General features: G+C 38.2%; 13 protein-coding genes, 3 non-coding genes and 2 pseudogenes across 21 annotated transcripts in view; 10 read left to right on the top strand and 8 right to left on the bottom strand.

The window, feature by feature from the left end:
* Positions 1–16,376: 16,376 nt before the first annotated feature.
* Positions 16,377–18,916, top strand: LOC148933243 (uncharacterized; annotated as a pseudogene).
* A 9,536-nt stretch (positions 18,917–28,452) lies between these two features.
* LOC125224038 (polyadenylate-binding protein RBP47-like) lies at positions 28,453–31,683 on the top strand. The gene is made up of 6 exons (XM_048127379.2): positions 28,453–28,839; positions 29,435–29,912; positions 30,451–30,482; positions 30,559–30,689; positions 31,149–31,245; positions 31,353–31,683. The coding sequence occupies exons 1-6, from the start codon at positions 28,519–28,521 to the stop codon at positions 31,473–31,475; spliced, it is 1,182 nt and encodes a 393-aa protein (XP_047983336.1). The 5' UTR covers positions 28,453–28,518; the 3' UTR covers positions 31,476–31,683.
* A 2,137-nt stretch (positions 31,684–33,820) lies between these two features.
* EMB2745 (Tetratricopeptide repeat (TPR)-like superfamily protein) lies at positions 33,821–36,600 on the bottom strand. The gene has a single exon (XM_048123917.2). The coding sequence runs from the start codon at positions 36,582–36,584 to the stop codon at positions 34,284–34,286; it is 2,301 nt and encodes a 766-aa protein (XP_047979874.1). The 5' UTR covers positions 36,585–36,600; the 3' UTR covers positions 33,821–34,283.
* Positions 36,601–37,151: 551 nt separating this feature from the next.
* LOC125221710 (blue copper protein 1b-like) lies at positions 37,152–38,044 on the bottom strand. Its single transcript, XM_048123919.2, has 2 exons — positions 37,747–38,044; positions 37,152–37,617 (listed from the first exon to the last, which is right to left on the bottom strand). Exons 1-2 carry the CDS (start codon positions 38,015–38,017, stop codon positions 37,358–37,360), a joined length of 531 nt encoding a protein of 176 aa, XP_047979876.1. The 5' UTR covers positions 38,018–38,044; the 3' UTR covers positions 37,152–37,357.
* Positions 38,045–42,234: 4,190 nt separating this feature from the next.
* LOC125221709 (la-related protein 6C-like) lies at positions 42,235–44,615 on the bottom strand. The gene is made up of 7 exons (XM_048123918.2): positions 43,863–44,615; positions 43,699–43,793; positions 43,488–43,639; positions 43,326–43,407; positions 43,144–43,260; positions 42,980–43,069; positions 42,235–42,919 (listed from the first exon to the last, which is right to left on the bottom strand). The coding sequence occupies exons 1-7, from the start codon at positions 44,299–44,301 to the stop codon at positions 42,695–42,697; spliced, it is 1,200 nt and encodes a 399-aa protein (XP_047979875.1). The 5' UTR covers positions 44,302–44,615; the 3' UTR covers positions 42,235–42,694.
* An 11,766-nt stretch (positions 44,616–56,381) lies between these two features.
* Positions 56,382–66,743, top strand: CSTF77 (Tetratricopeptide repeat (TPR)-like superfamily protein). Of its 2 annotated transcripts, none has more exons than XM_048098044.2 (23): positions 56,382–56,652; positions 56,739–56,797; positions 56,904–56,966; positions 57,615–57,724; positions 57,898–57,998; positions 58,634–58,695; positions 58,787–58,927; positions 59,237–59,365; positions 59,746–59,792; positions 60,285–60,348; positions 61,219–61,339; positions 61,539–61,597; positions 61,687–61,755; positions 62,167–62,307; positions 62,574–62,638; positions 62,986–63,082; positions 63,445–63,504; positions 63,742–63,894; positions 63,971–64,037; positions 64,113–64,214; positions 65,106–65,246; positions 65,823–65,965; positions 66,308–66,448. In XM_048098044.2, exons 1-22 carry the CDS (start codon positions 56,610–56,612, stop codon positions 65,918–65,920), a joined length of 1,992 nt encoding a protein of 663 aa, XP_047954001.1. In that variant the 5' UTR covers positions 56,382–56,609; the 3' UTR covers positions 65,921–65,965; positions 66,308–66,448. The 2 variants fall into 2 exon arrangements, with proteins under 2 accessions (XP_047954001.1, XP_047954000.1); XM_048098043.2 differs by having other exon boundaries at positions 56,383–56,652; positions 65,777–65,965; positions 66,308–66,743.
* A 540-nt stretch (positions 66,744–67,283) lies between these two features.
* LOC125200397 (uncharacterized) lies at positions 67,284–69,994 on the bottom strand. Of its 3 annotated transcripts, none has more exons than XM_048098042.2 (4): positions 69,881–69,994; positions 68,959–69,384; positions 67,803–68,049; positions 67,284–67,475 (listed from the first exon to the last, which is right to left on the bottom strand). In XM_048098042.2, exons 1-3 carry the CDS (start codon positions 69,920–69,922, stop codon positions 67,816–67,818), a joined length of 702 nt encoding a protein of 233 aa, XP_047953999.1. In that variant the 5' UTR covers positions 69,923–69,994; the 3' UTR covers positions 67,284–67,475; positions 67,803–67,815. The 3 variants fall into 3 exon arrangements, with proteins under 3 accessions (XP_047953999.1, XP_088918648.1, XP_088918649.1); XM_089062522.1 differs by having other exon boundaries at positions 68,959–69,402; positions 69,881–69,988; XM_089062523.1 differs by lacking the exon at positions 69,881–69,994 and adding an exon at positions 69,740–69,763.
* A 5,459-nt stretch (positions 69,995–75,453) lies between these two features.
* LOC125209337 (uncharacterized) lies at positions 75,454–80,187 on the bottom strand. Its single transcript, XM_048108938.2, has one exon. It carries the CDS (start codon positions 79,992–79,994, stop codon positions 75,783–75,785), a length of 4,212 nt encoding a protein of 1,403 aa, XP_047964895.2. The 5' UTR covers positions 79,995–80,187; the 3' UTR covers positions 75,454–75,782.
* A 9,931-nt stretch (positions 80,188–90,118) lies between these two features.
* On the top strand, positions 90,119–90,190 carry TRNAD-GUC (transfer RNA aspartic acid (anticodon GUC)). Its single transcript has one exon. It is a non-coding gene; the product is annotated as a tRNA-Asp (tRNA).
* A 251-nt stretch (positions 90,191–90,441) lies between these two features.
* LOC148933242 (protein JINGUBANG pseudogene) lies at positions 90,442–93,485 on the bottom strand (annotated as a pseudogene).
* A 6,541-nt stretch (positions 93,486–100,026) lies between these two features.
* LOC125219884 (CASP-like protein 5C1) lies at positions 100,027–101,833 on the top strand. Of its 3 annotated transcripts, none has more exons than XR_007176230.2 (4): positions 100,027–100,631; positions 100,699–100,831; positions 100,916–101,292; positions 101,383–101,833. XR_007176230.2 is itself a non-coding variant. In XM_048121976.2 (3 exons), the coding sequence occupies exons 1-3, from the start codon at positions 100,501–100,503 to the stop codon at positions 101,117–101,119; spliced, it is 468 nt and encodes a 155-aa protein (XP_047977933.1). In that variant the 5' UTR covers positions 100,027–100,500; the 3' UTR covers positions 101,120–101,833. The 3 variants fall into 3 exon arrangements, 1 of the variants encoding a protein (XP_047977933.1); XR_007176231.2 differs by having other exon boundaries at positions 101,380–101,833; XM_048121976.2 differs by having other exon boundaries at positions 100,916–101,833.
* A 565-nt stretch (positions 101,834–102,398) lies between these two features.
* Positions 102,399–103,829, top strand: LOC125224465 (senescence-specific cysteine protease SAG39-like). Its single transcript, XM_048127867.2, has 2 exons — positions 102,399–103,010; positions 103,093–103,829. The coding sequence occupies exons 1-2, from the start codon at positions 102,572–102,574 to the stop codon at positions 103,680–103,682; spliced, it is 1,029 nt and encodes a 342-aa protein (XP_047983824.1). The 5' UTR covers positions 102,399–102,571; the 3' UTR covers positions 103,683–103,829.
* A 5,303-nt stretch (positions 103,830–109,132) lies between these two features.
* Positions 109,133–110,569, top strand: LOC125220076 (protein VACUOLELESS GAMETOPHYTES-like). Its single transcript, XM_048122198.2, has 2 exons — positions 109,133–109,602; positions 110,127–110,569. The coding sequence occupies exons 1-2, from the start codon at positions 109,196–109,198 to the stop codon at positions 110,452–110,454; spliced, it is 735 nt and encodes a 244-aa protein (XP_047978155.1). The 5' UTR covers positions 109,133–109,195; the 3' UTR covers positions 110,455–110,569.
* An 11,429-nt stretch (positions 110,570–121,998) lies between these two features.
* On the top strand, positions 121,999–122,070 carry TRNAG-UCC (transfer RNA glycine (anticodon UCC)). The gene has a single exon. It is a non-coding gene; the product is annotated as a tRNA-Gly (tRNA).
* Positions 122,071–122,424: 354 nt separating this feature from the next.
* Positions 122,425–123,111, top strand: LOC125185215 (uncharacterized). Its single transcript, XM_048081714.2, has one exon. The coding sequence runs from the start codon at positions 122,474–122,476 to the stop codon at positions 122,966–122,968; it is 495 nt and encodes a 164-aa protein (XP_047937671.1). The 5' UTR covers positions 122,425–122,473; the 3' UTR covers positions 122,969–123,111.
* Positions 123,112–125,403: 2,292 nt separating this feature from the next.
* LOC125185321 (UPF0496 protein At4g34320-like) lies at positions 125,404–127,028 on the bottom strand. The gene is made up of 2 exons (XM_048081844.1): positions 126,925–127,028; positions 125,404–126,706 (listed from the first exon to the last, which is right to left on the bottom strand). The coding sequence occupies exon 2, from the start codon at positions 126,686–126,688 to the stop codon at positions 125,546–125,548; it is 1,143 nt and encodes a 380-aa protein (XP_047937801.1). The 5' UTR covers positions 126,689–126,706; positions 126,925–127,028; the 3' UTR covers positions 125,404–125,545.
* A 1,139-nt stretch (positions 127,029–128,167) lies between these two features.
* Positions 128,168–128,298, top strand: LOC125185791 (small nucleolar RNA snoR83). Its single transcript, XR_007170288.1, has one exon. It is a non-coding gene; the product is annotated as a small nucleolar RNA snoR83 (small nucleolar RNA).
* A 1,496-nt stretch (positions 128,299–129,794) lies between these two features.
* Positions 129,795–133,971, bottom strand: part of LOC125185255 (GABA transporter 1-like) — a 5,495-nt gene continuing 1,318 nt past the window's right edge. The window contains exons 3-7 of the mRNA XM_048081757.2: positions 131,698–131,795; positions 130,918–131,104; positions 130,689–130,819; positions 130,367–130,600; positions 129,795–130,294 (exon numbers count right to left, since the gene is read on the bottom strand). Of these exons, the coding sequence (XP_047937714.1) occupies positions 129,914–130,294; positions 130,367–130,600; positions 130,689–130,819; positions 130,918–131,104; positions 131,698–131,795 (1,031 nt within the window). The 3' untranslated portion in view covers positions 129,795–129,913. The remainder of the gene's footprint in view (positions 130,295–130,366; positions 130,601–130,688; positions 130,820–130,917; positions 131,105–131,697; positions 131,796–133,971) is intronic.

Raw genomic sequence — 133,971 nt, 5'->3', positions numbered from 1 at the left:
TGGATGGTTGAGATACCTCTATTCGGCCGGCGGTGGGAACCTCGCGTAGTAAGAATGGTAGAAGGCCTGGCGGTTGGCATCACTTGCATCGAAACGAGTCTGTAGCTGCTGAAGCTGCTCTCCATAGTGATCCAACCGAGTTCCAAAGTTGTCAAGTAGAGTGTCGCACTGGGACCTCCATGCCTCGGCGTTCGCGTTCCACTGCTGTGCTTGGATCCACCGGGCCTCCTGCTGGTCTCGGCTCACCTGAAGTGATTGAACCCCCGCAACAATCTCCGCCAAGTAACTGTCCTTGGATGGCCTCCCTCGTGGTCGGCTCCTCTTGGGCTGGCTGCTCTGTCCTTCTTCATACTCCGTGGCTGGTTCTTCATCATCCTCGTTCATAGCTGCTGGAGTAGTCTCTATCTGCATGGGCTCCTCGGGGATAATTGGTTGCGGAAGATAGTCGGTGCTGACATAAATCGGCACGGCATCTGCGGCTCCTTCCCCTTGAGAGGGGTCATTCTCGATCTTCTCCAAGTGAGCGGGACTATCCATCTTCCAATTAGTCTTGTAGCCCCATCCGCTGACCACAAAAAGTTGTGGGTCGGGGAATCTAATGCATGTGTTTGGGTCTATTCTGAAGTACCCTGTGCCCCGTCTATCAACTAGAATGATGCTGGACCTCTTGAGTGTGTCCCAGTCCAATATCATGGGACCGGGATCTGGGGTTCTCCCCTCAAAGCTTACTCCATATTTGAAAGCTAAAGCCGCCACAATTCCGCCGTAACACAGCTTGCCACCTTGTTTCTTTGACTGCCTCTCCAGGTTTTTGATTATATAATGGCCGATGTTGATCCTCCTTCGTTTGAGCATTCCCCACAATACAAATAGTATTTCTGTGGACATGCTGTTTGCTTCTGTGTGCGCGAAAGGAAAGTAGACCAGGGCCTTTGCCATGTATCGAAGAAAGGGTTTCTGATTGTGTTAATCTTGGCTCTGGATGGGGTGAACACCACTTCGCTGCTAATCAAGCTCCAGAACTTGTTTCTTCTATAATCCTCAGGCTGGGGATCCTCTAGAATGCCTTCCTTGCCTTCTTCCATCAGTTGGAAAAGTTCATTGAACTCTTCGACAGAAATTGTATGTTCTTCGTTAACGAGGCGGAAGGACATTGACTTGATGTTATTCCCCGAGGACTCCACTGTGAGGGTAGTGAATAACTTCACCGTGAGGGCCTTGTAGGACCCGAGCTTCAAGGAGAACAAATGTTCAAGATGTCCAGCTTGGATAAGGACATCCCATGATTGCTAGATTCCGAGCCCGTGGAGAATGCCCCAATTTGGGTACCGGGATGGGAAGCTATCTAGAGCTGCCATGGCCTCCCATTTCTTGTTTTCCCCTTTTCGAAGGGTGACACCCACCTTCTGCGGTTTGAGAGTTTTCGGTGCCATCAGTAGTAGGTACCTAGAAAGAGAAATATTAGTGACTCCCCCAAACTTAGGTTACAGACAAATATGTAGGAAGATAGACTCTATTCCTAATATCCTCAATATCAATCACCACATTTAGGGCAGACAAGCAATCTAGCTAGAAATTAGAAAGTAAACTCGATTTCTAAAATCCATAAACACAACTTAACCAATTTTGGGAGATAGACTCAATCCCTATGCCCATTGTTCACCAAAATCCTTGAAGGGTGATAGACTCAATCCCTAAACTCACATAAATCATCAATTGCATCCCTTATCATGTAGTCAATGCTCAATCAACAAATTCAACAATATTATCCTCACAACTAAAGAATAGCAACAATGTTCACGCCCAACCTCAAACTTCAACTCAAGCAAGACAATGTATACTCTCAAGTCAACAATGCATACTTAATGACTTCACCATAAGCACAATTCATACCAAAACCCATACAATTTCACAAATTAAGCACAAGACTCTCATCAATTCAACTTGTAAAGGCTATAAACTTCATACCCATCACACATTGCACATCATATCCATGGGTAGAGAGGATTAGAGGTGAAGAACATACCTTTGTTGCTTATAGTGAGAGAAAATTCGAAAATTAGGGCTCCTTCTTGAGTTTGTTGGTAAAACTCCTCCAAATACACAAATTAATCGGACCCAAACACTCTAGCAAGATGGAATTGAAGCTAGGAGGGTGGAATATGTGGTGGGTGTGTGAGATGTGAGTGAATTTGTGTGTATTTGTGAGAAATCGGGTAGGGGGAGAGAGGCGGGTGAGAGTAAAAAAAACGCAAATACCTGCTTTATACCTAGGGCATGCGGCGACGGACCCGGCCGGGTGGTATTTCACAACTAATAATCCACCCGGTTGGGTGAGAGAAATTTTGTACTCTCTGGAATCCCGACGCTGTTCGGACCCGACCCGGCCGGTGGAGTTGTTGAACTGATAAATCACCCTGCCGGGTAAAACCTTTCGACCCCTCTCTGGAACTTTTCTTCACTATTTGGATGACCCGGCCGGGTGGTATTTTGTGTGCGGTAAAATCACCCGGCCGGGTGATGCCTTCTGGGCAGATTTTTATGCTTATTCCGAGTCTACACTCCCTTTTAACCAGTGTTTACAACCCAATCCTGCAAAGCGTCAATTTCCAAGCAAAACCAAGTCCACATTCCACTGAGACACTTGAGAAAGAAAACAAAACAAAGAGACTAAAGATACAAGAACCAAAAGAAAGAAGGAAAAACAAACACACCAAAAATCGAAAGAAAAATCACACAAAAAGCGATAGAGTTACCTACTAGGGGTTGCCTCCCCTAAAGCGCTTTTGGTTAAAGTCGTTAGCTCGACATCTCCATAGTGCATCACTGCGCCTCCAAAGAGAGACGGAACACCTCTTCCTTTTGCTCCATAGAGTGGAACTTCTTCACATTCTGACCATTGGCCGTGAACACTCGCCCATCATCAGCTTCGAGCTCCAAAGCTCCATTCTTCATTACCGTCTTGACTTTGAAAGGGTCGGACCACCTTGACTTGAGCTTTCCGGGGAAGAGTTTTAGACGTGCATTGATCAGTAGCCACCAAATCTCCGGGGAAAAACTCCCTCTTGTCTATCATCTTGTCATGGTACGTCTTGTGGCGCTCCTTGTAAATTGCCGAGTTCTCAAATGCCTCATTCCTAAACTCATCAAGCAAGTTCAGATAAGCTTGCCTCTCCTTTCCGGCCTTATAGTAGTCGGCATTCAACTGCTTCACCGCCCAATATGATTTGTGCTCAAGCTCCACGGGAAGATGACAAGATTTCCCAAACACCAACTGATAAGGTGACATGCTGATCGGCATTTTAAAAGGCGTCCTATATGCCCAAAGTGTACCATCGAGCTTCAAAGCCCAATCCTTTCTGTTGGCATTCACCGTCTTCTCCAAGATGCCTTTGATTTCTCGATTGTCCAATTCAGTTTGACCATTGGCTTGAGGATGATAGGGGGAAGTGATTCGGTGCTTGACGCCATATTTGCCCAACACAACTTCCAGCCACTTGTTTTTGAAATGAGACCCCCCATCACTAAGTAAGGCTCTCGGCGCCCCGAACCTTGTGAAAATGTTCTTTTTCACAAAGTTGATCACCACCTTAGGAATTGACCAGAGTAGGAATTGCCTCCACCCAACGGGAGACATAGTCAATCGCCAATAGGATGTATTGATGACCGGAGGATGGCGTGAAGGGACCCATGAAGTCGATCCCCCATACATCGAAAAGTTCTATCTCCATAATGGTAGTCATCAACATTTCCTTCTTCTTGGAGATACCCCCCGTCCTCTGGCATTCATTGCAGTGGAGAACAAACTTCTGACTGTCTCCATAAATGTTTGGCCAATAAAATCCGCATTGTAACACCTTCATCGCCGTCCGGTTTGCTCCAAAATGACCTCCGGTGGGGCTTGAATGGCAATTTCTGACCACAGCTTCACATTGTTCATCGGGGGTACACCTTCGAATCACCATATCTGCACATCTTCTGAACATGAACGGCTCATCCCAAAAATAGAATTTAATATCATGAAATAATTTCCTCGTTTGATACTTATTGAGGCCTTCTGGGACCACCTTGGCTACTAGGAAATTCACAATGTCCGCGTACAATGGCGACGAGCTTTGAGCATAGAAGAGGTGCTCATCGGGGAACTCCTCGTTTATCGGCTTCTTCAAATTCTCTCCTTCAAAGCAATGCTCCAATCTAGACAAGTGGTCGGCTACCACATTCTCGCACCCCTTTCGGTCCCGGATCTCCAAGTCGAATTCTTGTAGCAATAGAACCCAACGAATCAGACGAGGCTTGACATCCACCTTAGCAAACAAATAGCGGATGGCGGCATGATCAGTGAACACAATAGTTTTCGCTCCAATGAGATATGGGCGAAATTTGTCGAAGGAATACACCATAGCTAGCATCTCCTTCTCCGTGGTGGTGTAATTCGCCTGAGCTGGATCTAGAGTCCGGCTTGCGTAATAAATAACTCTGAACACTATATTTCTTTTCTGCCCCAACGTCGAACCTACAGCCACATCACTAGCGTCGCACATGATCTCGAAAGGTTGATGCCAATCTGGAGCTATAAGCACGGGGGCACTCACCAACGCCTTCTTCAAAATTTCGAAGGCTTGTAAACATTCTTCGGAAAAATGGAACTTGGCATCCTTAGCTAGCAGACTGGAAAATGGGCGAGCTATCTGAGAGAAATCCTTGATGAATCGCCTATAAAATCCCGCATGCCCCAAGAAGCTCCGCACAGCTTTCTCATTAGAAGGTGGTGGCATTTGCTCAATCGCCACTATCTTGACTCTATCAACTTCTAGACCCGCTGCAGAGATTTTGTGCCCAAGCACAATACCATCACGTACCATGAAGTGGAACTTCTCCTAGTTGAGCACTAAGTTGGTCTTCTCGCATCTCTGCAATACTCTTGTCAGATTATCCAAGCACTGATCATAAGAAGATCCGAAGACCGAGAAGTCATCCATGAACACCTCCATAATATCTCCCACCATGTCGTGGAAGATGGACATCATACATCTCTGATATGTGGCCGGGGCGTTGCAAAGCCCAAGGCATCTTTCGGAAGGCGTAGACACCGTACGGACAAATAAAGGCCGACTTGTACTGGTCCTCCGGGGCGATCAAGATCTGATTGTATCCGGAATATCCATCTAGGAAGCAGTAGTACTCATACCCCCCCAATCTGTCAAACATTTGATCAATAAATGGGAGAGGGAAATGGTCCTTCCTCGTGGCTGCATTAAGTACCCTATAGTCGATGCAAACTCGCCACCTGGTCACCAATCTTGTGGCTATCATCTCATCATTGCCACCTTGTATAACAGTCATCCCACCCTTCTTGGCTACGACTTGGGTAGGGCTTACCCAATCACTGTCAGATATCGAAAATATGATTCCGGCTTTCAACCACTTCAATACCTCCTTCCTGACCACCTCTCGCATTATCGGATTTAGCCTCCTTTGATTCTGCGCCTTAGGCTTGGATCCTTCCTGTTAGAGTTTGTATACTAGAAATCACGTTTCGAGTGATTGAATACTGTAAAACTCTTATTTTATTTTCCAAGGAATAAAACAGATTATTTTTGTCATAATGTTGTTATGTTTTACATTTAATGGATTTTTAATGCATGTTTAAATGTATAAGTTAACTTAACAAAGTCTAAGTCTTTGTTTTAGTAGACCGGTTGTGGGCGTCGTCCACTTTAAGGTAATACGGTCAGTTCTAAATAAAGAAAAAGATGAATTTCACAACCTAGATGGAATCCAATTATCCTGATATATTGGGTAGTGGTGATTAATATCTAGCGGTGCTAGGATTGCTATTATATTGAATCGTGCGCGAGGAGAGTCTCGTTTGATAATGTCCTCAAGAGGAGTGCGAAACAAGGTTTTATTATTCGGAACCTAGCTAGTTGGAGTTTGATTACTCTATGAATAATAAATAAGCGTTTCATGCTAAGTCCACTCTTGGAATTAATAAGAAGTTAATTAATTAAGTCAATAGCAGACATTAATTAATTAATGGACATTTTAATCTTAAGCACGGGAAATGAAAGTTACACAGAAACTCAGATTACTTGTAATTTCGGATTTGGATGGGGAGAGTTCAATAATACTTCTGTAGTGGCTGCTCGTAATATTCCAATTATAACTTATATTAAATTGTGGGTTCAATTTAATTAGTAAAAAGTAAATTGGATGAGCCCATATCCAAAACCTTCCATAGATCCCTGTCTGGGCCCAAAAGGAACTTAATATAAATAGGAGAATAAAGGAGACAGAAATAACAATATTTTCATTATTTGAAATTTCGAAAATATCAGCCCCATCAGCTGTAGGAATTTTCGAATTCTACTCTTATTCCTAAAAGGATTTCTTCTGTCTTCTTTATTTAAGTCCTAGTATTCTAGTAAGATCAGCCCACACTGATATTGGGATACGGTTCGGGAACCAGAGAGAAGATTTGTGGTCTAGTACTCAAAGCATCACGTGGAGAAGAAGCTAGCCATCTTCAATTCTTTGGAGAATTAATTAGGTATTTTCTGCTCCGTAGAAAAGCATGTTTTAGGTTTCAATATTCTTAAAACATGATTAATTCAAGTTATGAGCATGATACATGTGATAATTACGCGAATTGATTTTGTCTAAATAATCTGCTAAATAGATCTGATTGTTATGTAATTGATTTATGAGAGCGCTTCCGCTGCCAGTTCCTACAATTGGTATCAGAGCCAGTCTTTGGCTCTGATTATTTGGATTTAAATTTCACGAAATTCATGTATGCATGTCTTAATTGATTACGAAGCATGTTCTTGTGTTTTTGTTATTTATGTTTATGCATGATGAACTCAAGAACATTCGAATCATAGAACTTGAATTATTCGAACGAACGACATGTGCGTTTCGTCGGCACTTGCACCGGGAAGAATATCACTACGTGCGATCGGAGTAGGGTTATCGAACTGAGTGGGAGCCGAGGGCGACGGGCATGGGGCGACGCACCGGCGAGCAAGGGCTCGCGCGCGCCACTTGCCAAGCCCGACGAAACCCTAGCCGGCGCCCGATAGAGTTCGACGTTCGCCGACGATAGAGTGGGAGCATCAGGTGCGATCCACCGGCGATGCACGGACGATTTCGGTTTCGTGTGCACTGCCGGCGAGACCGCCCAACCATGCAACTCCCGGCTAAACGCGACGGGATCTGGGTGCGAGACGACGGACGTGTGGCGACGTGAACGCGAGCAGAGGAGCTCGTCCACGCCGCCGCCATGCTCGGGTTTGCCTTGAATCCCCGGCGCTAAAACGCCGACGATGCGATTGGGTGGCGAAGCCACCGGAAATCGCAAACCCTAACCCTAACCCTAGAAAAACCTAACCCTAGTCGCCTAGCCCTAGCGGCGCACGACCGAGAGCAGCATCGCCGGTGACGGCGGCTGCTGGTTCGTGCAAGGCCGCCGGAGCAGTGGGAGTACGCCGGAGCTGCGCGGCTGGTTGTCGACGGCGGTAGGGAATGTATCGGCGGCTTTCCGCCGAGAGATAGGGAGGAGGAAGCAAGGCGCCTTCGGGCGCGAACTGTCGGCGGCGGTCGGGCGGCGAATTCGCCGCCCCGGCGAGCGTCTCCGACGGAGTCTTCGAATCTTCGTCGTGTTGATTCGTGCAAACCTCGAATCGCAAGATATTGACGAAAGATTATTTTAATGATTATTTAATTCATAAATTAATAGATATCATTAAAAATAATATTATTTAATGAAATAAAATATTTTGGGAAGATTTTCCTAGATTTTAGGAATATTTGGATTATTTTCTATATCTATGAATATTTTATATCCTAGATGATATAGATAAGAATAATTTAATAGTTTCCTAAATATAATATATATCTAGAATCCATAATAAGATAGATATATATAAGATTACATTAAATAATATAATTAATATTCTTCCTAATCTTGAACTTGGAAATTATGAGAATTTAATTTTTCATGTCTAATTAAGATTATAAATAATGTACTTTATTTTAGATATATCTTATAGTATGACATGAATAAGAATTAAATTCTAGATTAATAATTTCTAAACTAAGATATTAAAGATAATAAAAGATTTAATTATCCAGTCAATTAAATACCAACAGAATTTAATTAGTCTTAATCTGCCTTAAGGCTAAAGGATAAAAAATGAAAAACCAACTCAAATATCTAAGCGATAATTATGAACTAAAAGTTTATATATGGTCTCCATCGGTTGGACTGCCAAATTTTGTGAAGCTGATTTTCTAATATTATCGCCACCTATAAAGTAGGGACAATAATCCTACGAAAACAGTAAGTTCATAAGGGCGGACTTCTCACATAACAAATAGAATGAACTAGAAAGTGGTTCCCAATATTATTGCCACCTGCAAAGTGGGGACAATAATCCTAAGGAACTGCGAGTTTCAGGGTTCAATCAGAATTTATGAGATAGCTTGATTTTGTTATCAGCACATGAACATTGTTATGGGAGTGTGTTGTAGAAATAAAATACTGTAATGCTAAATCTGATGGTCGTGCTTAGGCAGCATTAGGCGTGTTGACCTCCAAAGGAGGAAGATATTGATGCATCGGTGTTGTGACCAGTAAAATTGTCAAAGTTTTAATGCGTATTAACCTCCAAAGGAGGATACAATTTATTAATTTTGCTGTTGTAAGATTTTGAAAAGTTTTATGGTTAATCTACTCAATTTCCTTACATAAGTTTATGACAAATAGTAAATTCTTCTGTTTGCAATGCAACAAAATCCGTCAATATGTCTTTTAATCCTCTTTCTGCCATTCTCAAAGAAAACAAACTTGAGGGCCAAAATTACATCGAATGGAAACAAAACTTGGATATCGTTCTCACGGCTGAAGAGTACAAGTTTGTACTCACCACTCCACAGCCTCCAGTCCCCGCGGCTAATGCCTCGGTGGGAGTTCAGAATGCGCATAAACGGTGGCATAAGGCGAATGAGATGGCTAAGTGCTACATGTTGGCATCTATGTCTTCAGTACTCAAGCATCAGCATTCTGCCATGGCGACTGCCGCCGAGATTATGCAAAATCTTACAAATCTGTTTGGTACTCAGAATCGAACGGCTAAGTCTCAAGCCTTTCGAAGTATCATGACGATGTCTATGAAGGAAGGCACGTCTGTGAGACAACATGTCCTCGAGATGATGAGCCACCTCAATCAGATTAAGGTTTTGGGAGGGACGATTGATCCCAAGTCCCAGGTTACTATAATCCTTCAGAGTCTTTCCTCTAGCTTCCAGCAGTTCAAGCTCAACTTCGAGATGAACAAACGGGATTATACTTTGGCTGAGCTGATGACTGAGTCGGCGGAGGACCTTATGGTTCAAGCTAAGGTAGCCATGCTAAGTTTGGCGCCTAATTCCTCTGGCTCTAAGACTGGAAGAGGAAAGAAAAAGGCACCAAACCTAGTGGCAGCTAAGAATGCTAAGGGAAAGAAGAAACAGAGAGGTGACAAGAAGCCAACTCGAAAGTGCTTCAAATGTGGAGAGAAAGGTCATTGGAAGCCAGATTGTCCTAAGAAGGGCAAGGCTACAGGTATGCACCATGCTCTAGTAGTCGAGTCATGTTTGGCTTCGACATCTACTCATACTTGGGTTATTGATATTGAAGCAATCGATCATATATGTTTTGATCCTGACTTAATGCAGGTGACAAGACGGTTACATGATCGTGAGATCGAAGTCCAGCTGGGCGACGCTACGAAAGTGGCGGCCGTTGCAGTGGGAGACGTTTATTTACGTTTTTCTAGTGCTAGATTTTTTATTTTGAAGAATGTTTTGTTGATACCTTCTTTTAGAAGAAATTTAATTTCAGTTTCTAAATTGTCTTTTGATGGATATTCGATTTCTTTTAATGACAATTGCGTTATTAAGAAAGATGGCTCTTATATCTGTCGTGATATCAATGCTACATCGAAAATTTCTAAGAAAAGAAAAGAACCTTCAAGTTCAATGAATGATACGTACTTATGGCACCTTAGACTTGGTCATGCCAACGAAAGAAGGATTCATGCGATGGTTGATCAAGATCTTATCAAAGGTCTTGAGAAGGAACCATTTTCGAAGTGTGAATCCTGTATCGAAGGCATGATGACTAAGAGACCTTTTAGGTCAAAGGGGAATAGGGCCAAGGAAGTACTTGAGCTCATTCATACTGATGTGTGTGGACCAATGTCAACTGAGGCAAGGGGCGGCTATCGATACTTCGTCACCTTTATAGATGACTTCTCGAAAGTTGGATATGTCTATTTGATGCGCTACAAGTCTGAAACTTTTGACAAGTTCAAGGAGTTTAAGGCTAAAGTAGAGACGCGTCATGGTAAGACTATCAAATGCCTGCGATCTGATCGCGGAGGCGAATACCTAAGTGCCGAGTTTTTGGACTACTTATCAGTAGCGGGAATTCAATCCCAAACGACTGCGCCGGGCACGCCCCAGCAGAATGGCGTAGCTGAAAGAAGGAATAGGACCTTATTAAATATGGTCCGCTCAATGATGAGTTATGAACGATTACCTATTTCATTTTGGGGGCAAGCATTGCTTTCGGCAACCTATCTCTTTGACCACTTACCTTCTAAATCAGTTCCTACTACCCCATATGAGTTTTGGAATGGGCGGAAGCCCAATCTGGAACATCTCAGATGTGGGGGTGTCCGGCCCATGTATTGGAAAAGGATCCAACTAAGCTGGAATCTAGGACGGAGGTATGTGTGTTTATAGGATACCCTAGAAGAACGAAAGCTTATGAATTCTATAGTCTCAGAGATCAGAAAGTGATTGTGAGCACTCATGCCACATTCTTAGAGGAAGACTATGTAATGAATCATAAGCCCAACAGTGAGATAGCTCTTCAAGAGCTAACTCAAGTCACAACTTCCATTAACCAAGAACAATTACCTAGTGTAACAACAATTCCAGAAATTTCAACTAATACTCCAGATATTGTAGTGCCGCGTCGCAGTGGGAGGGTCTGTCATGAGCCCGATAGATACATTGGTTTGGGAGAGTGCATGGATCACTCCTCGGACAGCAATGTACTTGATCCGTGGAATCTTGCAGAGGCGCAGGCAGATGTCGATCATTGCGAATGGGTGAAAGCAATGGATTCAGAACTACAATCAATGGTAGACAAAGACGTCTATGATTTGTCTGTCCTACCCGAAGGCTGTACTGCCATTGGGAGCAAGTGGATATACAAACGTAAACGTGGACCCGATGGACGAGTTAAAGTCTTTAAGGCAAGACTAGTGGCTAAGGGGTATACCCAAAAGGAAGGCATCGATTATGATGAGACCTTCTCCCCAGTGGCCATGCTCAAATCGATCCGTATACGTTTGTCTATAGCAACTTACATGGATTGGGAAGTATGACAGATGGACGTTAAGACTGCGTTTTTAAACGGGAGTCTTGAGGAGACCATCTACATGGAACAACCCGAAGGCTATGTGGTAAAGAGCAAGGAACACATGGTTTGGAAGCTTAAGAAGGCCATTTATGGCCTCAAGCAAGCATCTAGATCATGGAACCAGTGTTTCGATCAAACTGTTCAAAAGTTTGGATTCGAAAAATGCCCCAATGAAAGCTGTGTGTATAAGAAGGTTGAAAAAGGAAATGTTGTGTTCTTAGTTTTGTATGTAGATAGCATTCTTCTAATTTGAAACAATAAAAATATGTTGTCATCAGTGCGAGCTTGGTTGTCCAGCCAGTTCGAGATGAAAGATATGGGTGATGCGGGACACATTCTTGGTATCAAGGTTCTTAGGAACCGAGCTAAGAGAATGTTGTGCTTATCCCAAGAATCTTACATCGATACAGTACTTAGACGCTTTAGCATGCAAGATGCCAAGAAAGGTTTTCTACCTTTTAGACATGGCATCCATTTATCTCAAGAGATGTGTCCTAAGACAACATCTGAGATAGCAGAGATGAGAAGAATACCATATGCCTCGGCAGTTGGTAGTCTCATGTATGCTATGCTTTGTACTAGACCTGATATCTGCTTTGCTGTTGGCATGGTAGCAAGATATCAATCAAATCCCGGCCAAGGACATTGGACTGCCGTAAAGAACATACTCAAGTACCTTAATCAGACTAAGGACTATGTTCTAGTTTACAATGCAGCCGAGCTCTGTCCTTTAGGATATACAGATTCAGATTTTCAAGCTGATGTAGATTCGAGAAAATCAACTTCCGGATATGTGTTTACCTTAGGAAGTAGAGCCGTAATTTGGAAGAGTGTAAAACAGAAATGCATTGCAGACTCTACCATGGAAGCCGAGTATGTGGCCGCTTCGGACGCTGCAAAAGAGGCTGTATGGCTTAAGAACTTCCTTCTGGACTTAGGTGTGGTTTCGAATATGCCCAAGAGCATCACCATCTATTGTGACAATTCTGGTGCTGTGGCAAATTCGAGAGAACCACGGGCTCATAAAGCGAGCAAGCACATAGAGAGGAAGTATCATATTATACGAGATATAGTGCAGAGAGGAGACTTAAAAGTGGTCAAGATTGAGTCAGAAAACAACTTGGCAGATCCTTTCACGAAGGCATTAGCGGTAAAGCCGTATGAAAGCCATGTTGAAGGAATGGGAGTTCGACTAATTCAAGACCTCAATCCGCTTTCAGTATAAGTGGGAGAATTTGACGTTAGTTAGCACATTTTGTATACTCGAAAGTGTTTTGAGTATAAGTGGGAGATTGTTAGAGTTTGTATACTAGAAATCATGTTTCGAGTGATTGAATACTGTAAAACTCTTATTTTATTTTCCAAGGAATAAAACAGATTATTTTTGTCATAATGTTGTTATGTTTTACATTTAATGGATGTTAATGCATGTTTAAATGTATAAGTTAACTTAACAAAGTCTAAGTCTTTGTTTTAGTAGACCGGTTGTGGGCGTCGTCCACTTTAAGCTAACACGGTCAGTTCTAAACAAAGAAAAAGATGAATTTCACAACCTAGATGGAATTTGACTATCCATCGAGAAAGGTTGCAATGTCAGTCCGCATATTTCTAAGCCTTACTGAAATAAGATGACATTGGTGTGGTATAGCACTGAACGGATCTAACAGCAAGACTTGTCCTTGGGCTATCTACTGAAAGGCGAGGTCTTGATAATATTTGTTTCTTAATCAATGTAGGTTAGCATTGAGCATACGGTATTGATTATGCACTACTTTGACTTATCAAATGGTGCGGGTTTTTCGTAACCCAATTATCCTGATATATTGGGTAGTGGTGATCAATATCTAGCGGTGCTAGGATTGCTATTATATTGAATCGTGCACGAGGAGAGTCTCGTTTGATAATGTCCTCAAGAGGAGTGCGAAACAAGGTTTTATTATTCGGAACCTAGCTAGTTGGAGTTTGATTACTCTATGAATAGTAAATAAGCGTTTCATGCTAAGTCCACTCTTGGAATTAATAAGAAGTTAATTAATTAAGTCAATAGCAGACATTAATTAATTAATGGACATTTTAATCTTAAGCACGGGAAATGAAAGTTACACAGAAACCCAGATTACTAGTAATTTCGGATTTGGATGGGGAGAGTTCAATGTTACTTCTGTAGTGGCTGCTCGTAATATTCCAATTATAACTTATATTAAATTGTGGGTTCAATTTAATTAGTAAAAAGTAAATTGGATGAGCCCATATCCAAAACCTTCCATAGATTCCTGTCTGGGCCCAAAAGGAACTTAATCTAAATAGGAGAATAAAGGAGACAGAAATAACAATATTTTCATTATTTGAAATTTTCGAAAATATCAGCCCCGTCAGCTGTAGGAATTTTCGAATTCTACTCCTATTCCTAAAAGGATTTCTTATGTCTTCTTTATTTAATTCCTAGTATTCTAGTAAGATCAGCCCACACTGATATTGGGATACAGTTCGGGAACCAGAGAGAAGATTTGTGGTCTAGTACTCAAAGCATCACGTGGAGAAGAAGCTAGCCATCTTCAATTCTTTGGAGAATTAATTAGGTATTTTTCTGCTCCGTAGAAAAGCATGTTTTAGGTTTCAATATTCTTAAAGCATGATTAATTCAAGTTATGAGCATGATACATGTGATAATTACGCGAATAGGTTTTGTCTAAATAATCTGCTAAATAGATCTGATTATTATGTAATTGATTTATGAGAGCGCTTCCGCTGCCAGTTCCTACACTTCATCCAATAAAATTCGATGCATGCACACAGTAGGGCTGATTCCTTTGAGGTCCGAGATGGACCACCCTATAGCTCCCTTATGCTTCCTAAGCACGCGCAACAGCTTATCGAGTTCAGTAGGAGTAAGTGATGAAGAGACAATTACCGGATACGTCTCATTCTCTCCTAGAAAAGCATACTTGAGATGTGAAGGCAACGACTTAAGGTCCCCCTTCTTCTTTTCTTTCTCTTCTTCTTCCGCCGGATCTTTAAGTGGTAGAAATTTGTTGTTTCTTCTTGGAATCTCTACACCAGAATCAAGGGCTCCCATATCTAGAACCACAAAATCGGCTGGAAAAATAAATTCCCCGACCTTGACTAGGATGTCTTCAACAATCCCATTCGGGTACGACACTATTCTGTCCGCCATCTGCAGTGAAATAGTGGTGGGTCTTAGCACTCCAATCTTCAACTTCTAAAAGAAAGAATACGGCATCAGATTGATGCTTGCACCCAGATCACATAGAGCTCTTCCCTCTTGACAATCTCCTACTATGCAGTGATACGATCATGGAAGCCGTGCGTCAAGGATTTCAACTACAGTTGGATTCAACTGGAAATCGTCCTATTGAGATGACATCCGAAAGCTATAAAACTACCACCATTGTCTTCGTCTTGGAAACAGCTTCGCGTGGGTATCTTGTACATCCCAATCGGAGTCCGAATGAGGGAGTTATGGCGGTTTTACGGAAGTCACGCAGAGAAGGCCGGGAGCTTCGGGAAAAACGCCCGGGCCGGGCATTTTGGCATGTGAAAAACGCCCGACCGGGCGATTATGCCGATTTTTTAGATTTTGTGGACCAACTTTCTATTTTTGGACCCATAGTATAAATACCTCTTGATGTCATTTCCTTTCTTTAGGTTTTTGATGAATTAAAGTTTCTACCCTAGAGAGTTTCCTCTTTGAGGATTGTATCCAATTCCTTCCTTGAAGGTTGCTTGTTTCTATCTTTGATTGATTCAAGTAGAGGTATGCATCAATGGAGTGTATCCATTGAGTAGTGGAGCCAAGGGGTGATAGAGCTAATGAAAGTTGCCTAGGGTTGTCTCCATCTTTTTGGTTAAGGTCCTATGGTTGTAGCTCTCTTATCTCATCTTTATACACATGCTTTCCATTCCTAATCTTCCATCCATTCTTGTTTAGATTCAATTTTTGTTGGTTGGATCTTTATTATCTTTTGTCTTGTGTTGATAAATTGAAAATCAATCTCACAAAAATAGTTAGATCAAGCATCATTAAATGGGTAATCCTTGGGAAATGGATCACAAAATACATGGATCCACATCATTTGGTATCTAGAGCCTAGTACCCACTAGGTGTTTGATCTATTGTTGCTTTGGGTTGGGTTATTTTTTCTTTTGTTCTTTGTTTTGACTCTATTTTTGTGGGGATGATCGGATTGATCAATTGTGCTTAGATTAAGCTTAAATTTGGTGTGTATGATCTATGTTATCTGACCTAGCTACCTGAAAAATTTCATCAAAAATATCCTTCGTTTGCCTAGTTAACTGTGGAGATTAACATCATTGCCCTGTTTTGGCATAGTTGGGGAAAACCATACAAAACCTATCAAATTATCAAATCTGACTATATATGGCTATTTTTCCCTTGATCTAGAGTTGTTTGGAAATCTATCCACTAAAATTCATCCAAATTGGGCGCGGGGATCAATACCAAAAAAATTCATAAAGATCAGCCAGATTTCAGCAAAAAGCTTCATCCCATGTCTTGTGTTCGTTAGTGTGTGTGTTTGCTCTAGGCCTAGTTTTCCTTACTTTCATATGTTTAATCATTATTACTTTGGTATTTACTACTTGGTGTCCATATGTTCTTGAGGTGTATACCTTGATTGAGTTGTCCGGGCGCCAACGAGTGGGAATTGGATCGAGAGTGTGTGATACTAGCCCCACTATATCCTAAACCTACCGAGTGACATTGGTGAGTGACTTGGGGGGGTGTTGGGATACTACATTGGGGTGAGTTAGCTTCTTAAATCTCTCTTTCTTAATTTTACTAATCTCTAAGACTAGTCCCTAGTCTTTGTTTTTGTGTTTGTAGTAAACTTTGATGCCTCCTATGACTCGATCCAACAAAATGGTGGACATCCATGAGGAAGTCGAGAAAGGCGCGGGCTCAAGTAATTCTAAACCCGAAGGGGATCTAGTGAGCATGATGTCCCAAATGATGGAAGATTTTAGTCGTGATCTCAAACAAGAGATGAGAGAATGGGATGCCCGGATGGATGCCCGGAGGAAGGAGTTCGAGACCCGATGGAAATCCAATCAAAACACATTGGTTGGAGCCTTAAAGGAGGTTCGTGCATCAAGATCCGTCACTCCTAAAAGTGACCATCTACATCTCAAAGCTTCCGGCATAGAGCATGTAGTGTCGAGGGGTAATGGAGCCAATAGGCGGTTTGGAGGAGGAAATGAGGAGTATGGTCGTTTTGGGGTAGGAAACCAACATGGAGGGGTGGAGTCTTGTGGGGAAATTGAAGGAGGGAATATGGCAAATCGGGATGAGAATGGAGGCTATGGTAGATTTGGGATGGGCAATCAACAAGGGAGAGTTGGGCTCTATGGTGATGATAGATGTGACTATGAATCAAGGTACTATGAAGATGGACTTGATAGGGGAAGTCGTGGGGAACGAGTTCCAAAGTCTCATAGAGAGTGGCATTCTAGGAGAGTGAGAGATCATGTTAGCCATTAGGGGTTTGAGAGGCCAATTGAAGAAGAAGTCTCATATAGAGCTCGATTGAGGCCTACCTACCTACATGGTGGTGTTGACACGAACCAAAGAGGTAACTCATCAAGTCATTTGACTACATCCTCTTCTTTCCATTTCTCACATAAGCCTCATGATGTATATGGAAATGTCTCTTCTTCGAAGAGCTTAATCCAAATTAGTAGAAAAAAAGAACGAGAGAGAGAGAAAAGGCTTGAGAGTGAATGTGAGTCTAAAAAGCCAAGAGAGCGTGATAAAAGACAAGAGTGTGAGGTGCAAAAGTCAAGAGAGAGTGGTGGGGGTGAGAGAAAAGAAAAATATCAAATGAGAGAAAAACCACAAGCACAAGTGAGTAAAGGGTGCTTGTTAGATTCTAAGGTCAATCTTGGGTGGGCACCAAATGATCCTTTGCCTCTTGCCCTTGGTGAGGAAACTAAACCCTTACCCACTAACACTTCTTCTATGTCTTTTTGTGTTCATGAATTTGTAGGAAATTTAATTGAAGGCATGGAAGTGAGGCATCATGTTGTACATGGCTTGGAAACTACTCACCCGGAGAAGGAACAAGAGGAACGAGGGCAAGTGGATGAACTCCTTGCCCAAGGTTCAAGTGCACTATCCTTATCTCCTTGTGATGTTTCATTGAATGAGATTATATTAGAGAAGCCCCTTTGTGTTGATAAATTTGTTATTGATGTCTTGTGTAAAAAGTGGTCTCATGAGCTTGAAACTTTGAATGCTAAATCTACCTTTGCACCATATATTGATCCTTTCTTGGTAAAATCAAGCATTGAGAGACATGAAATTTCTCTTGTGGCTTCTACCTTGAATGTTGGAGTGACTTCCTTGCATGCTAAGATGCCTAAACTTTCATTTGTTGGTAATTTTGAGCTTCATGTGTATGTGGATGAGGATACTAAGACCAAGAAGAGTAACATGGATAATGACTATAGAACTTGGTGTTTGCTATGTCTTCATTGCAAAGTGGTTAAACCCTTCAATGGGATTGGAGTATTCTATGGCCGTTTTGTGAAGGATTTTTCCACTCATATGTCTCTTGAGGATGATGTTGTGACTAATGGCATAAAATTGCATCGTTCTCATGTTTGTGGTATTGTTTTAAAATTGCTAGAGCAATTGTGTGGGGCTAATTTGGAAACATTTCTCATGATACTTGATGTAGTTTTTTACAAGTATCATATGCATGGTGTTGAGTCTTGTCTCCATGTCGTGCATGAAGGTTTATGGACACATTGCTCCCTTATGTTTGAAAATCTCTTGAAATTGATGGGGCAATGGGATGAAATCCATATTGATGAACTTTGTTAAATGATAATCCTTCTTGCAAACTTGATGTGTGTTGTGATGAACCTACTCTATGTGTTAAATATGGGCTTGTCAATTTGTGGAGTAGCTCTCATTTGAGCAAGAATTATGTATCAATGGTTCCTTATGGTCTTTTGTTGTTTAACCTTGAGAATAGGAATCTTGTGAATAAACCTTATTCGGTTACCTTTGAATATACACACTATGAGGACCCTTTCTTGTATATGCCTAGTCTTGTTGAGAATGCCAAATCTTTTGTGAAGATGTTCAAGGATTTGGGCATCATTTGTATGAGGATGATCGAACCAAATAGAAACAAGGTGCTTGGGGCATTTGTGTTTTGGCATGTTGATTGCTTTTATTGCATGTCCATCAAACCATTCAATGGAGTTGGGATGTTTTATGGTCTATTTGTGAAGAACTTTATATCTAATGGCTTTGTTTGGGACTACATTGTGAAGGAATGCCTATGTTTATTTGCACATATATCTTATACATATATTGTGAGGTTGTTTGAGTTTTGTTATGAAGGGTATCTTGATGATTTTGTCTTGATTTCTTATGGGGGGATTTGGACATGAAAGGAATGATTAATTCGTGCTCTCATGTTTATTGTCACTTGGCCTTGAGCTTGAGGGAACATGATTCTGGAGGCCCACACAACGTCTTTGGTGTATTATTGTCTCTTAGAGCCGTTAGTGCTCTTAATCCTTTTCATCATACTTTCATATTTGATTTGCTCTTTTTCCATTTCATAGGTGTACGAAATCCGGATTTGAGGAAAAATCCTTTCCAAGGAGGGGAGGATGATATGACCACGAGTGCTAGACGTCAAGGGTCTTCATTTCGGCGTGAGCCATGGGTTGATTGGGGCCCAAGGATGAAAGAGAAGACAAGCCAATGGTCCAACAAAGCTAGAGGGATTCCCGATGAGGCAATGAATAGAGACGGCTCGGATTTGAGGACAAATCCTTTCCAAGAAGGGGAGGATGATACGATCATGAAAGTCGTGCGTCAAGGATTTCAACTACAGTTGGATTCAACTGGAAATCGTCCTATTGAGATGACATCCGAAAGCTAAGAAACTATCACCATTGTCTTCGTCTTGGAAACAGCTTCGCGTGGGTATCTTGCACATCCCAATCGGAGTCCGAATGAGGGAGTTATGGCGGTTTTACGGAAGTCGCGCAGAGAAGGCCGGGAGCTTCGGGAAAAACGCCCGACCGGGCGTTTTGCTTGTGAAAATCGCCCGGGGACAGGGAAAACGCCCGGGCCGGGCATTTTGGCATGTGAAAAATGCCCGACCGGGCGATTATGCCAATTTTTTAGATTTTGTGGGCCAACTTTCTATTTTTGGACCCATAGTATAAATACCTCTTGATGTCATTTCTTTTCTTTAGGTTTTTGTTGAATTAAAGTTTCTACCCTAGAGAGTTTCCTCTTTGAGGATTGTATCCAATTCCTTCCTTGAAGGTTGCTTGTTTCTATCTTTGATTGATTCAAGTAGAGGTATGCATCAATGGAGTGTATCCATTGAGTAGTGGAGCCAAGGGGTGATAGAGCTAATGAAAGTTGTCTAGGGTTGTCTCCATCTTTTTGGTTAAGGTCCTATGGTTGTAGCTCTCTTATCTCATCTTTATACACATGCTTTCCATTCCTAATCTTCCATCCATTCTTGTTTAGATTCAATTTTTGTTGGTTGGATTTTTATTATCTTTTGTCTTGTGTTGATAAATTGAAAATCAATCTCACAAAAATAGTTATATCAAGCATCATTAAATGGGTAATCCTTGGGAAATGGATCACAAAATACATGGATCCACATCATGCAGGATATGGTAAAACTCTCGGGATCCTTCATCTTAGCTGGCAGCTTCTTCTGAATAATGGCGCTGCAGCTCTCAGTCAAATTCACCGTCTCATATTCCCTTTATCTTCTCTTGTTGGAGACCACATCCTTTAGAAACTTAGCATAACTGGGCATCTGCTGTAGTGCCTCCACCAGAGGGATGTTGATCTCCACCTTTCTGAATATATCCAAGAACCTCGAAAACTGAGCATCCGTCTTCTTCTTCTGCACCCGTTGAGGATAAGGAATCCTCACTTCAGTAAAAGTGTGAGCTGCAGGTGTTGTGGATGGGACTGGAACTGCGTTCTCCTTAGGTAGAGTGGTGACCTGAATCGTCTCCGTTTCATCTTCCTCAACTAATTCCTCATCTTCAATAGTCTTCTCCGCTACTTCATTTCCTGAGGGCATTGAAGGTCCCTCATAGCTCGTCCCACTTCGCAAGTTTATAGCTTTGCAGTCCTTGGGATTGACAATGGTGGTAAAAGGGAATTTTCCCGGTTGAGTAAGAGTACTCACAGTCTGGGAAATCTGGCTGATCTGAACATCAATGTTCTTCAAATGAGTGGCCATTCCTTGTACATCCATCTCGACCTTCTCCATCCTCTGATTGTTCTGCTCCATGACTTTATTAGATTGTAGCATGAAGGACTTGAGTATATCCTCTGTGGTCATCTTCTTGGGGTCGTTCACCATCCCATCAGTAACTGTGAATCCCGGAGGAGGTTGCAGGGCATTATTGGGGTTCCCAGAAGAGAGATTGGGATGCCCCTTGTTTCCATACTGGTTGTATCCTCCAATATTAAAGTTCGGTCGTGAGTTGTTGTAATACCTGTTGCCTCCCTGTTGCACATAATTCGCATCCTCCATGTTTCCTTTGGGCTCTTGAGACGGTTGCCCCATCGCCATGCAGTCGAACTTCATGGTTAAGGTATCCAGCTTGTCAGATAAGGTGCTCATCGTATCATGATCCGTGGTAGAAGCCACCCTATGCACCTTACTCCTTTCGTTGCTCCATCCTTCATCACTGGGGGCAAGTTCTTCAATCACCTCCAACTCCTCCTCCTCTCCTTTCCTGAGAAGATTACCTCCCGCGCTAAGATTTAACTCCCTTTGTGCTTCAGGTACACATCCCTTGAAGAATGTAATGACTTGTACTGTTGGGGACAACCCATGATTGGGGCACCTCTTCAGCAAAGCTTTGAACCTCCCTCATGCATCTCTAATAGTCTCTGCAGGAGTCATCTGGAAGCCAATGATCTCGTGTTGTCTCTTAATAGCCTCGCTAGGGGGATAGAACTTCTCCAGGAATTTGTGGACCATGTCATCCCATGTTCTAATGGACCTCGGTGCCAAGCTCTCAAGCCAATCCTTTGCTGCGTCTTCCAAAGAAAAAGGAAACAGCCTCAGTCGGACCTGATCATCCGTTACTCCATTCATCTTCGTCGTGTTGCAGATCTGAATGAACTTGGTAATATGCTTGTTGGGGTCATCTGAGGATTTTCCCCTAAAAGCATTATTTTCCGCCATCTGGATCAGTCCTGGTTTAAGCTCAAAGGTGTTGGCGGCGATATTGTTGAAGACAGTTGGGTTTGCCACTCTGTGGTATACATATTGATTCTGCACCGGCACAGCTGGTCCACGATTAACCTATCGGTGTAATTCCTCTAGCTGTCGTAGAAGCTCAACATTAGTGGGAGGAGGGGATGGTGGTCCATTGTTGCCTCCATTGTTGTTCCCTTCCTCGTGCTCCATCAGAATAGGAGAATCGGGATCAAGCTGAATATAATCCTAAACTGGTGATCGAATAGGTGAGAGGTCCCTCCGATCTGAAGATGCTCCTGTGCGGTTTGGCGAAGAAGCTTGAATCTTCTTTGTGAGTCTCCTATATGCGTTTCTTTTCCGATTTGATGCTTCGATCTCTGGGTCGAAAGGTTCTTGAGGTAAGCCTTTAGAACGTGTGTGCATACACCTGAACAAGAAACACAATTGTGAGAACCCGAAAAATTAAAAGAAAAAAATAAAGCAGTAATGTCTGAAGTAGTAATCTTGATTATTATCACGATATCAAGCTATATAACACAAAAATTATCCCCGGCAACGGCACCAAAAACTTGACTCAACTTTATTTTACCCAATTAATACCCGCAAGTGTACGGGGTTATCGTAACAAACAGCAAGCAAGAGTATATCGTATCCCACAGAGACAATTTGGTGTAAACCTAAGTACCGCGAACAAATTTCAACTACTATCCAGACGATCGAAATTTTGGGTTTGAAACTAATACTACTAAAAGCATATAACTCAAAGATTAAAATAAGCACTTAAACAAGAAAACAATTAAGCAAGTTGTAGAAAAATGATAGAGAAACATGCAGAATTCAAGGATCCGATGCACAAGTCATAGCCTAACCCAATTGAAACCGATTTACCATTTGAAGTCTTCAGAATTGTTGAATCAATCACAAATATAGATTAACCCCCCCTCCCCCCCGGTGAGAAATTCGTAGATTAGGTGTAATAATTGAAGTCCCCTTCTAATTCTTAGACCTAACTTCTAATAGTTCAATTAGATTAAAGATCCAACTCAAAACCTCAACTCTCTCGAGTTTTATTGAATTAAGGTGTGAATTATTCTTCTTTCAAGGTTAAATATTTCATCTCCCGATTATTCTAAGAAACCCTACACTCCCAATTGGTGATCAAGCAATTGTTAGGAAAAAGCACAAGAGTAATTCAAACAATTACAAGAGGAAGATAAAAACGAAATCAATTGGATTAAAACTATGAAGCAATGCATCTTCACCAAGAATTCTACATGAAAGATGTTTAGCTACTCATGTTCATGGAAGAAAACAAGTCTAAACTAAAGAAAACAATGGAAAACATGATAGGGAGTACAATTGGCGGAAGAATTGAAGCTTGAATCTTCAATCTTCTTCCAAGAGTGCTTGAGAGAGATGGGTTGTGTGTTTTACGGCAGTAGAGAATGAGTAGAGTTGCCCTAGACCTTCCTTCTTATTCCCCTCTTCAAAAAATCGCGTTTGCAATAAGAAAATCGCCAGAATGACGTACCCGGCCGGGTGGAATTGTTGTACTGTAAAACCACCCAGCCGGGTGGGACTTCTTCGGCACTCTCTGGACTCGCCAAGGCTTAATTACTCCACCCGGCCGGGTATAGTTGTTGTACTAGAAAATCACCCGACTGGGTGGGTCTTCTTCCGAGCTCTCTGGACTCTCCAAGGCATCTAAATGCCACCCGGCCGGGTGTCATTTTTGCACATAACCTCACCCGGTCGGGTAGACCCTGTTTCGCCCCATTTTTTGCCTATTTTGCCTAAAACACTCAACAAACACGTGAACTCTAAAACATATAGTAATTGGCTGGAAATAACCATTTTGAGCCTAAAAACTCAACAATTAAACATATCAACACACCAATCACGACACTAAAATACGAGTTTGTCATTAGGGGAGAATGGGTCTCACCTCATTAGAGAGAAAAGAGTTTCAAAATTAGAAAGTGCATATTCTCGTGAACCAGACTAAGGAGGAAAGAATACATATTCTTATGAGACGGAGGGTGTATGTCATAATCTCTCAATCTGGCTTATAATGATTTTTTTTCCCCTTTACGTTGTCTCTCACATTCACATAGAATGATATTTTAAAAAATAAAAACATCACTTTATATCTTATTCTATATCCACTTTAATACTCTCTTAAAGCTACTAAATATGAAATAGTACTACTTGTTTTTATCACAAAATTTTTTATACTCCTATTGTTTTATGAGTTAAATTGATAGAGAATAAAGTAAGAGAGAGAAAAAGTATAAATGATATTGTTTCTATTTTATGAAACATTTCATTTTTAATAGGACAGCTAAAAAATGAATACATTTCATTTTTAATGGGATATATAGAGTACTCCCTCCGTCCACGAATAAGAGTCCCGTTTTTTCATTTTGGTTCGTCCACGAATAAGAGTCCCGGTTCATGATTACCATAAATGGTAAAGAGACCACATTCCACTAACTCATTCCACTCACATATCATTTAAAACTAATATATACACAAGTGGGATCCCTATTCCACTAACTTTCTTCCACTCACTTTTTTTAACATTTCTTAAAACCCGTGCCAAATGAGACTCTTAATCGTGGACGGAGGGAGTATATAAAACAAACTCCATATAAAATCTAGTAGCGAAATAGAAATGACCGACTTTAGTGAGACAGATTAAATATAGTAGAATATATTTAATACTCCTCCGTCCCAAGATAGTTGGAGCATTTCTTTTGGGCACGAGATTTAAGAGTTTGATTTGTTAAAGGTTAAAGTGAAGAGAGTAAAGTAAGATAGATGAAAAGAGAGTGAAGTAAAAGAGAGATTAAAATTTTTACCAAAAAAAGAAATGAAAACTACCTTGGAGCCAGAGACAGAACCATAAATACAAATTAGCCGGTGCTAAATTCAATAAAATGCAATAATATTTTTATCCATCATTTTTTCTTTATATATCCACCAATTTTTCTTTATAGTGACAAACTCATAGTTTAGGATGTTTTGGTGGGTGATTAACAGAAGTTGTTGAATAATTTGCGATATAAAGTTTAGATTTCATCCACTTATTTGCGATTTTTAGAGTTAACGAGTTTGTCGGAGTCTTGATTCAAAAACAGGTCTAAAATGAGCTTAAACGAAGTTGAACGAGCCAATACAGAGAGTTTGCCCGCCTAGGCGTTTTCTAGGTGAAGAAAAATCCGCACGGGCATTCTGGTTGGAAGTACACTTCAAGATACAGAAACTTCACCTGGTCAGACATTTTTGCAACTTACGGGATACAAAATAGAACACCCGGTCAGGCGTTTTGGCACTTGCGGATCGCCCGGTCGGGCATTTATGATAGACTCTTTGTTTTGTTCATTTTCACTCCAAGTAGGAATTCTCACACTTTCGAACCCTAACTCCCACCCTACCAAATTAAGCAAGAGATGAAGAGATTGATGAGGATTTGAAGACAAGGATCTTCCACTTTCAAGAGATTGAAGGAGAAGACTCCCCAACATTACTTCCACCTATAGGGAGTTCTTAGTTTCATTTTTCATTCATGTTTTGCTTTGTTTTCTTTATATATCATTTTGTTTTGACTTTGATCATGAGTAGCTAAGTTTCTAGTAGGAAATTGGTGAAGTTTGGATGGATTGTATGGATTGAATCTATGGTTGAATGCTTATCTATCTTACTTTGTTGGTTTTGTTGATTATTGAGCTTTCATAATCTAATTGCTTAGCTACAAATTAGATACATATTTTTGCCTGATTGTTGTCATTGAGAAATGCATGGATAGGATAGATGTGTGATCAACAATTCTGTGCAACCCATGTGATCGAGAGATGCATGTGCTAGAAAGAGGGCTTGAGTCCGTAGGTCTTAGGAGTCGACTTTGACTTGTAGGGAGAAGACTCCTATATTAGAAGCCGACCAACGCGTTAGATGCACTTGAGAGAGGGTCTAACCATCTATCCCGACTTTCCCAACCACACTTGAGGCCCAATAGATGAGCATGACCCGTAGGTGACATACTTGATCCATTCTAACAGATCCATTTCCCTATCCTTTTCCAATTTGTGTGAAAACCATCTTTTACTTGCTTTGCTTAGTTAATTGTCTCTAATTGCTTATTTGATCTTTGTTCTCAGTTAAGAAAACCCAAAAACACTTTTACTTAGTCTAGATAGTGCTCAAAGTTGCATCATAGTACTCAAACCGACTTTAGTGTTTGTGGTTCAATAATTTAGCTTGCCACGTGCTACAAACCCCCGTACACTTGTGGGTGTTATTTTGATTGCAAAATTAGCACGCGTCATATAGTACTCCTTAGTCCCATCAAAATATGAGCATATGATATGACATAGAAATTAAGATAAAATTGGTAAAGTAAGAGAGAAGAGGAGAAGAGTAGTTAAAATAGTTTTAGTGGATAATGAGACTCACATTATTATTACTCCCTCCGACCGCGAATATGAGTCCCGTTTTTCCATTTTAGTTCGTCCGCGAATAGGAGTTCCGGTTTACTTTTACTATAAATGGTAATAGGGTTCCACCTTCCACTAACTCATTCCACTTACATTTCTTTTAAAACTAATATATATAAGTGAGACCTTTATTCCATTAACTTTCTTCCACCTACTTTTCTTAACATTTCTTAAAACACGTGCCGCCAAGAAATGAGACTTCTAATGGCGGACGGAGGGAGTAGTATTTATTGGTGGTATAAGTTGTAAATAACTTTATGTATATCGGTAATAAATTGGGATAACTTTCCACAAATGGAAATGCTCATATTTTTATGGGACGAACGAATATGGCAAATGCACATATTTTTATGTTATGGAGAGAGTAGTGTAGTTACAATTTTTCTTAATGGTAAAAGTGAAATGTGACTCTTATTGTGGGACAGACGGAAATAGCATAATGCGACTCTTATTTTGTGACGGAAAGAGTAATACTACTCCTTCCGTCTCATAATAGATGTCACACTTTCCTTTTTAATTTGTCATATAAAATATGTCACATTTCTTGTTTTCGAAATTTTTTTTCTCTCACATTAATATATATACTCCCTTCGTCCTATAAATGATGTCTCACTTTCTTTTTTTGTTTGTCTCACTAAAGATGTACATTTCCATTTAAAAAAAACTTATCTCTCAAAATAATATAAAATTATATTTTCTCTTTGTACCTAACATACAAAATAAAACCTCCTAAAATTTCGTGTCGTCCCACAAGTGTGATATCTTTTGTGGGACGGAAGGAGTACTATTTTCTCTCTACTTTAATAGTATATCCTAAAAAGTAAAATCTCATGTGACTATCTAAGAGCATCCACATCCATGCTCTTAGGCAAGAGCACAACACTCACATCCATCTCTTCCGCAAGTGCATACTCAAGGGTCTCACCATTCTATTATTCAATTTAAACACTTAAATTACTAAAAACATTTCCACAATATTAAAATGCATTAAAAATACCAGATACTATTACAAATTACTAAAAAATTAAAAATTACATAATTAAAATCCTAAAAATTAAAAATTACATAATTAAAATCCTAAAAATTGAGATTGAGAGAGTTGTTTGGTGTAGTGTGATTTTTTGTGTTTGAAATGGGGTATTTATAGATGAAAGTGTGAATTTCGGAGTAAAAATAATGAAAAAATAAATTAAAAGTGTGGAAAAAATGGATATATTTTATTGGAAAGTGCGAAAATATTTGTTTTATTAAATCTGATTTTTTCAGATTTTTTTTTAATTTTAAAAAATAATAAAAAATGATAAACTAACGGTCAACCAGAGCATGCCACGTCGGCTGCTCGTGCTCTTGTTGTCGTGACCGTGCCGTCGGCAAGAGCGCAGCGTTGAGCACATATGTGCTCTTGCCGTCGTTAAGAGCACAACTATTCCGCAAGAGCATCGATGCAGATGCTCTAAGGAGTCTATTTATCATGAGACGACAAACAAGTAATCTATATGTTTCTTATTAATTGAGGAGTACTTCTTTTTGGCATGGAAATTAAGAATAATGTGTTAAATGGTTAATAAAGTAAATATTAAAATAAAGTAGTAGAAGAGATGAAAAAAACAGGGTTATTTTTTAACAAAATTAAAACTGACTTAGAAAAAAAAATGAGTCAATTAATATTGAAAGGAGTATATTGTAGTAGTAATTAATTGTCTGAGTCAGTGAGATGCGAAATTATCAGGTTTGGGCCGTCCATCTGCAACGAATAGATCCTACGGATACCTCCAAATGGCAATGGGACCCCGTCGATACTCATACGCCGCCGCAACTTGCTCTGCTTTTAACCTTTCCTTTCATCAAACAATCAACATCCACCAACGGTCTAGATTCGGCGGCGCTCAAATCAATGCACCCTTCTCAAAAATCATCTTCTATTTACTTATTTACATTTATTCCGGAATTAAAACACGGTTAATCAAGGAAAACTTTAGAGTGTAATTTAAATTTATTTCCTGTTATAATTACTCCATTTACTCATCAATAATATTGTAATTTGAATTTATTTGCCATCAAAAATACAGCATGTATTATTCATCAATAGTATTGTTGATTTCGTTATTAAGGAAAGAGATAATTGGATGATTTAAAAATTGCAATATATTTTTATATAAAAAAGGAAAAGGAAAAAGAAAAAGAAAATAAATCGAGCAGCCTAGATCCCTAATTATTTGTCTTTATTTTGTGGTTTGTCACATAAATCTCGAGAAGCGGTTTCCCTAGTCTACCGAAACTCGAATTCGAAGACAGGATGAGCGCCGGCGGAGATTCAAATCAGCAGCAGCAACGGCAGATGCAGCAGCAGCATCAGCATTGGGCAGCGATGCAGCAGTACCAGCATTGGTGGATGGCGGTGCAGCAGTATCCGGCCATGGCTATGCACCCGCAGATGATGTATAACCCGCATTACTTGCCCTACTACCCCCACCAGCCTCAACCCAAGCACTATCCTCCCAAGCACCGCAATCAGATTCAACCTTCTAGCGAGGACAATAAGACAATCTGGATTGGAGATCTCCAGCAGTGGATGGATGAGGATTATCTCCACTCCTGCTTTTCTCAATCTGGAGAGGTAACACATCTCTACGTCTAGATTGCTGATTCTTGTTTCTTTCAATCTTATTTTTGCCCCAGATTTGAAAATCCTACTTTGTGATGACTGATATCTTAGATCTTGTGTGTGTCTCTGTAACCAAAGAGAATTGATGTAAAGTTCAGGAACTTAATTCGAAAACAGATTAAATTGATATGAATCAATATCAAACTAATTATGTCATGTTCAGCTATTCCAATATATGCAGCCATCTTTACATCGTTTGATACAACTAAGACAAACTAAATTAAATTCGTTGGCTCACTGATTTTACTTGTCAAAAGAACCTGCAGATGACAGATATTTGCGAAGCAAACCAGATACCCAATTATTAGATGGTCTTCTTCTTTGTTTTTACATCCCACCGAGGTGTGATGGAGATAGTATATAAACGGAGTTTTGTCAATTTAGAACCCAAACAAAAGTTATCTATCAATTATTGATCTAAAAGATGAGAACTATCAATCTATGATCTCTGTCTAGTGTCTAGAAAACAATGTTGCAAAATATGTTATTAACTCATTTGCCACTGTCATTTTATATTTGGTTTGACTTATTAAATCGAAACATGCAGGTCCTTTCGATAAAGATAATTCGCAATAGACAGACTGGTCAATCGGATAGATATGGATTCATTGAGTTCAATTCTCATGATGCAGCAGAGAGTGCTCTGCAGAGCTACAATGGTGCCATGATGCCTAATGCAGATCAACCTTTTCGCTTAAACTGGGCTACCTTTAGCTCTGGTGATAGGCGCCCTGAAGCTGGTTCTGATTTGTCAATATTTGTTGGAGATTTGGCGCCTGATGTTACTGATGAACTGCTGCATGAAACCTTTGCTAGTAGGTATCCATCTGTTAAAGATGTAAAAGTGGTGGTTGATTTGAATACTGGACGTTCGAAAGGTTATGGCTTTGTTAGGTTCAATGATGAAAATGAAAAGTCTAAAGCAGTGACTGAAATGAATGGTGTCCAGTGCTCTAGTAGGCCTATGCGAATTGGTGTAGCAACCCCCAGGAGATATTCATCTCAGCAACAATATTATTCTCAAGGTGTAATGGCACTCCTACTATTATTATACTTCTGTTCTTTGATGTTTTTCACATAAATTAGTTTTTATGTTTCCAAGTCTCTTTTCCCCAAATATCTGGCTTTTTCAGTGAATAACTTGTTTCTAGTCTTCAATATATAACAAGTTTTTGTTTACTACTATTTCATTACAGGTCTCTGTGTGCTCCATTTATGTTATAAACTCCATAAATCTTTATTTATATTTCTTTAATTAATGTCTAATTTACATTTTACTCTCATATCTCATGTATAAGAGTGACAAAGGTAAGCCGGAAGTGTAAAAACTTGCCAATTTGCATCATCTTATACACTCATATTGCTCATGGGATTAAAAATTTCACCCATGATTTAGTCTAATCCGTTTCTATTTATTCTTCTTATGGTTAAATTTGGGAAGTTGCTTCTTTGTATTTATATTTTTGTACGAGCTATGTTTGTTATTATGTTACATTTATTCAAGGATTCTGACTTGTTCTATATTGACTGGCTGATGTCCTTCAAATGATACTGTATGTATAGGTCAATCAGAGAATGAGTCATCCAGCACAACTGTAAGTTCAGCTCTGATATTGCTTGCTATTGGAAATTTTGTATCATGATTAACAGGATATCCTATGTCTCTTTTAGATTTTTGTTGGAGGGCTTGACTCGGAAGTTACTGATGATATGCTCAGAGAGTCTTTTACTCCATTCGGCGAGGTTGTCTCTGTGAAAATACCAGCTGGAAGAGGATGTGGTTTTGTACAATACGAAAAAAGGTAATTTTCTTATGTGGTTTGTGCTTGTGACTGCAACTTCTGATATGTTCTTTTCCTTTTTGTTTTCTCCTTACTGGTTTGAAAATACAATTTCTGTTTACATGTATATTTCATGAAACCATTTATTTAAGTGTAAACTAAGAACCAGGTTACATGATTATGCTTCTATAGACATTAAGAAATTATTGAATGTGGAGAATGTGCCAATGTGAGGACTGAGGAATGGTATAAATGAAATATATGTACATCTATATATTTGTGGATTGTCTCTGCCAGCAGTTAGATGCTGCTTTATGGAGAGACTATTTTTCTTATACTCCGTACAAGTTTTATTTGATGGGTGGGAAACAAGGGTTTTCTATCACTAAGCAAGCCCTGAAGAAAAACCCTCTTGATTGTTCACTGCGTATTTTATATCTAAAACAATAAAATGACCTATATATTTTTTTGTTTCAACAGAAGCAATGCTGAGGATGCACTTCACAGATTAAATGGGACGATTATTGGCAAGCAGAAGGTTCGCCTTTCTTGGGGCCGGAGTTTAAACAACAAGCAGGTAAATCCAAAGTCCAGGATAGCAGTTGTTTAGTAAATTATATAGGGTACCGAATCTATATAGAGGGCTCTCATGATATATTACATCTGTTGATTTGTGTTTGGCAGTCGAGAGGAGATCATAGTCAGTGGAGCCAAAGGCAAGGTTACAATGGATACGGTTATGGTAGTCCGGCCTATTGGGTGGCTTCTTCAAATGGTCGTAGGAGCCGTGAGCAGTCAGTCAGCTAATCTTAATACAGCGACCACGCTCATTGTTGTAGCTGAACCAGTTATCTAGTCAGAGTCGTACGTTTCATTTTTTTATTTATAAATTGGGATTTAGAATTTTGGTTTGGAAGAGCTTTGCAGGAATTGGTTAAAGACTCATTCTTTGTAGGTTTGACGGTGTCAAATTTAGCTATGAATTATCTATGGTATGATAAACTATTATGATTAATGGGGTGATAATGTATGTGTGTGCCTTTAAATCCTCATATTGAACTAATACCTTATATGCCCAATTGCATGTTCCCAATTCAGTTCAAAGTTGCATATCAAGATTTACCAGCACTATACTAGCATATGTAAATGATTTGATTTGAAAGAAATCTTCTTTTGTTCAAGATTGTGTTTTAGTTTTCTGCTTTGTTTTATTTACTGGATATCGTGTCCATCATAAGACTGCTGTAGTACTGTTGTATAGTATTATGGTCCTCCTCCGATCTTAAATGGAGAATAGATGATTTGATCACCTAGGACAATTTGAATTCCGAGCATCTGATATCCTTGTGCAAATCATGATAATAACCGACAATGACGAATTCATGAAATTTAATATGTTCACAATTTCCAGAGTTTGGGTCTAGAGTTGAGTTTGAATTATTTCATAATCTTTTAGGTCTTTTTTTTGCTTCGTCATGTTATTTTGATTTGATTAAGAAAACCACAAATCACGTCCCCCGTATTTGCCTCGATTTGCTGTGTTGTGAACCACAATTCGTTTTAAATAAATGCACAGGTTGTCTAAGTTAACTTCAAATATGCACAATCTGTTCACTTAGTTTGTGAACCCATTGACTATGATTTGTTTGTGACGATGATTAGGTACATTATAGTGCTCGGAAATTTCCTAGTGTTGCTCTTCGGAAGTACTTGGAAATATTCTGACAATGTGAATACCAAACACTCTCGATACTCGGAAAGTGTTCGGTATCTCATGTTTTACCAAGTATTTGTTCTTACATTGAGCAATTATTTGCTTAGTAAAACCACAGTAATAATTGTCACTAAATATGGTTATATAACGAAAATCAGGTCAGCAAATAAAACTCTACTACAAGAAAACTCAACTCAACATGATATCATCAAGAACTCGAGACCTATAAAAAGAGCCTCCATTCCCTCTCTGAAGCGTTTAGAAACCCACACAATATGCTTACACCTTAATCGGATTACACCACTAGAGATGCACAAACAGCATTGCACCTTTATCGTCACAACTGGTTGGAGAGGTTTCCAAAGTACGAAACCCGAGAGATGTACATAGCCGGAGAGAGCTATGCCGGTCACTACGCGCCTCAGCTGGCTTCAGTGATCATGCAAAACAACAAATTTACTAACCAAACCGTCATCAACTTGAAAGGAATCACTCTGAGTTCATCAATAAACTCAAAATATATACTCCTACCAAGTATCATTCCCAGCTCACAAAAATGTGACTGTTGAGGATTACCTAGAGGGTATTATGAATATCTGTCGACACATGCTCTCAAACCCGACGAAACCCATCAAGGAATCATAGATTACTGTGACTTTAGTCAAGGTGCCAATGTATCATACATGTGCACGAGTTACAGATATGAGGCTGAGGATGCAGTAGCCAATATTTACCCTCGTCACATTTATGCTCCCTGGTGTTCATCCTCAGACTCTTCCATGGTAAACCTTGACTATCAGTTTATCCTAAATCTGGTGATTCTTGTTTAATAAACATGTTTGATGTGTAGATATCAGGATGTGATCAATGCTCTAGTAATTACATTAAATCATACCTAAACATCTTTCAAGTTCAAACAGCTCTTCATGATAACGTGACAGCAATTCCCAGGCCTTGGAAAGTCTGCAGGTACCAACTACTCACCACAATACATCCATTTCCAGATTACACAATTTGAACAAATTATTTCTGGCGCGTTTGTGCAGTCCTATTGTACGGAAACACTGGAAGGACTTCACAGACACATTATTGCCTACCATTAAGGAGTTGATGGCTGATGGCCTTAGAATCTGGATATATAGGTATGTGAATGTGATGAATACAATAAGCATATTGAAGCAGTGAACAAAAATGGATAGATTTTGGTGTGTGCAGTGGAGTCACGGAGGTATGCAAATGAACACTCCATGGTACCACTGGTTCAGCCAACAAGAGGTATGCAAATGCAACACCATTACCAATAAATTTGTGGAGAGAGCTTCCTCCAGCACTATCACAATAACAAATATTGCATATCAAATCCCCCTTTGAATTTGTATGCAATCTGTGACAAATATTAGTAGTAGATGATTTAATACACTACCTGCATAACAGATAATAGACAATAAATCGGTGACTATACTTTACTATTGATAAAAATTATAAAAGAAAATACAAGACTGTGTCCAAATACAACTAGAAACAAATGATTTCTCTATGAGATATATTTGGGATAGCAGATGAAGCAACTCCTCTAGTCAGCATGTCTGTTCATAACTCTAAGCTGTTGTTACCTCAATTGAAACCAAGGCCATCCTTGTCTATCTCACTATAGATATGACACTGGTTCACCATTTTCTTTTGGCAGGGAAAAAGAATGGCTTCTGTTAGCACAATGGCTCAGTAAGCTAGCAGCCATTCTTTTCATCTTCTCGAAACTGGCTACTACCACTGGACACACTGCCATAACTCAAACCTTCATTGTGGGAGAAAAAGCAAGTCCGACATGTGTTGCATACCCAGCCCATTGTTATGTTTTACACAAACAGCTTAATGATTCCATATAAAATAACGTCACAAGCCTATGCAGTCTTAAAATCATTGGGAAGCAGGCCATCCTTGGACATCTCCTGCAGAATGTGAAAAACGTTATCCATGTTCCCTTCTTTGTAATTCACCTCCAAAAGGACTTTGGCTCGGTCACCATCAATAACTTTACAGCTTCTTAACATATCTTGTAAAATTTGATTCAGCTCTTCCGTCCTGCCCACTTTGTGAAGTTCTCTAGCAAGAGCAATAATGGTAACAGCATGAGGAACAAGTTCGTGTTGCACCATTTCCATGTATAGATCGATTGCTTTCTGCAAATTTCCTGCTTTACAATGGCCATGTACGAGAACATTGTAAACTGCTTCACTAGGCTTGTGGTTGCTCTGAAGCATTTCATCAAAAACTCGATCAGCTTCATTCATCAAACCTTTCAAGCAGAATCCCTTCATAAGTGCTACGCTGCTCTGAAATTCAATGCTACTACAGCCCTCTATCAGCAAATCATAAGTAACATCAGAAGGAACATGCTCTTCATAGAACAGCTTGAAAAGCAGCCGCTTTGCTTCCTTACTGCGAACCTGCTTATTAAGCCCGTTTATCAACACACTGTAGGTAACAACATCAGGAAGAACACCTTTATTGATCATTTCATTGTGGAGATACATTGCACTTTCCATATCATCTTCAGCACAACAAGCATTTATAAGAGTAGTGTATGTACACTTATCAGGCTGCAAACCTAGTCTCCACATGTCTTCAAACATTTCACGAGCATCAGTTAGTCTCCTCTCTGCACAAAGACCTTGCATCAAAGACGAATAAGTAATGGCATCTGGAAAAATCCCCTTCTTAACCATCTCCTCTTTCATTTGGAATGCCTCATCCAAACGAGAATCTCTACTGAAACCAGATATGATTGTACTGTAACTTACTACATCTGGAGACACTCCTTTTGCAGTCATATCTTTAATCACTTCCACTCCATTGTCGATTCTACCTGCCACACAATGCCCATTGATCAATGCATTGTATGTCACTATTGAGGGCGAAAAGCCCCTGTTTATCATTTCATTCAAAAATCTGTATGCTTCATCCATGAACCCCTGCTGACAGAAACCATCAATTAAAGTTGTATAAGTTTTCTCATTAGGGTTCAGTCCCCTGATCTGCATCTGGTCGAAGAACTCCATGGCACGACGCATATTTCTGGATTTACACATGCTATTTATCAGAGAAGTATAAGTGACTACAGTGGGAGACAAGCCATTCCTAACCATCTCCGCGTGTAAAACAAGAGCTTGGTGAAAGTTCCCCTCTTTACAGAACCCATTGATAATTGTATTATATGTAACTTCATTTGGAACCAAGCCCTGACCCTTCATATCATTAAAAACCTTGCCTGTCTCCTTCATCCTCCCTTCTCGACACAATCCATTTATGATAACGTTGTAAGTAATCACATTAGGCACCAAATTCTTTTCCCACATCAGTTCCAGTAATGCATACGCCTCATCGATGTTGCCCGATTTACAATAGGCATCCATCAAGGTGTTATATGTAACCACATTGGGCAAACAACCCCTTTTCTCCATCTTCTCAAAGAAATCCAACCCCCTATCAATAGTCTTATTTGCACACAGCCCTCTAATCAATATATTGTAAGTAAAAACATTGGGGGAAACATCTTTATGCAGCATGTCATTATACACAGTGTTGGCTAACTCTACACATCCAGAAGCCTTACTCCGAATAATCGCCTCCAAAATCGAATTATATGACAACACACTAGGCTGGAAACCATGATTTGTAGCCAAATTCACAAAATTCAAAGCTCTATCAATCTGCTTCAAATTAGACAAGGCCCTTACCATCAAATCAACCACCGCGGAGCTGGAGTTGCAGAGCTGGTACGTGTCGACAAGGCAGGAAAAGACCAAATCGGTCGTTTGGTCGGCGGGAAAAGTGAGGGCGGCTTGTTCCGCCAGTGTTAGGGCGGTTTTGTAGAGCTTGAAGCGAGTGAGAATGTGTATGGAGAGGCAGAGGCATTGTAGGTGGGTGGTGAAAAAGGGAAATTTGCGAGCCCAATTGAGGAATTTAAGGATTAGGGTGTGGTCGTTTTGGGATTGGAGGAGAAGAGAGGAGGCGGCTGCAGGGGTGAATTGGGGGATTAAGGGGTTGAGGAGTGAGGGGTGGTGGTATTTGAGAATTGATATGGCCTTGTCGACGAGGAAGGTATCCGGCGGCGGAGGAGGATGAGGTGAAGTGAGCGGTTTGGACTGGGAAGAGAGGGTGTGGAGCGCTCTAGGTCTGAGTAGAGATTTTGGGAGGGGCATTTCGGAGAAAATCAAATTACAAGCTTTTGGAAATAGCTCATACAAATAATGGTTTGGCGTTTATTTTACTCACTAAATTAGATTAGTAGTACTACTAGAACAGAACTCAATTATCAATGCCAAATTACAATCAATTTTAATACAAAAGAATGTTTTGTTACCAACCTCGTTTGGAATTCAACTTAATTACCAAAACGTGTTTGATTGCTATACTAAACGCAAAAAAATGTGAAAATATTCGATGCTAACCTAAATGATAAAGGAAAAAAATTGTTGAGCATAGATTAGGGTTTTTGTTTGGCTGAAATATATAGGTTAAGGAGTATAGATCAAAATCAAAATGAGAGAGAAATTGTGAAAATGCAGTTTCTGGTCTAATTTGATTATAAAAACCAAAGGCAATTTTGTTATAAAAATGAAAATTGGCTATAATTATATTGGTACTAAATTGACTACACGGCATTATATCTCTTAATGGACCTATTTGAACCATCAATAAACATTTCCTCGGGAATATTAATTATTTTCTCTTCAGCTAAAAAGTGAAAAGCCAAAACAGCAATAATATTTAGTAAAATAACTTGATTGACGTGATGAATACAAAATCAACTGTTACAGATATTGCTTCATGAATGTAGATGTAGCAAGATGAGTAACAAAAGGAGTATGAAAAAGAAAAAGAAATGAAAGTAGTGGAATAACAAAATCACACGTACGCACTGCAGAAACAAAAATCAATCTTATTCTCCGTATTAATATGTTGTTGTTGATAATCAGTAGAACCAACGGATCAAGGGCCAAACAGCGAATTTCATGAGGCCATCTTTGCAGTGGATGCCGTCATGTTGGCCGCAGGCAAAATAGTAAGGCTGCCACCTCTTGAGCACGAACTCGAAGCCATCCCCACCGCCTGCGTTCACATCTCCGATCTTCCTCGCCCTTCTCAGGTCACAGTTTTGGAAGCTCCAGAAATCAGGCAACAGGTAAACACTGTGAGGGAATGTCGTGTCGTTTGGTGGATCGTACTTGAACACTGCAAGCATCACACATCGGATAATTATATATATGCATTAATCATTATGCAACCACTGTAAGGTTATTTAATGCGTACTCGAACGACACATTAGTATGAAATTGTCTGCTCAACAATTATGTTAATTACCTAAGGTGTCGTTTAAGAAGAAGGGGGTGTTGTTGATGACCCAGTTAGTGTAGTTGAACCCGAAACGCCAGTTTTGGTCTCCACCAACGATCACTCTCTTGGACGCCGCCTGAGTTCCATTTGGGTGCCTCTGCCACCAGAAATCGGCCCCCGTGTGGTTCCAGTTTCCGGCCACGGTGCTCCACTCCTTGTTTGCTGAAGCAACGCCGAATGTCGATGCTGCTGCAGCTACAACTAAAAGAAAAAATGCTCCTCTGCATTTCGCACCCATTTCTAAACAAAAAGTACAAGTGATGAATGGTTGTAGGAAATGAGTTGATATTAAATTTGTGTTGGAGGGAAGGATATATATAGAGAGATCGAGAGGCTTGATTTAGTTTGTTACCGCGTATAAGTGCAACTTGTAAATCCTCCTCTCTTTTTTTTTTTCTCGTTGGTGGTTGGTAAAATAGCATTATCAAATTTCTATGGTTTAATTGGTCAATTTTTTTCAAAGTAATACCCCACCAGAATTTTGTGATTAACGCATTTGTGGGAAGAGGAAACTATTTACATACTTCTAAGGTCTATCATCATCTATTTAAAATAAATGTAAATACTTATATAAGAATAGCTTTAAATATAAGCTCAATTTTTTTTATCGTGGGAATCGGTAATTATTTTCACCCATACAGTTATAAAGATTTACGATGGATAGATGTATCTCTTTGCTAGATTTAAGGGACGAAAATTTATTTTTCTAAAAATGCAACTATTTCAACTAAATGCAGCAACTTTATATGTTCAATGTGATGTTTACATTTCTACACTAATAAGTTAACTCAACCCTACTCATGTAATTAAAGTGTATATAGAGGGGTTAGATGAAGTGAGAATCATGTGTTTGTGTTAAAATAACAACACCTCTTAAAATGACACTGTGACACCACGTATCCAGCAATATTATAAACGCTACACAACAATAGTATAAATGCTAGACAACAATATATAGCGTATTGGATATTGATGACCGAGAAAAAATTGATGTAAACTGTTGTGTAGCGTATTGGATATTGCTGTGTAGCGTACTGGATATTGCTGGCCGAGAAAATTTACCCTTGAGCATTTTTTATGATTGCCACATGGCAGCTGATTATTCGTCCACGTGTACAAATGATTAACTAGAAAATAAAGAATAATGGTAATGTGTTACTTTAAGAGGTGTTGTCATTTTAACGCACCCCCGACAATCATATTTACCATGTAAGAATTGGGAATATATGAAGCATACATATGCACATTAAACTACATGCATAAGAATGTCGCAAATAACTTAGCACTAATAGGATTCAAACTCACATACTTATTAGTCAATTTCTTATGCATGGAATTTAACGCGATTATGCGAGCGTTTGTATTTATGCCTCATTATCAATTCTCATAAACATTTATCATTCTTTTGATAAAATGAAGGATATGGTTAGATCCCACCAGAACCAAAAAAATTCCGTATTTTAGAAGAATTTAATATCAATGAAAATTCCAATCAATATTTGACTTATACCAATTGCAGTTAAAAATGTTGATAAATAGTCAACTGGATGTAAACTCAAAGGCGGATGCTTTATAAAGTCGAAGTCATGTGTGTCCACCATTTTCCCTATATATTAATCATTTCCCAAAACGTTTAAAGTCTAAACCCACTGTGTAACTTTTTAATTAAATACGGCAGAAGAAGTAGAATCTGAAATATACTAATTAGCTAAGTGCGCTCTTACCTGAAAATGGAAAGGTCATGTGTTTGAAAATTTAGAAATTGCAAATCATCAGTGATATTGCCATGACCTATATATCACGTCATATATTTATCGAATTATAATGCTTACCAAAAAATTTAAACAAATTAAATTGATGGTAATTTTATTCTATTTTTTCTGAAGGATTCGTTGGCTAACGTTTAAAGAGATTTAATGAAAACTTTTACTGTTAATAATACTCTCTCTATCTATCTAAAAAACAAATTAAATTGATGGTAGTCATTGGAATGAATTTTAACAATAACGTGTAAATTTCAGTATAAATAAATTAAAGTAGGTACAATGTGTTGGATATGAATAACAACAATTTAAGCGTAAAATAAATTTAGTCTATGTTAATTGGAGATATTGTTGGTATAATGAATGAACAATTATATAAAATTCTCTATGATGATAACCGAGAACAGTGGAAAAGGAGCATAAACTATAAAACAAAAGCGTACCTTGATTCATATTCGAAGGTCGTACCTAGGATCCTAGGTTTTCTGGCTGGAACCTTAGACTATGATAGTCACATTACAAGATCGAATAAGAAAATTGCAACTTTCTCCAACTCTGTTTGGGCATTGGCTCTTGACGAGAGTAGATCTATGACCAAATATTGTGTGTACTATGGGTCAAATATGATCTCGTGGTGTGCTAAATAGCAGTTGGTGGTTTCAAGGTTGAGCACAGAGGCAAAGCACTGGCGAATCTAGACTCTGAAAATGGAGGGGGAGGAATTTAATATTTTAAATATTAATATAATTTAATATTATTTTAATAATAAAATAAAATATTATATTAATATCCAATTAGCACTAGCTTCATTAATAAAATATAAACATGCATTAGCTTGCATATATGTATCATTCCTCTAAAAATTTGAAATCATTGAAAATATTATATACATCCAAAATCATAGTATAGGGGGCATGTTAGGGTGCCACCATCCCTTAAAATAACACCATACCACCATTCCTAGCCAATCATTTGTACACGTGGACGAATAATAAGCTGCCACATGGCAAAAAAAATTTAAAAAAAAATCTGAAAAAGATGGCCAGCAATTTGTTGGTCTTTATCCAGCAATTTTTTTTGTCCAGCAATATCCGACACACTATACAACAATCTATAGATTGATGTGTAGTGTTTGTAATATTGTTGTGTAGCGTTTATAATATTGCTGTATAAGTGGTGTCACTGTGTCACTTTAAGAGGGGTTGTCATTTTAACACAAACCTATTAGTATATACAAAAGTGATATAAGTAGAGTAACAATTATTTAGGTTCATAAATATTTAAATTATTTATTTTGTTACATAGATAATAAGATGCAATATGGATCACAAATTATAAGTATTTTAGGAAAAAAAAATAAACACAATATTGAAAATGATTTTGACCAAAAACTAAATTTAACAAAATAATATATGTAAATTAGAAAAGTTTAGATTTCATAAAGTATTTAAAGATTTTATTTTGATAATAAGAAGAAATATGAATTGATAAAATACTTAAAAAAGTAAAGAATGGAAAAAATATGTTCTTGTTAAAAACCCAACTAAACCATTGGACTACTACATTTCACATGACATTTGTTGAAAACAATAGTATATTTTTACACTCCATGGAGGGGGTAAATATGCTATTTTTGGCTCGATTGATGAGAAAATTTAGGCTCTCTGAAGGGCCGAGAGGGGACGACCTGGTCCTGCCCCCCAGATCTGCCGGTGAGGCAGTGTAACAAAGTCTAGCGCATGATGCCTCTGAGGTGATGTGGATGTACGTAATCACTTCTGAGTGAATTGAGAATTAAGTCGAGAAGAATACCAACAATATCGGTAGATAACTTGAGTGCGATCGCCTTAGCCTCAAATCTTATTCTTCATGTTTGAACGAAGCATATTAAAATAGGCGCGCACTTTGTGAGAGACGAAAAGGGGAGGAAGGAACTGGAATGTACGACACGAATCATCAACGGATTGTAATGCTGCTATTTTCACAAAGCCACCAAGTTTAGAACAAACTGAAAACATGCCGTGGAATCCATGAAGAAGAAAGATGAACAAGAATATGCTAAAAATGCATTGATAGAGAAGTTGCTAGCTTTCATTGATGAGAACAAAGTTCAAGAACACCTACATATATTCCACATTCGAACTATCTAGAATATTACTCTAATCTACTCAGTACAAGATTAAAACATGTTTACAACCTAAGTCAAAACTAACTCTACAAATAATCTTTCTTCTTCAGTCCTTTGATCAACACGTCTCTCCAAGTACAAGGGTGGTCCTCCACCTTAGCTGTCACTTTTGGCTCATTCACAACTTCAGCTCGTGTGAGGTTGATGATTGGTTTCTCTCGTGCACCACATGCTGCACTCACATGTTGATCATCAAGGCTTAGACAACTTGACATTACACACAGTGGCCGGATCACTTTTGCTATCACTTCTAACACAAACTTAGGTTTTGTTCCTTAACGTCGCTTGAATTGAGGGAAGATGTTGGAATTGGTCACGTCTTAGTGCATGAAGAAATAAGCTCGAGTGAAACACATGCATGCAATGCAACACGTGTAGATAATGATTGTGAAGATAGGGAATCCAACCAGTGTCACCTTAGATCATGAACTTGATAGATGCTCTATTAGGTCACTAACAACTTGGGTAAAATGGTGGTTTTGGAGAATTCTGAAGAAGGCATGATGGACCAATATCTAGTTAGTGTTAGATATCACGGTCTAGGAGTTACAAAAGCATATATGTTCATCATCCTTGAAACAAATCAAATAGTACTATACAATTATGGAATTTACATCATGAATCTTTCTTGCTTACTTTGCTCTATTTCCATAACTCGACTCCATGTTTGAAAAACCACAACAACCAACAAAAAAAAAAATACTCCTAGTGTATAAAAAAAATAAATAGTGTATGATAGTATAAAGCTATGGAGAACCGAGGGTTGTCTCCCATGTAGCGAACTCCCAGCTCAACGAGTGAGCGGAACTATACAAAAAAAAATGGAAAACCCAAAAATAGCTATTACGAAGCATTCAGAGGCATTACACCCCTAAGTATGGAAAAAGACCAATGGAACTAGCTTGTTTGTTCGACAAAGACAACTTCCTAGTTGAATTAATGAATTAATTGAAATCCTAATCAATCAAACTTGGATGGCAAGCGGCTTTCCCCGCCCCATGGTGAATCCTCGAGTCCCGTCGGGCATCCTGGGTCCCTTGACGGGGAAGTTGGTGCCGAAGTGAGAGGACGTCGCCGGCAGGCTGCGGGTGGCCTGCAGCTGCGGCCGCTGTGGCTGCTGTTGCTGCTGTTTTGCTTTCCCTCTGTTTTTGGACCAGCTCCTCTTCAGTGTTGCTCCATTCTCATCAGCCTGCACGTTTTCTCTCAGATTAATTTATAAGTAATAAACAATAGTGAGTGGCAGAGGTACCTCAGTTTCTGAGTTGCTGAGCCGGGAGGATTCTTCATCATCAAAACAGACGTCGAATTCTGACTTGCGGCACTTGAGCACAGACTTTGGCTGCATTTGCATTTGCGTTTAGAGGAAATAGGAATTACTAATATAAATAGGCATTGTGGGGTGTTTAGACATACGGAGCGCTTGAGCATCACTCTCACTCGCATCCCCTTTCTCCAGTTCCTCTCGTCGTTTAGCTTCTCCGCTGCTCTCTCTGCTGTCTCGAGGTTCTCATACTCCACCAGCGCGTGAAGCTACACCATCAACAATAACTAGATAAGATACTTATACATGGCACGATAACCTTAATTTGTTTTACCTTGTTGCTAATAACTATATCGCCCTTTGAAGACCTCGACGAATTATGCTCCTGTGGTTGGCATATGCGGATCGACTTTATACTGCAGCATACACATAACATTATGTATAATACGCATAATGCAGATATGATACGAAGCAAGGGAAAGATTGAGGTTCCTACTTTCCAACGACGTTGAACATTTTCTCGATTTTCTGATGGGAGTGATCGTCGGGGAGGTTTTCAGCAATGACAGTTCGCAGCTGCAGCTCCTCCTTCTCTTTCTCGGTGAACGGATGCATGCGTTTCACCTTCTTCCCGTCGTTGCTCACCATCTACATAGTAACAGAATTTAACAAACTATGCTGAATCAATCAAATCCTCAATTAATTACCAGTTTCGATGAGGAACGAAGAGCCTGCGCCACCATCTGGTTGTTCACGTTCAGCGATTTCAATTTCTTCAGAGTGGATACGAAATTGATGGGGACTGGAAAAAAAAAAACAAATCAACATCAAAATTGAGGGATTTAATTTCACAAACTCTGTCTCATCTCACCGTAGCCTTCAGGGTCCTTATTGACGTGTTTGACGAGGGTTTCATTGGCCAGCATGCTCATGTCGCTGAACATGTATTCCGCCTGTTTGATGATCTTGTGCTTGAGCTCCTCGGAGAGGGCGGAATCCTTGGGCTGGTGCTGGGCATTGTGAGGGGAGGCGACTTTGCCATTAGGTTTAGGCTGAGCCAAAGAAGGGAGGCTGATTTCTTGATCGGACACGTAAATCCAGCTGCCCGTGGTGCCGTCCATCGATGGGAAGCACGGGTAGAAGTAGCCGCTTACGGGCACCTGGGCGGTGGCGGAGGCCATCGTTGGCACGAACTCCGGTGCCGCCACGTTGAACTTGAACGAGCCGTTGTCGCTTCTGCTCCGCCGGTTCTCGCTATGGGATTCTTCTTCTTTTTCGCGAGCATAATCTTGTTCGCTCATTTGCGCCATTTTGTTTGTAACGATTTTTTTGTTGTTTTTTTGGGGAATTTTTTTTGTTGTTACAGGAGAATGAACTACTTTTTGTTAAAAAGGAAAGGAAAAACTAAAAAAATAAAAGAGTTATTATGGATCAAAGCTGTGGCTTTGCTTCGACTTCTTGATGCATAGTTTTGGAGTGTTGGTTTTGTAGTAAGGTTGGAATTAGTGGTGTAGGAATTTGAGGGGGAATTGTTGATTCCACCTTCTTTTTAGTGTTGATATAACTGATTTCTATGTTTTCGTGTGGAGGAAATCATGGCATTTCACCATTTCTGGTATTTTTGACTAACCGTTTCTTCACCCTTTTTCCTTTTTTTTTTTTAGTTTTTTTTTGTATATTAGCAATTTATAATAGTGTAGGGATAAACATTCTCAGTTATTGATAGTGTAAAAGTAATGAGGGATGGCTCAGGTAAAAGCCCATTTACGGAACCTTGGTTCTTTTATTTGTTTAAGAGCAGGCAATATTTAGTTTTCAAGCTCGATTTCAGCGCGTTTTGTGTTACAATACAATTACAATGCATTAATCATGATGCGGATTATATATTGTTCTTGGTAGTTTATAAAGTGATGCTACTATATGCCTCTCTATCCCTGCTTACGTGATCACTACAAACTTTAACCTCTATTTGCCGTATATAGTCACATTTTGATTCGACATGATTTCTAAAAAATTATTTGACTTTATAACTAAAAATAAGAAAATAAATTAGTAGAATATGAGTTCTATTTTCATATATTGATTTTATAATAGAATGTCTGTGTAATAGTTTATCTAGTTGAGCGATGGGATGCACTTACTTTAAATAGAAGAGAATAAATATATGACTTAAATTGCATACTCTTAAAGATGGTAATCGAGAGAGATATAAAAAGATTGGATAGGCATATTGATCTAAAAAGTAAAGAGATTGTATTTCTTGATGTGTTTGATATGCTCATCTCCCTAGTATTTATAGGGAGATTTGAGTCTCGTTAAATACACCAATAAATGAGTATTGGAAACACACTACAACTAGGAACTCTACACATAATAAATGTGGGCGGCCATTTATTCTTCTTGCTTTTTCCAACACCCCCCTCAAGTTGAGCAACGGTATCGCCGATATTCAACTTGCCCAGAAATTCTTTGAAGACTTTATGACACAATGCCTTGGTCAGTATGTCTGCAAGTTGTTCCTCAGATCGAACAAATGGAAATTCGATGATGTCGCCTTCGAGTTTTTCTTTGATAAAGTGTCGATCAACTTCGACATGTTTTGTTTTGTCATGTTGTACAGGATTCTCTGAAATGCTGATTGTTGCTTTGTTGTCAAAAAAAAGTTGACTTCTCTGTGTCGGTGGAAAGCCAATTTCTGTTAACAATCTTCTAAGCCAAAGTATCTCCATAAGACCACTTCTAAACCCTCGAAATTCGGCTTCCGCACTTGACAGGGCTACAACTTTCTGTTTCTTGCTCCTCCAAGTGACCAAGTTACTCCCAACAAAGGTGAAAAACCCTGCAGTAGACTTTCTATCGACTGGATTATTTTCCCAATCGGCATCGGTGTATCCATCGATTTCCAAATCTTCTTTCTTTTCTAAGAATATCCCATAACCAATTGTTCCTTTTAAATACCTCACAATTCTCAGGACAACATTCATATGATCTTCCTGCGGTTGATGCATGAATTGACTCACAATGCCAACTGCATATGAGATATCGGGGCGGGTATGAGCAAGATAGATAAGTTTTCCTACTAACCGTTGATACCTTTCACGATCTGTAGGTTTAGCTCCATCCACAATTTTCAGCCCATGGTTGGGTATCATTGGGGTTTCCGCAGGCTTGTAGTCCAGTAGGCCCGTTTCGACTAGCATGTCAAGTACATACTTTTTTTGTCTTAGGAATATCCCGTGTTTAGATCTCAACACTTCAATTCCTAGAAAGTACTTCAATGCTCCCAAGTCCTTCACTTCAAACTCCTTAAACAGATTCTCCTTCAGATTTTGGATCTCTTCGGTATCATCTCCTGTTATGATCATGTCGTCAACATATATGATTAGACATGTCATTTTGCCGTTCCTCTTCTTTAGGAATAGTGTGTGATCTGAATGGCTCTGTTCGAAGCCATGTTTGAACATTGCTTGGCAAAATCTTCCAAACCATACTCTGGGGGACTACTTTAACCCATAAAGGGTTTTTCTTAGTCTGCACACCTGCCCTTTTCCAAATTCTTCATAAAACCCTGGGGGAACTTCCATGTATACTTCTTTATTTTTCTCAAGTTCTCCATGAAGAAAGACATTGGTAATATCGAACTGGTATAACGGCCATTCTTTACATGCAGCTACAGATAGAAGAGTTCTTACTGTGTTAAGCTTGGCCACAGGGGAGAAAGTCTCTTCATAGTCTATTCCATATACCTGAGTATATCCCTTAGCAACCAATCTTGCCTTGTATCTCTCGATTGAACCATCTGCACGTCTTTTTATGGTGAAGATCCAACGACATCCAACTGGTTTCTTTCCCGAAGGTAAAGTACACTTCTCCCATGTTTTATTTTTTATCAAGACATTAATCTCTTTCTTCATGGCTTCCCTCCAGTGTTTGTGTTTCATTGCCTCTTCGAAGGACTGCGGAATCTCTTCTTCTTCATAAATTGCAGCTTCGAATGCCCTAGCCATTTCAGTGAGGTGGCCCTGAGTAAGATTTGCCACAGAGTATTTAGGTTTTCGCCCCTTCCAGTCTGGTGAGTATCTTCGAGGAGGAATCACTCTTGTACTTCTGTGAGGCAATCTGCCGCTTGTTCAGTAGGTGGCTCATCTGTATCTGTATTGCTTTTGGTTTCCCTGTCACTGTTAGTGGTTTCAGGTAAGGTACCAATATTGGGATCAGAAGTATTTACCTCAGGATTCAAGGACTGGTCAGATAGCTTGGCAGTGCCCTGAAGTGGCATGTGTTGTTCTTGGGAATCTGACTGTCCGGTGTTACTACTAACTTCCTCCATTGGACCGACTTCTGTGACAGGATTTGGCTCTGGTAGGCTAGGTTGATTGTTTTCCCTTTGAATATCCTCCCCCTGAATGGTTTCTCCCCACAAAGGTAGCCAATTTAGTGCGTCACTGTTTTGGTTTCCTGTCTCACTCTCCCCCTGACCGCTAGATTGGCAATAGAAGTATTCATTCTCAACAAAGTCACAGTTCATAGTAACATACATGCGATCTGTCGACGGCTCATAGCATCTATACCCTTTTTGATTTTTCCCATAACCCAAAAAGACACATTTGACTACACATGGTGAGAATTTATCACGGTCATTTTGGGTATGTGAGCAAAAACTGTGCACCCAAAAATTTTGGGTTCAAGGGCGAGAGATGATGGGATCGAGTTTTGGGAAGAGAAGACTTCTAAGGGGGTTTTAAAGTTTAGGATTCCTGTGGGAAGACGATTGAGGAGGTAAACAGCTGTTGCGATGGCTTCCGGCCAAAAGGATTTAGGGACACTAGACTCTATAAGGAGTGCACGGGTGATCTCAAGGATGTATCGGTTTTTTCGCTCGGCTAACCCATTCTGTTCGGGCGTATAAGCACACGAAGTTTGGTGGACAAGGCCCTTTTTAGTGAAGAAAGATGTCATCCTGGAGTTCACGTATTCCCTCCCATTATCAGATCTAAGGATTTGAATTTTTGAGTTATACTGGGTTTGGACAAGATGATAGAACTCAGTAAATTTCTCAAAAACCTCTGATTTTGTTTTCAAAAAATAAATCCAAGTCATACGTGAAAAATCATCAATAAATAACAAAAAATATCTAAAGCCTTGTCCTCCAGTAACTGGGGCAGGACCCCACACATCAGAGTGAATCAACGCAAACGGTGATTTTTCTCTAGTATTGTTTAATTTGAAAGAATGTCTGTGACTTTTTGCCAAAACACAAGTTTCACAATTCAAAACATGTGTAGAAGAAACTAACTCGGGAAAGAGTAGACGAAGATATCCTATAGATGGATGCCCTAACCGGCGATGTAAGAGCCAAATCTGTCTGTCAGTTAGTCCGTGAGTCAGCATCGCAGTACTCTGTTGGGCTATCTCATCCACATAGTACAGTCCATGTCGCTCAGTGCCACGCCCAACTATCGTCCCCGTCTTGATATCCTGTAACATACAAAAACGGGGTTGCATTAGCAATTTGCAGTTGAGATCTCTTGTTACATGACTAACAGATAAAAGTTTGTGGGACAATGACGGAACATAAAGGCAGTTCGAGAGGTAAAGGGTTGGTGAGATAGTGATCGTGCCCGCCCCTTTCACTTGTGCTAACTCCCCACTGGCAGTTTGAACATAAGTTTTTGTGGACTGGGAGATATCAAGGAAATCGGATGCATCGAAGGACATGGTATCGATTGCCCCACAGTCAAAAATCCAGTGGTAGTCTTTAGGTCCTATGTGGGAGGATGATGAGTACGCAAGAGGCTGGAAAGAATTTATATATGGGATGGATGGCTTAAATTCAAAAATATGGGATGTAATTTTTGAATTTTCGAAAGATGGAGGGATTTTTTCGGAAATTTTGACCATTTGGGGGCTTTTTTGATATTTTTTGGACAATTGGGGTGTTTTTTGATAATTTTGGATTGATTAGGGATGTACAGTGGAAGAAGGTTGGAGGTGGGGTATATTTTGGGAATGTCTGAGAGTTTGGGGACCATTTTGCAAAGTGAGAGATGAGTGGGGTATTTTTTTAGAGGGGCTTGGACTTGGGGGGGCATTTGGCAATTTTGTATGTATGAGGGTTATCCCACTCAACCGTAGCTTCTGCCTCCATCAAAACAGCTTCTGCCTCAACCAAAACTTCTTCAAATTCGTGATTTCCGACGGGAAGCTGGAGACTGGTTTTGACGGAGTTGGAGATCGGCTTCTTCTTGGGGTAGCCGGCCTTCCTCCACGCGGCACCCTTGTCTTCGTCGCCGACGCTGCACAGCCTCCACCGCCGACCCTTGGCTTTCTCGCTGCACAGCCTCCTCTGCCGACGCAGCTTTAGCCTGCGACGGGTGCTGCTACTGTCTGGTGCTACTGCTTCCGCCGTTGCTGTTGTCTGTGACGGGTGGCGCTGCAGACTGGTTGCCTACTACAGCAGCCACCCGTTCCCCCTTGTTTTCTCCGGCGTTGGTGTCTGGTGCTGCAACAGCCAGTGGCGTTAAACCACCGTATACCCCATGTTCGTATTCAACGAGGTTTGAGGCAGTAATCCTTCGGTTGTTCGCCGTTGTCTTTGCTTCAACAATGTGTTTGGACCCTACGCCGAGGTTTTTTGGTTGGTAGGAATTTTGGGTTTGGTTTTTGTTGGCTTTATACAAATCAATTAGATTTGAGATTGTCTCGATCAATAGTTCGAGATTTTGTATTTGGCTTACCTCCATTGGAGGTTTTTTATTCGTTTCCTGCTCTGATACCATCTTAGAGATGGTAATCGAGAGAGATATAAAAAGATTGGATATGCATATTGATCTAAAAAGTAAAGAGATTGTATTTCTTGATGTGTTTGATATGCTCATCTCCCTAGTATTTATAGGGAGATTTGAAATACACCAATAAATGAGTATTGGAAACACACTACAACTAGGAACTCTACACTTAATAAATGTGGGCGGCCATTTATTCTTCTTCCTTTTTCCAACACATACATTCCAAAAAATGAAAAATAAAATACTTCCTCCGTCCTACAAGAATATGTACTCTTTCCTTTTTAGTTCGAATATTCTCCATTAACAATACCTAAATTACTTTTTTTCTCTCTCTTTTACTTTACCAATTTTGTAGTATTAAAATTCATGTCGAAACCAAAGTGCATATTTTTTGGAGACGGGGGAGTATTTGTTTTTAATGATAAAGGGAGCATGCTAATATAATTATAAGCAACAGGTTGCAAGCCATTTATTTATAGGTTAACATATACTATGCTATGCTAGTATTTATAGTATTATTAGATTCTCTCTAGTCTATTCCAACAATAAAATGTTCAATTTTGGGAATTAGCTTATTTCGAAAATGGAATCTAATCAATTAGAGGATAAGAAAAGGAAAAAAAAAAAAAAAAAAGAAAAAAAATGAGAGGGAACCCGCAAAGAATGAAGAGCAATTCAGCTTACAATTTTATTGGCCAAATATTTAAATGGATATATACTGCCAGGGATGCACTTAAAAAATATCACATTTTGGAAAAATAACATCCTACCATTTTCGTCCACCCAATCTATGAAATTGATGGCCATGATTATGCCACATCACCCGTCCAAAAACTATTTAAAAAATCGAAATATGTAGGGACCTTTATAATTGGTATATGTATTTTAGTCAGTTTCTTGCTCTTCCTAAATTTACGCCCTTCACGTTTTATGATAACCCAATTCCTAATTATGTGGTGAACAGAATATTGGATTCTCAATATATGATTTCTTCCATTATTATTGGATTTTAATATTTTATTTCGTCTCTAAATTTACGTCTTTCATGTTTTATGACATGATAAGTTACTTAATTCCTATTAGTATTGTAGGTGTATCTATCTTGGTTTCTTGTCGACAATGCAACATTCTTAATAAATAATGCAAAATATTGTTCCATACTCTTTCCGTCCGTGATTAAATGTCTTATATTTGACCGGCACGAGTTTTAAGAAATTGTTTGACTTTATAAAATAAAGTGGATATAAAAAGTTAGTGGAATGTGAGGCCTACTTTTATATATTGGTGTTATAATAAAATGTGAGGGAATTAAGTTATGGAATGTATGGCCCTTCACAATGTTGCATCTCGTTTTGAAGTGCGTTGCAGTGATTGCGATAAGGCATTTCTTGTGTAATATATTTTCATAATAAAAAACTTGCAGCACAAAAATCAAACGTTCGCAGCACAAAAAGTAAAAAATTGCATTGATAGTAACTGACATTGTAATACAAAAATGTTGGTCAATGAGAAATGCAACAGTTGTTCGAATCCCATCCCTCGGGCTCTATTCCTCTACTTCGAATTAAGTTTAGCAATTAGAACACTAAAATATTCTGAAGAACTCCTGAAATAAAGTGATTTTATTTCCTTTTCAATAGGCTGAACCTATCCGGCATCGGGATCAGTTGCCTCATCAGTTGGATTCTTTCCTTTCCGTCACTTGTTAATTGAAGTAAGCAAGATTATGAAGTAAGCAAAGTATCTCAATAACTAAGCACACTCTCGAATAGGATAAGCAAAAAATTCAACAAATTAAGCAATGTCCATAATAAGCAATAAAAAAACTTGGCGTACCCAGAATAAGCATAGTTTAGCACAAAATAAGCATTCTTTTGTACAAAATAAGCAAATTTTTACAATATAAGTGCGAAATTGAGCAAATTCTCAAACAAATGAAACAACAATAGATTAAATTAAGCATATTGTCCAACAAAGTAAGTAACATTTCAAATAACTAAAATATTTAGGAGAACTCCTGAAATGGAGTGATTTTATTTTCTTCTCAAAATGCTGCAACTGTTGTTCAGCGTCGCTAGCAGCTGGATTCTTTCCTTTATGTCACTTGTGAACTAAAGGTGCACAAAAAAAAAATCGATTCAGAACAGGATAGGAGGCATTTTTTGGAAGTAAGCAAAGTATCTCAATACTTAAGCAACATTTCGAATAGCTTGAGCAAAATTTTAATAGCCAAATTAAGCAGAGGTAAGAACAAAGTAAGCAATCAACTATACAGAAAAAGCAACACTTCTAATAGCACCAACCAAAAAAATTCAATACACAAACCAGACAACAAAAAATAAGCACATTTAACAAGAAAATAAGCATCTTCTCGACCAGAATAAGCAAACTGTTCAACAAAGTAAACATTGTACAGAGGGAGCACATACCTAAATATGTATCAAATGTAAGCACAATTTAGCGCAAATAAGCAATTTTTGGTACCCAAAATGCAAGATTTCAAATATTACACAACAATAAGCACATTTTACACGAAATTAAGCAACATTCTGAAATGATTAAGCAAAAAATTTTAACAAACAAATATTATTCCAAAAAAAATATATTTATCACGGAATAAAGCAACCACAAGAAGAATTAAGCAACAAAATCAATCGCAATAAGCAAATCGAAAACAACGCTATGCAAAAACACCAAAATTGTGGACATCTAAACACACACAAAAACGAAATTAAATAGATTAAGCAATTGAAATCAGCAAACATAACTTCACGAAATAGGAACCGGGACAATCAGAAAATTACCAATTCGCGACGATTCATCAACGTTAGGCTCTGTGGTGTTCGAAATCTCTCGTCTTTTGGAAATTTTTCGAATTGTTGGTCGGTTGATGGACGCGGTTTATGCTGTGTTGATGGAAGCGTTGGACTTTGCTGTTGCCGGAACTGTGGTGAGCGTCGGGATTGGGTTAGGGTTTTCAATTGGGAATGTGTTTTTGGAGTTGAAAGCGGCGGAATGAGAAGTTGATTCGATTGGAAAGAGACTGTAAAGATTTGAAGGAAGTTGAAGAGAGTGGAAAGATCGTGTGATTGAATGCTCCCTCAAATTTCGCTCATCAAATTAGAAGAGTGGATTAAATACATGACCTGACTACTTTACCCTTTAATGCAATGAAAATGCTAAAAAATGCAATCTCAGTTGATGAAATCACAATCCCACATCTATATATCTGACGATCCTTATCAGTAGGATATTATAAGTTAAGTGTATAGGGAGTGCAGTGCTCCCCTATACTGTCAGGGTCATTATATATGCTTATAGATTCTCCCGCCATTATTCTGTGTATGCAATGAATATTTTTCTATCCATTGACGTAAGTTGTACGTATAACAACAGAAATTTTTCCTTGTTGTTCATAATAGAAACTTTCCAATTTAGAAACTAAATCTAAAGTTCATTAAAATTAATTTCACTATTTTTTTAAACCTTATTTTACTTATTTTTTCTTTTTATTTCTTATTTTACTTTTGAGTGAAGAAGAGTTCAACAAAAATTAAAATTTTGCATTAAATATACATGGCCTCATCCGATTTTTTAGCCTCTTAAGGGTTCCTTTTTAAATAATCAGTGTCGAAATTTTGGAGTGTTTGTTTTTATGCAATTTTAAAAATAATTTATGAGACCTTAGAAGACAATTAATGATATCTTTATGTTTTAATAAATTTAAATACTCCTTAATTTTTCTGTTTTTTTAATATCGTTGTTATTATAAAAAAATGTACTACTACTTAATAATTTTGAAAAAGTCATTTACAGTAACTGCTTATTCAATCAAAAGAGGAGTAAATTTATGTATTTAAAAAAGTCTAACTTTTAGGGGCCAACCGCCAACATAACTTAACGGTTGGATGCCTTAAACACAGGAATTCCCATTCAAGAATAATATGGATCAATAAAATTGAAGAAGTTGGTAATGTTGAAAGATGAGAATATTGGGTTGATGAACCGGAGAGGAATTTCATAGAGAGATGGAGTTTCCCAATAAATCAAAAAGACTTAGCTTTGGCCTTTCTGTATCTGCAGAACTCTAGTATGCTTCTCTCTATACATCGCGGATGTGACTAGTGTGGCTCTACGATTTGTACTCATCATCTTCGTCTTCCACGGCTAGCTGAATAGGACATTGCAGTTGCAGTGAGTTCGAGTGCGAATTGATAGGCTTAGACGACTCGAGAACACTGGTGTCTTTGTTGCATTAAGAAATTTGAACATCTTAATTAATTCACATACGCACCTGCAAATGACTCTTCACTTCGTCCTTGGTGAGCCCATCGACTTGCATAAGCTCTCTGATCTGTTTTTCAACTAATCCAATCTTGAACAAAAATAAATTATGGAATTCATCAGAGCTGTTGCAGCGCGCTAAGAAACCGGCGATGGAGCACAGCCGCTGCTTCTGCTTCCTGGAATCATCCTCCATCGAATTCTTTATCTCAAGAGAAAGCCACGGCACTCCCGGAGACTCATCCCTGCCCTCTTTTCCGACCGCCGCAAGATCAACTGATTCTTCCTCTCTCTGTTCATCATCAAAGATAAGTACTCAGCTCGAATTTAAAGAAACAAAAGAAACGACGATTCAGTTACTACCTTTTCATCGCTGCCGGTGTCCCATAACTCATCCAGCTCATTTTCTCTCTCCTGTTAACAATGTCTGTTTCCTTCACGTCGCCGATTTTCTCATCCCTCAATTTCGCAATCGCTGCAATTAAAGCCGCCATCAGAAGAAGTAGAGAAACGAGAGATCGGAATTTAAAACCCTGTGATCTTGACAATTCAGTTTGGTGAATTAGGGGAAAATTCATACCATCATTGAGGAGCATCATGCAGAGAGGGAGCTCATCTTTGAAAGCATCGATCGTCTTCAAGCTCCAATATCTTGTCGGTTCCGCTATCCATCCTCGAAACTCGCTCCAAAAATATTTCAACGGAGGACTGCAATCGAAGGTTAACGATCACATTAGCATTGGATTCCCAGATCTTATATAGAGAGAGAAAGTAGATGGAGCGAGAAGATTGTGTTGAACAACCACGAGTTTTGCTTCATTTTCAATTCCACGCATATTTATAGTCTAGCTTGCTTCCCAGTTTCCACTAGTATTAATATTTATAAAAATAAATTAAGGCGGAACATAAAAATAATTCTCCAATGTAACTTATACTTTTATTTGAGTTTTTAGCTTATATTAGGCCATCTCCAATATTTAAACCAAACTCAAATCCATTTCTAAAAGTATATCACACTAAAAAATAATTTTACTTCAATTGTTTACATCAAATTTAAAATTTAATTTTTTTTAGTATATATCTCATAAAATGAGGTCTGTTTTTTCAGTATGATTGAAGAAGTTTTCTAACACCAAAAATAAGATTTGGTATATGGTTAGATAGATGATTTATCAAGATTATGGTAATTAAGAAATAATCTTGCGTGACCTTTACTATTATCTTGATGATATCACGTTCGATTCTGTCGTCAACGTAAGATCATGTACTGTCATTCACCCTTCTAACCTGTTTAGTTAATCAAGTGACGTAATCAGGTTTTTTTTAAAAAATATTATCAATATTTAGTTGTTTTTACTGCGAATTTACAAATGATGCGAATCAAAATGGACAATGCTAATTTATTAGCCAAACATGTTAAGAAGAAAAAGAAGATAGGATGTCAACCATTACTATATTAATTTCTATTCGAATTTTATCTCAGTGATGAAATGTGAAATAAATTATACGACGGGATGGAGTCATGTATAGGCTACAGACACTAGTCATAATAAGATTTTATATTACAATCAAGTACGTACTATATTTTTTTAATAAAATAGCCATACCAGTTTTCTAAAAGAGAAAAAAGTACAATATAGCTCGTCTAATGCTCAAAATTGCACCAAACAACCACTTGCATAAATTGGTGTATCAAAAAAAATAAACTGAACTTGTTAGATAGGTCAGTTTTATTTTTTATACACTTTCGGTATTCATTTTATATTTGAAGAGGGATATCGATCAAGAATCTTAATAATATAATATTGTTAAAATTCTTAAGAGTGTACTATTGTTATATATTCGTATATAAATAGGGCATATTTGGAAAGATGAATAAAAGTCATTGCGGGTCGTTAATGTTGGTGCATTTCACCGGTGATCCTTTTATTGAGAAAGGTAAAACTATATCAATTTCGAAGATTTGACACCACTTATTAGAGTATGGCTGCGATATGAATTATCTATAGCATAGTGTGAGTTGAATGAAAGAGACAATCTTCCCTCTTGTGCACTTCATATTTTAATTTTATTTTCGAAAATAGATAATATATCAATCATGTATTCTTTATTCAATAGAAATAATACTGCTATATATAGTAAGAAAAAATGTGATAGATATGTAATTGTCCTAATTAAAATATAAGCTGGGCGTAGATAAAAATTAGCAGGGGTAAGTGTCTGGAACTAGCCTGCAGCCCCAGCCCAAAATGAATATATTTGGGCCTGAGATAATTTCCATAATAATTAAATAAATCCGACCTGTAATTAATTTTGATTGCCAAAACGGGTTAGTGAATTGGGTCGGGTTAATGACGTGATTCCGGATCACCACCGGAACGTTCTTCCACAACCCACTGCCGCCACCGATTTTGTGTGTGGTGGCACTGTCTTGGACTCCTTGTCCCATTTGAAAAAAATTATACCTCCGAGTTTTCCTTATCTAACCCCAAATTAATTATTTAGGGCTTTGAGTTGTAGTGTTTCATCGTCATAATTTGGGGCTCATGGCCACTGAGACACCACAACCGAACTCGCTCTCTCTTTCTGGTACTTCTCTTCTTCAAGTACGTATCCCAAAATTTATGTTTTTGTCTGTTGTAACGTTTAACAAAATTGTTTTCTTGATCGCCAAGATGCGAATGCAGATAAGCTTAACGTCGAAGCTGCTGAAAGGCTTGCTAATGAGGCACTGGTACTCCTAATTTTATTCAATCATCATCTTTTTTTTGTTGGCGTGTGTTTGGATTCGTTGGCCTGCCTGTGCAGACTATTTATGAATGTATATATTGTTTATGCAGCGGTTGCCAATGTCAGATGCAGTGCCCATATATGAGCATCTTCTGGCCAATTTCCCCACTTCGGTAAGCACTTGTTGTGGGACTTGAACTCTAAACGCTCTTCGGTGTACTCTATTAGAACGATTGTGTCAGGTCTTATTTTGTGCAAGGGTGTGATGGATCATGTGTGTAACTTTGTTGATAGATGCTAGATGCTAGATGCATGCCTGGCTATATTATGTTAAATAAGTATATAATCTTGAAGTTCTTCAGTTGTGTGACATTTGACAGTGTATTTTGGTTTGTCATGCCATATGCCGAATCACATTGTGCAAGTGGAGAAGTTCATAAGATCTCAAGAACTTCTTTAGTTTTTCAGAGTAGAATTTTCTGACTTAGCTTAACTTAATAGTACTACTTTAGATCAAGTTTAATTAAATTTCTCACTTAATGATTCTAGGTTCGTGTGCCTATTTCTTATATTAAGGTCACATCTAAGAAGTCCTTCACATACTCTATGTATGTGATATTAATGATTCTAGGTTCGTGTGCCTATTTCTGATATTAAGAAGTCCTTCACATACTCATGCATGTTTCTTCCCTCCAATTTGTACTCTGTGTCATTGATAACCATTGCTGTTCTGATTGTTCAGTACATGTAACTTTGGCCTATTAATCTTTTTATTGCCCATCATTACTGGTTTTCATTGCTTATTTAAATTCCTGTTTTAGGCAAAATACTGGAAGCAATATGTTGAGGCTCTCATGGCCAGCAACAATGATGAAGCAACAAAACAAGTTTTTAGCCGTTGTCTTTTGAATTGCTTGCAAGTTCCTCTTTGGTATATTTTCTACAACTTGTTGAAGTCTTTTCTTTTCAGTTATGTGTTTGATTTTGGTTCACTATCCTGAGTTATAGCGTAGAATTTAGTGCTCATAATATCTCTCTCTTCTATCTGTCTCCCCATGCTTTAGTCTTGTTGAAACCTTGCTTGCTTCCACCATTTCTATGCAGGCGCTGTTACATTCGCTTCATAAGGAAAGTTAATGATAAGAAGGGAATAGAGGGTCAAGAAGAGACAAAGAAAGCTTTTGAATTCATGCTTAACTATGTTGGTGAGTCATCCTGGAGTGCTTATCTTTGTATCCATCTCACACATGCATGTGTCCACACATTTTTAAACTACCTCCGTACCTCCACCTGTATTTTGCATTTTTGCTATAATTATAATTAACTGTTTGGTAAAAATTATGGGTACGCCAAATTGCCAATGTAGAAGATTTGCAGTTTTGATGTGACCTAGTTTTAATGACTCATTAGTCTACTGTAATCATGATTTTAGAGATTTTCAGCTTCTCTCTCTATATATGTATATATGTGCAAACACACACATCGAATGAAGTTTACCCTCCATATTATCAAGTCCTCTTCACCACTTAGTCTTTTCTATTTGTTTTTATTGAAATAAGATCCCTTTAATTTGTACTTATTTCCTAATTGCAATTATAAAGCTTTGAATTGACTGCTTTAGTTGTCATAATTGTAAAAAGCCTTTTGTCCCTTAAAGGCTTAACCTATTCAAATTGTTCTCTATTGCTAAATTATGTCACTGAGGCTGAATAATTTATTTCTGTTGCTGCATATGTGTGACCTTCATATTTTGCTTAAAGTCTTGCTGTACTTGATTTTGTTGTTTGTTGAATTATGAGTAGTTCCAATAGTTTCCTAAGTGTAAGAATATCATTGACAGGATCGGATATAGCATCTGGCCCTGTATGGATGGAGTATGTTGCATATCTAAGATCACTACCTGTAAGTTAGACTGTATGACTGCTTGCTGTTGTGTCAATCAACCTTTCTAATCTTCTCCCTATAATTCTTTTCATAAAATATAATGGAACAGGCACAAACAACTTTAGAAGAGTCGCAGCGGATGACTACCATACGTAAACTATACCAGAGGGCTATTGTTATGCCTACTCATCATGTTGAACAACTTTGGAGAGACTACGAGAATTTTGAGAATTCAGTGAGCCGTGCACTGGTAGAACTCCGCTTCTGATATTTTTTGGTTAGAGCTTATGTTTCTCATTTTAAAGTGTTTTTTAAAGAACTGTTCCCGGGAATTTGGGAAAAAAGTTTGTGATATCATTCTATCCTTCATTTGATGACTTATGTGTGTCTTACTACTAGATACACCTCTAACTATGAGCAGAAGATCTTCATTGGTTTTCTCTAGTTTCAGCTAGAAATGTAATCTGTTACTTTGCCATGGTAGCTGATAGTACACTATATATAATGATCTGGGCGATACGTTGTTTACTTCCAAGCTGATTATTAAAGTACATTGCAGGCAAAAGGGTTGGTGACTGAATATCAACCAAAATATAACAGTGCAAGGGCTGTTTACCGAGAACGTAAGAAGTATGTTGATGAAATTGACTGGAATATGCTTGCTGTTCCTCCTTCTGGTACTCCTAAGGTACTCTTTGACCCATTTAGATAGAAGTGGAGTATTCTTATTTAAATTTCTTTGTGGCTATACCTTCTTAATTACTGTTTTTCACTGATAAGTGATAACCAGCTTCAAGAAAATATGTTCAATTGCACAAGCGCAGCTTTAGATACAAGAAGCAATAAGTACTAAATGTTTTTTGAGTACTCCCTGACTTGACATATTTATTCAGTTTAACTTGGATTGAGTCACTAGACTCTCTACTATTAGTTTCTTGTTTGATATTTAGATAGGGGACGAACAAATCTGGTAGAATATTGCCTTACCCAGTTCCTTTATCAAGAAAATTAAATGACATCATTTTTTTTCATTACTATTTTTGTAATAGTATACGGTTTATTTTACAGGAGGAAATGCAATGGGTGGCCTGGAAAAAGTTATTAAGTTTTGAGAAGTAGGTGTCCCCATCACTGTTATGTTTCGCTTATGAGTGAAAGCATCATCAAATATGCTACTTTCTTGACACTATAACATACTCCCTCCGTCCTTTCAAAATAGAAATTATTTCCATTTTGGTCTGTCCCTTAAAATTAGAAACCTTTTATTTTAGGAAACTTTTCTCTCTCTAATGAGGTGGACCCATTTTCTACTAACAATAATTCAGATACTTTACCAATTGTGCATTAAAACCTAAGTTGTTTCAAAAGTTTTTCTTTTCAAAGACGGAGGGAGTATATAGTATATGTAACTTGAAGGAGAAATAATTTCTAATTCCCAATTTCTTCATTGGCACAAGATAGTACACCTGTTGTATTATTTAAATAATTTTTCCTCTCTTGATGTCTTTGTTGTTTTCTAAAAATACATCATTTGTGGATACTATTTTTGTTTCACGGGCTAAGTTCACCGGTTTACTTAGTTAACAACTATGTTGGCTTCTTCACAGAGGTAATCCACAGAGAATTGACAATGCTTCAGCAAATAAAAGGATAACATTTGCTTATGAACAGGTACTGAAAGCACTACATATGATGGATTTCATTTTTGAAGTTGTGTTTTAGCAGTTTCTTGTATGTTGATGTTCCATGAGATGTTCTATGCTGCATTGCGTAAAGTTGGACCTTCCACAGCTATTTGTATGTCAGTTAAATTTGAACCTCAAATAAATGCCATATGTTCGCCAATCAACTTAATCCATGTGCCTCCTATCAACGGGTGCATGCTCAATCTGGATGGATTTGTTTATTTTGTATCTGTATGCCAACATTGAATAGTCTTGTGGATAAAATTGTTAAAATTTAAAGTTTTAGGCTAAATTGCAAATTTTCCAAAGGCACACTAGGAATGAATCCCATTTATGTTTTTGTAAATTATGTTTCTTGGGGATTTACAGTTAGATTGTTTCAATGCTGAAGTAATGCATAGTCATTTGTTTTACGGCCATTTTATGGAGTTTTGCTGAAAAAATTCCATATTAATTCTTTTGATGTCTTTACTTCAACCATTCTGTGTGAGTGTAATAAGCACAAGTATTTAATGATCAATATGTCAAAAGTATGATGACTGCAGGCCTCTCTTAATCCTCAGCATTACCTGTAAAATATATTTAAATGTTGCAGTTACGTTTTGTCCATGTTCCCCTGTTGTGGACTTATTTGGTTTTCCTGGGATTTGCAACCTTCGATTCTTCAACTTAGTTTCTCATCCATCAAATTTGGAGATTCAGTTTCCATTATATGCATGGACCATTAGAATGGTTGCTTTGATGTTAAGGTTTTTTGTCTTAGCTTCTGATTTATGTGTAGCCATCACTCTAAGATAACTGATATGAAAAAGTAGATAGCAAAGAGAAAGTGCTCACACGTTTGTTTTGGTGCTAGTGCCTCATGTACTTGTATCATTACCCTGATATATGGTATGACTATGCCATGTGGCATGCCATAAATGGTTCACAAGACTCAGCTATTAAAGTTTTTCAACGCGCACTGAAGGCTCTTCCTGGTATATATCCATAAGCTGATAGATTATGTTCTCTCAAATATCCATCTTCTCTATATTTTTATTTTGGTCGTCTCGATCGATTTTTTTGGTATAGCTGCTCTTCTGTTTTGAACTATAGTATCTTCTTCCCTATCTGATTCCATTACTCATTAATTTTTCCTCTCGAGTTTCCTTAATAATTTCTTTACTTTTGTTGTAGATTCGGATATGCTTAAGTATGCCTATGCTGAGCTAGAGGAGACTCGTGGGGCAGCTCAGGTACCATTCTGACTTGAGATTGTTTCCTTCAGACATTAAGATTAATCATCTTATAATTTATATAATCTCAATGCTTTCTTTTTGTTCAGGCGGCAAAAAAAGTGTATGAAAGTCTTCTTGGAGATGGCGTGAATGCAACAGCATTATCTCACATCCAGGTATAAAATTTTGTTCTGCCTGCATTTGCAGTACAAAAGTTGTTCAAAAATCAGAAGTGAAAACTCACATTACTGGTATCTGCTGAAGAGCAATCTAATATTATTAGAAACAGAACACAACTAATAGACGGATATGGGATATCCTGTGAATTTTGAATTGAAAAGGATGCTGTAGTCATATTTAATCCTCGACGAGTGGTTAGAGCGATTCAAACTCTAAATGGAATTCATCAAGATTAGTTTGTCAAGTAGCCCTTAACATGTTCTACTTATTTGTTGTGAAACACTTACTTTTATTTTTTTTTTTCTTCTTTCGGCCCGTGTTGTATTATTGAATTGTTAGTTTATCTAAAAACTGCAACAAAGTGTGTTGATTGAATTTGTAAATTGTTTCTGCTGTCTGCTCTGCAGTTTATACGATTCTTAAGGAGGACTGAAGGAGTTGAAGCTGCTCGCAAATACTTTCTGGATGCCCGAAAATCTCCGAACTGCACCTACCATGTTTATGTTGCATATGCAATGATGGCATTCTGTCTAGATAAAGATGCAAAGGTGCTTTAGCTTCTACATGTTTCTGGGATTGATCTGTTAATGCTCAGAGGACCATTTTCTCGACTTGCTCAGAGCTATATGATAACATGATGATCAAGTTTTCTCTAACAAAAAAATGACACTAATGGTGTTACGTAACTGTCTTCTTAATCTTTTCAATCTTTCTAGTTAAAAGCAAATTGGGTTTTTCTTTAAAATTTTGTTTTTGCACAATTAAACCTGGTCTCCCTTTCGTATTATGTGTTTTATGCAACTCTTTTTTGCAGCTTGCACACAACATATTTGAAGCAGGTCTCAAACGTTTTATGCATGAACCCAGCTACATTCTTGAGTGAGTACCTCTTTAAAGCCAGTATGATACCATCTACACTGACAGTTGTGATTGTAGTTGTAATAATTGCGGTGATAATTCTAGTATAATGCTGTATTGATTGCTGTGGCTGCTTTCAAAAAGTTGTTAGAGCAATTGTAACATAAGTAACCCATCTTTGCATGGAGATGCGAGTCATGTAACACAAGTAATTTAGCCTCCTTGTTTTTTCAATTATTGTATGATTCCAACTCCATATTTATCATTTTCCAACTCCTTGTTCTCTGTGAGGCTTTTCATACTGTCAATAATTTGGGTAATGTTGCAATACACAACTTACATGATACCAAATTTTATTCACAATGCAGATATGCTGATTTCTTGTGCCGCTTGAACGATGATAGAAATATCCGTGCTTTGTTTGAGCGTGCTTTGAGCTCACTTCCACCTGATGAATCTGTTGAGGTGCACTGTTTGAGCTCTGTTCTGCTGTTGTTTGTGTAGATCGTCGTTATAAGTTAGATATTCTAATTTTTTTTGTTTTCTATCTTGTTGAACTTATGAAAATTAAAGATCTTTAGGGAAGATTTTTGAACCAAAATAAAAAGTTATTACTATGTATTCAAATGCTATAAAAATTCTGGGAATAGTATAAACTATGATGCCTGTACCTGTCAATTAGATATTCAGATGTGATATATCATAAGTATTTAAGTCTTCTTTTTTCGCTTTTTGTTTTTGCACACTTACTTGACTGGAAGTGCAAAATATAGGGTTGTTACTGTTCCACTTTTAAATTGTAAAGTTATATATTTACTTCAATGTAGGTATGGAAAAGATTCGCCCAATTCGAGCAGACGTATGGAGATCTTACCAGCATGTTAAAGGTAGTTTTGTCATTATTCATTCTAGTATGTGGTTGATTATTAGTTCTTGCTTTCATGGATTCTTGCAACTTGACATCACAAAATGCTCTGTGACCTCAATCAAGTTTATTACCGAGTCTGAACATTTTTGACCTATCTGTTGGAAGTAATGCTGTAATTTTGTAGAAGCCAATTGCTTATTATGTGGTGTCATACTTTGTTTCTACAATATGTGTTCATTAGTTTTCTCTGTACTAGGTTGAGCAAAGGAGGAAAGAAGCTTTATGCCGTATGACTGAGAATGGAGAATCAGTTTTAGAAAATTCTCTGCAAGATGTCATTTCGCGGTATAGTTTCATGGATCTGTGGCCTTGCTCAACGAAGGACTTGGATCATTTATCTCGGCAAGAGGTACTTACTTTTGGTCTCTCCCTCTAACCTGAATAATGTTTGAGTGTATTATAACTGTCATACGGTCTGCTTGTAGTGGCTCTTTAGAGGTGTCAATAAGAAGATTGAAAATCCTACTCCTGTAAATGGACCTAGCTCTGCAGGTAAAGTAGTTACTTCTACTATATTAGGGTTCATTTTTCCCTTCTACTTTCACAATCTCTCTGTTCTGAATGCAGATCGGACTACAGCAGACATTCAAATTAATTCAAATGTTTCTGGCAAGGTTGTTTATCCAGATGTATCAAGAATGGTGATTTATGCTCCTGGACAAAAGCCTGGTATGTACATTTTATTTCTTGTTGTAGTTGATTTGATCCATTGATAGATAGTTTAGTATGGTGAAATGCGTAGAGAGCTCAACCTGGAGTTCCCATAAGGAAGAGAGTAAGGGTTTTATGTCCTTGCATAAGCTTTTGAAAACGAGTAGCTTGAAAGTTATCTCTATTTGGTTTATTATATGAGCTATTTGTTCCTGCTACCTCTATAACAGCTTTTTTAGATGGTATTTGATCTCAATAGTTCTTTTCTAATCTCTTTCCTGTTTCCCATTATTAACGAGTGAGTGCCTGATATTGACATATGCTCAAAGCTCAAAGTCGTGATAGAAAAATGGGACTTCTGAGTTATGATAGTTTTTAGGTTCAGAACAGGGTGTTGTAAATATGAATTTTCTGGTATATCCTTCTTGCTTAAGTAATTCTAGAAAAAAGGAGTCAGATCTTTATCTGGTGGAACCGTGTAATACTGATTTGCTTATGTCTGAAGCACTTGTGACCAGCCATATCTCATTCTCATCTTTTATATACTCCCTCCGTCCCACAAGAATATGCACTCTTTCCTTTTTAGTCCGTCCCACAAGAATATGCACTTTCTGATTTTGGAAACTGTTTTCTCTCTAATGAGGTGGGACCCATTCACCACTAACAATACTTGAATTACTTTTGCTCTCTACCTCTCTCTTACTTTACCAATTTTGCATTAAAACCTGTGCCGAACCCAAAGTGCATATTCTTTTGGGACGGAGGGAGTACTATTTAAGAACCAGACATATTTATAAGAAATATGTGCTTTACTGATTGAATTAATTATTGCCAAAGTGAGTATACTTTTTGAATGAGAATATTAGATAAGCTTCTTTGCTGTTAAGTTTCACAATGCAAACCTTCCAGGGATCACAACCCCGGTGGTATCAGGTGTTTCAAGCACATTGCCAAATGGCATTAGTGGAGGAGCAGCTACAATCAATGATACACTGAAATCATTACCTCCAACATTGGCAGTCTTTGTATCAAATTTGCCAGCCGTTGAAGGTATCTATCTGAACCTTTCACGCTGAGTTCAGCATTGGTTTTGTCACAGTTTTAGTGTTTTGTTCATCTCATAGGCAACTTCTACTCAAGCTTGACTTGTTCATTATAGAATCAAGCTAGTGCTTATTCATTGAACTTCTTTAAGGCTCTTGCGACTATTTGACTTTAGTCAAAGCCAAAACAAGCTTTCTATATATAGTTACGTTTAAATTTTCGTCATTATTTATAAAAGATCAAATCAGTTTACCCTAATAAAATACTATTTCATTAAACTAAAATTCATTAGTTTTTATTCTCAATGAAAAACAAGGCTCTAGTTAAACAATATATAGCCTAGTATTGAAGTAACACAAATGAGCTGTATCAAATAAAAAATTCTGTATTTTAATTAAATGAGCTTTTATAGCCGAATTGTGCTTGTAACTTGCCAAACTTCAATCTAGAAGCTGGACTATAACTAAATACTGAACTGACAGAATTCTGTGTAAATGAATCTACGTCACAGACCAATTTCTCATGCTGCTTTTTAGGTCCATCTCCCGATGCTGATTTTGTAGTATCCATATGTTTGCAAAGCAACATACCACCAGCTAGTGCAAAACCCAGTGCACCTCAACAATTGCCATCTGGACCTGTTCCAAGTGCCAGTGATGTCTCTGGTTCAAGTAAATTAAGACAAACAAGAGATAGGCAAGCTGGAAAGAGAAAAGGAATGGAGAGTATGTCATTATCTTTCTTTCATGTCCTGTTGTGCTAATGTATCATATGATTCCTTGTTATTACTTATATATCATGATCTTTTGCATAGTTTAAAATGTTTCCCAGTTTAGAGATTGTTCGGTGTAATATATTGAAATATAGTACTTAAATTCAACTTGTACAGAAAAGTATAACAGGACTAACATTATCATTTTTCCCGTAGAGTTGGGGAGGAATTGAGTTTGATTACTCTTAGGTTACTGAATGTTGTATGGTGGTTTTACTACTCCATTCATGGAACTCCAGTAATTAAAAATTGAAACAAGTTGGTATGCTGATTAGCTTTGATTGTGTCTTGTTAGGGCAAGATGATGATGACACGTCTACTATCCAAAGCCAACCACTACCTAAAGATGCTTTCAAGATACGGCAACTGCAGAAAGCGCTTGGCACTAGTTCGCGTACTGGTGGAGCTAGTTCTCGTACCGGTGGAACCAGTTCGCGAACTGGTGGCTCTGCATCATATGGGAGTGGATTTTCAGGCGATTTCTCTGGAAGTTCGGGTTGATGGTTTTTAAGTTACAAATTGTTGTTGTTTGTATATTATTGTTAGAATTTGTTCCAGATGTGCTCATTTGTCTGTAGAGTGGGTGGTTAGTATATAAACAATTTTTTTCTTATTAGCTCTGGGTTTAGTTCCGTGCCTTGTCTGTAAAATCAGATGGATTGATTGAAGGATTTTAATTGTTGTTTATATTCACTGTTATTTTAATGAAAACTACTATTTCTCCCTTGCAATGAACATATTTTCATTTATGGATTCTGGTGTTTAGTTTTGTTTCTAGTTTCCAATTTTATAAAATTGTAAAACCAACATGATCTTTCAGTGACCTAAAAGGTTAGTTTTGCTCAAGTAATTAAAATTTCCTTAGAACTGAAATTCCATACTCAAAAAGGCGCACTCTTTTTACTTAACAGGTTCATAATCAGTATACTTAATAGATACTCCCTCCCTTTGTCCACAAATAAGAGTCTCGTTTTTCTATTTTAGGCCGTCTGCAAATGAGAGTTCCGGTTCACTTTTACTATAAATAGTAATAAAGTCACATTCCACTCATATTTTCATTTAAAACTATTATATTAAGACTTATATTCTACAAACTTTTTTCACCTACTTTTCTTAATATTTCTTAAAACTCATGTCATCAAGAAATGAGATTCTTAATGGCAGACTGAGGGAGTACTTATTAATGTGACATCGTCATCTAACTTTTTTAATTGTTAGTTTATTATCAAAATTAGTTAATCAAGGTATAAATTAAAAGTAAAAGGAGACAATTTTTATGATGTAATCATGATCGGCTAGTAAATGGCATGAAAATTGTAATACTAAATGGTATTCTGTTGCAGCCACTCGAGAATACAGAGAGAAAAGGTAAAAGAGTCTTGAAATAATATCAAACATGGGTAAAACCTAAGCCTCTTCCAAATAGTTGAGCTGATGGCCGAAGGGCTAAACTGCTTCTACACCTGCGTAAAATTCCAGAAATAAAAATGAAGATTTGTCCATACCCTCCAACCTAGAATAAATACCTATTGAATATATACATATACTACTATTATAGACAAAAAATAGTTGAAAATATGCACAGAGATGCTTATTCACAAATTAAAACACCAGCGTTAACTTTAACTCTAGACATGTTTCATGATGATAATCTGAAGCCACAGACTGGATGCACGGGCAACAGTAAGAACAGAATCAGGTCATGAGAGAGTAATTCTACGGTCATGTTTTCCAGTTGAAGGAATTTAAAGAACATCAAAATCAGTATTTGCAAGATTTGTGGGCATTACCTATTTTACGATGCTACAAGACCTTGTCTGCTTCAGGATTGTCGACTACAGAGTTGGCGTGGTTATTTTCTGCTGTCTTTTGGGGCTTTCGGAACCACAGAAACAAGAACCACAATGTCCTCAAAATTGCTCCGTTTGCCATGTGAGGAATGAATATACGGCCCCAATAAGGGTAATAAGGGCCAGGAAACTTGAGCAGTGCAAAGAATATCAGAAGAGCAATAAGATGCCACGGTACTTCTGCATACTGCGATCAGAATAAAAGACAATACAGAAAGAAACATATTTAGAACACACTATATGGCAATGGCATGAAACTGGAACACAAACGCCCCCCCAAAAATTATCCACTTACAATACCACTTAAGAAATTTAGACCAAAAGCAAAGACAATGATTCATGTTCAGAAAAATCATTGCCTGTGAGCTATAACACTGTTACACTGTCTTAATAGTTTACTGTTAGCCCTGGAGTTGCTTGCATAATACTACAGCGCTTGATTGTTTCCAGCACTCATCATCATAAATAAATAACTACGCAGAGCAATTGTATTCCTTTATTTCCTCACATGCTAAACAGAAGCAAAATCAAAAGATGAGCAACCGTTTAACTTCCACATCCATTATATCCTCTCTAGAGCAAGTAGTGTACATATAGTCCAACAGAAAACACTTATAGACATTCTTGGACTCGCCCAAAAATTCCATGTAGTGTACATTTTTGTTCATAAAATTCCATCCCTAGATGAGTTATCACCACTACCAAACATGGCCTAAGATTATTATTCATTTATTATTGTAAGTATACAATATTATTTTTCTGGATTTCTACAAAAAATATAATACATTAGCTTATGTATATAACTCTTTTAAAAAATCTTTATATGGTTTATAATCAAAATCCTAAATCCTATTAGGCTGACCCATATTATGTTGGAAAAAAAAAATATGCACACTGCAAACCAATGGTTTTGAATCTGATACAATTCGATTTGATTTGTTATGATTAAGGTTTGGTTTGGTTTTGGTGCCAAACCACACTAAACCAATCGGCGAACACCCCTACCTAAACTTACAAAGCCATCGCATTACATTATCTGTATGCAGATAGAAAAATTCAATGTCAGACAGTTACATAAGATGGTGGTAAAAATTACCTTGAGATATGAAGACGATTCCAAAGCAGCATTTTGTAACACCCCAGCTGCAGCGACACCAACTAGAAACGGAAGTGGGACAAGGTATAGCTTCCTTTCATGCGCACAATAAGATATTTCGCTGATTGATGTAATGGAAAATACAGGTAGGGCAAGGATTCTGATAACTGCCAAGACAAGGTCGAGAACAAGTTGAATGAAATGATTAAATGTTCTGTTCCAAGGAAAGGTCTTGACCGGCTGAGGAGAAGTATCCCACAAACTTCTTGCTTTGTCCACAATATGAGCGATGCCCATTTTCTTAGGATCACCTGGCTGATTGGCAGCCATATTCATACTGCACGAAGTTCTTGCAGTATTCTGATACAATCGGTTTGGCTTTAAACTCCATAAGCAGTTCTGATGTGTATGACGTAATTGAAGGTTCTGCATACAAATTTGACACTGTTATGTCATATGTGAGACTGCTAGGACAATGGTAAGAGTAATCAAAGTGCAGCAGCAGCAGCAAAAGAAGACTAGGTTGTTCAATTAGCAGCACAAACTCTTAAATCTAAACGTGAGCAAACTACTATAGGACACATGTAGTATGTAAATTAAAACTTGGCTACTCAAGAATCTAAAAAGGCCAGCATATTAGCACAATAATATAATTCATATTCAAAGCTCAAACACAGACCACCTAAGCAAGATGGCCAGATAGCCAATTCCACAACTGACCAAAAGAATGGATTAGTCACCAAATGATAACAGATAAAAAAATCAAAATAAAAATCGAAACCTAACATCCCACAATTTGGCAATTTCCATAGAAGTTTTGAGAAAAATGTGATAACGAAGAAACATATTCAAGATTTGGCGTATTCCATCGAGAGAACACAATTGGTAAAGGGCAAGGCTGGTTCGAATATAGAATAAGTACCTGCAGTGAGTACACAGCCGAAGCATTGAGCTTGAGCGCCATTTCTTGTGGGGTTTAATCAGCGATAAAGGCAGAGAATTACTATCTGAGAAAGTCCCTTTAATATTTTCAACAGCTATTTGGTCATTTTCCTGAAAAGGGGTTTTTTTAAGTGGGATCTCCGTTTGGATTAGAGCATCCGCAACGCGGGCTCGATGCGGGCTCGGTAGTCTCGACGGGACGAGCCAGCATTGAGTCAGCGTTGCGAGGCTCGACGAGACGAGACATCTCGTCGCGCAACGCGACCCGGCGAGGCCGGCCTCGAGCTGGCGAGACGACGTGCGCGCCCACGTGGCGCGCGCTGGAGCATTGCGTGACACCCACTCGCCGGCCCGCCGGCCTGCGAGTGGGCATCGTAATTATGACGTAATAAATTATTTTTTTTTAAATTCGAAAAATTCGAATTTAATAAATAAAAAAAAAATTCAAACGGTCAAATGACCGTTGGGAACAAAACGGTCGAATTTTCAATTTTTTTTTTATTTTTATTCTTCTATAAATATACTCCATACTCCATTCACCATTTTACACACAAACACTGCTCTCATTCCCCATTCCTCTTCCATTTTACACACAAACACTACTCTCAAATTGTTGAAAAAATGTCCGACGATGGAAACTCCAGCGGCGGCGGCTCCGGCGGCTCCGGCAGGCGGCGCTCCGTCGGGTTCGACTTGAACTCGTTCGACGATTGGGCGAGCATGTACAACTGTTTGGGTACTCCCGGTTCGTCGCCGGGCACCCAAGGCTCGACCACCCCGCCGGCGTACCAAACACCACATTTTGACGTGGATGCATACTATCGTCCCTCCCCCCCCCCCAATCGCCGGGATTATCCCAAATTCCGGAGAATTTTTTGGCGCCTGAACGCAGTTTGCCCGACTGGCCAATTGGTGGAGGCTCCGGCTCTGGCTCCGGCAGGATCAGCCTCAGTCTCGGCGTCAATGCCGAGGAGGAAGAGGAGGCAGCGGATGCAGAGGCCGTGGGAGACGGCAGCCGTCATGCATACAGCCAAGCCGAGACGTTGGCTCTGTACGACGCTTGGATCAGCGTCTCGTATGATCCTGTCGTCGGGAATCAACAAACCCACAAGTGTTTTTGGCTAAAAGTCACCGAAGTTTACAACGCACGAAGACCGACGAATACCGTTCCCCGCAACGTGAAGATGCTCCGCAGTCATTGGGAGCGAAGCGACAGAGATGTCAAAAATTTTTGCGCGATATACAGGGGAGAAGAGGCGAATTATCAGAGCGGGAGCCAGTGGAGCCGACATTCTGAGAGCGGCGTTGCGGGTCTTCAAAGACGACGTCGGCAAAGATTTCAAGCTTGTCGATGTTTGGTTGCAAGTCCACCACCTTGACAGGTGGGCTGGCGGTGTCGAGTCGTGCTCGAAACGCACGAAGCGCACGGCGCGTGGCCATTACTCGTCTAGTGATGGCGGCGAAGGCAACACCTCACGTGAGGGCACGCCAACCGATGATGTAGGGGGGTCTTCTTCCGGTGCACGACGTCGGCCGTAAGGGACCAAGGCGGCGAAGGCGGCTAGAGCCAGGGGGAGAGCGAGAGCGAGAGGGATGGGCCGGGCAGACCAAGCCAGGCGGGCTCGGGCTCGGGCTCCGGCACGGGCACGGGCTCGCACACCCTAATGTCCATGTACCTAGTCGCCACGATGGTGGACTCTCAAAAATGAATCCTGGCCAAGTTGCAGCCCATATGGCCGGAATTGAGTATGTGAGAGCTCAACTTGGTATAGCTGCACCGCCGACTTCGGGGGATGATGATTCGCCAGCGGAGTAGTTCTTATAGTTTCATTTAGAGTATTTTAATTATGTATTTTTTTTTTATTTTTTAGGATTTTAAATTATGTACTTTTTTTATTTTTTAGGATTTTAAGTTGTAATATTTATTTTATTTTAATGAAGTGTGTTTTTATTAATTGAATTTGTTGGAATCAAAAATAAAAAATGAAATTGAATGAATAGTTAAGAGATGGTTAAGAGATGGAGGGTTGCAGGTGCTGTCTCTTAGTTAAGAGATTAGCTGAAAAGTACAGTGGGGCCCATGAATAGTGAAGAGATAAGACGGTTAAGAGACAGCGTTGCGGATGGCCTTAGTCGTGTGTTTGTCCTCTATTGATTAGTGGAGTACTACCTCCTAGTGGGACATTTCTTTTCGACAAGATAATAAAATAAGAGAGAATAAAAAGTAGAGAGAATAAAAGAAAAATAAATGAGAAAAATGTGTTGACTTTTACTAGGGAAATCACTGTTGGGACTACCGCAGCGGAAGACACGGAAACCAAACAGGTCCTTGACCGGATCTATTTAGTTGATTATGCATTCGACTCCAATTTCATGCAATATTCATAGATCTATAGATAAAACATCAAATAAACACATAATCATGCATATTCGATGTAGATTCGATTGTTACCTCATAATCCATCATTGGATTGACGTTGCTAGCTGCACCACCCGGAGATCCTTGGTTTATCGACCACGAATCTTCCAACCTATTCCCTTGTTCTTGATTCTCCATCCGTGTGGGCGGATCTCGAAGAACCAAATAAAAGTGATATGAGATCTAGGGAAAACCAACACAAACACTAAATTGTCTTGATCTAATCCTATGAATTAGGATAGAACAAGAACAAAAACCAAAACCCTAATCTCCCTCGTGCAAAGGCACGAAAACCGAGGCAAGAGGGGAGAGAGAGAGAGAGCCGGTTATGGCGGCTAGGGTTAGGGTTTGTGATGTGTGGAGTGCTTACTAGGGTTTCCCATCTCTACACTATTTATAAGCATGGATTTGTTGGGCTAGGATGGGGATCCATGGAATGACTTAAGTGTTGGACTCACCCATTAGATAAATTACTAATTAAATCAAATGACCCATGATTTAATATATTATCAATGGAATATTATTTTGTTCCACTAAAGAATAATATTGCACTCCCACTTAAATCACCAAATTACAAATAACTTGGGTCCATTTTATTTTATAATATTTCCCGCGTTTAAGATTATCTTGATCCGTCAATTTAATTCTTTTGTCTGCTATGTGACTAGAATTAAATTAATTCTCCAACGAGTTTTTCTAGTTTGAAACTTTATTTATTATTCGTGGAATAAATTCCAACTGCGCAGTTTTCTGAATAATAAATTCCTCTTTCAAACACCTCTTGGGGATCACCCCTTAGGGATTTAATCATACCACACTGGGCACGCGAATTCTATGAAATAATATTCCAATACCTTCATGTTATTCAATTACTACCACCCAAGATATCATGAACTTGAGTTACGTACAAACTCTCACATATTGATAAGTCAAAGCGGCGTTTGATTGAATAAACAATATTGATATTAATATCATAGACTAGAAAATACTAAACTTTCTGAAATATATTCTTTCAGTAGATAGCAATAAAGAATACATTTCGGATTAGATCCTTTCAGTGCTTTACCACACCGGTGTTACTAATCTCATCTTAGGTAAGAGAGAATTATCACAAACACCGCAACCGTTCCAATAGGTAGCCAAAGCCTATCTAGGTTGTGAATACGTTTTTCTTCTTACTAGATCTGGCCAAGTCCCCTACTGGAAAACTCATGAGGAGATTCATCGAATTTCCCTACTTGACCTTCTTAGTAAAAAGCCTTAGACTTGTTTATCATATTTCAATAATAAACCATTTATATTATATTATTTATTCTCATAAATAGGTAAACAAGTGGATGTGGCGTTTCTCGTATACATGCACAAGCTGACTGTACAAAGGCATGTACGCTCGAAGCATCTTTTAGTATACAAACCCCAACAATCACTACCATGGAACGTACCAAAATGATAAAACTACTATGGAACGAATGGAGTATTATATTTTTATTATTTTTTGGAAACAATTAGGCACAGTTTATTTGTTAGGAAAGTAAATTTACAGATCACTTTACTTTCATATGTTCACACATGCCAAGATTTAGAATTCTATATTTAATTTAAACATTAAATTAAGATATATAATAATTAATTTATTATAAATATGTGCTAAATACATATGTTATATGTCGCGGCTGTCTTGCCATAGTGGTCACTGACTGCAGTCCAGCGGACCGCTGATGATGGTTTGTCCTCACTGTTCTTCTTTTGCTGCTCCAGTAATTTTTTTAACGAAAATAAACTTAATAGAAAAAAATTAATTAATTTTAAAAAAATTGAAAAAATTCTAAAGAAAAACAAAAATCAAGAAAAATTGGTACACCTCCATTGTTGCGCTCATCGGTTTCCTCAAGTACCTCTAAAAATATAAGAAAAATAAAATGTAATAGTGTTACACTCTAAATTCAGGGTCGGACCACTCTAAGGGTATAAGGAGAGGTCTAATTTGTGGCATCGGGCGCGGTCCGCAATGTGGGGCTCCAGATCAAATAGCGAGAAATTTTATAATTTTTTTTTTATAAATTCAAAAATTATATTTTAAAATATTTATTTATTTTATTGAAAATTAGTCTTTGATAAAAAAATAGAAATTTTAAATTATGTAAGTTTTGGCGTATAATTAATGTTATTATTAGGAAATTTAATTATTAATTAATTATAATTAATTAATGCAATTTTAGATGTTTTAATACTGTAAATTTTGATATTTTATTAATGTCATTTTTAGTTATTTATTTTAATTTTATATATAAAGTTAAAATCAAAAGATAAACATAAAATTAGATTATAGTAATTAGAAAATGAAAATAAAACAAAATTGTGTTGTTTGGGAGAATAACTATGTGATTAAGTTGAAATATGAGGAGAGATTTGTGTTGTGAATGACTTATTACTTTTTGAGCTGCAAATTTTACATTGCTATTGGTATAAGATTATCATAAATTAATACTCCATCCGTCCGCGAACAGGAGTCTCATTTTTCAATTTTGGTCCGTCCGCGAATAGGAGTTCCGGTTCATAATCACCATAAATGGTAAAAAGGCCTCACATTCCACCAACTCATTCCACTCATATATCATTTAAAACTAATATATACAAGTATGACTCATATTCCACTACTTTCTTCCACCCACTTCTCTTAACATTTGTTAAAAACCCGTGCCGAAAGACTCTTATTCGTGGACGGAAGGAGTTTTAATTTAAAATACATCTAGGGAGAATTCTACTCCCTCCGTCCCGCTTAAGATGACACGTTTTCCTTTTTAGTTTGTCTTAACTAAGATGACACATTTCCTTTTTTGGAAACTTTCTCTCTCCAATTAATACACTCAACCACTTTTTCTCACTCCTATTAAAATATTCATCTTTCTTTATCTCTCTACTTTAATACTTACACCTACTTTTTCTCTCTCTAATTAAATACTTTAACCAATAACTCCTAAAATCTCGTGCCGGCTATGAAATGTGTCATTTTAGCTGGGACGGAGGGAGTATAATACAATAAATAAAAAAGTTACTACGGACACATACTGGAATACTATAAGCATATCTACTATTTTAGTATAAAATTGCATTATGATGTACAATATGTTACAATAGTCTAACAGAACTGTCCTAGAAAATAGTGTTACAATAATCTAACAGAACTATCCTAGAAAACTAGTAGAACACATAATGAAATCCAAAGAAGAAATTCCTTTGTAAACATGTATGTACTCGTAATTCTATATATATACTACGAAGAAAAACACTCTAACTTAAGTACAAAATCACGATAGACTGATAAGAATAGCAAAAACTAAATAAATCAACCTAGTGAGTTGTTCTATTTTATTGAGATGCATTATATAATTAGATAATCTCCTCAATAAATACATGTTATATAAAATTGAATATTCACTCCACTATATAACTACTTTGGATTTTAGTAGCCTGGAATTAATGGAGGAGGCGGAGATTTATAGCTGGCACCAATAATACCTGGAATTTTGTAAGGAGGAAATTTGTTAGTAGGTGGTGGTTGAACCGGTTCAGGTGGAGGAGATGCGATAGGTTTTGGTGGTGGTGGGGAGTGGACTGGAGGAGGAGGAGAGTGAACCGGGGGTGGTGGCGACTTCACTGGAGGAGGTGGAGAGTGAACCGGAGGTGGTGGCGACTTCACTGGAGGAGGCGGAGAGTGGACTGGGGGCGGTGGTGACTTGACTGGAGGAGGTGGGGAGTGGACTGGGGGCGGTGGTGATTTGACTGGAGGAGGTGGCGGTGAGTGGACTGGAGGAGGTGGCGACTTAACTGGAGGAGGTGGGGAGTGGACTGGGGGCGGTGGTGATTTGACTGGAGGAGGTGGCGACTTAACTGGAGGAGGTGGGGAGTGGACTGGGGGCGGTGGTGATTTGACTGGAGGAGGTGGCGGTGAGTGGACTGGAGGAGGTGGCGACTTGACTGGAGGAGGTGGAGAGTGGACAGGGGGCGGTGGCGACTTCACTGGAGGAGGTGGAGAGTGAACTGGGGGTGGTGGCGACTTAACTGGAGGAGGTGGTGGAGAGTGGACTGGTGGTGGTGGTGACTTGACTGGAGGAGGTGGGGAATGGACTGGGGGCGGTGGTGATTTGACTGGAGGAGGTGGCGGTGAGTGGACAGGGGGCGGTGGAGACTTGACTGGAGGAGGTGGAGAATGGACTGGGGGTGGTGGCGACTTGACTGGAGGTGGCGGTGAGTGGACTGGGGGCGGTGGAGACTTGACTGGAGGAGGTGGCGGTGAGTGGACAGGGGGCGGTGGAGATTTGACTGGAGGAGGTGGAGAGTGTACTGGGGGTGGTGGCGACTTGACAGGAGGTGGCGGTGAGTGGATTGGGGGTGGTGGAGACTTGACTGGAGGAGGTGGAGAGTGGACTGGGGGTGGTGGCGACTTTACTGGAGGAGGTGGCGGTGAGTGGACAGGGGGCGGTGGAGACTTGACTGGAGGAGGTGGAGAGTGTACTGGGGGTGGTGGCGATTTAACTGGAGGAGGTGGAGACTGGACTGGAGGTGGTGGGGACTTAACTGGAGGAGGTGGCGGTGAGTGGACAGGGGGCGGTGGAGACTTGACTGGAGGAGGTGGAGAGTGTACTGGGGGTGGTGGCGATTTAACTGGAGGAGGTGGAGAGTGGACTGGAGGTGGTGGAGATTTGACTGGAGGAGGTGGCGGTGAGTGGACTGGAGGCGGTGGAGACTTTACTGGAGGAGGTGGAGAGTGGACTGGGGGTGGTGGGGAGTGTACGGGAGGTGGTGGTGACTTGACTGGAGGAGGTGGAGAATGAACCGGTGGCGATGGTGGTGGCGAGTGGACCACAGGTGGTGGCAACTTGACTGGAGGAGGTGGAGAGTGGATCGGGGGTGGCGACTTAACTGGAGGAGGTGGAGAGTGGTCAGGTGGCGGTGGTGATTTGACTGGGGGTGGTGGCGACTTGACTGGCGGAGGTGGAGAGTGGACTGGGGGTGGTGGCGACTTGACTGGAGGAGGTGGAGAATGGACCGGGGGTGGTGGCGACTTGAGTGGAGGAGGTGGAGAGTGGTCAGGTGGCGGTGGTGACTTGACTGGAGGTGGTGGAGAATCGACTGGTGGCGGTAGTAACTTAACTGGGGGTGGTGGAGAGTGTTCCGGAGGTGGTGGTGATTTGACTGGTGGCGGTGGCGAGTGGACTGGAGGTGGTGGCGACTTGACCGGAGGAGGTGGAGAGGGGACTGGGGGCGGTAGTGACTTGACTGGAGGTGGTGGAGAGTCGACTGGTGGTGGTAGTAACTTAACTGGGGGTGGTGGAGAGTGCTCCGGAGGTGGTGGTGATTTGATTGGTGGCGGTGGCGAATGGAGTGGAGGTGGTGGCGACTTGACTGGAGGAGGTGGAGAGTGGACTGGGGGCGGCAATAACTTGACTAAAGGAGGTGGAGAGTGGACTAGTGGCGGTGGCAACTTAACTGGGGTTGGTGGAGAGTGGTCTTGTGGTTCTGGGGAGTGGGCTGGAGGAGGTGGAGAGTGGACTAGTGGTGGTGGAAACTTAATTGGGGTTCGTGGAGAGTGGTCTTGTGGTTCTGGGGAGTGGGCTGGAAGAGGTGGAGAGTGAATTGGTGGTGGGAGTGATGGAACTGGAGGTGGATGTAACTTTACGGGAGATGGTGGTGGAGAGTGGACTGGTGGTGGGAGTGATTGAACTAGAGGAGGTGTGGGTTCAACTTCGGGCGGCAAAGAGTGGACTGGAGGTGGCGAAGAAGCGAGGCGTGGGGCAACACGTTTTTGTCGTAAAGGCGGCTTAGATGGTTCCGGTGAGGGGGCAGGGGTTGGTGTCTCCATTTTAGGAGGAGGTGATGCCTTGGGAATCTGGGACGGGACAAACGTCTTCTCAGGTTTAGGTGTTGGCTCAGGCTTCAGCGAAGGTGTGGGTTTAGGAGTCGGAGCTGATGGAATGGATTTTGGAGGTCGACAACTGGTCGAATGGCCATGAGTCGGGGGTCGACAACCGGCATTGCAGTCAACCTTCTTGCTCAAGGCTATGCGACACTCCTTCTCTGGCCTCTGATTGGGTTCTCGAGGCAAGCAGTTCTTCCTACCGTCAATAGCCACAATGGGAAGCGCATTGATCATACACTCAGGATCTTGGGCATCAAAGAAGTTGTAAGAATAGGTGAAGTTCTTAAGATTCGTCAAGGTGCAAACAGTTTTCGAAACCTTGCTCCTAAATTTATTATTCCCAATATTGAGTACCTCTATACTCTTCATGTTTTCCATCCCCTGCGGTAGGTCGCCCATAAATTTATTGTTGGAGATATCAAAAACTTTGGTCGTGTTTAACATTGTGATCTCTTCTGGAAGGCACCCTGACAACTCATTGTACGAAACCACAAACTCGTCCAATTTTCCTGCCATCTTTCCGATGCTGGACGGAATGCACCCAGAGAGATGGTTGTTTGACATTACGATGACGGAGGCCGAAGAGTTACCAATGTTTTCCGGGATGGTTGAGTGGAATCTGTTGTTGTTCAAGAAAATTGCATCAAGGGGCTTGTCGAAGAGCTCCGGAGGTAGCTCGCCTTCAAAGTCATTGTACCGTAAGTCGAGGTATTTGAGTTGCGGTAACTCCAACACCACCTCCGGGAAACACCCCACAAAGCGGTTGTTGCTCACGTCCAACTCGTACAGTAGCTTGAGGTTCTTGATCTCTTTTGGGATGATCCCACAAAATCTATTGGAATTAAGATGGAGGAGGCTGATGTCGACTAGGTACCCGATCTCTGAGGGGAGGTGACCAGCGATATCGCCATGGTTAAGGTCAACACCGGCCACCACTAGGATATTGGCATCGTCCATAGCCTTGGCACAAAAGACGCCTTTGTAACTGCACACATCGGGACCCTCCCAATTGCTTGTGAAGCCATTTGGATCAGAGTATATGGATTTTTTCAATGCCCGCAGGGCTTTGTAGGCTCCTTCTAGCCTCTGATTGGCAAGCTTCGGAGTTGGCTCAGAGGCGCATTTGTAGCTGCACATCTCTGATTCTTTATGATTGCTTGCTTTGGGAGTAGGAGTCGACTCTTTCTCTTCGGGGTCCGAGGTTGTCTCGTTGTCTGATTCTCCGTGATTGTCAGATTTTTGTGACTCTTTCTCTTTGGTATGTTGGGTTGGCTCGACGTCTGGTTCTTCAGTATTGTTGGGATCTGGTGTAAGGGTTGGTTCTTTCTCATTCTCTATGTGTGACTCATTCTCTTTGGTATGTTGGGTTGGCTCGACATCTGGTTCTTCATTATTGTTGGGTTCTGGTGTAAGGGTTGACTCTTTCTCATTCTCTATGTGTGACTCTTTCTCTTTGGTATGTTGGGTTGGCTCGACATCTGGTTCTTCATTATTGTTGGGTTCGGGTGTAAGGGTTGGCTCTTTCTCATTCTCTCTGTCTTTCCCTAGGGAGATTGTTGTTGTATGTGGTTCGGGTGTTGGGGTTGATTCCAGATCGGGATCTGTGGTTTCTTCGGACTCCGACAGTGCTTCGGAGCCTGTTTGACTATGGGCACCAACACCTAATCCAGCTTGGAATATTCGCTGAGAGAAGGAAGGGATGGCAAGGTGAGAAAGGATGAGGAGGAGACAGCAGCCCAAGGTTTTGATTTCCATGATAACTTCCTTGGGGAGAATTAACCCATTGTAGCTTCTACCAGAGTTTTGTCACAATAAATATGAGCTACTTCCTCAGACATTTCTTTCCGTTCAACTTATGCAATGCCATCCATTTTTGGAGGTCAATGTTCTTTCTCACACCAAAAATATAGGAGATGAACCATGTATTTCGTGTCTTTCTCTTTCTTTCTAACCGCTAAATATGGACACACCAACTTGGAATTATCTCACAGCTAATTGTTTCCCTGCCTCTTTGATTATGGAGTATGTTTAATTAAAAGGTCATGAATAGTAATTGGAATGCGTAACTTGATTTAGTAAATAATAATTATATGTGTTTACTTTATACTCCCTCCGTTCCATAGTAATAGAGTCATTTTTTGCCATTTTGGTACATTTCATAGTAATAGAGCCATTTCCCTTTTTAGTAAAAGTCAACACATTTTTCCACATCCACTTTACTCTCTCTTACTTTTTTCTCTCTACATCTCTCTATTTTTTTTATTTTCCACTTTATTCTCCATTACTTAACTCATCTAACACAATTTTGTTTTAATCTCTGTGCCGAGAAAAAACGCTTCTATGTGGAATGGAGGGAGTATATGATAGTATATGATTCTACGAAATAAAATTGTCCTACATATTTGTCACAACAAATCACATATTGTTCACTGTAAGTTTTGACAGAATGATTCACACGCATTTTTAATTATCACGGATTAGTATTCTTATCTACTATTGTTCATTGATATTGCAGTACTAGTTTTATTAATATCTCTTATATTCTAGTCTAGTCATCTTTTTGGTAATTTGTTTTCTCTTTATATAAATCGAAAATTAAAGGTGATTGAAATTATCGAAGACAAAAAATGTTGCTCAAAAAATAGAAAGAATATTAAATGGATTAAATCAACAAGTTGGGAATCACCATTTTTTATTTTGACGTACTTCTACTACATGCGTTTTTTATCTATTACGTTTATTTTATCACTGTTAAAGGGATTCGTACCAAAACTTTGGTATACCGCAATTCAATACTTCGATAATTTTGGTATGAATATAATATTTTCAGTACAATATACTATATGTCATTTTTTTTATGGTATATTATGATACAAATATGTGATATGATTTAGCATTTCATCAGTTATTTAATCACGTTTCCATCATAGTTAGTGGATAGTCGGTTATTTAGTTTCATAGTTAAGTGGTTAGTGGATTGGTTAGTTGGTTAGTCATTAGTCTATAAATTCTATAAGCTCTTTCAAGCATGGCATGAAAAACAAGTAATAGAATGTTTACTTTTGTTTAGTTTACCAATTTTCTTCTTCAAGTTTTCATACGTATGGTTTATATTTTGGAGTTAGAATCCACTCGAAGGATTCAAGTTCATAACATATTATAATCTCCCACTCGTAGGTAAATGAGAAGGGCACCACTAATTGTCATACATTCGAATGAAAACTTGAGATAAATTAATTACTATATTTTAGTAAACTTGTGATATTTATTTAAATTGACCAATACAAATATTCATTTCATAAAACGAAATATTTTGAAAAAATGTCATATATATATATATATATATATATATATATAATATATATAAAGGAGTGTGATTTAAAAATAACTCAATTTTTAAAAATACTAATTAACTCACACCCAGTATAGAGAGGGGGTGCGATGCATAAATATTTAATTTGATTTATAAATTAAAAATAAAGTAGTATCTACAACTTACAAAACAGAAATAACTAATTAGTTATGTACTACTCCCTCTGTATTTAAAAATAGAAACATTTGAAATGACATGAGTTTTAATGCACAATTGGTAAAGTAAGTGAAAAGAATTGATAAAGTAAAAGAGAGGAAAATAAAAATGAGTAAAGTAAGAGAGAGAAAGAGAAAAAATAGTGAAAGTACTAAAGTTAGTGGATTGTGGATCCATGTCCTAAAATAAAAAGATTCTAAAGTTTCTATATTTGAAGAACGAACCAAAATGAAAATAGTTGCTACTTTTTTTAAAAAAAAGGAGGAATATATAACAACAATGTATATACATCAAATAAACAATAGATGCAATAAAAATAATTATAAATATTTTAAAATAAGGCCAAAACTCGCCTTTTAAATAGATGTATAGATTAAGTATTTTACATTTTCTTGTTGTTTATAAAATAATAATAAAATAGAATTATAATTTTATCTGTCTCAACTACTCCCTCCGTTCCGGCTAAGATGACGCATTTCTTGGCTGACACGAGATTTTAGGAGTTACGGTTAAAATATTTAATTGGAGAGAGAAAGTGTGGGTGTAAGTATTTAAATAGAGAGATAAAGAAAGATGAATATTTTAATAGAAGTGAAAAAAAGTGGTTGAGTGTATTAATTGGAGAGAGAAAGTTTCCACAAAAGGAAATTAAATGTGTCATCTTAGTTGTGACAAACTAAAAAGGAAAATATTTCATCTTAAGCGGGAGTGAGAGAATAATATACTAGAATTTGACTAAACTTTATAATTCTTTTGGTTATTTGTCAAAAGATAATTATTTTCATTTCATTTTAGATCATAATTATTTAACATGTCTCACGTCGTTAGTAACAGTAAAGAAATGAGAGAATGGGTCACTATAAAAGATATGATAAACGAAGCTTATAGATCACTCATTTGATTGGATGCACCTAAGTCTGAATCTCGGAAAGGGCAAAGATAATCCTTGCTAACGGGTTAGTGGCGGATCCAAAAATTTAGATTCGGGGGTGCGATAAATAGAATATAATACTGTAATATTACATAAAGTATTTATTAAAGGTTTGATTTATTTAAATATTTTGTTATATAATAATCATACAATCACAAATAAAAAAATAAGAAAAACTAGTACAAAAAGTACAATTAAAAAGAAAAATAATAGGAAAACATAAAGAAACGCAACTAGTGAGATTTGATTATTTGAACTCTGCTCTGACTTTGGTTATATACTACAAATCCACCAACGAAGCCTTGGTTAGAAACATGGCTTAAATATACAATTAATATTCTATACTTATGGTACAATTGTACCCCCTTGTTATACATTGGATCTGTCACTGCATCGGACTTTAACTCGGATCTACATTCAAGAATGACTGACACTACACACAAAAAAAATCGATCGGTAACATGTAATATCAATCAGAATATAATATCAACAAGGTGTCAATGTGTCATATTATCAACGCATCCAATGTCACTGCTCGAGGGATAATATCAAGAATGAATCTACTACAACTTAATATCAATGGGGATTATATAACATAACTCTAATATCAACTGAGTATCAACTTAAGTCAGCAACATAAATCCAAAATATCAACCCAAAATCATCAACAAAATGTCTACTTTATACCAACCGAAATGTTAACAGAACATACAATAAAAATTGTGAACTTGCGCAAGAAAAATCAATTGAAATCGGTGGAGAAGAAATCTGGATATCTTCTTTGGGGTCAACAACAACAGAACCCTATTAATCAACAAAATATCAACCTAACCACGTCTTCAAAATGTCAATACAAAACACCAACTTATAGTTGATGGCTAATCAATCTAAGTTGATTATAAGCCACACAAATGTAGTATAACTACAATTTACGAACACTCTTGTTTGCACTATCAAATAATTTCAATATTAAGAAATTATGACATGTACAAAGATTGGACTTTTATATCATGTGATGTGAGTTTAAAGACTGGATCTAAAATAAAAACAAATCCTTTGACGTAAATAATGAAATCAAAAAAAACATCATCTTAATATCACCCCATGCACCAGAAACATACCCTGTGATTTGTAAGAAACATCAATAGAATCAAAATCGTTTATCAAGTATCGTCGTCTTCTTAGTGCCCGTTCGGTTTCCAAGATAACTTTTATCTTCTCCATTCACATTTTCAAGCAAATTTTAGCTAACAATTGTAGATATGGGTCTATTTCGGCCCATTTGAATGGACTCCTTTTCACCTATCCCATGACTAACCATCTCACCTCACCCCCTCCTACTAATTTGTCCATCTCCCTCTCCTCATTATTCTCCTCCACCCTACTCTACAACCATGCATAAGACTAATTTAATCCTAGCCAAGGTCTATTTTAGTGTATCTTACACTGCATCTCAAGACAATTTTGTTTCATGAACCGAACAGCCACTTAGAATCACACCGAAGAAGATTATTGTGATGGATATTGCGGTAGTGGAGATTATGTGCCTGAATATTTGTGAACATTGAATATATTTTCCTTCCATAATGTGCATATCTATCGTTTGGAATGTGAGAGTGAAATTGGGACATTATAGCAGATGAAGTAATACCTATTTCCATATATGTCCTTATGTTGACATCATATGGCATCTGTTGACATTCGAATATAACCTCGTCTTATCTATAGAGTATAATTAGTGGACCAAATTATAGTTTGAAGTAGGGGTGTGCAATCGGGTTTTCGGTTCAGTTTTTGCTCAAACCGAACCGAATTGAAAAATCGAATAACCGAAAAACCGAACTTAAAAAATCGAATTAAACCGAAAAACCGAAATTTTCAATAAAAATCGAAAAACCGAAAAAAATGTGGAGTATATATTAATATATATATATATATATATATATATATATATAGGGTTTTGATCTATGAAGACCAGATTTAAATACAAAAACGCAGAACAAAGTCATACGTAGGGCATTTGTAGGTCATAGTTAGTTTATTTTTAGGGCATGCTAACAAAACATGACCTAAAATGATCTTAACATGACATAAATCCAAATCTTATAATATGACCTAAAACTACTTAATTATGACCTTCCGTGTTTTTGGTTAAATATTGACCATTAGATCATCTAATCCTAGTGCCAAGATTTGGGCTGCATTTCTGGATTTAAATGCATATATATATATATATATAATTTATGGTTTGTGTTAAAATGACAACCCCTCTTAAAGTGACACCGTGACACCACTTATACAGTAATATTATAAACGTTACACAACAATATTACAAACACTACACAACAATCTATAGATTGTTGTATAGTGTGTCGGATATTGCTGGACAAGAAAAATTGCTGGATAAAGACCAGCAAATTGCTGACCGTCTTTTTCAGATTTTTTTTTTGCCACATGGCAGCTTATTATTCGTCCACGTGTACAAATGATTGGCTAGGAATGGTGGTATGGTGTTATTTTAAGGGGTGGTGGCGCCCTAACATGCCCCTATAATTTATTCATTTTATATATATTAATATAAATTAAAATATATAATATAAAATTAATAGAATATATATAATACATACTATATAAAATATATTTAAAGTATATACTATATAAATGATATAATATATTTAAATTAATAGAATAAATATATATAATATTATACTTAAAATATAATTCGGTTTTTCAGTTTTTCGGTTTTTTTTCCCGAACCGAACCGAAAAACCAAATTTTTTTTTTATTTTTAAAACCGAACCGAACCGAAAAACCAAAAAAACCGAACCGAATTTCAAAATTTCAGTTTGGTTCGGTTCGGATATTCGGTTTTTTTTGCTCACCCCTAGTTTGAAGTTTGAAAGATATTTGGAGTTTGCGTTTGATTACACACATCTGCATAGGATTGTGATCAATTGAGATTTTTTATGCTAATTGAGAAATGAGATGCAATATCAGCCATTCATTTTTATTAAATGAGTGGTCCAGATTTTTCCATATGGAAAATATTTTTAGATTAATTAATTATGAAATGGCAGAATGATAATATCATGGTACATTTTATTCAATAAATATTTTTTAATATAATTCATATACAATTCATATCAACTACATATACAATTCATGTCAACTATGGTTGTGTTCGGTTGCCTAGATTAAATAGTCTTATGATATAATATAGGCTAATACAAGATTGAATCTTGGATTAAAAAAAGGTGTTTGGTTGGAATGTCTATTTTAATATAATTCTGATTTAAAATATTATATAGTGCCAAAATAATGTATATTACTAAGATACCCTTCAAACAATGGGTCTAATACACCAGCACCATCCCACTCTGCACCATCCCACTCTGCACCATCTCCACCACACCGCCGCCCCTCTCTCTTGCTCGATGCCCCCGACATCCTCGGTCTCTTCTTCGACACCACCGCCAGCCCCGCCACGCATGCCCCACTAGCCACCCTCACGTTCGCGCATTAGCAGAGCACGTCCACCACCACCATCAGCATCTCACACATTCTCTTCTTGCTCGTCTCGAGCAGTAAATCAACCGCCACCGTCACCGCTTCGGGCCTCCGGCTTCGACTGCCTTCACCCGATTCCACCCCCAAATGCACGCAGCGATTAGGGTTTTCAGCTCCATTTTCCTTCCCTTTCTCGAGATGTCATTCGATTTCAGAAATTAAACATCTCGATTTCAGAAATTGAGCGATTTTGGTGAAGAATTGGAGTTTTAGAGCGGTGAGTAGGGGTGAGCATTCGGATTTCGGTTCGGTTTTTTGCCCAAACCGAACCGAACCCGAAAAACCGAATTTAGGCTAAAATCAAAACCGAACCGAAACCGAAAACCGAAAAACCGAAATCCGAAAAACCGAACTAAAAAACCCGAACTAAACCGAAAACCCGAATTTAGAGAATTTATGAATGTAAAAGAAAATGCAAATGTATAATAGAGAGGTTGAGAAAATTAGAATAACAAAAAATTTTGAATCTGGGGCGGCAGATCTGGATTGATTAGGGGAATCCAATTTTTAAATATCATAATACTTAATTTAAGCATATGAATTCATCTTCAATACTTGCAATATCAAAGTTTATGTGTCTTATCTTCCGTTAGAAGGTGTTTGTGGATTCTTCAATTGTTTCTGGTTCCTAAAGGAAAAAATCCAAACACTCATCATCTAAGAAAAATGCACATTAATGCCAAAATGCAAGAACTTTCGAAGTATTTTAATTTTGAACACTAATTTGAGAGCTATGCAGAAAATAGATGCATTTAAGTTTTACCTTCTTCTTAAGACGACGTGGATTGTTGGAGCACGGCTGAAGGCGGCGTTGATGGTTGGAACACGTCTGACGGTGTCGATGGCTGCACTGCTTGAGGGCGGAGGCGGCGATTGGCTTGAACAGAGATAGGCAGCGGGATGAATGCTTAGAGTTTGTGAGATTTAGAGTGGAGACCGGAATTGAGATTGGAGGCGGAGAATTGAGAATTGAGAACCCAGAACGGAGAAGCAGATTGAGAAAGGAGGCGGCGGATTTCTATTAGGGTTAGAGTTTAAGTATTATATATATATATATAAAATATTTTAATATATTATATTAAATATAATTCGGATTTCGGTTTTTCGGTTTTTCTTTTCGTCCAAACCGAACCGAACCGAAAAACCGAAATTTTTTTATTTTTAAAACCGAACCGAACCGAAAAATCGAAAAAACCGAACTGAATTTCAAAATTTCGGTTTGGTTCGGTTCGGACATTCGATTTTCGGATTTTTTGCTCATCCCTAGCGGTGAGAATTGACGGATCGGCGATTTCAATTATAGCTCTGAGCTCTGAGGAGATTGATTGCATCAGGGGAATTTGGGGAGCCGTCGGCAGCGATTTGGGGGAGAACTAGTAAAGGGTAGATTTGGAAGTTAATAACTTGTACATCACCGATTAATTTTGTCGGAGGGGTGAGGCCCTGATGAGTTATCCCCTGACTATCTGTCATTGACTCAATCTGGGATTTAGTCTGAGATTCAATATAACCAACCAAACATTTGATTAAACTAATCAAATGATTCAATTTGGCCAACCGAACGGGGGCTATGCGAACAATCCATGCCAATTACATACATATATAATGTCAACTATATATACATTTCATGTCAACTAAACACATATAATGTCAACTATGTGTACAATCCATGTCAACCACACACACAATTCATATCAACTACACACATATAATGTCAACTATGTGTGCAATCCATGTCAACTACATATACAATTCATGTCAACTACACAATATAATGTCAACTACATGTACAATTCATGTCAAAAGTATGTATTGAATAAAGTTATTGACATTTGACGTGTAGTTGACACGAGTTGTATATGTAGTTGACAAAAAAAATGATTTTTTTTTTAAAAAAATAAAATAAATTAAAAAATAATAAAAATAAAAAAAAATAAAAAAAATTTAATTTTTTTTAAAAAAAACATAAAAAAAACATAAAAAAAATTAAAAAATAAAATAAATTAAAATAAAAAAAAGTATTTATTGAATAAAGTTGTTGACATTTTATGTGCAGGCTATTGACGATAATACCCCTAATTGACATAAACTACATGCTGTTGACATTTTATAAATATTCTGAATGAATGGTTGAGATTGCATCTCAATTCTCAATTCTCAATTAGGTTAAAAAATCTCAACCTAACAAGACTTCAGCTGCATGTTTCTAATTCCTAATTAGGCTCGTTTTAAATATGAATTTTCTTAATTCCTTTGGGAAAATGGGCGGTAGCCAATCTTGAAGAATATTCGCATGAATAAAAGCATGTCCAGTTAAAACCACAGAGATTTTCTTTCCTTTTATACCACAATTTCTTCACTTAATTCCCTATATAAACATCGCTCTTTCATTTACTTTGCTACCACATCTTATAACCAATAATTCACGAGAGAGAAAAAAATGGCAACTGTAGCAGATTTACGCGTGGGAGAGCCGACAAAGCTAAGAGCAAACATGAGAGAAAAAATTCCATTATTTTTAATTTCCAGAAAAAGGGATGCTGCTCAACAAGTGAAAGAAAGCCAAGAAGCAAAACAACAGGCCAAAAGAGAGGAGACGATGTCGGAAAGCGCCATGTTCTTGCTCATGGACCGGTTTGCGCCAAGCTAAGGACAACGGATCTTCTTTTTTTTTTCTTCTGTAAATGATCATTTATGCTCCTACTTCTCTATAAGAATGTTGCTTGCTCTTGTACAATACATTATGTTTCATATTGCAACTCCTAATCTTGATTATTATATGCACATCAAACTACGCAATCAAGAATCATCATGTTGATCTAGAATTCTATATGCATACCTGAAGCTAAAAGAACAAGGTTCAAGATCTGCTTGTTGTCTCCTCGTCTCATGATGTATACGTTTCTTTGGATTACGAATTTGATGCTCGAATGGAACACAATATACAATCTTGGCATGGAGTGAAAAGACATGTTTGGTGATGGAATTCAATCATGAGTTTTCATTTTCAGTTAGATCAATTTGACACATTTTAACTATGAAAATATGTTAATGACTTTTTTCCAGCTAGAATTAATCATAGAAAACAAAGAAACAGGGGAACTATGAAAGAGCCTAACACATGGAGTAGAAACATTGTTTCCAACCAACAGTGGTACAAATGACAAGGCTGGTTATTGGTGATGCAACATTCACACTGTTATTACCAAATGAAATGATGCTTTTAAAGAAGCATGCCGTGCTTTAAACAAAGTCGTACATGAAACTTGCACGTTGAAAAAGCAAGCAAAATGGAAGCTACTAGGAATGTTGAGTTGAGTTGAATCCAGCAGCCTGAAGATAGATATAGACACGAAAAAAGAATGTCAAAGTAATAGCATGAGCTCTACTTTAGTGATCCTCGCACGGATAATCTGACTTGGTTTCTCTCCTTGATGCATAATTAGGATAGGCCACTTGTAAAAGTATAAGATATAAGCAATTACCCACCCAAGTGTAGGAAGAAGAGCTTGATTTGCAACATAAGCAACTCTGTAGTAGGTATAGGTGGCAAGCAGTTTTTTAAGCATTCCATAACACTTTTCTCCCATTATTCCTTTATAGCACAACCCTTTCTTCTCATAATTCAATGCCACTGGATATTTGCATTCTGTCAAGGCCAGAAATACACAATCTTCACTCCCACCACGACACGTGATGAATTCTCAGAAGAAACCTCCATCGACTTGGGATTCCAACTTTACTCATATGAAACCAGCAGCAACATTTTCATAGTTAAAGCCCACAACATCCAAGCTGCTCGGTGCCAACATTTAAAGTCAGATATATAAAGTTCGGTTAAGCTTTCATCAAGTCGTTGTAGTATAGTGGTAAGTATTCCCGCCTGTCACGCGGGTGACCCGGGTTCGATCCCCGGCAACGGCGTTGCTATTTTGAATACTAAGATTTTGTTATTTATTTGATTAATTATACGAATCACAGAAACGTGTCGAATTCAACCTATAAGACAAGAGCATTAGTGGTGATGGCAAACAAACATTTGTCAAGTCTTAAAAACAATGCTAAATTACAAATAAGTCACAGTACTAATTAGAAGTAGTAATTGATTTGGCAGTATTAAAACAAAGTTAAAGCACAATCATACATCTACTCTTCACTCGAGTGTGAACTATACCTCACTCAGACACCCTCCAAATCTGAACGCTCTTATCCAAACTCCCACTATATACAATCCACCGCCGACGACCCTCCTCCTCCGCCGCTAGGCCCACCATGCCCCCTCAGCACCGCCACACACTCATGCACTCCTCCTTGTGCCCCCTCAGAACACCGCCGCACGCCACCAACCGCTTCCCAACCTCCCAACATCTCACCAGCCCGTCCGACGACCCGCATACACCGCCCCTCCCCCGCCGTCACGGCGTGCTCCTCCAGAAAATGCTCCGTCCTCCTCCCGCCGCCACGCCTTGAGCGGATCCCGTGAAGACCATCCCGCCCGGCGCCGCCATGACGGGGACTCGAGGCATTTGGAATCCGAAATTCTGCAAATCTTGAGGGTTTTATCCCATGAGCCCGAGTACAGTAGGCCGTGATATTCATCGACGCTCATGCATGAAACGGCGTCGTAATGCTTTATCCACGGAACATTACGGTTCCTTTTCACTTTAACGTAGCTTTTGGGGCTCAGAGATTTGAGCAACAAATGCTTGGTGTTGGTTTTGGGCAAATAGCCGAGGCGAGTGGGTTTATCGTCGAAGAGGGTCCATACGCGGATTTTGCCATCTTGATGACCGGTGAAGATCTTTCCGTTGAGGAGGACAATGGCTTTCACCATCCCACTGGTGAACTTGAATCCCGAGAAAGCTTTTGTTGAAATAGAAAAATAAAATGTAATTAGTTAGCTATTAATTAGTTAGTTTATCATTTTATTAGACCTCTTATTAGTTAGTTCCAGCTTATATATAAGGCATTTCATTGTAATTTGTAGTTATCTTTTTGTCAAAATGTAGTCATTAATGAATATCTCCTTTCCTTTTCTCTCAGTTTCTCTCCTTTAGTCGACGGTTTCTTCTTCACAGTTTGTTCTTACTCCTTTAATGAAGATTTCTTCATTCCAATTCAAATCTTCTTTTTCAACATGGTATCAGAGCGCAATCGCTGCGCCTCTGATTGCCTCTGATTACCTCTATCTCCTCTATCTTTTTTTTTTTTTTTTTTTCGTTTGCCAGTTTTTTCATAGAGCTAGGGTTTTTGATTTCGTGAAAATTTCTGGTGATTGTTCCGGGAGAGATCTTCAGGCCGGATATGTTGTTGTTTCCTGCCGTAGTTCTTCCGCAAAGTCTGTCAGTTTTTTTTCTCTCTTCGGCGTTAATTTCCGCCGATCTGAAATTTCGAATCTGTTTCCTCTCTCGTTATCTCTTCACTGAAATTGTTATGTTTTCACCAATTGATCGGTGATTTCTCTATCTTCTGATCTCAATTGAGTTTTCAATTTTCTCAATTCCGATTGTATCGGTTCGCTCTACTTCAGGATTCATGTTTGGTTTAGTATGTTGAAGTATGGAGTTGTATGCTCCGATTTCACAATTATAACCTGTTTTTGAATCTGAGGTATCAGTTTTGTTTTCGATCTGTGAATCGATTGTATTCTGCCCGATTATATCGGTTTAATTCCGTTGAATTCGGTTTTTTTGTTGTTGAATCTGAATATGTTTTCAGATTTATCTCTGGTTTTCGATTGTATGTCGGATGTTTGTTTTGTTGTTCACCGATTGTTCAGTTGGATCTGTTTCGTTTGAGAAGTCAGTTTGCCAGATATGTTGTTTGTTTGGGTGAGGAGGAAAGGCTATGCTTATATGCAGTGTTGTTCGTAGCTGGTGTTGTGATTGTTCTTAGTTGTTGCAACTGCAAGACTTTTTTTGGCTACTGTTGATGGTCAATGTTGGTAAGAGCACACTTGCATCTCAGTAGTTCAGATACAGCAATTGGTAATTGCAGTGGTGCTTCATTCAGAATCAAAGCTTGAAATTGGAGTGGAAATCTGTTGTTAGAGCTTCTGCTATGTTGAGCTATATTGGAGGATTAGAATTTGTATGGTTTGTGTGGTGATCTTGGATGTACTTGATACTAGTGAATGTTTTGAGGCATCAAGATTTAACCATAATTCCAGCAGCAATATGATGAATTGAAAATGCTCAAGATGGATTCTCTACTAAGGGGGAGTGTTGAGATAAATTAGCAGCTCAAGTTTTGTTAGATAAGCTAAGTCCACAGAAGTTGCAAGATCTGGAGCCAAGGAGTTCATGGATGAAGTCCTTGCTGCTGAAGTGATTTTATGTGCAGCCTTACAGGTGTGCTTGAGTCCCAATGATCTTGGTTTTATTTTGAAGTCAGCAGCATTCTAGGGGATGCTTTGTGGCAGGGAGATATTTTGAGAAAAATTGATCAGTTTGAGCAATTGTTACCTAAGTACATCAGTCTGCTCCACCTTGACCGTGGGGGAATTTCTTGTTTGTGGATAGCGGGGAACTTTAAAGCTGAAGATAATAGTCTTCACTCCAGAGCAAGGCTGATCAACTGTGCTGGTGGTTAAGAATTTGAACTTGTGTCAACTGTAACATCAATGGTGATTTTTCTGTGCTTCAACTGAGTGTTAATGTCAGCCAAGAACAAGTCATCTTTCTTGCAACCGGATGAAGTGACAGTAACTCCAGTAGGCGAGTAGGTGGTGTTTGATACTTCTTTCCAAGATGGTAGCATTTGTTCGTGCTTCCATCTTGAGGGGGTGTGTTGAAATAGAAAAATAAAATGTAATTAGTTAGCTATTAATTAGTTAGTTTATCATTTTATTAGACCTCTTATTAGTTAGTTCCAGCTTATATATAAGGCATTTCATTGTAATTTGTAGTTATCTTTTTGTCAAAATGTAGTCATTAATGAATATCTCCTTTCCTTTTCTCTCAGTTTCTCTCCTTTAGTCGACGGTTTCTTCTTCACAGTTTGTTCTTACTCCTTCAATGAAGATTTCTTCATTCCAATTCAAATCTTCTTTTTCAACAGCTTTCATGTTTTTCCATACTCTAAGGCTGTTGCACTCGGAGCCTGTGTAGGCGAGGGAGTAAATGTGGCCTTCTTCCGGGAAGACCGGCCCGATTGAGGCCCATTTGGCATTGGGAGTTGATGATACTGAGTTTGAAATGGAGGAGTTGAAATCATTCATCACTGCATGTAGTTGGAGTAGTACTACTATTGCTTGTTTTAATTATGAGAGGATGTAACGGTAAGGTAAGTGGGCATAAATATATAGGTGAATCGAGCTAGTAGTGAGGGACACGTGGTAGTATCATATCATTTGTGATAGAGAAAAAACTAGTGCCTACTTTCTTTCATAATTATTAGTACTATTATATTCAATTTTTTAAATGAAGGACTCCCTCCCATTCGTAGCCTACAATTTAAAGTTTTATTTTGACTCGGGACTAATTTCGATAAATATTAAGAAAAATGAGTAGAAAACGTTATTGAAATGCGAGTCCTCCTTTTATAGTAGAATTCGAGTCCCCCTATTAATGATTTTGAATTAACGTCTCAATATTCGAAAGCACTTGTTAAGATGGATTAAGTGGGATATCCTGACTTTCGTTTTCGTTGCAAAGATGGATGAGGTCTTTTAAAGGATTTTGTTAGTGACTTCTGTTATTAATTTTGAAATTTTTATCTATATTTAGTTTTGATTACTTGGCTGCACCCGATTATATGTTCTTATTCTGTTATTGGGTTTAAATCACTTTTAGGCTTGGGCTATATTCGGGACTATTAATTTTGGTTGTATTCACAAGTTTTGGGGTTCTTCTAACCCTACCCATTTTGAATAAAAAAGGGAAATGTTGCTAGATGCAGCTCTTTATACTCTGGACTTATAAGTTAGATCCACCAGCAGATTTTTAAGAATTTATAAATTGTTAGAGCTTGTTTTATAATTTAAATACCATTTAGAAGTTAATTTCGTAAAATATTGCTAGTAGTTAGGCAAACAAAATCAAACACAAGAATATTTATGTAAAACCTAGTCACTCACCAAGAAACAGAATTGCTCCAACTGATCTCTGCGAGAATGACATGGTGACGCGTAGTCTTTACAGTACATGTCTGATTAGGATGCGCCATTGATTCACGATTCAGACCACGACCTCCATTATTGAGCCATATACCTATATCTTCTTTTTTTTGACTTGGGGTTGAATGGAGAACTGTGAAGTGACATTTGTCATCCTATGCAGCTTCAATAAAAACCATGAGAAGATGATTGATGATGCTCACGTAGCATAATAACCCCATTATAAGACCTGCTAAGTTAATAGTTTTAACTTTCGGATTAAACAATCATCAGTTAAAGTATGAACATTGTGCATATATTATTATGGTCCCGATGTGCAATTTATAAATACGTTTATAGAATTTCATTCCTATTAACGAAACGTAGAAAGAGAAAACATACTTTTTAAAGGCGTTGGCACTTGAAGACAATTTTCTCACTTTAGAATTCATCAAATAACGGCATGAATCTGAATCTAAATTTTTCGCTCCACTTTATGTTTATCAATCGTATACAACATGCATTGCGATTAATTTTGTTTCCACAATTTGGAACCATTTTGATTTTTGGACATTAGAACAACCATTTCAGGCTCATTCATATGTATAAGAAGAGACTTTCCCTAAATCTCATTCTCTCCTTTATTTATAAATTTTTCATTAATTTGTGACGGGTACTTAAGTGTAGTTTTTTTCTGCCAAATCCACAGGTACCGATTATTTGACATTTTAACCAGAGTCATACTTATAACTAGGGATGTCAATGTAGCCCGTAACCCGTGGGCTGGCCTAAATAGCCCGCTAAATTTATAGGGTTAGGGCCGGAAATTTCTAGCCCGATAAAATCAAAACCCGATTAGCCCGCACCCGATTAACCCGCAACCCGTTAGGGCCAGACCCGAAAACCCGATAAAATTTCTATTATTCTATTTTTTTACTCCTAATTCGACACTTCATTAATTAATTTTAACTAAAAAAATAACTTTGAATTTTATAATTAAATATACAAATTATATATTGAATTTTTATTAAATAATAATTGATAAATAAATTAAAAACTTCAAATTAACTACAAAAATATTTAAATTTCTAAAACATGCATTAAAATTCCACGAAATATCCACGAAATATCTCAAATATTAGTATTTGATCATGTTTATGATTGAGTTTAAGCATATATCTCAAATATACCATAATTAAATGTTCTACATTGTATGAATATTAGTAATTTTTATCATTAATTATTGGATTGATCGCATGTTAATATTATCGGTAGCAACCCGATTAACCCGTTGGGCTAGCCCGAAGCCCGAGCTTTTAGGGTTAGGGTTGAACTTTTATAACCCGAAAGAAATCACAACCCAATTAGCCCGCACCCGATTGACCCGCAACCCGAGTAAGGTTGGCCCGAAACCCGACGGACCGGCCCGATTGACATCCCTACTTGTAACCAAAAGCGTCAATTGACTCCCTAAAATGGGATGAGTAATTCCTCTTTTATAGAAGCAGTGATGCACTACTTAACCTTTATCATTTTTAAGTGACAGATTAATCATTAATCAGATGTTTTAGTTGTGATACTCCCTATTGTAGGCTATTTGACTCTTGTATTGACTTCTTATCCACCTACAAAATAATGTGATTGGCTAAATGACAGTGCAATAATAAAGTCTTCACCAAATTTAATAAATTTGCAACCAAACACTTATATATTTTCAAAACCATCACACCATTTTTCTGCCATTAAACTTTTTCTTGTCAATTTTATAGTGATTAATTATTTATAGTCATATATATAAGTCGCAACATATTTCCTCAAAATAGATTTACATTATTCGTACAACAAAATCATTCCATATAAAACTAATCAGTTTAATTATTAGAAGCTAATTAATTAAGTGTAGATAATGTTATGAAAAATAAGCAATTACGAAGACAAGAAAAAAAAAATGCAAGAAATGGTTATTTTACGAGAGCGTAGGTGTATGCTGTGAAGTCAAAGATTTCCCAATAGTTATACACGTAATGGTTGGGTGGGTAAGAGATGCGCAGTTACGTTTAGGTTACAGACAAAGCTAATTGATGTTTAACTACATATGTACGCTGTAAATATCTAATTGTACTTACTATCTTAAGATAATATCACACTTCATATAAAATACGTGCTCCATCCCCTCCAATGAAGAAGACCCTTTCTTTAAAAGGTACGAGATTTTATACAATTTAATTTTATTTATTAAGTGAAGATAAAATAAAGTCAGAGAAAATAAAATAAAAATAAAGATAGGTCTATTTTTTATGATTATTAGTGATGTTGAGTTATATAAATAGTAATTAAATGAATTGCACTAAATATGTAGACCTGAAACGAAGCAACTATTTGTGCCAACTTTAACTAACTCCTTATTAAGGGATTAAAAGCTAAAGTTAATTAAGTTAAAGCTAATGTTTACAGGTTTAGGCACCGCTTATTGATGATGCATTAACTATTAGTACTACTATTATTTTGAAAAATCGAGTAATAGATTAAACCAAAAATTTCACATGCACCAAAACATCTTCAAATCATGGAGTAAACAAATACACCATACTATATAAATTAAGATAATAATTCTTTTGTCCCACATTAATTGTCCACTTTTATCATTTTTGTCTGTCCTCCGTTAATATTCACTTTCACTTTATACTATAAATATTAAGTAAGTCTCACATTCCACTAAGTCACTAATTTATTCAACTCATATTTTATTATAAAACTAATGTATAAAAGTGATACTCATATTCCACTAATTTTTTCAATCAACTTTTTTTTACATTTCTTAAAACTCATGTAGGAACCAAAGTGGACAATTGTTGGGGGATGGAAGGAGTAGTGTGTTTCTCCCCACCATTCTATCAATTAAATGCAAAAATTATACTCACTCCATTCACAAAAAATATTCTCATATGGACGACACGAGTTTTTAATGAGAAGTCGGTAAAACAAGAGAGAATGAGAAAAAATTGGTAAAGTAAGAGAGTTATGAAGAAAAAGTAAATAAAGTATGGGAGAGAAGAGAAAAAATGGATATAGTTACTTTTTTTAGAAATGAGACTATTTTTTGTAGACATTCTAAAATGACAAAATTACACTATTTTTTTGGACGGATGAAGTACTATATTTGTTCAGAAAAAGTCTTAATAATAGATGCTATGGATTTTAATGTAAAACTAGGAAAGTGAGATAGATTGAGCGAAAATGTGATAGCAGTATTGTTAGTGAAAAATGAGAATCATATTAGTAGTATTAGAAAGTGAAAGTTACTCTAAATAGATAGCGAATAATTTCGATGGATGACCCAAATTACAAAAAATAAAATTAGTTTTTATCTAGTTACTGCTAGTGCTACTTGTTGCAAAATCCACAAAAGTTGTATAATGTAATTGGATCATTTATTTAAAGTGGACTGCAAATTAGTTTAGATTTATAGGTTTACCAGTAGGGTTGTCTCAGAATGCTTGTGAAACAGGGCATGATGGTGGCATATGCTAAGGCCTAAGAACATAGCAAATTTGCAGCTGCTAAAGGAAAGAAGCATGTTTTCTTACTTTCCAGCTTAGATTTTGGGCGATGGAGGAATATTGATATGTCAAGGTATTTTATCTAGGTAATTGTTTTGTGTTTTATATCAACTGTTTGTGTGTCTAACCCCGGAGACATTTCCTGCTAGTGGTAAATGAAAGACACATGCAATTTTTAATTCTCCTGGTTTCAGTTTGTTGTCTTCTCATCCCAGTGAGAAGTTTGTGATACATCCATGCATTTTCTTCCAGGAAATAAACTTCAACTTCGCAGAATAGGCACAAGGAAGAGCAAATATTTGTATTATTCTCTCTATATTTGATATTTCTACATCAACATTCAAATGCATGTAGCACACACCTCTATGTGGTTTCCTCAACCTTTTTCATGTAACTTCTTGTTTTATGTGGATAAAGTTAGGCAGAGTAGTAGTGAGAAATTTGAGGTATGTTGTGCTGCCAATTCATTTTTTAACGACTGAATTTTGGTAATTTTAACTAATTCAGCAGTGATATATACCAGTGGTTTGCAGATCTATTACTTATCTAGCTCCAATTTGGACGGAACTGATTCTGCATGTGAAAGCCTTGGGTGGAAAGGACTGCAAAAATATGATCCCGCCCTGAGAACATAGAAGTATCTTGATACATTAGCTCAAGTGTCTGTACCTGATGAAGATTCTCCTTTTGACGAATTGAGTGATGATGATTACTATCCAAGTTTGCCTTTTGCTGCACTCTTTTCATGCTTTAAGGTAATGGTTTTGAATCTAAATGGCGTTCTGGCACGATATTACATTTGTTTGTATGATTCAGCTTGCACAACCTGGTGTTGGGATTTTGGATGGGTAGGCTATTCAAAACCATAAAATAACCTTTTCGATCTCTTCAGATTAACCTTTTGTCGTTTATAGAATATGGTCAGCATGTTGTAGCAGCACATATTTTGTGTATGGGACTTACTATATGTCTCAAATGGTTGGCAAAAATCAGTCAGAACAAAATCTGCAACTGTTTAGGATCTAAACCAACACCCATGGCTAATCTTGTTCTTTTTAAGCTATAGGAATAAATATTGAAACATATATATACGGCTGAGCATGATTTACTTATTACTATCATTGTATTTAAAAGTTTCATATGTTTTGGTAGGCTAAAGGGTTGAAGGTGACTTGCCTTTTCTGTTACTGCTCAGAGGGGGGACAATATGCCTGAAGCTTTCTCAATGGCTGAGGCAGCAAGCAAAGCCGTTAGGTTAAATGACTTTCTGGGTGAGAATTTTCCTTCAGCTGACCTCATTGGACTTCAATTACTGTACTTGTTTTTCCTTATTATTTTATTTCTGATTTTTCCAGCCAATAAAAGTACTTATGTCTGTCCATAAACAAACGCATGCATCTAAATATATCATTGCTCATCGAATGCACTATATAATAAATTAATATCTCCAGCATTCTAGATAGGTATGCCCAAGTTATGTTTGTCTAGTAAGTTTTCAATATTTGATAGTATTTGCTATGCTATAAAATCGACTTGTACCTAAGCTTAAAGCAAGATATTCATTTTTTCTGGTTCGAGTTTTGTTCTCAAATGGCTTGCAATCTGATTTCTTATGTATCATAATAATACGCAGGCGGTGACAATGGTGCTGGTAAATGGATCACACCGTACTCATGGCAGAGTGTATATAGACCCCCAGCAGATATGACTCTTTTCTAGGCAAGTGTCACATTGTATATATTCATCTTGGGAAACTAGTTTTGTTCAATAAAGGTACCTTAATTGCAAATTAAACTAAATTATGAAAGCAAGTGAAGTCCAATAAATTGAAATGAAACGTGTCTCTCTCTAGTTAGTTATTCTTTGGCAAACAAAAACAAAGCAAAAACAATGGTTGGGCAAAAGTTATTAGGTAACATATCCCTCTCCAACCAGCAAACGTTTGACAAGTGCCAACAATAGCGATGTGGGTACGTAGGCACACACAACACTTCTAAGTTGTCTCATCAAAGCAACATTTGTCTAGTTTCAACACCACAAACATTTATAATATCACATGCCATTATTATCTCAATAAAATCCAAATCCAATACATATACTACTCACTTACTATGTGAAGTGCTAGACGAGGTAGCCTGTCGGCAGAGCTCACACACAAACCACTATACTTAGGAAACGAATTGCCAATTCAGAATCCACTCACACCACAAAATGTCGAAAACTCTTGAAAAACAATTCTATCCATTCAACTAGAGATTCCACAACAATAAAAAGTGGATGAGTCCAGGCCATCCATCCATGTAGTATAGTCAAGGAAGAAACTAAGATGATATTGGTAATACAAAAAGTGAGTACCCTTATTTTCTCTTACCACCAAATCTCCACTAATTTTGTTTGTCCAAGTAACTGTTTGGAAGAAATCACGAAAATGGTGAAAACCCAATTCCTGAGAATTCTATCAACTTGATTTCAACTTGCAATGAATGAGGTTTTGGTGGCAAAACCATGAGGAGATAGTATATGGAACAAGGCATTAATCAGACAGAAAATCACCTTGTTTACAAACACAGCATACAGCAATGAAAAGTGTAGCAGGGTCTGTAGGAACAAGTGGTAGCATTGGTTTGAGATTTGGGCAGCTCCTATTCTCTTCATCCTCTATAGTCTTCATGTCTTTAGGAGTTGGATTCTACAGCTACACAGCCTTTTGGTAATTTCTTCTGTTTTCATAGTGATTAAATTCAATAGTAATTTTTATTCTATGATTGTCCTTGCAGCTTTTCGGTAACGATAATGGGGTTGGCTATTCCATGGAGTTTCACTTTGGCCATACTTGATGGATATTCCATCCTAGCTAACTTCCCAGTACATCAATCTGGCATTTTCATGGTGATCATAATAGGGGACTTGGTAATTTTACTCTAGCTAGGTCAATATGTAAAAGGATTTGATCATAAGTCATCAAGTAACAACAAAGTGTATGTTGATTTATAGGTGTTATCCTTTCTGGCTCTAGCAGCAGCAAGCTCAACTGCAAGTCTTGCTGATCTTCTGCTAAAAGCTGATGTATCCTTTTGCCCCCCGAGGCTGTGTAGCAGATATCAGATATCAGCTGTAATGGCTTTCTTCTCATGGATCCTTTTGCTGCTATCATCTCTTTCCAATATTTGGCTACTTCCATGGTTGGATACGGATTGATAATCTACCAAACCCAGACATACTGAATGTCAATGTCCCAAGCACATCGATTGTAAGAACAACTGGTATGGGGTATATGAACTAAATAGGCTCTCTCTCCTAATAGACTAGTCTTTTGGTCTGTATCAGAATGCTACTGCACATTGAAACCAATGCTTCCCAATACTAACAAGGTTGTGGCATTAACATCTTTATACTGTTATTTATAAGTTCCAAACATTTTTGTTTCTTCACTCTTTATTAATTTTGATTCTCTTTAGCAGAGAAGCATGATCAAGTGTTTATCTCTTGCCATTAAAATTTCCAGCAAAGATTAAGGCAGCAGCATGACAGAACAGAGAAAAAATTCATTCAAAATCAGCACAAGGCCTAAAACTATAACCAATTTGGGTTAACCGGCTCAGCTCATCGCGAGATGAGCATCCAAACACACAGGACCTTTTTTGTGATACCTCTGTAACGAAAAGGTTTCCTCTTGAGAATTCCACTTCTAAACTCAATATCAATCTTCTATTTTCTACTACATGTATGTGTGAATAGCAAGATTATGACTTGAGTTCATCTTGTAACTATCACTTCTATGTTTAAAGTTGATAGTATATCGTAAAATCATGCGACTCATCAATCATGTTTCGTTCATTTTCTTTATAAGTAAATTTTCGTTCTTTGTTAACCTATTCAGATGAATTTCAGTTGAAGATCAAGCTTTCATTATTTTTGTGAGTAAAATCGTGCTGCAATACAGGGCTGGCTGTAATACTGCGGCTACATTTTAATGGATACTCTACAATACAAAATGGAATAGTGACTAATTTGTTGAAAATATAAAAATTGATGTATACATAGAATAGTTTTGCAATCCCAACTGGAGAAACAACAAAATTATTATGCGTATCTTGCTTTACCATTTCTCCACTTAATCGTATTTATTATCATTTTTATAAAATGAGAGAGTAATAAAGAATAATTCATCATTAATGCACCAAATAAAAGCCACAACTTCGTAATTAAACTTAAATTTGAGTATATATTTGACATGGGAAAAAGGAAAATAATTTGATATACTGTACTATATAGTGTGAACTCAAACATGCTCCATGTAAGTTAAATTTTGATACAACTGGTGTTTGAGAATTGAGACGCTACGCCATTAATTTTTAAATTAATATTGACAAAAAAATTCAACAGTAGCTCTTGGTTGAAAGTAGGGAAAGAGCAAACAATTAAATTATATATAAACAGATATTGCATCAAATTACATGTCTATGAAATGAAGCAGATTAGCTTCCACGAAACAGAGTTTTGAATCAATTTATGCTTTCACCGTGTTTCCCAGGTAGACATGGACGTTCAAATGAATATTTGCTATTTCCTTCTATAAATAGACTTTCCCTTTTCAATTGATTCATAAATCCAAGTATCCAACACTCTATAGCCAAAACATATCAAGAAATGGCCCTCACACCTTCTTGGAAGCTTCTCATTGCAGCAATCGCGCTGCTACAGCTCTGCGCTTCTCTAGCTGCAGCGCGAACGGCTCCTCATGCATCGATGATCGAGAGGCATGAGAAGTGGATGGTGGAGAACGGACGTGTGTACAAAGATGAGGCCGAGAAGGTGAAGAGATTCAATATCTTCAAGGAGAACGTTGAGTATATCGAGTCCTTTAACGAAGCAGCTTCAAGGCCTTACAAGCTTGCTGTCAACAGATTTGCTGATCTCACCAATGCTGAATTTCAAGCATCTAGCAATGGATACAAGATGGTTTCTCATTCAAAGCCGTCTAAGGCTTCTTCGTCGTTTAGGTATGCCAATGTGAGCGCGCCACCAACAAGCATAGACTGGAGGAACAAGGGAGCTGTTACTGCTGTTAAGGATCAAGGCCAATGTGGTATATATATATATAACTCTCACATTTCTAATTCATTCAAACATTAGTAGTTTGCATTTTTGATGTTTGAACCAAAATGCAGGATGTTGCTGGGCGTTTTCAGCGGTTGCAGCCACGGAAGGAATCAACCAAATTAAGACAGGGAAGCTTGTTTCTTTATCGGAACAACAACTTGTTGACTGCGACACGAGTGAAGATCAAGGCTGCAACGGTGGATTAATGGATGATGCGTTTCAGTATATCATTAGCAACAAAGGCCTCACAACAGAATCCAACTACCCTTACCAAGGAGTTGATGGCACGTGCAACTCGAAGAAGGAATCGTCTGATGCAGCCAAGATCAGTGGGTACGAGGATGTTCCATCCAACAGCGAATCAGCACTTCTGAAAGCAGTGGTGAATCAACCGGTATCCGTGGCCATTGATGCTAGTGGTTCAGACTTCCAGTTCTACTCGAGTGGAGTCTTCACCGGAGAGTGTGGGACCGAACTAGACCATGGTGTGACTGCAGTTGGGTATGGGGTGGATAGTGATGGCACCAAGTATTGGATTGTGAAAAACTCGTGGGGCACGAGCTGGGGCGAGGATGGATACATTAGAATGCAGAGGGATGTTGGAGCTGCTGAAGGCCTTTGTGGCATTGCCATGGAAGCTTCTTATCCAACTGCTTGAAGAAGTTTGTGCAAGCTCATTATAAAAGTCATATGTGTATATGGATTCATATGTTAATATATAAATATATATATGTAAATTACCTCCTTTCCAAGAATTACTTATGATCGAAGAAGTCTCTTATCCAAAATTTAGTTGATAGCCAAATACTCTATATTACTAAGCACAATCTTTATATCAAAGACTATTGGATCATCATTAGATACTCTTCTACTTGTATTGGATTATCATTAGAATTAGCTTCGTCACTTCATTGACAAATTGCAAATGTTTTGAACATTAGCGTTAAACATATTAAAACTATGCATAGTTAGCACACAAAACGGCGTTGTTCTATCATTACTATAAATACTCTCTCCATCCCCAAAGAATATACACTTTAGGTTCGGCACGAGTTTTAATGTAAAATTGATAAAGTAAGAAATGTAGAGAGAAAAAAGTAATTAAAGTATTGTTAGTGGAGAATAAGTCTCATCTCATTAGAGAGAAAATTTTTTCCAAAATTAGAAAGTACATATTCTTGTGGGACGAACTAAAAAGGAAAGAGTGCATGTTCTTGTGGGACGGAGGGAATATTTATTTGTTCTTTTTTTTTATATCAAAACTTATTGTTCATTACACTTTATTAACATTCTCAATCGTCAAGGCTAGAGGTGCCCACGGTTTCGGAACTGCCGGTTCCGGTTTTGAAAATTGCCGAACTGAAACTGGAACTGAACCGCAAGGGTGTTTCACGGTTACAGTTTCGGTTTCAATAACCAGTTTTTTTACGGTTATTCACGGTTTCGAACCGCTGGTTTTCGGTGTTTTTTTAGGTTTCGGCTCAATTTCAGTTTTCACGATTTTCCGTCAGTTTTTCGCTGGCTGTTCCGGCCTGGTTTCGATTCGAAAATTTTTGAACCTAAACCGAATCACGGTTCTAAAATCTACGGTTTCGGTTCGGGTAAATTATCACAGTTTCGGTTCGGAACCGTAAGCATCGGTTACGGTTTTGCAGTTAACCGCCGAACCATATGTTGAAAAGTAAAATGCGAAAAATAAAACTAAAGAACTCTTGAAGACTACATTTTGATAGATTTGAATTGTTATTTGAGATACATACTACATAGATATTTATAGGACCTAGATATAAATATACCTAGGAACTATACTTATTGGAACTTCACAATATAAATGTTGTTCTCTTCCCAACAAGTTGGGCTCCAAACATTCTCTTTCCAACATACATGGGACACATCAATTTATTTTTCCAACACCCCCCCTCAAGTTAAGTATCGAGTTTTTTCGACACTTAACTTGCACGATCTTCACTTTGACATATAGTTTATACTCGTATTCAGGAGTTCTTCACTTTTCATTGACAGTTTATGCTCGTATCATAGAGCTTCTTTAATTCATCATTGATAATTTATACTCGTATCAAAGAGTTATTTTTTTTCATTGAAAGTTTAAACTCTTTTCAAGGAGCTTCTTCATTTTTCTTCATTGAAAGTTTAGGCTCTTATGAAGGACCTCTTCATCATTGAGAGTTTAGACTCATTTCAAGGAGCTTCTTCATTTTTTTTGTTGACAGTTTTAACTCGTGTCATAGAGTTATTCAATTTTTGGTTGGAAGTTTCAACTCATGTCAAGGAGCCTTCTTAGACATTTTTAGCTCGTATCCAGGAGCATCTTAGATAGTTTTAACTCGTATCTAGGAGCGTTCTTAGACAATTTTTGCTCATATCTAGGAGCCATCTTCGGCAGTTTTAGCTTGTGCCATTAGGAGCCATCTTCGGCAGTTTTAGCTCATGCCATTAGGAGCCATCTTCAATTTTTCAAACAGTTTTGACTCTTGTCGAGGAGTTTATTCATATGCATTATGCAAAAGACATCGTCTTGATGCAATTCTTCAAATTTGAGCTTAGCTGAAAGCCCAACTCACACTTCTTGGAGGCTGCATTTATTATATAGAACAAATCTTGTGGGCAATATGATTGAGCCATTTTTTACCGTTGGGCCCAAGATATGGAGGATGACCCATGATTCTTCTTTCCATCTTTTATCCTATTTTGGAAACCCTAGACTGAGAAGGCTTAACTCCTGCACAACCTGTCCTCCGGCGACCTCTGCTCTTTGTCCGATGGTGAGACCTCTCCAATCAACCTTTCACTTTGGTTTCATCATGGCGGCCTCCTTCGGTGAGTCGCAGCCAAACTTCGCGGCTCCTTACAGCCAGCGATATCTTCTCGGTGACTGCTTCCTTTGTCGCATCTTCCCTAACACAGGCCTTCAGCTCTGCAGGGTGCAACTTTCTCGACTGCATATGCTTGATCAGTGCCTTGCCCTTCTCGGCGGCCCATTTTCTACGGGCTGCTTTCGCTGCTCTCTTCTCAGCATTCATCCAGGCACCATTACGCCTATCCCTCGTTATTCACTCACCTTCTCCGGCGGTGGGTTAAATCATCCGACAATGGTAGTGTTCTCCTTCTCTTTCGGATGATTCACTGACTAAAGACTTCATTTTGGATCTGCTCTTGTGTTGTACACTTGCACTTCCGACATCAAAGACTGCTTTTTCTCGGCTCCCTTTCTGGAAGTCTCGACTTCTCCTTCCTCATCACGGCTGGCCATCTTTTCTCCATCACCTGCACAACATCATTTGTAACTCCGGTCACCTGCTTCTGTGGTATTGTGCTCCCCTATTCCGGGCAGCCTCTTCTTCTCGGCTACTAGATTGGCTGCCCGTCATCCCTTCACAAATTGTGTCACCATTAGCCGGCGGTGAAACTTCTCCAACCACTCTTTCACTTCGCTTTCTCCTCTTGCCGTCATCACGACAGATTTCCTCGCCGATTCAAGCCTCGACTCTTTCGTCAATCGTGCACCGCGCCTCCTTCGTAGCTGCTTTCTTTTCTGGTTAACTGGCTGCACACACCACTATGGCTGGTAGAAGTGGAGACGAATCTTCCGGTAGTGTACTTCCTCTCCCCCTCTACCGGATAAATCTTCGACTGCTTTGACTCATTTCCTGAATCTTCTCTTCTTGGTGACAATCTGTTCATCGGCGCCAATGCACTTTTAGTTTGCACCTCCATTTGGAAACACTTTTCCGACACCCAAGTTTACAGCGTAGTTGAAGGTGTAAACTTCAGTCATGTCTCCTTTCCGTCGAGATGCCTCCTTCTGGTTTCTCCGGATGCGGCAGTCCTCTCCCCCTCGGCCGGACAAACCGAGGATTACTCCTCTGTTTTCTTCTCTTGACTGCGGTTGTGCGCGTAGCTGCTGTCAGGGACTTCATCTCCTCTTTTTCCCAATTCGCCAGAACAAGGGCCTTGTGAGGTAATTGCCTCTGATTTTCCCACTGCTTTTTCGCGGTGACACAACTCCGTCGTTCGCGTTGTTCGCTTCGATCATCTAGCGCCACAGCTCTTTCACTCAGCGGGCAAATGCCGCTGCTGCCAGCACTGTTCAGCCATCAACCTTGCTTCTCGCCGCTGCCATCTCCACCACGATTGGTCATTAGTAGAGCAACAGCTTCATCCATCGGGTCTTTTTATGCCGTCACTTTGCTGGTGAAGAACTTCCCGTCGGGCATAGTTCCAGCCCTCAACTTCCGAAAGATCATTCTAGAGAGCTCTAACCTTAGTGAGATTCACCAACTTGGATCTATACTCACAAATTCCTCCAACACTTTCCCAACAAAGTTGGTTGCCTCCTTCCTTTTTTTCTCGAGGGGGTTTTCATTTTTTTTTTTTTTTTATAGACACAGATCGATCCATGTAAGGATCAAACCTGCTCTGATACCATGTTGAAAAGTAAAATGCGGAAAATAAAACTAAAGAACTCTTGAAGACTACATTTTGATAGATTTGAATTGTTATTTGAGATACATACTACATAGATATTTATAGGACCTAGATATAAATATACCTAGGAACTATACTTATTGGAACTTCACAATATAAATGTTGTTCTCTTCCCAACAAGTTGGGCTCCAAACATTCTCTTTCCAACATACATGGGACACATCAATTTATTTTTCCAACACCATAAACCTTAAGAACCTCTAGTCAAGGTGTATAGATTTATTCGCATGACTCTAATTGAGAGAGATCATAGTTCATCAATATAATTACAATTAGTAGGACGAGAAGCTTTATACACTTGATTATGAAAATAACTTCTTATAAGTAAATTGGATGAACATTCCTTTCTTATTCCATCATATTAATTCGTTATGGATAAAAGGAATTCCGCCATATCTTGTTACTCAGTTTTACTCCAATAAGAAATCAAATTATTTTTCATAGATAAGCATTAGAAGAAATGAAGAAATTTAATCATCGAGTGAGAATCTTCTTTTCTCTCATTATCCCTTGCAACCAAAGTGAATGCGATCTTATTGTTTAAAACTAAAATATATTCCAGGTCGCTTTCTTGACCATGAGGGAGAAAAATATTTTTGAATTATACTACTACTATAATTTTTCTAGTATTTGATGCCACGAGGGGCATGCCATCACCTTTTGAGTGATTGGGGGATACGTTGCTTAGGCAATTGGTTATTCTCTATTTTCTTCTGCATGTATTAACATGTTATGGAAGTAGAAAGCCAAAGAGCTTGACACCTTTATGCCTTCTTAGACTCATTTTCGAAGTTAATATTCATCAAGATATTTGTTTTTCACTTTTTGGATTTGTTGAGCGATGAAGCTGATTAGAAATTAGAATCAATTCACTCACATATTGTCCTTTAATTTTCTGAATTCAGGCATAATTTTAGGAAAATGTTTCGTTTGCGTGTGTGAATTTTCTTTATTCAGTTAAGACTTAGGAGTATTATAATTTAATTATGAAGGTTCAGAAGAATACTTATTTTGAATAATTACAATCATAACATATTTACATTAATAACATAATTAGCATATTAGTTCAAAATTTTTATATGTAGTATTAATTTATATAAAATGTACTACTATCAGTTTACCGTGTAAAAATATATTAAATCACTGTATTATCAAAATCAATTAATATGCATTTAACTGCTTTTCGGAAATACTCCTTATGATGATATGAATTTCCTATTGTCGCAATAAAATCTAAAATTTACCTAATATTCTGTACGTATTTAAAGAGGATGGCTTCAACTTTATGAATGAGATAGTGCATTTGGAGAAATCAGGTAAAGTGAAAATTCCAATTCTTGCATACTTTATTCGTTATGCACCCCAGCCCCACCGACGTCGACTTAAAGATAAAAATTATAAAAAAAAAAAAGAATAACCGTGCCAAATGGATTGTAACCATGGATCAATATTATCATGAAATGCACATAAAATAGTGTATATATTTTCAAAATCATTAATTTAATTTAATTTAATTTAAAATACCAACTTAAACTTAAAGTATAGTAGTACTTTCTAAAATAGAGTACCAAACATAAAGCTAAGCCAAAAAAAAAACAAAAGAACATAGTAAAACAGAAGTTTTATAAATGAAGTGGTGTGGAGAGGGCCTAAATTAACATAAACATGAAATACAAGGAAATCTCCCACTGGAGCCACCCCCACCAAGGCCTGAAATTCGGGTACGCGGAGGCGCCGTTCAAATGCGACGGGTGCAAGGAAGTAGGGATCGGGTCCTCCTACAAGTGCGACGGTGCAGCCTGTGATTTCGATCTCCACAGTCACTGCGCCATCCCCTCCCCGACCCTGGTGCACCCCTTCTACCCCAAGTGCGCCTTCCAGTTCCTCAGCCGGCCCCCGGGGACGGAGGCGCGTTGCTGCAACGCGTGCGAGAGGCGGGTGACGGGGTTCGTCTATCACTGCAAGCTGTGTGGGTTCGACCTCCACCCTTGTTGCGCTAAGCTGCCCATGCTGCACCACGACGCCGATATCAAATTATTTTTGTACGCTAAAGTTACCGCTCCCTGCCACAGGTACATGTATTTCATTTTTTTCAATTATAGTATACGTTATCTTCACCAAAATCAACTTGACGATTTTTATGCAACAATTTCTTGATTTACACTACGAATTTGATATTGGTATCCTCTTCTCGGCGAATTAATGCGTGCCTTTTCAACTTTACTGGTAGTATTTTAATTTTATCCTATATCCCGAGAAAAAAATTCCCATTGAATTCTTATGTTTGATTAAATCAATCAACTTTGTAGTGGTATTTCTTTAATTCGTGAAACACGCATTTTAATAGAGGATTTCGGAGGTACTTAATTTTGGTTTGCAATATATAACTTCAAAATTTGAAAGATAAATTTACGAATTTCTTGAATTTAAATTGTCCTGACGACATCGTTTAGATAAAATTTAAAAGTTAAAATCGTATCCCATCATTTCTTTTAAATTTTGAACTACTACATTCTAAGTCACATTTGGTCTAGAATTCATTGGCAATTAATTTAAGGTAAAACAAAATTGAGGCATATATTGGTAAGTGATGCAGATGTGGAAGGAAGGGGAGGAGTTGGAGCTATAGATCATCATGCAAGAAGTACAACCTTCATGTGGCGTGCGTGATGGACATGTTGGTGGACAGCTGGCACGACCTGTACAACGGCAACGGCAACAGCAACAGCAACAGCGGAGTGCGGCAAATCCCTAGCCTCAAAGCCACGCTGGAGACTCATGTGAATCACACCAAATCCAAAGGCGGCAAAGCTAAAAAATGTTGCGAGATGGCGGGACTCGCCCTACAATTTGTGGTGTCTGCTATTCTAGGGGATCCCACCACCCTCATCGCTGGCCTCATCGCATCCTTGATGTCCAGATAAATAAGACTATTATCAAACAATGAAATTCGATGCTTATTAATATTTAATGATTTATGTACATCCTTATATGAATTAGTATATGATCCTATCAAATGGTATGTGATCTCGTTTTTTAGCCACTGCCTTAATCAAGGTCATCAAAACTATATAGGAGTATTAACTATCACATCAGTTCATTTTTTATGTTTTCTCATGCTAAATTAACAGTTTCGATTGATTCTCCTTGACGAAATATTATTGGACACAGTGACGAAGCCACACTTTTAAGTTTTAGCTTTGGGTGATGGAGAATCCACACTTTAAACTATGGAGAGTTTATGGAATATCAATTTAATTTTTTGAATTTCTTAAATGATTGGTAAGATTGTAGAAATGAGAATATGGAGAATTAGTCTGGTTACTCTAAAAATATACTCCGTAAAATATATATAATCATAATTTCAAATTGAATTTATCAATCTAAATACAAATTTCAAAGTACTACTAACATTTTAAGATTTTTAACTAAAGAAAGCTCAAATAAAATTAACAGCACAAAAAATATGGGATTGTGGGAGTATTCCACATAATCAATCATAATTGAATTGTATTCATTTCAGTGATTTTATTATAAGTGAGTCATTTCTTTATTCTATCTCTACTTAACACATTAATCACCACAGTTTAAAATGGTATACCAAAATGGAATGCTTCACTTTTAACGAGACATTCTATTCTCTCCTCTCATTCAATTCACTAAACATTAGTAGGTCCTCAATTTTCGTACCCAAAAAACGCATCTACGATGATGGAGTAGGGAATAATATTATTATTATGAATTTTGTTTAAATATTTTTCCTGAATTCTACAGCCCATTTCTCTTATTGGGCTTTCTTAGTTTATGTTTTTTTTTCCTTTTATAACTTGGCCCATTGTAAAATGTTATAGAGTATTCAAAAGCGTGTTAGTACATTTTTTACAAGAAAAAAATGAACAAATGCAGCTGTAGCTTGTAGGCCTGGTCTGCTGCTGAAATAACGAGGAAAGGCTCTGTTGACGGAGGACCTGAGAAGAGACTTCGGGAAAAAAAAACCTTCCAAACCAGACAACGCAGCCGAAGAAAGAGAGAATTTTTGGTCGCCGATCTTCATTTCTTTTATGTATAATGTAATTAATCTAAAATTTAAATCTTCGACTAGCCGTTGTCGTTGTGAGTGGTCCATTAATCCGATAACTATAAAGTAATGATAAACAAGAGCCACAATTTTGTTAACGAATTAATGGGACCGTTGATTGCGATCAAATCAGAAGAGGAATCAAATTCGTGGGTACACCTATATTTTGCCAACAATTGACCCTAATTACTTGCCAATTAACCATTCTCTTTCTGACACGCAAATTCAGAATCGAGCCCGCCTGAATTCTTATTAATAATTAATTCATGTCATTATCAGTCCTTCAATATATGTATAATAAATAGATTCGTCGTCAATTATGACTTTCATCTAAGTAATTAATGTGATTCGGTGTATGAATGGCAACTCAAAAATATCCTATTTAGGGTGTTTGAATTTAATCATGACATTCCCATGCTTGCGCCACGTGGTTCATGGACGTTCCAATGCTCCATTATACGTGAAGACGCTTAAATTGGGCGAACATAGTACTCCTTCCGTCCCGCTTAAGATGACAAGTTTTCCTTTTTAGTTTGTCCCAACTAAGATGACATATTTCCTTTTTTGATAACTTTCTCTCTCTAATTAATACACTCAACCACTTTTTCTCACTCCTATTAAAATATTCATCTTTCTTTATCTCTCTACTTTAATACTTACATCCACCCTCTCTCTCTCTAATTAAACACACCAATAACTCCTAAAATCCCGTGCCGGCTAAGCAATGTGTCATCTTAGCCGGGACGAAGGGAGTATCTTTTTATTTGTTTAGGGTTTAGGGAGTATCTTCCGCCGCATTCCTCTGATCCAACTGTAACGGAATCCGAGGTAATTTCTAGCCCACATCCTGAAAGTTCAGTTATTATTCCTGACCCTCCTGTAGAAGATGAAGATACTACTATTGATCAAGACACTGGTCAATATGTGCTTCTTCCAAGAAGTACGAGAGGAATTCCTCCCAAGAGGTACTCACCTGAAAGAATGGGGAGAAAGAGCAGATACTCAGTAGCGAACTTCGTCGAAGCCAATATCTCTAAAATGGCAAGAGCATTCCACACGGCACTGTACGAGGAGGAGATTCCTCGAACATTTGAAAAAGCTATGAAAATCAAACATTGGAGGGAGGTGATGCTAGTTGAAATGAAAGCATTAAAAAGGAATGGCACGTGGGAGGTGAGTCTATTGCCTGATGGAAAGCATACAGTAGGGTGTCGTTGGGTCTTCACAATCAAACGAAGGCCAGATGGAAGCATTGAACGATATAAAGCTCGGTTAGTGGCAAAGGGGTACACACAAACACAAGGAATTGACTACTCTGAAACCTTTTCTCCCGTTGCCAAGATGAACACTGTAAGAGTCCTACTCTCAATTGCGGCTAATAGAGAATGGTCTCTTCATCAATATGACGTCACCAACGCGTTCCTTCATGGGGAATTGGAGGACCCAATATATATGGAAGCTCCACTCGGTTTTTCTGATGAGTTTGGTCAAGGAAAGGTGTGTAAGCTGAAGAAAACATTGTACGGGCTGAATCAGTCACCGAGGGCATGGTTTGGAAGATTTACAGATGTAATGAAGAGATATGGGTACAAGCAGAGCAACTCCGACCACACTATCTTCATCAAACGAAAAAGAGAGAAAATCATTTGTTTAATCATCTATGTGGATGATATGATTATCATTGGAGATGATATCGAAGAGATTGAGCAACTCAAAGGCCATCTAGCTACAGAATTCGAGATGAAGAATCTTGGAGACCTTAAATACTTCCTTGGAATCGAAGTACTTAGATCCGGAAAGGGAATCTTCATAAGCCAGCGAAAATATGTCCTAGATATTCTAACAGATATAGGAATGCTTGAGTACAAACCAGCAGACACTCCAATTGTCCAGAATCATGGACTTCAACTTATCAAGGGGGCGGCTCCTGCCAATCGGTAAAGATACCAGAGACTAGTCGGGAAACTCATTTACCTATCTCACACCAGGCCTGATATAGCTTACGCAGTAGGAGTGCTCAGCCAATTCATGCACAACCCGCAGGACGAACATTGGGAGGCCGCACTAAAAGTGATCCGCTACCTAAAAGGAACTGTCGGACATGGAGTACTTCTTAAAGATGGTAATCGAGAGAGGTAGGGCAAGATTGGTTGCTAGACATTGTAGAGAATGTGTGTAGAGAATGTGCTTTGTTCTCTTATTTTCTGGTTGATGTATTGTGTACAATTCCTCCCTCTTATATAGGAGAGGAGGATCACTTAATTACAGGAGGAAATCATTCTATTCTAGGGAGTATATTACACAATATTTTCTATTCTAGACTGCATCAATCAAGTATCAATTACGCCTCAATCACTGATCTTCTTTCTTCTTTCTATATTCGACACTCCCCCTCAAGTTGAGCAATGGTGTCTCCAATGTTCAACTTGTCCAAAACTTCCTTGAAGACTTTGGGATGCACAACCTTGGTGAGGATATCAGCAAGTTGTTCCTCGGATTTGCCGAACGGAAATTCAATGACTCCCCCTTCAAGATTTTCATTGATAAAGTGGCGGTCTACTTCCACGTGTTTAGTCCTATCATGTTGCACAGGATTTTCTGATACGTGATCGACGCTTTGTTGTCACAGAACAGTCGACTTTTTCGAGTAGGTGGGAAACCTATCTCAGTTAGTAGTCTCCGTAGCCACAGAATTTCCATTAGGCCGCTCTTGATTCCACGGAAGTCAGCTTCAGCACTTGATAATGCCACGACCTTCTGTTTTTTACTTCTCCAAGTGACCAGGTTACCACCCACAAAGGTGAAGTATCCTCCCGTTGATTTCCTGTCGATCGGATTACTTGCCCAGTCAACGTCTGTATATCCATCTATCTCCATATCTTCTCTTTTCTTTAAGAATACCCCATAGCCAACAGTCCCTTTTAGATACCTCACTATTCTTAGTGCAGCTTCCATATGGTCCTTTTGGGGTCGATGCATGAACTGACTGACTATGCCGACAGCATAGGCAATGTCGGGTCTGGTGTGAGATAAGTAGATTAGTTTCCCTACTAACCTTTGGTACTCTTCTTGGTTTGTCAAGCTTGCTCCTTCTACAATCTTTAGTCCATGATTAGGTACCATTGGAGTTTCTGCAGGCTTGCACTTCAATAGGCCTGTTTCCGCTAATAGATCTAGCACATATTTCTTCTGTCTCAGAAAAATTCCACGGTTTGATCTCAATACTTCGATTCCCAAAGAAATATTTTAGGGCTCCAAGATTCTTCATTTCAAATTCTTTGCACAAGTTCTCCTTCAGGTTCTCGATCTCTTCTGTATCATCTCCAGTGATGATCATGTCGTCCACATAGATAATCAGACATGTCACCTTGCTTCCCCTTTTCTTCACAAATAGTGTATGATCGGAGTGGCTTTGCTTGAATCCATTCTTAATCATTGCCTCGCAAAATCTTCCAAACCATATCCTTGGAGATTGTTTAAGCCCATATAGTGTTTTTCTTAATCTGCATACCTCCCCTTCTCCAAATCCCTCGAAACAGCCTGGAGGAATCTCCATGTAAACTTCTTTATTCTTCTCGAGCTCCCCATGTAGGAATGCGTTGGTGACATCGAACTGATGCAATGGTCAATCCTTGCATGCTGCGACAGACAGAAGAGTCCTCACCGTACTCAACTTGACAACTGGGGAGAAGGTTTCAGAATAATCCACACCATAGACCTGTGTATATAATTTTGCTACCAATCTTGCTTTGTATCTCTCGATTGAACCATCTGCTCGTCTTTTGATCGTAAATACCCTCCGACACCCCACTGGTTTCTTTCCTTTGGGTAGGGTGCAGTTCTCCCATGTGTCATTTTTAATCAGGGCATCGATCTCCTTCTTCATTGCATCTCTCCAATGTTGGGCATCGATCTCCTTCTTCATTGCATCTCTCCAATGTTTGTGCTTCATTGCCTCCTCAAATGAGTGGGGAATTTCTTCTTCCTCGTATAGGGCAGCTTCGAAGGCCCTTGCCATCTCTATTAGTTTCCCCTGAGCAATATTTACTAAAGAATATTTGGTTTTCATGCCTTTCCAGTCTGGGGAGTATCTCTTTGGAGGGACACCCCTTGTACTCCTTGTTGGCAAGTCATACTGTCCCACGCATATGGTTTCACCATCGTTTACCCCTTGCCTGTCATCATTAGTAATATCCGCAGAAGCTACGGGAACAATGCTATTATCAGATCTATTTACCTCAGGATCCGAGAGCGGAGGCGATGGGCCGGCCATGTCACTTGGCTCCACGTCTAGTACGCTTGGATTTGGTTGCCCAGCGGTACCGCTAACCATCTCCGGTGGGCCGACATCTGTAACAGAACTTGGATTTGGTGGACGGTTATCTCCCTCATTCGGTTTTTCCCGGTACTAGGTTTCTCCCCCTGACTTGGATTTTTCTCGGTGCTCGGTATGATGGATCTGGGTAGTAACCAATCTAGTGGCTCACTAGTTGGAGTATTCTCTGACTGGTTCTCCCCCTGACCACTGGATTGGTCATAAAAGTATTCCCCTTCTACAAAATCGCAGTTCATTGTGGTATATAAGGTTCGTGTTTTTGGGTCATAGCACCTATACCCCTTTTGAGTTTTACCATATCCAAGGAAAACACATTTAATTGCACAAGGAGAGAATTTTAACCGTTCGATTTTGGGTATATGAACAAATACGGTGCATCCAAAAATTTTAGGTTCCAGGCTGAGGGATGATGGAATAGGGAGTTGTTGGGAAAAAATATCCAGGGGTGTCTAAAAGTTTAGGATATGTGTGGGGAGGCGATTTATGAGATTGACTGATGTAGCAATTGCTTCGGGCCAAAAAGATTTGGGGTTTTTTTATTCAATTAGGAAGGCTCTAGTTATTTCTAGGATATATCTGTTTTTTCTTTCTGCAACACCATTTTTTTCCGGAGTGTGAGGGCATGTTGTTTGGTGAACCAAACCCCTTTTGACACAAAAATCCTGCATTTTGGAGTTAACAAATTCCCCCCCCCTCCCCGTCGGACCTAAGAATTTGGATAGACTGTTTGTATTGAGTTTGTACAAGAGTATAAAATTGAGTAAATTTTTAAAAAACTTCAGATTTTGTCTTTAAAAAATAAACCCAAGTCATACGCGAATAATCATCCACAAACAGTAAGAAATAACGAAACCATTGCCCCCCATTAACCGGTGCAAGACCCCAAACATTAGAATGAATCAAAGCAAAAGGAGTTTTCATACGAGTATTGTTTATTTAAACAAATGTCTGTAGCTTTTGGCCAAAAAACATGTCTCACAATTCAAGGAAAAAGATGGTTCAATTAACTTAGGGAAAAGTAAACGAAGATATCCTATGGAAGGATGCCCTAACCGGCGGTGCCAAAGCCAAACTTGTTTTGTCAGTTAGTCCGTGAGATAGCAACGCAGTACTCTGTTGGGCCTCCTCATCCACATAGTACAGTCTGTGTCGTTTAGTGCCACGCCCAACTATCGCCCCCGTCTGGGTATCCTGTAATAAGCAGACATGAGGTTGCATTAGTAACTTGCAGTTAAGTTCCTTCGTTGCATGACTCACAGATAATAATTTGTGTGATAAAGAGGGAACAAAGAGGCAATTTGAGAGTCGCAAGGTTGGGGATATATTAATGGTGCCCGCCCCCTGAACTGGTGCCAAGTCCCCACTAGCCGTTTGGACAAAAGATTTTCGAGACTTTGAAATTTCCAAAAAACTGAGGCGTCGAAGGACATCGTATCAGTTGCCCCGCAGTCAAAAATCCAATGACTATTTTTTTCACCTATTTTTGATGTTGAGGAATTTGCTAAGGCATAGAAAGAATTACTACATGGCACAGTGGGGTGTATTTCAATATTTACACCGTTCTGGAGATTCACTAAGGGAATTATTTTTAGTTTCACAGCCAGGAGGTAATTTATTCAGATTTTTGGGGGTGCTAGTAGTAATATAATTTGAACGGGGTATGTAGTGGAATAAAGGAGAAATCGAGGGGTTAAAAAAAGAGAACCCCCCTTTACCTTCACTCCAAACCCTAGCCGCCTCACTCCCATTATCCGCCGCCTCCTTTCCTCCACCGCAAACCCTAGCCGCCGTAACTGTGGCGACTGCCTTGTCGTCCTCCCTACTTCTCTCGGCACCATTATTTCCGGCGATTGGAGCACCGAAGTTGCCCACCGAGTTTTCGGTGTAGGCGGCTCGGTTTCCAACTGCCGCTGCCGCTGATGCTGAGGCTCTTCCTCCACCGCGATTTGCTCTAGCTTGTCGCGTTTTCTTCATCTCCTCCCACCATCCCGGGTAGCCATGGATTAGAAAGCATGTCTCTCGGTTATGCTTCTTCCCACCACAGTGACTACACGAGAGCTTGCTTTTATCTTCTTCTCCCCTTCGGTTGGTTGGAAAGTGAGGTGGTGGATTCGGCGCTGGGCGACCTCGGTCGAAAGCTCCGAGGCCGATTCCGACTTCAGATTCCTTGGGCTCGTGGGTCGTCTTCATAACCTTCAAATTGGCTGACTCTCGCCTAACTACTCCATAGGCTTCCCTCACAGTGGGTAATGGTTCTTTATTCAGTAGTTCCCTCTTGACTGCATCGTATTTTTCGTCTAAAGCCCACAAAAACTGATACAGCCTATGCCTCTGTGTGTTTTTGTTGTATTTCTCTATTGTGTTAGGGGTGTCCATGGGATTCGGGTCCCTCGCATTGATCAAGATCCAGAGGTCCTGGAATTTGACCCAGAGAGCCTCCAGCGACAGGTTACCTTGCTTCATACCATACGCCTACTTATGTAGATCACTGACTTGGAATGGGTCGGCACCACTTCCGTATGTGATCACCAGACCCTCCCATAGATCTCGAGTTGTAGCGTACTGGAAAACCTCGCTTACTAAGTTAATCTCAATGTTGTTGATGATCCAATTGAAACAACAGTGATCTCGCTGCTTCCATTTGGGATAGTCTGGGCTGTCGATCGAGGGAGGGCCGTGAACTCCATCAATGTGAGATGCTAAGCCTTTCCCTCCAATAGCCCGCTCCATCAGGTTTGACCAAAAAGAGTAATTATCTCCATTTAGCTTGGCTTGAAGGTGGATTTCCCCAAACGATTCTAGTTGAGGGGAGATTTGGCTTGGTGGTTGGTTTATTGGCTTTGTTTGTTGGCTGTTTTGCCATTTCGGGAATTCTGCAAATTGTGCAGCAAGATCTGTAGAGGAATTCATATTGGTTATTTGGGGGTGTTCTGTGGCTTCGTCAGATTCTGACATTTTGGTGATTTTGTAGGTATTTTAGAAAAGGTCGGGAAAGGTATGCCCGGGACGGTGATGAATCTGTTCTGAGTCCCAAACCTGCTTTGATACCATCTTAAAGATGGTAATCGAGAGAGGTAGGGCAAGATTGGTTGCTAGACATTGTAGAGAATGTGTGTAGAGAATGTGCTTTGTTCTCTTATTTTCTGGTTGATGTATTGTAACACCCCACTTTTTCGAACCCTAATTTTAGAGCCGTAAAATTTTTATTGATGACGTGGGAGACGTGAATTAATTGAATGAATTTATTGCATGAGTTCTTATGACCAAGTTGTGTCTAGGGTTGAGGTTTGGATTGAAAAGTCAAACTCGTTGAGTATATGACGTGGCATGCGAATATTTGATTTTTAAAGATGAAATTATGTGGTGAATTATTTGTTTAAGGGTGAGTGAGATTATTAGGAAATTTCCATAAATACTATAACCACATTATTTGAAATTTTCGATCCCTACTATTATTGGAGAAGGAATTCTATTTTTCCGGATTTAATTTATTTCTTGGGATATTTATCCAAATTAAATCCAAAACCTAATTATTCTCTATTTCTCTATGAGAAAAATCGACACCCATATTTATTCTAGGTGATTTTCGAAAATCACCTAAGTTTGGGAAGAAGGAATTATTTTATTTGTTTAATTGATCCCTTATTTGATTCCTTCCATACATAAATATAAATATTCTAGCAAATCTTACCATACCTCAAGGAGATCTTGCCATATCTTATTTTTAGTTAATAATTAAAATCTATTCCTTATGGGAGAACCTATATACACGCCTATTTCCAATATTTGGTAGGAGATTTAGTATTTTATTTTGCTCCGTGATATTTTATTTTACTCCGAAAAATATACCAAATAAAATCTTGGCTAAATAAAAGCCAAGGATTTTTTAAAATCCCTAGCTTGAAAACCCTAATTCACGCCACTTCTTGTTTCTTCCTCTCTACTCCACAATATTTGTTTTATTTAATTGTGGAGAATCAAATCTTCCCAAATATTCTATTTAATTACCTAAAGATTTTATTGAACCCTATAAATAAGAGCAAAACCTAACCCTAACCCCAAAATTTTTGCCCCCCACCCCCAAATCACACGCCACTCACTCTCTTCTCTCTCTCTCTCAATTTTCTTCTATAATTCTTCATCTTTTGAGAAGAATTTGAGTTTGAGCCTCAAGAATTGTCGAAGAATCAAGTCTCTACTTTGTTTCTACCGTTCGTTTTGACAAGAAAAGGTACCTATATATTAATCTTTCTTCATCTAACCGATTAATCGGTATTCTTGAACCCTCATGCATCTAGATTGAGTGAAAGTGGGATAAATGGTATATGGAAAATATGTGTGCGTGTGTGTGTGTACGCGTGCGTGTGTGTGTGTGTGACATGCGAATAACCCTCATGTGTGGCATAAGTTGATGTTAGATCTAAGATTGTTGAGTCAATAAACTTATATGATGAATATGTCTTGGTTTGAATGATAAACGTAAACTAGATCGGTGGGAATAAGGGGAAACGTTGAGACACGCATGATTTAGGAGTTGATGTTGAAGCTAATACATGATATGTGCATATGTGATTAAAAGGTGAAACTTTGGTTGCGAAGCCGGATAACAAAAGAGGGAATCATACTTGAAACCTAAGCAGTCAAGGTGGGCTTTATTCTTAAACTCTTTTATGTTGCAAATTTATGAAAGTGGGGAGATAAGGGTGGTTTAAACTCATAGTTTATAGTATTTATTCTTCTTTGGTTTTCTTGATTAAACCGTTGACTTACTGCTTTGATAGTTCGTTTAATACCTTGGTCAAATCTCTTTAAATGAAACCCTAGCCTATGTTTTTATTGCTTTTAAGTCCGTTTTGGTAGCAGTCGCCGTATTTATTATACCCTAGAAAACCGGGCTGTTACAGTTGGTATCAGAGCCTCAGTTCTTTCCGCTCTGGACCCAAGAGTCTTTTCAAAATTTAAAATTTGTCCTTGTAACCATTTACTAACGCACTAAATATGGAGGATCACTTAATTACAGGAGGAAATCATTCTATTCTAGGGAATATATTACACAATATTTTCTATTCTAGACTGCATCAATCAAGTATCAATTATGCCTCAATCATTGATCTTCTTTCTTCTTTCTATATTCGACAGTACTGTTCCGGAAGAATGGGCACCTAGATATTCATGGATATACAGATGCTGATTGGGGAGGGAATTTGGTCGACAGACGCTTCACTGGAGGTTATTTCACCTTCCTTGGTGGGAACTTGGTGACTTGGAGGAGTAAGAAACAAAAGGTGGTGGCTCTCTCAAGTGTCGAATCTAAATTCCGAGGCATCAGAAGTGGCTTAACGGAAATTCTCTGGCTTAGGAGGCTAATGAAGGAGCTAAACTTGGAGCCGCAGAAAACTTGCAGATTACTATGTGATAACAAAGCTGCAATTAGTATCTCGGAGAACTCGGTACAACATGATAGAACGAAGCACGTCGAGATCGATCGACATTTCATAAAGCAGAATCTCGAGGAGAAGATAGTGGAGATCCCATATGTGAGATCAGAAGACCAACTGGCAGACATATTGACCAAAGCAGTTTCTGCAAGAAGCTTTCAAGAAGTGTTGGGCAAGTTGAGTTTCGGGAATCCCGTCACTTAACTTAAGGGAGAGTGTTGAAAGAAGATCTAGAATATTCTACGAGAAAAGAAGATTGCATAAAATCAGGAAAAGATTATGGCCGAGTAATTAGAAGAAATTGATTGAGAAAATCTTACTGTGTATAGCTCCTCTAGCCTATATATCTGTACAATCTCTTTATGAATAATATATAAAACAATTACCCAATTCTTCAATTCTACAAATTAAACAAACCTAATTCTCAAACTACAGTAATCTGTGAAAATTAAGTTGGATGTAGCAGAAAGGTAAATTCTGGATTTTATTTTGGATTATTGGTTGTAATAATAAGCACTATATCAAAATACATAACGCAATTACAATCTCCTCAATGAAGGATTCACGATGCATTACAAACACAAGAATTTATTTTGAAGTACTAACAGTATCAATAGCGTTTGTAGTCCAACGGTTAGGATAATTGCCTTCCAAGCAATAGACCCGGGTTCGACTCCCGGCAAACGCAATTTTAGGCTTTTTTATTTATCTTATATTTTTATGTAATTTTATTTATCTCAGATAATATCTAATCCTTGTATCAAATTACATACTTGCACAAAAAACAAATATAATCTTTAATAAGGTAAGCAAATTAATTGACGATGAGTGAAACTTTTATATGATTGTAGTGTTATACTCCTAATAATTATTTTTAATTAAAAATGGTCGATTTAGCAATCAAAAATCAAAGATAGACCTCCCTCAGTTAAAGTCCAAACAAGGACGGATGAAACGACGTGACAACAATGAAAATAATTGTTTGAAAAAATGCATGCATCGCAATCCATCTCATCTCCCTATAAAATATGACTCTCAAAATTTCAATTTTATTCCCCACACAAAGTCCTCATTCTCTTGCTTCCAAATTAATGGGAAATTACAGATCATGCGAGTCAAAATCATCCACTCTCATCACAGCCACAGCAAAACTAATCCTCGTCTCCGGCCAACTCCATGAATTTGCTTGGCCGGTTAGGGTTTCGCTTTTGCTGCCGCCGGATCCCGATTGCTTCATATGCAGCTCCGACGAGATGGAATTCGGCGAGTTCCCGGCTGCGATGGGCGGCCACGAGGCGCTGCAGCCCGGGGAGATCTACTTCGAGCTTCCGCTGGCGTGGCGGAGCGTGCGCCTGCAGGCGGAGGACATGGCGGCGCTGGCCTTGAAAGCGAGCTTAGCTCTGGCGACTAATGATGATGATGATGATGGCGATCGGATTGTTAGATGCTGCTGCTGTTGCTGGTCGAAGCGGGCTCGGCCGGCGGCGTTGTTTTGTGAGAAGGAGATGCCGCTCCTCGGTGGGGATGGGGGCGGCGCCGGCCAGCGCAAGTTTGTTGCGAAGCTCAGTGCAATAGTTGAAGATTGAAATGTTTTAAGGCAAAGTTTATGGTCATTTTTGGAGTTGTTACTTTTCTTATTTTATGGGATTTGTATATTATTTCGATATCAAGGATGGATTAATCATTCTTGCTATGAATTGACTACTTCAGAGTTTTTCTTGTTGAAGAAGTTGACAGACTTTCTGTTTTTAAATTGTTACTATATTTCATGATCTTCGAAGAAATCTATGCTGTAAATACATGATTTATGTGATCAAATTATGTTTTGGTGGATTGAATATTCAAGGATCATTTCGTGAACTAAATTAAGTGTTGTGTGTACTATTATTGTAATCATTTTTTGCAAATTAAATATTCAACCTTTTTAATTTTTATAGAAATGAAATCATTCAAATTAAACTCGATTAATGGGTATGAGCTTCAATTTTCAACACTACTAATTGTGACGAAGTATATATTTGTCTTATGCAAGCTGATTGGTCAATGGAAAATTAAAGTGAAAAGAACTGTTAAAAAATAAACGATGATTAATTTACTCATTGGAATCATCTCCCTATTAGTTTAACTCAATATCAGATAAATCAACCTTTTCATTTATGTGAGACATACAAAGAGAATATTACAAGTAGATATTATGTTTAAAATCCAATTTTCAATAGTACTTATAATTTATTCAAGTTAGACGATAAATTATTTTCAAACGTTAATTAATAAGAGTATATATGGAGGTTCAAGATAGAAACCATACTCCTGAAAACAAATATTAAGGCTCAAAATGATGGATGGTGGCGGGTGGGGACATGTTTTGACATTTTGTCTTGATTATGAAGACAAGATTTTTTATAACATCAAGTTTTTAGATTGTTTATTACAAGGTTAATATCTTTCTGTTATAAAAGACGACATTTAATAATGTAAAATGACCATTTTTTATTTCAAGGGATGACGACTTTCTGTATCTAATTGGTATTCGTAGTATCCAAAATATATAGAAAATGAGACCAGTAGCCCTCTACTCCCAGACCATTTAATAATCATATAATTGAAGTAAGCTTCATGCACACTTTCAAGATAAAATCACCTAACATAAATATTATAATAAGGCCTTGATTTGGCCTAAATATAGTCAAATACACATGAAACTAAACAAGAATTATATAAAATTCTAAAATATATTCCATCTGATCGGATCAATAATAGAATCAAGGTTAGACATTTAATGCGAAATAATAACAAACCAAATATATAAGTAACTAATAATTTATTCAAAGTAATTATATTGATTATAAATAGTAAATCCAATTTTGAAGAGGGGGGCTTCATTTCCAACTTGATGATCGTAAGCTTAGGACAAGCACTCTTCATCTCTGACATCCACATTTCAGGCACTGCTTCCTTTATAGTCTCCAACAATGCATGTTGTCACCTAATTTCAAAATATTACACCACCACCATCATATTCTGGAAAATAATTTCATTATGCTCACCAACCAAATTTCTTTACATATATAACACGTCAAGATAGAAACATCGAAAAAAAATGTTAGCAGATTGGTGAGAGAATGTACCTCTCAAAATGCTCATCAACCCCACCATAGCTAAAGTGTGTAGCCCCCAAATCAAACACTTGAATCCTTCACACGAACTTTTCCAGTTTTCCTAAGTTGCACTGCCGATTCATGTATATCAGCTTTCACACACGCACACACAAATTAATGGTGACTGCAGAAATGGATACAAACAATATTGGACACAGGATTAAATTGGAGTGGAAAAAATAAGACAAAATAGAAAGACCATGACAAAAACTGTGAGGGCATGAGGTTTGAGCGTTTGAGATACGGATGTTGAGCTTGGCAGAAGTAGATCCAATGTTGGAGATTTTGAAGGTGCTCATAGTAGATGATTCAAGCTTAGAACAACACAGGAAAAAGTCACTCTCTATGTCTACTTGAGTGAGTGTGTCCTGAATTAAAAAAAGCTGTTTCAACCTTTCCCTGAACAATCAAACTTCAAATAAAATAACTCAAAAAGGGGAGATAGTACTGACTATTCCATCTCTTCAGTCTTGAATCAAACTTAATACAGTGAGTGGTCTTGCCACGAATGATTCAATGGGAGCATCTATTTATTCCCCCAATTTTGAGGAAGAAGGAGATCACTATGATCCTCTGTTTCACTACAAAGACTCTATATGAAAGGCCAAAACACCTTTCGTACGTTTCCAATATCTAGACATGTATGTATACTTGTGAGCTAAAGACGGATTTAGAATCCAAAATGTGAACTGAACTTGCTATTATCCTTATGATCGACAAAACTGCATCGCGGAGTTCATAAATAAACCTGTAGCTGAGCTCCAATAGACCCACCCCATCAGTCTCATCACTCGAATTCTGTTGTTCTTCATCACTCACATACTTTATCATGTATATAAAGATATAAAATCACGAGAAAACAATTGTTAAAATCAAGAATCACATTAAAAGAATGAGTCATATCAGTATGTAATCTATGAATAAGTAAACTTCAACTGCTAAAATGGAAAGCAACTTCCTATGAATATTACTACTATCAAATATGGATCCCAAAGGAGTAATAGATTAATATGAAGAATGAGGCGGGGATTTGATGATCCTCTGCAGAATGACAGTCCTCGCCTTCCTAATATCGCGGCTGCAGTTATCCGCCTGCGCCCCCAACTCCTCCACACTCTTCATGAACACATCCACCTTCTTCTTAATCTCCTCTATCCCAACTCTCACCGCCTCCTCGTTCCTCATCACGAACTCCGCAGCCCCCACCAGCGACTCAATCTCGATCTCCAACCTGTCTATCAGCAACCGAATGCTGTCCAAATCCTTAATGGTCACAAAGGTCCCCACATTCATGCAATTCACCATCTCCTTCTGCCCCATCAGCACCTTCTCGTACCCCTTCATCAGCGAGTCTATCCACTTCCCCATCGACCCCAAAGGGATAGACGTCGCTGCCGCCAACGCCGCTGCCACCGGCGGCGCCGCCATCGCCGCCGCCACCACCGAGCATATCAGCACCGCAGCAAATGTCGCTGCGAATATCATGGCCGAGACTCTCCTCCATGAGCTGATGCGTTTCAGCTTCTTGTCCAGTTTGTGCTTCGTGTTGTGCAGCTTCTCCAGCATGTGCATCTGCTGCTGGTAAACGGATTGAAACATTTGGAAGAATTCATCGCTGAAAGGATCCCCTGCGTCTCTGAAACTCTTCAACTCCTCCAACGTTTTCGAATACCTAATTTCCCCAGCGTCGTTGTCGTTGTGTTCCTCATCGAACTGGTTGAGGGCGAGGAGGATGAGGAGCTGGCTGTCTCGGGCGCGCTTGAGGCATTTGTCGAGGGCGGCGCAGAAATCGAGGGTTTTGAGGCTGTTGTCGAAGTAATCCTCCACCAGATCGAACAGGTCCTGATTCCTCCAAATGTCTTTCTTGCAGTCGAGGATGACTTTGACCACTTGCTGATTCATGTCGAGGAGGCATTCCGTGACTTGTCGGAGTGAATCCAAGGAGAGAGCTCTCACCTCCACTCCCGCGGCGAGGGAGCTGATCACGTTGCTTGTTCGAGCCTGCAGAGACGCGTCGAACGCCTGTAGATCGGCGTCCACTCTGCAGGAGGCCGAGTACGAGTTCAGCTCCCTCGACAAGGGGAGATTGTTTGATGATGATGATGACTGGCTTTCTTGATCAGGCTTCTTGCTCAGATGGCTTCCCATGGTCTTCAATCTTGAACACTACAATCATCCAACACTAATAAATAAATAAACTTTGGTTGCTTGGAAGCTAAGTAAGAAAAATATTAGAGAGAATGTGCGTACAAATCTGGGTTGATAATGTATTGAGGAAGCAGAAACAGTGAAATTTTGGGTGTTTAAAACTTTAACCATACAGATACGCATGCAATACATATGATATGATGAATTCTAACAGAAGACTCAGTCATGAAACATACCAAAATTAGAATAGTTCAAGATCTATGCAAATATTGGTGGATGGGAAAGATAGTATAGAATTTCAAGGGATTTTGATAGAGGGGGATGGGAAAGTGATGTTATATATATGTGTGTGTAGAGACAAAGATTGTTGAGGAGAAGCTTAAAGAGGATCAAATCGGTTAGGAGAAAAAAAAAGAAATAGTGGAGGGTTGAGATGATCCTTTATCAACAAATAGCTTGCACGCATGACTTAATTCATGTGAGAGTAAACGCGGGAAGCAATCTAGATAATACATTCATAAGTATTTAAATTAATCTTTATCTACAATGACCAGGATTAATTTGACAAATAGGAAAATATGAATATATTGTGCAAAAAATAAAATAAACGTGTCTCTTTAACAACATGGATAAGAACGCAAGAAGTGATTGGTTATTCAGGCAAACGCGGAAAAATTTTAACTGAAATGATCTTACTGACTCAAAACTTGGGATCAAAGCAACTACTTTTACAGCTACTTCAATTTTAGTTTTTTTTGTAATGTTTTGTTTTGTTATGTAATTTATGAATTACAGCTTTCAATGCTGAAGGAAATCAGAACAAAGAGTCAAAGATGATATTACAACTAAAAATTATAAATGTGAAAACTGTTGTGTAGAATCCCATGTGATTCATCAAAAGATGTTGATATTAGTATTATATACTCATCCATTTAACGTTACTTGACACACCTCATTTTCACAATCAAATTGAAAAAATGATAAAAATAGTTAAAATAGAAAAAATTAATAATAAAGCAAGGTAGAGAATAATCTAAAATTCGAAACTCTTTCATTTGTAGCCTGTTTCATAAAAATATGTTCTTTTAAATAAATCCAATAATCTACTAACACTAATTCATTATTTTTTCACTCCACTCTCTTACTTTTACCTTCTTTTTTTTTTTTTTTTTTTTTTTTTTTTTTTTTTTTTTTAATCTCTTATTTTATCAATTTTATACTAAAACTTATTTAATTTCTAAAGTGTATATAATGAGATAAGTTGGGTTATTGTAAATTGGGGCGTTGAGCAAATGAATAATGGGCTTCCTATGTATGGGCCCATGGCGAATCAGCATATAGGGTTTTCAGAATGACGCTTCCCCTTATAAATACTACGGCAAAATGAATGTCATCCTCAGTGCGCCTCCGATCTGAATTAGATATTTTCTACTGTATTTGTTTGTTTTAGTTTTCGATGATTTTGTAGATGCCTTCATAATCCCAGATAAGCTTGATTTGGTTCTTGTCTGATTCATGGGAGGCAAAGATTAAAGTTCTGGGAGTTTCGCTGATAACGCCGCTTATATTTTTTCAAAGACGGCGTTTAATAGTAGCTTCACCATACATTTACTTTCTGTTCAATTTCTTCATTTCTGTTTTTACTCATGTGCGTTAATAGTTTTTGTTATTGAAAACACTATTTCCATTTTGAACACCACACGTATTTTGTTTTGGGTATTAATGTGGAAAAGCATCACCACGCCCTCTTTATAAAATTTGCGTATTTAATGTATGACAATCAAGAAATTCGAAGTTCACATTTTTTGAATGATTTGAGACCCACGAAATGTTAATTTTATGGAATAGAATACGATCAAGATTCTCAGCTTTCCTCTGATTTGACCTGGAATTGGAATGGGTGTTTTGCTCGCTGAAAGGATTACAGTTGTTTGGATTTTGCTGTTGTTGCTTGGTGTTCACCCTGTTTTACCCTTACCCGTACCCGTACCCGTACCCGTACCAGTTCAGCACCATCAAACATGCAAAAATCAAACACTAGCAAACACTAATCTCTTGCCCAAATAAATGAATCGTTTAATGAAATAAAGCAACGACTAATTGCGACAAAACAATGGTGGGATTTGTCTCTAGTAATTATCGTAAACGAACTACCTTGGATCAAACTTCATCTTCTTTAGTATTACTAGATTTAAAAAGTTAAGTTTAGAATTCATGGAAAACAGGGCGTACAGCTCTGAGTTTAACGTAATGCAGAAATGGGAATTTGTTGGCAATTTGAGCAGGGGAAATCCAACTTTGTAACTTATTCGGAGCATTACTTGTCTGGTGCCGACCATATATCGTAGCCCAACTTGGGGCTGTTGAGAAGTTTCAGTCTGGTGAGGCTTAGCCTAAGTCGGTGAGGTGGTGGCAGGAACAGTGAAAGAATCCGTGCATCACCCCGCTCTCATGCACACTCTCACCCACGCCCCAGCTTCTTAGATTCTCGCTCATTCTTCAATAGTATGGGATGGCCATTTCTTGACCTCCATGACGATGCTCCTTTGCTGTGACGGCTAGCATGGCCACCACAATGCTATGAATTTGGGAACATCATCACAGCCAAGCTCTGATTCTCCTTTTGCTTCAAATCCCGATAATTCCCTAAGTCAACTAATTAAACTCAAATTCATCTAATTTTCGCCCCAATTGATTATTCATAACTGGATTGCACAAATTTGTGATTCAATTAAAATACATACTTTGTTTGGGGGTTTAGGCTTGAGATCAGTGTTGGCCTCGATATTGCTGGAATTGTGAGAAAGAGTTTGTCCCAGTGGTAGTAGCCGTAGAAGATGTCGCTGAGGCGCCGTCCAAAATGTACTGATTCCAACCTGTTTTTAAATGTGTTGGACCGAATAATTCAAAACGTAATGTTTGGGACCAAAATGGTAAAAGCATTGTGGGTGTGAATCAATTTTTGGAAAATGTCTTCATTATTCAAAAGTTGAGTTCAAAGCTGCACCAATATATCTAGATGTATATCTGTATGTCAAGTATTAATGGAAAGGTCCGGTTTTATATTTGATTTCTCCCTCGATAAAAGCTCCATAGTAACCATGCATTTTGATGAATTGAATCATGATCATAATCACGAGCACGAGCACGATTGAGTAGCAACAATTTTTACTATTTATAACAACAAACTATATATCTATAACACACAAGTCTGAAAACATGTGATCAGACATTGGCAAACAATCGGTATGTTTTGGCATCCAAAATGATCTGCCTCACTGCTGCCACTGATGCTACAACCCCTATTACCGAGAACACCACAGCAATGGCAGTATTCACCCAAAACGCAACCCCCCTTTTCGATGGTTTGAACGTTACATTGAACAACACAAAAGGAAGCACGAAGTCAAGCGGCATGAAGCCAAACGCCCCAATGAGTGCATTGATGTCCCCAAAAAACGGGAGCATTGCACCGATGATGGTTGCAACAGCCACAGAGAGTGACCTCGAGATCAGCCTCGGAACCACATTGCGCGCACAGAACTCCCCCCTCTTCACATCTGCGAATGTTCGTTCAAGAATCTCGTTTGTTGGTTGCAAGTACACCTGCAAACATGCAGCTTTAGAATTTCTTATTTAATGTGGGTGAAAATTTTGTGTAGGAGTGTGTTTTCTAACCACGGCAACAGCTGATAACTGCAGAATTGTGAAGACATTGGTCATCAAAATAAACCATTTGGGCAGCAGCGGTTTGCCATCTTCCAAGAAATTATTGAGAATTAGGCCTTGAACTAGGTTGCCAAATGCCCAATATCCAGAAATAGAAACACTGAAGAAAGTTGTCAATACGACTGCGTAGCAAATGCACAGCCCCTTGAACATCTTCCCCTTCACCGGAGGTGCTAGTGTCGCCTACAAATGTTGCACGCTGTTAGGCCTCGTATTTTGAAACGTTAAGCAAACATGGTCCTTGATTATATATACTAGTATAAGTTATAACCTGTATCTCTGGGATGATCCCATTGCCGTATGTGGTTGCAATAATGGCCATTGCATTGAAGGTACCAAAAATTTGAGTTTCGACATTGCCGTTTAAAGAGTAGTCTTTTCTTGGTCCCTTAGAAGAGGTCCCTAGGTAATTTTGATCAAATAAACATAGTAAGGATTCTGAAATGAAAAAATGATGTGATAATTGAATGTTGTTATGTAAGTGTGACAATAGCACTCACCAATGTATATAGAAGCAGCAGTGGTGCACGCACTATAGGTGAGGGATAGTAGCAATGAAACCAAGTTGACATGTCTCAACGAATGAAAAGATGGGATTTGAGCTAAAATTAGCATTAGCCCACCAAACATGATCACAAATTCGTACAGTTTATTGTTTCCCTCGGGTTTTGACAACAAGTATATTGCCTGAATAAAACAATATCATTAATCCGAGTTATTACTTGCAAAAAAGGCCTATGTGCACTATAGAGAATATAATGTGTCTTCTTGCATTTTGGTTTTATGGATATTTAATATAGATTCGTTATATTCATTTTACTACAATGCAACTTCACATAACTTAGAAAAGTAGAGTAGTAATTGTCTTCTTATGGCGGATATTATATAACAAAAAAAAATTGTGTAGAGGTTCAGTTAATATTATAATTTTCTAGGTATTAATTTGTCAAGGGATAAACATATAAATATAAATTAGAAGAAAAATATTATACTGTATTTAATACTAGATGATTATGCCCCTAGAGTCTTTAGTGTGAGTCTAGGGTTGAAAAATGTATTCCACCATCCTCTAACTTAACATAAAGTGAAAATTAAATCTTTGCCGAATATTTTATCAATCAATTCTTAGAAAATGATGGAGTATTTAAATAGCTATAGACTGCCGAATTATTTATTGTGATGGTAAGTGGTATTATGGTATATTTCATCTGACTTTTCTAAGTTTAAAGCGTTAAATAATTGAAAACCATATGTATAGTATAAAGAAGAATGGGATTGACCTTGATGCATTGTCCTCCCAAAAGTATACACCCAATTACAACACCATAGCACACCACGAATTGAATTGGTCCAACGCAATATTTACCCCACCTTGCTCCTGTTAACAGTCAAACCCAATCATAATCAGTCCATTTAGTTTTTAATTTTAAAAAAACTATTTTTTTTTCGTTCAAATGATCAGCTTTGATATTTTATCACTGTTTCAGTACACGAACTGCAATGAGGTAGTAGTATAGTTTTGAGTAAAAAAAGATAAACCTCAGAGTTTTTAATGTTAAAACTTCCAAATAGACCAGATATTTTAATTTTATGGGGTCACGACCAAGTTTTGGAATAGCACTGGAATCTTTAAAATCAATCTATATACAGCTCTGACTACAGTCTTCTTCTTCTCATCATTATTACTCACAAATATCTTCCTAATTAAACTTTAAAAAAATTAAGTAGCTAAAAGTTCTTCTAGTGTTGGTTATATATATACCAAACTTCTCACACAATAAAATGAAAATGAAACTATTTCTGTTCACGCTTTTTGTTTCACTGCATTTTTATTTTATGTAGCCCTTTCCATGTTTGGTGACGATAATATTACATCAGATGCAGGGACGGATCTAGAAATTCTACATAGGTGGGGCAAAAATATACATAAACATATTTTAATACATCGAGAAGGGGCAAAAATAAGGATGTTTTAAAAAAATTAAAATTAACTTATTAAAAGTAGTATACATAAATTATTTCTAGGTGGGGCATTTGCCCCTTGTGAACTCCAAATAGATCCGTCCCTGATCAAATGGGAATGCCCTATATATAAAATAAAGGGTTTTTGGCTCTATAAACCAAAACCTTTCCCCGAATTTCGGTTTTTCCCATGAACTATGAGATTTGTTTTTAAAACCACGAACTTTCATTTCGTTAGGATTTTCCCAACCCGACCCGAATAGCATAATTCAAAATGTTAAAGTTGTGTTTTGTTTATTCAAAAGTTGTCATTTGTTATGTAATAATTGTGACTATATGTATTATTGTGCCAAATAGTATCAAGTAATCAATTTAGTGACAAATAGGATTAAAATTGACATGTAGACAATCCGGGTTTCTTCGTTGACCCGCCAGGGGAAAATCTTAACGAAATGAAAGTTCATGGTTTTAAAAACAAAATCCCATAGTTCATGGGAAAAATCGGAATTCGGGGAAAGGTTTTGGTTTAAAAAGCCAAAAACCCTAAAATAAAACATGGAATCAGCATCCACAGCTCTATAACATTTAATTTGGACACTAATTCATAAAAATTTCACTCAGATCCACAGCTCTATCACTATCATCAGTAAGTCAGTAACCAATTTGATTTTAAATTTGTTTTGGGCATATCTGCATCGGATGGGAATGGTCAGCCTTCAATTTTCCACTTTAAAAGTAATCAATTTGATTTTTAATTTGTCTGGTCTTCCATACATATGGGAATGGTCAGCCTTCTATTTTCCACTTAATAAATGTTTTAATTGGTCCTTTTAATTTGCATTCGATAAAACTAAAAGAGGGTAGTTATGACTTATGTGTATGATGTATATATTTTAGGATTATCACTTATGATGAGTGAATTAACTAATAGAGATTTTCGCAAATTCTCAAAACAAATGACAGAAAATTGAAAATGTAAACATCAACTACTCGTTTTGTTTATTCCATGCTTAAATATCCTATTTTTAAAATGTTCATCAATGTTTTATTTTATTTTTTACTATTTTTAATAAATATTTAGTTTATTATCCATTTTTAGTCAAATTTGTACAAATTTATTTTAGGATCAATTTCAAAAGGTCAGCAAACTAATTAATTAAGTACGTTGGAAAATTTTTATTTGTTATTTTCAATTTCTAGTAATCTTTGTTGTTGTATGGATTTACATCCAACAAAACTACTATTTCCGTCCACACAAACTTACCACACTTAATTGGATAGAGACTAATTTTAATAAATGATCCAAAATGGAAAAAAAAAAAAAGAAAAGAAGAAGATTGTATATAAAAACATGATTCACATGACACTAATTTTTATAACTCATTTCTTTTTTTTACATTTTTAATTAAAATCTATGCCTAGTTAAAATGAAATAATTAATTTCGAACGAAAGGAAGTACAAAAATTAAACACTAGTTGAAATTAGCATTTCTAATAAGGCAAGTCTTTGAGTGAAATAAAATAATTAATGCTTTAATGAGGAAAGTAAGCTATAAAATTGACCAAAAATAAAATGGTAAGCCTGGTGTTTG

This window comes from Salvia hispanica, chromosome 1, assembly GCF_029641045.1.
Source record: "Salvia hispanica isolate PSC_SH4W2 chromosome 1, Shi_PSC_v1, whole genome shotgun sequence".
NCBI lineage: Eukaryota > Viridiplantae > Streptophyta > Magnoliopsida > Lamiales > Lamiaceae > Salvia > Salvia hispanica.
This window is presented reverse-complemented; position numbering and strand designations above follow the sequence as displayed.

Coding starts and splice junctions, on each gene's coding strand:
- LOC125224038 (XM_048127379.2), top strand. CDS start 28,519: ATGAGCGCCGGCGGAGATTCAAATCAGCAGCAGCAACGGCAGATGCAG. Junction 28,840..29,434: donor GCTTTTCTCAATCTGGAGAG/GTAACACATCTC, acceptor CGAAACATGCAG/GTCCTTTCGATAAAGATAAT. Junction 31,246..31,352: donor GGAGTTTAAACAACAAGCAG/GTAAATCCAAAG, acceptor TGTGTTTGGCAG/TCGAGAGGAGATCATAGTCA.
- EMB2745 (XM_048123917.2), bottom strand. CDS start 36,584: ATGCCCCTCCCAAAATCTCTACTCAGACCTAGAGCGCTCCACACCCTC.
- LOC125221710 (XM_048123919.2), bottom strand. CDS start 38,017: ATGGGTGCGAAATGCAGAGGAGCATTTTTTCTTTTAGTTGTAGCTGCA. Junction 37,618..37,746: donor CTTCTTAAACGACACCTTAG/GTAATTAACATA, acceptor TGATGCTTGCAG/TGTTCAAGTACGATCCACCA.
- LOC125221709 (XM_048123918.2), bottom strand. CDS start 44,301: ATGGCGCAAATGAGCGAACAAGATTATGCTCGCGAAAAAGAAGAAGAA. Junction 43,408..43,487: donor ATGTTCAACGTCGTTGGAAA/GTAGGAACCTCA, acceptor TGTATGCTGCAG/TATAAAGTCGATCCGCATAT. Junction 42,920..42,979: donor TCAGCAACTCAGAAACTGAG/GTACCTCTGCCA, acceptor GAAAACGTGCAG/GCTGATGAGAATGGAGCAAC.
- CSTF77 (XM_048098043.2), top strand. CDS start 56,610: ATGGCCACTGAGACACCACAACCGAACTCGCTCTCTCTTTCTG. Junction 56,967..57,614: donor TGGCCAATTTCCCCACTTCG/GTAAGCACTTGT, acceptor TTCCTGTTTTAG/GCAAAATACTGGAAGCAATA. Junction 65,966..66,307: donor AAAGAGAAAAGGAATGGAGA/GTATGTCATTAT, acceptor GTGTCTTGTTAG/GGCAAGATGATGATGACACG.
- LOC125200397 (XM_089062522.1), bottom strand. CDS start 69,922: ATGGCGCTCAAGCTCAATGCTTCGGCTGTGTACTCACTGCAG. Junction 69,403..69,880: donor CGGCTGTGTACTCACTGCAG/GTACTTATTCTA, acceptor ATGACATAACAG/TGTCAAATTTGTATGCAGAA. Junction 68,050..68,958: donor AATCGTCTTCATATCTCAAG/GTAATTTTTACC, acceptor TTCTGATCGCAG/TATGCAGAAGTACCGTGGCA.
- LOC125209337 (XM_048108938.2), bottom strand. CDS start 79,994: ATGGAAATCAAAACCTTGGGCTGCTGTCTCCTCCTCATCCTTTCTCAC.
- LOC125219884 (XM_048121976.2), top strand. CDS start 100,501: ATGAAAAGTGTAGCAGGGTCTGTAGGAACAAGTGGTAGCATTGGTTTG. Junction 100,632..100,698: donor TACAGCTACACAGCCTTTTG/GTAATTTCTTCT, acceptor TTGTCCTTGCAG/CTTTTCGGTAACGATAATGG. Junction 100,832..100,915: donor TGATCATAATAGGGGACTTG/GTAATTTTACTC, acceptor GTTGATTTATAG/GTGTTATCCTTTCTGGCTCT.
- LOC125224465 (XM_048127867.2), top strand. CDS start 102,572: ATGGCCCTCACACCTTCTTGGAAGCTTCTCATTGCAGCAATCGCGCTG. Junction 103,011..103,092: donor TAAGGATCAAGGCCAATGTG/GTATATATATAT, acceptor ACCAAAATGCAG/GATGTTGCTGGGCGTTTTCA.
- LOC125220076 (XM_048122198.2), top strand. CDS start 109,196: ATGAAATACAAGGAAATCTCCCACTGGAGCCACCCCCACCAAGGCCTG. Junction 109,603..110,126: donor GTTACCGCTCCCTGCCACAG/GTACATGTATTT, acceptor TAAGTGATGCAG/ATGTGGAAGGAAGGGGAGGA.
- LOC125185215 (XM_048081714.2), top strand. CDS start 122,474: ATGGGAAATTACAGATCATGCGAGTCAAAATCATCCACTCTCATCACA.
- LOC125185321 (XM_048081844.1), bottom strand. CDS start 126,688: ATGGGAAGCCATCTGAGCAAGAAGCCTGATCAAGAAAGCCAGTCATCA.